Source organism: Scardinius erythrophthalmus (genome assembly GCF_964197995.2).
Source record: "Scardinius erythrophthalmus genome assembly, chromosome: 20".
Classification (NCBI taxonomy): domain Eukaryota; kingdom Metazoa; phylum Chordata; class Actinopteri; order Cypriniformes; family Leuciscidae; genus Scardinius; species Scardinius erythrophthalmus.
Window position 1 is genome coordinate 4,164,505 of NC_138240.1, and position 129,974 is coordinate 4,294,478.

The 129,974-nt window shown below is 37.1% G+C and overlaps 1 protein-coding gene across 1 annotated transcript; it reads left to right on the top strand.

Moving 5' to 3' along the window:
• Window positions 1-24,777: 24,777 nt before the first annotated feature.
• Window positions 24,778-97,310, top strand: lrrtm4l2 (leucine rich repeat transmembrane neuronal 4 like 2; the record flags this gene model as incomplete). The annotated part of the gene is made up of 4 exons (XM_081348564.1): window positions 24,778-25,349; window positions 54,979-55,094; window positions 81,733-83,345; window positions 97,245-97,310. The coding sequence occupies 4 exons, from the start codon at window positions 24,778-24,780 to the stop codon at window positions 97,308-97,310; spliced, it is 2,367 nt and encodes a 788-aa protein (XP_081204690.1).
• Window positions 97,311-129,974: the final 32,664 nt, after the last annotated feature.

The following is a 129,974-nucleotide window of genomic DNA, read 5'->3' on the forward strand; positions in this document are numbered from 1 at the left end:
TCAAAGCCCCTGTGCATCAAGTTCACTTACATTCTTCCCAAAGTTGTAGCTTGTTGTTCCAGATGTGCTTTTTTTGCCATGGAAAATTGGCCCTATAAGTTCTGGCTCAATTGTACATCATGTAATCAGACTCATAAACCTAAATTAGTAGCCCAAATTAGCAATTAAGTTCAAAATTGTGCATTAATATGGTAAAAACATAGCACTGAACAGTGTAGCTTGACAACAAATTACACTTTCAGTAGATGTTCATCACAGAATCAAAAGACTGATATTGGTTTTGACCCAGTTTCCAGCTGCCAGTTGTTGGTTGGCTGAAAATTTCTTGTTATTTCAGGAGACACATGCAGCTATTCAAACCAAACAATGGAAAATGTACTAGTCTTGATTAAGGTTACCCACAAATTTCACCTTATAATGCAAAACCTTGAAAAATGCAACCTGGAATCCAGACTGTGCCAAATACTGTTGGTCTGCACATTGTTAGAGAAAATAAATAACTCATTCTTCATTGTGTTGATGAAACCTCTGGAGAAAGCCGTGTTAATGAGTACAAATTAATTTTTTAGTTTTGGAAGAAAGCACAATCCATTGACCAAAGTTGCAAAAGAGAAAAACACACATTCACTGTCTTATGCACGATTCATCAACGCATGTTATTCCAAAGAAAAGATGTGTTCCTATTCTGTAATCTTTTTTTGTTTTATTTTCAATTGATGTCACCAGTTTATGTTAATGTAAAGAAGGTTACAGCAATAACTGAAATATTACCATTGAGTTCAAAAGCCTGAAAAGTGTGAGCCGGTGAAATACTGAGATACTAATACGAACTTTACACAACAATAACCTTAATCAGCATTAAATGAGTGCATTAACTCTCATTAAGTTTTTTAGAAGGCATTCATTACCATAAACAGTTGCTGAAAACAATGTCTATTTGGCTTTTAGTGAACATTAACGTTAACCAATAGCCTATAGGTGACGACAGCTGAAAAGAAACGGAGCAAGTTTCTTTCTCCGTAGATTTCCATAGATTCTCAAGTATATTTCTGTAAGTTTAAGAAAACAAGCATTTTCAACATGCACTGATGAATCATTCACAATAAAACCAGGACATTCAAAAAGTGCATCAAAGTACTTTAAATCGAGTCATTCTGAGTTCATGTCAATTTTAAGGAAAGTTACTGTGTGAGACAATTATCTACCAACTTTTCAATTTCTAAAAGACACTGTTCAGATATTCTTGTTGCAGTAATTACTGGTTTAAAACGCTTCTGTTATTCATTAGGCTGCAATGGGTTTTTCATTCTATATGATGGCTAATGTTAAGATTATGGGCTGCATAATTCCAAATAAGCTTTCCCTGAAGGCTGCATAGTGCGATCCGGTGGATTTATTGGACTATAATATACTGTGATCTCAAGCACACTTGAACAATACGAAATGCGACATCAGCAGTTTTGAAAGCCAGAAGACAAGTCCTTAAATTTTACTTGTGCGAGTCAAAGGGGGTGTATACATTTATGGTGTCTTAACTCCTAATTAAGTAATTGTACTCTTTACTTAAGTAAATCAATTTAACCATTTGCTAAAGCCATGCTGTAATTTAGCTTGACCCATAAAACCTGCTTTGCAAAGGCCTTCATTTAATAAACTTTTATTCTTACTGAGGGCATCTTCTACTGTAGGCTTAATGAGGGCCAAATCCAGCCTAAACCTGACAAAGACAACTTACAAAGTGAAGTCAAATTTAGTGCTTTCCACAATACACGTTGTTCAAAGCTAGCCTGGCTCCGCCCTCCTACGTACTTCCGCTCAATTTTCATTTTCCTTCAGTACTCCGTCTGGGTTTGCGGTATATTCGTGGGTTTTCTCCGAAAAAGCGAACAGAGGGAGCGGCTGAGAACAATGACGTTGAGGTTGTGCGCTAGTTTGAGTTGTTGGGTTGCACCACGACCAAACGTAAGCGATTGGTTAGTTTATATTTTGTGACAATGCATGCAATCGTTAAGTTAAGATTTGCTATATTGGCTATATCACCCTATACGCCAGCATAATTTACAGTATGTATGCAAATATAGTTGGACATACTTATTTATCCAACTTCATTTAAAGATCCAATACATTAAATTCCAATCAAATAGGGTCTGTCAGATGCAAAAACCACCTAACAGCACTCCTTTCTTTGTCCTTATAGGTTGCTTTACTTACAGAGCAAGAAAAAGAATTGAAATAATGAGTGACATCTTGCCTGAAAGAAGTGCAGGGATCTTTTAGATCAGTACAAATGGGATCTTTTAAATCAGTACAAATGTGATCCTGGACCACAAAACCAGTCATAAGTTAAAAGGGTATATTTTTGGCAATAGCCAACAAAAAATTTGTATGGGTCGAATTCGAAATAATCGATTTTTCTTTTATGACAAAAATCATTAGGATATTAAGTAAAGATCATGATACATGAAGATTTAGTAAACTTCATACCTTATATATATATATATATATATATATATATATATATATATATATATATATATATATATATATATATATATATATATATATATATAATATTTTTGTGAGTGGATGTAGCAAAATCACCAATAGAAATGGACAACTTTAAAGACGATTTTCTCAATATTTCGATTTTTTTTTTGCACCCTCAGATTCCACTTTTTCAAATAGTTGTCCAAATAGTTGTACTCACCCAAATATTGTCCTATCCTAAAAAAACATACATCAATGGAAAGTGTATTTATTCAGCTTTCAGATGATCCATACATCTCAATTTAGAAAAAAATGACCCATAGACTGGTTTTGTGGTCCAGGGTCACAAATACGACACCTCATCCAGAAAAACGGATTCTTTTTGGAAGTGATTTCATTGTGGACATCACAAATGAATCTCATTCGCACTTTGACACGGATCAAATGACTTGTGCATCTTCACTCTTTAAAAAAATAAATGAAACCAAATAGAAAGAAGTGAGAGGGCAGAAGAGCCTTATTTCCGGAAGAGGACCATGCACAATTATGTAATGCTGCAGCCATTTTCAGTCCAGGATATTTCTCTGGTCCTTGTCTGAACCGCAGGACAAAGGAATTAAATTTGCATTTAAATAACCTCTTTCATCCCCTGTAAGGAGCCAAAAATGACTGAGGTAAACTCAGATCTCTTACTTAGCTGCTCCCCAAAATGATACGGCTCATAGCTACACCAAATTTAATAACCTTCCCAAATCTACCTTTACAACCCTCGTCCTGTATCATTGCACGTGAATCACTAAATCGTCACCTGACGCCTTTAATCTGCTTTTTCAGGTTACGGAAGCTCTTCAGAAGTCTGTGTTAATAATATGATGGCTTATTCATGGATAATCCCTGCTCGCTGCTAATCTCAGTTTGGCAAAACTAGGAAAAAACGTAATCACCGTATAATGTTACTAACCAGATCACGCCCAGAACAGTGTTGAAAATGATGGGATTGAACTGCTATGACACAATGAAACATTTTTTTACAATCTCAATATTATCATTATAAAGGACACATCATTATATTCTTCAAAGAGCAGCACTAATGACCTCAGGTAACTCATAAGGGAGAGATTCATTAACACGCCCATCTCTGAGGAGAATTCACCATTGAACAACTCAATGGTCAGTTAATCGCTGTTATTCTTTTCATCTTTTGGCATACTACAATAATACTAATACTATTTTGGCAATGAGAAGTATGCACAGTAAGTATGATATGTGGATTTAACATATAAACAATATACCCCACCAACCTCCACACTTTCCAAAATGAGACCTCCTATTTCTAGTGTAAATGAAAGAAGTATCATCTGTCTGCTATATTTTTCCTGTCTCATTAATCGACTGGACTGTCAAGTTAAGAAAGGTTGCACTTTATTCCAATGGTCCACCTAATACATTTTACTAACTACATGTCAACTAGAAGTCCTTAGAATATCAGCAGACTGTCTGCTTGATATCTGATAACACTTTATTTTGATGTTCCCCAACAGACATTCTACTGATATAATTAACTTTGCAACTACATGTCAACTTATTCTACTAACATGTCGAGGTCAGATGTCCGCGAGTGAAACATTAATATACTGGAGCTGCCTTATAATTGAATTTAAAGTGTAATTCTAATTGAAACCAACACTAAATTTTTCTTTTTTTTTCTTTTTTCATGTTTAATACTGTAAAGCTGTTTGGTTTAAAGCATTTTATTGTATGAAGTGCAATATTTTTTTGTTCTTAAGATGCAATGGAGCAGCAGATAGTTGCATATTCATCTAAAGGTTGCTCTCTACGTGGGTGCGTCGGGATGTCACTGACAGTATATCGCTGCAAAGGTATTTCAAACTTCTTTTTACCCTATAAACGAAGAACGAAAAAGAACTTTGCTGTGAGTATATCAGGGTCTTAATACCCTCATGAGAGTTAGCTGACATGTACTGTAGTTGCAAAGTTACTCATAGTTAGTAGAATATTTAACAAGGACCATCTAAATAAAGTGTAACCTTAAAGGAACACTTCACCCATTTGCATTAAGCTTTCCATTGTTAGAAACCCAGTCCTACTATTGAATGGTCGTGCAACACTCTCTCATTTTCCCCTGAGACGGGAGAAATCCGTATTTACCTCTTACACTTCCTCCCACAATGACGCAAAAATCGTCATTTTGCGTCATTGTCGGAGGAAGAGTAAGAGGGGCGGATTTCTGATGAGACTGCAAGCACTAGTAGGGCTGCACGATAATGGCTAAAATGATAATCATGATTATTTTGCTCAAAATTATAATCGTGATAATTTATCACAATTATTCTCATTTGAGAAACTACAGAGAAAGAGAAGAGACAGTTAACGGTTTTGCACGAGTATTTGCGCAAAATCCGAGCAGATTTGGTTTACACGAATTTCCCCAGCAAAGTAAGTAAACATAAAAACATGCCAAATTGGCCAGTGATTTGACAGCGATCCCCGCCAAAGTTCATTTTTAGCCGCATTTGGCGGGTGTTAATTTCAAACCATTTAGCCAACTACAACTTCCTCAGACAGCAAGTCAATACAAATGGCATGATTTAACGTTAGATGAGCGCTTTGTGATGTGTCTTCACATTAGATCTTCTAAGCGACACATTTCGGTTGAAAATGAGACAAAGTAGGCTACAGATCCAGATCGCTCAGCAAATTCGTACTGCATATAGTCTACTTGTTGATACACACTGAAAACGGGCAGTGGCTGTCGTTTTCAACTGATTCACGACATCATGAAAACTGGTAAAAACTTAAACTTCAAAAAATAGAACAGTGAAACTCATTTAGAAACAGATTTAGTCACAAACAGCACAAGTGGCTTGTGAAGAAACAGACTGGCTGTGTAACAATTTCATGCAAACAGCATATCGCTGTGGAGATCAGTGCTTTTTACGCAATGTAGAGCGCGCGCGCAGGGTTGCCAGATTGCACCGATTAAGTAAAACACGGGGCATAAAATGTAAGAGAAAAGCTCTGTTTAGGTAATTTGGGAGATTTAAGCTATTCAGATCTGGCAACCACAAACATCAGTGCTAGTGAGGACTTGTTTACAATGCAAGAAAATGCAAATGTATAATAAAAAAAGCGTTTCCAGGATAAAAAACGAGCTGGCAAATATCGCGACGATTTTTTTAAATGAATCGAGAGAGGCCGATATCGTTATCGCGATTAAAATACGATTAATCGTGCAGCCCTAAGCACTAGTTCCCACCCTTTCAAACCCGCCCATAGGGGGTTGGACCTAATGCGCTAACAGACCTATCACAGATCAGTGCCAGTGCGTTTGATTTCCAATGCCATCCTCTTTTTCCCGGACATGTCCAGCCGTCGAGATCGTCCATAGATCGTCCAAACTCTTACCGGTAGGCGTGGCTTGGGAGTGGCCTCCTAGGGCAGCGAAGCAAGTGCATTCTGGGAGTTGTTGTCTTTCATCTACATAAGCCAAAAATACATTTTCTGGCTTTTCTTAGTCTAGAATGCTCCAAATTCAAAAATAATTTCACATGTCTTCTACATAAATGACCTATTTTAAATACACATTCATCTTTCCAGAGGTGAAGTATCCCTTTAAGAAATGAAATGAAATGAAATGAAATGAAATGAAATGAAATGAAATGAAAAGAGATGTTAACTCATTAATTGACTGGACTGTCAATGCAATGCAAAGCAAACGCGAGAAACACAATATTTAAACCTAAATAAATATGATAACTGGATTTAACTGGTAAAATGAAACAATATGACATACTTCAGCACATTATTGTAAACCATAGACTAAGCCCCAATTTGATCACAGCTTCATTGTTTTTTTCTCTTAAGTCATTCTGTAAGTGATTTCATCAGTGACAGAGATCAGAGATCATCAATTGTATTCTGATCAACGACCTCATCATCAGTGACTGCATTTGTCGATAATTTGACATTAATTTTAACGACGATGGAAAATGTTTTGTAACAGTAAGTATCATGTGGCAGAATGTATTTTCACAGTGAATGCACTTCACTTTGTATAATGCGTAAATGATACAGAGCATTTGTAATTTAACTTAACTGCTCAAGTGTTTCTACCTCTTAATACATTTTCTGAAGGATTTTTTTAAGACGGACGAAACCTTTAATTGAATAAATAATTGAATACATTTGTGGTACTCTTTAATTTTGCAATATAGTATAAGTTAATCCTCAGTGTCATTATGAATTTAATGTATTAATTTTTCAACTGAAATCAAGGACTTCGAGGAATTCAAAAAGAATCCAGAAAAAAAGGTGGATTTATTTATAATGTTATTTCGTTTACCCTGAACCTTTTGTGGTTTTCATAAAATTTCATTTTCAAGCCTGTAGCAGCCTATGCCTGAAGCCTTCTGGAAGATATTAAAGGCCCTTTTAGATGTTCGGAGTGAGCTGTTTTAGATATTTAGTCTAGCATTAATATCACCTCTTTCATAAGAATGTTTTTATTTTAGTTTTTCTCAACTCCATTATAGGACAGCTGAATCATGTACACAGTATCTCTCTGTTGTAGCTGAATAACTTTGAATTGACTGAATTGTGCCACTTCTCATGTCTCTGTACCTGCAGGATGTCAATCAAATATCAGGGGGTGTTCTGAGTGAATTTAGATGAACTTATACTTATTGTTTTTAATTGCAGCTTTTGCATATAATCAATTGTAATATCTGCCATGACTAGTTGCTGTTTTAATATTGAGTATTTGGGCTCATAGCCTCCTGTTGCTTTCACACATGAATGCTGATCTGATGGTGGGCCACTCTTTGCCATAATGAGACATTGATTTTGTGCTGGTCAACCCCCGTTCAGAGAAAAATCTATTGGAGACTGCTAATCAGACTTCGCCTCAGAGGATTTGGGACAAAAACATTGCATTGAATGACATCTTCATAAGGAAATCCATTAACATGCTTGCCTGTACAAATTATTAATCAATAGACAAATTATTAGGATTCAATATTTGTCTACTTCCAAAATAATAATAGTATAATATTAATAGCTAATAATAATAATAATGCTCAGTGTGTAATATTACCTCATGGATTCAACACAGAATTTACAAAAAAAAAAAAAAAAAAAAAAATACCATGGTACTTGTAAACACCATGGTACAATACAACATGGTAATAATCTAAGGCCACCATACTACTTTTTTTAAGGATAATAATAATAATAAAGTTGTTGTTGTTAAATATAAAATAATTTATCTTTTTGTTATTAGTTTTCATCTCCCTATGTTTTCTTTAATTTACTGATATTTGAAATTTGCAGGCCAATTGCCAAACTCGAATACCTCTCTGATGTGAATGTGATGCATAGATATGACATTACCCTAAGTTTACACACACCTGATTCTTAATACTGTGTGTTGTTACCTGGATGATTAATGACTGTTTTTATGTTTTGTGATCATTGTTCATGGGTCCCTTGATGCATTAAGAGCAAGGGGTGAACACTTTTGAACAGGGTGAAGATGTGTACATTTTTCTTTTGTCTAAAGATCATATTTTTCATTTAGTACTTCCCTTTAGAAGCTACAGAAGGTACTTGTTTCCCAGAAGACACAATAAGTACAAGTTACCTTGATCTTCAAATTCAAAAAGTTTTCACCCCCTTCCTTCCGGAGCATCGGTTAATCTTTTCACCTTTAAGTGGTCACACTTTTGATTAGGGTCCAATTCTCACTATTAACTACAGTAACTATTAACTACGACTTTTGCCTCAATAAACTCCTAATTATTGCTTGTTAATAGTTAGTAGGTAGTTGTTAAGTTTAGGTATTGAGAAGGATTAAGGGATGTAGAATATGGTCGTGCTGAATAAGGCATTCATATGTGCTTTATAGGTACTAATAAACAGCCAATATCATAGTCATACTGTATGCATGCAAATAAGCAACTAGTTAATAGCGAGAATTGGACCCTAAACTAAAGGAAACCATCTATCACAAGTTGAATGTCACATTTCTATAGATCACATGCACATCAGAAAGGGAAAAGTAAATGCTTTCTGTATCTCCCAATGTGTTTTGAAGTGTTGTAAAAAAATATACAAAATAATACAAAATAAACTATATAAATGTTACAAAAACTATATGCAGTTTAGAATAATCAAAATAATCCATTATAGGGAGCAACCACAATTTCCTGCAGAAGTGTTTAGGGAAACACTTATAAATATTCAAATTTTAGTCAATAGAATGCTTCAGAAAGTAACAGTAATGTTCGGCCTAAATTATGATTTCATTGGATACCACATTGCAATATTATTCTTTCATCTTATTAATAATCCATGCATTTTGAACAAAGTCAACATTCATGAATAACCCATGTTTCCGTTGTCACTTTTCCATTATTTTTTGTGGGTTAAATTATTTATCCAATTTTGAAAGAATGTAATCAGTCCACTTTCTTCTTTCAGTAGCACAAAATGACAGACCCGCATTCAGCATTTCATTTCCTATCCAAAAACGCTGTTTAATTTACAAAAAAACAGATTGGACTCCACAGGTTTCCACAGTGCTAAACTATTGATGTGTCTTTAACAGAAGGTCCCTGAACCTTCACAAGTTTGTTTTTTAACAGTTAGCCTGGAAATTGAACTTGACCTATAATTATTGTGGCGGCGTCCACTTGATAGATTCAGTCGGTGCATTTTTATTAAACCGTCGTGGAAGAGAACAAAACAACGGGGAAATAAACTCGGGCATGCACCGAATCTTAAATGTACTCAGGCAACAAATTTATTTCCTCTGAGTCTGTCAAACTGTGAACATCTATCTTCTGTACAGCGGACGCTCCCAATGCTCTATTTTTGGAGACTGAATCAGTCAGACTCTCAGAACAATGTGGTCGTCATCTAAATGTGAATAAAATCTGAAGCGGAGAATGAAAAAAAAATGTAATTGCAGAAGTGCAATTGAGGTTCAGATATGGGAAATAGTTCTGAAGGGTTTGAAATGGCACTCTGTAATGAGAACGTACATCATCTTTAAGCTCAGGTCACTGAGGAACAAGGTCTCCACTAATCAATACACCAATAACGAGAAAGCCTTTCCTATCTTTCATGTCAGATCACATACATTCTGTTACAGTGAAGTGCTCAGTGTGAAATATTACCTTATGGATAATCTATAGAAAAAGTACCATGGCTGTACAATGTACTGTAAATACCATGGTATGTGAATATGATAATCATTCAAGGCCACCGTACTGCATAACTAAATATTAGTGTAGACTTTATGAGCATATTAGATTACATAAACTGCAACAATACTCTATACTTTTGTCGTTTTCTGATCATTCATAAATCAAGAAGCAAAGTTTCTTAAGTTATTAAGTCTTGTTTACTGAAAAACAATCACAGTTAAGTGAGTTAATGCTTAAAACAAGAATAAATATCTGAAAATAGAAAAATATTATCTTTGTTATTGTTGTTGTTGATTTAAGCACAAACTCTTTTTGATGATTTTTTTCTCTCCAGAAAACAAAACAAGTATTTTTGCCTTTCGAGTAAATATATCTTGATTTAAGAATTTGTAAATCTTTGTAATGAAAAACAAGACAGAAACACTGTCATTTTTTTGCAGTGATCGCTTAAGTCGTAAGCTCAAGTTTCATTTGACACAGAATTCAAGACAGGCTTTAATGTTCGTACGTTAAGAACACTTCCTTAAGAGAACATCTGTGTGATTCAAAACAATCTTACAATGACAAAAGCAGAAAGTAATGCTGTATTCAGGGAAAAAATATAGCAATGCAGCAACAATGGAGAGAATTATAGCCAGGAACATCATGGACGCTTAAAGGTTAAACACACCTCGGCTTGCATGAGAGACGTATAATTATTCATTAGTGCTTTCACATATAGCCAGGCTCTAATATTCAACTACATCTACCTTAAAACATCACACTGACAAGACTGACTCCTGAGCATGAGCGCTACACAGTGAGATAAGCACTACTGCATGTCCATGGGTTTTTAAGACATGAAACGTGAAAGTGGTGATGACCTGTCAAATCAAATAACCGATCCTATTTCAGAGGATTCACTGTGATTGTTTCACCATTATTGAGGTGCTAATTGACCCCCACGGACAGGCTGTCAACTGTACAACAAGACGAGAGCTCTCCAAAACACTTCACTGTCAGAGCCAGTAAATCCACAGCGCTGTAAAGAGAAACGCTCTACCAGTGCAAAGCTTGTGAATGCATAGTTCATGGAAAAGGTCCTCTTAAAAGACACTGTCCTATTTCAATGCTAAAATATCCTATTCTGAAGAGTCTAAAAAATGTGTGTCTGTGGCTTTATTCAAAACACTGAGCTGTTGTTCACAAGTTTGACGTCTGTAAGATTTCTCTTCTGCTCACCAAGGCTGCATTTATTTGGTCAAAAATACCGTAAAAAACAATAGCATTGTGAAGTAGTTTAACAATTTCAAGTGATCAAAGCTGAATTTTCAACATCATTACTCCAGTCTTCAGTGTCACATGATCCTTCAGAAATCATTCTAATATGATGATTTGCATTTCTGATTATCAGTGTTTAAAACTGTTGTGCTGTTTCATATTTTTGTGAAAACCGTAATGCATTTTTTTTTTTTCAGGATTCTTTAATGAACAAAGTTAAGTGGACAGCATTTATGAATTTATGAAATTTGAAAAGGAAATGTTTTGCAACATTGTAACATGTCTCTACTTTCACTTTTGATCAATTTAATGCATGCTTAAAGGTACACTGTGCAAATTTTCTGTTCAAAACTAACAAACTTTAAATGTGTCAACACATCATCAATCCCACTTCCAAAACATGGTTTTGTCTTACCCTGATTCACTATGGTAAGTCTTTTATAAGTGTTTATATTTTAGACCTGACGGGACATTGCGCACATACATCCCTCGGTTGTGCGTGTCTCGTCATATCCGTAAATAGAGAAAAGACGCTTCGGCTACTTTGCCGCGTGTTCATTGTAAAGCGTTATCTATTGTGAAGGGTCATTTCATTTACCGCTGTGCTGGAATTAGAAAGTACCGTGTCTGTTAACGGGTAAAGCTACAGTAACTTCTTCATCTAGTCATCTTTAGATCCTTTCCATACAAACTGGTTATATCTCTTAAGCCTAGTATGGGTGTTTTATGAGCAGTAGGATAATCATATTCATCCGCACAGTCACGCAGAGCCAAAGCACAGCCAAAACAACGTTCTTCTGCAAAATGCATGCAATTTTGGTTTTTAACCGCAAGAGGGCCAAACATTTAATAAAAGCATTAATTTCTTTAAAAAAAAAAAAAAATCATACTAACCCCAAACTTTTGAACAGTGTACAGTAGCAGTTTCTGAGCAAATTATTTGAAATAGTCATTATTCTTTACACACTTCACCACAAGGTCAACCTGAAATGAATTTGAAATTTGGAGATGAAATCATTTTAGTTCTATGTAATGTGACGAATGTCCTGATTTTCCCGAGTTAGACGTGTTCCTGGGTCATTTTGTTGCTTCTGGAACAACATTCCTGTCTGAAATTTTTTTGTCCTAACCCTACCCCCAAGCCTACTCGTAAGTTATCCCTAAAATCAGAGGGAAATGTTAGGTGAATAACACTGATGTAGAAGCACCTAACCCTGGTTGTAAGCCATAAACTGTAAACTTGTCCCTCAATTCTGATTGGTTGAATGGAATGTTGTTCCACAAAGATGTTGATCCAGGATCATGTTGCACTTGGTGAAATCAGGTTCTCCTAATGTGACGTACAGCAAAATGTTAATAGAGCCAGAAAAACTGTGATGAGATTTGTGAATATGGCTGATACAATAACAGGTCTGATTTGCATATAAAAGAGGAATTTTTGTGGTGAAAAGAACAATGACTAAATTTAGATGCAGATTTTAACACATTTAGCAACTGGTATAACTGGATTGCAGGTGGTTAATGAATATGACACTGTTTTTATACTTTAACACTGCGAGAAGTTGGTCTAATTGACTTATATCAGTATTGGCATAACATCCTTTCCTAAAATTTAAGTGTTATTCCACCTTAGCTTGCCATGTAGCATTTGCTTAGTTTCACAGAACCGCCACAGAAAGTGAATGTAATTACCTGGAACAATTAGTCATCTTCAAAGAAGGCCTGTTTCACTTTTCTCGGGCCCCGTCTGATAGCCTCAACTAAAAATAATGTTGGGGGAAGATGAAAGCAACTCAATACTTATTCAGTGGCTTATTTAAAGAGAAGTTTTGATTATCTCCGCTTTCTTTCATGAGCAAGATGTCAGCACGACAGCAAACAAGTTAATTAAAAGAGTGTGAGCGTCCAGGTGTAATTATGTATCTTCGTAACAAGAGCTAGAAAGAAGAGACAGACAGTGAAAAAAGGAGGAGAGGGGATGGTAGCGTCTATGGGGGATGAATCGCAGCCTATTAAATTTAGGCAGATAGGTCTGCTGTTTGCTGTCCCTTATCTCTATCTCGCTGCCAAGCCATGGTGGAATATTCAACAAGAAATGAAAATCTAAGAAATAATTCTGCTCTAAGTACAGAAGCCCCAACAATGAATCAATATAATCAAGTCAATATCTGGCTGGACTAAAAGAGAGTTTGTCCTCTATGTCCTCATCATGACTTCTGAAAAACTGAAACGTAACAAAAAAAGATACATACAATTTAAACATATATTCTTAATCTAATTACAGTATATTTTCAAAAGGACTATGAATTTACATTTTACCTTGTAAATAAATAAAATAAAAGTGACTCACAAAACCATTTCTTAGACCTTATTGTAGAAACATTACAATTTCTTATAATATACAACAGCATTTTTCCTATTGCATTATAATAATCGTGCTTGCTGTTCATAAAGATAATTCATGAAATGTTTATACTTATAAAAAGTAATTTGTCACACTGCAGAGCCATTTAAAATTATCTTTTGAAAAAGTGTTGAAAATGTTGCAGTTGCAGCATCTAAACACATATTATTGCAGCCTACACTGCAAAAAATAGTTTTCTCACTTAGTATTTTATCTTATTTTCCAGTACAAACATTTATTTATTTGTTCTTAAAACAAGAACAAATATCTGCCAATGAGGTCAGAAAAATAAACTTAATTCAAAGGGAAAAAAATATTTTATTTTTTTTGTCCCCACTGGCAGATTATTTTTTTTTTGTTCTTGTTTTAAGTATAAATTTGCTTAATGTTGATCTTTTTTTTTCTTTTTTTTTTCAGGAAACAAAACGTCTTAATTCATTTAGCTTCTCGAGTAAGTGCGTCCTGATCAAAGAAAATACAGATTTTTGCAGTGTAAAACATTTATATTACAAATAAAAGTCTATGTCCATGTCCATTTGCATAGTGAACGATATGGAAATGTATGGATCACTGGCGCAATAATTGTGTTTCCTGCGGGACAAGTTTTCAAGCAATGACAACATGTGGGTGTATCAATTTGCCTTCAATTTGGGCCGCTCTCACTCGCTGTAATGATCTGACAAAAGTCACAGTGAACCCAAACTGAGACAGATTATTCCGCGCTGATGCCAGACAACAAAGATTGTAAAAGCACAAGAGGGTCTTTTCAATCCAGTTATGACACTGAGTCTGCCAAGTCATTCTCTGACATATGCCCAGAAAGCATTCAAAGCGTTCAGCTACTGAAGGGGGAAAAGAAATGTCATTGGGAATGTTGAATGCTGGAATTATTTCTTAGGCTATAAGAACACAACATGTTTGTTATGAATTTCCACAATCTTTAATGGATATAAATTGCACGATGAGTCCAATTTATTGTGCATCAAGGAAATACCAGAGGCTTTGGCATTCAGTGAAGTCATGGGGCAAATCAGATAATGCCAGTTTCGCTTGCAGAAACAACAGCGACAGATTTAGTTTAATGGAGTACTTGAATGAACAGACTTTGCAATAAATGCGACAAAATAACACTTTATTGGTACGGTGAGCGGCTGTAGACAATCACTGCAAGTCTTCTGCAGAATAAAGAGAACTCAAAATGCTCTCACTTAAGTTAGTAAGCCGTGTTTATAGAACAAATCTAATTTTAAAGCACACAAACCTGTTTTACCAAAAAAACGCATAGGATATACTGTAATCTCCTTAGTATCTCAAGTGTTTCTCCTACACAGCAAAGAGATTACATGGACAACAAATGGAGTCTGCTGCTTCTCAAATTTCTCCTCAGAGTTTCAAAAGAAACTTTAAAGAGGATCTATTATGCCCTTTTAGAAAGCCTTGATTTTGGGCACTACTAGAGTAGGTTTTCATGCTGAATGTACAAAATACATGTTCAAATATTAGACATCATTGCAGCACCTCTCTTCCCAGCCTGTCTGTAACGCTCAGGGGTGTGTTTCCCGAAAGCATTATTTTTAGTTGTGGGTTCTACTTTTGCAAAGTAACTTTGTAGGGAAGCCGCAAGAGGTCTCAGCTGCACTGCCAATCGAGCAAGCTCTCGATTACGATAGTTAAGACTGCGGTTTTGAGAGCATATGAATTAGAGCCTGAGGCGTATCGTCACAAATTTCGATCGCATGTGAAATCAGCCAGACAGATATGTCGAATTTGCCAGAGAGAAGAAAACACTATTTGATAAGTGGTGTCTTTCCAGTGGGATCACAACCTTTGAGCAGGTTCAGGAGTTGATCCTGCGCGAAGTTTATAAAACGTGTGTACCAGGAAACGTTGTTGTTTATCTTAACGAACAAAAAGTGCAGGCTCTAGCCGACACTGCTATTGCAGCCGATGAATTTGTGTTAATGCATCGAATTGTGTTTTCCGCAACCCGACTGTACAAAAGTCAGCCTTCCATGGGGGGAAGCTTTGAAGTTTTCCGAACACCTAGTCTTAATACCAACACCGGACAAGACCATAGTTTTTTGCATTGACCCCAATCATTTAATTTCGGAATGTACGGCGTGGAAGCAAAAAAATGCTGCTTACAAGTTCAAAAGTGTAGCGCTAATGCAATAGGTTCCAAAAGCATACGATGTGAATGCTATCACTTATCAGCCTTTTATTTGTACTGGTACTGTCTCTCTTTCATCTGAGTCAGAGGAAAGACAGTTAAGGAATCTAAGGGACACTGGGGCTGCGCAGTCTTTTATTTTGGAAGAGAGGCTCCCTTTTTCTGCTGAATCATATATGGGTACTGATGTGCTAGTTCGTGGTTTTGGAATGGTTTGTGTCAATGTTCCTCTTCATCAAGTGTATTTGAAGTTGGAACGTGTTACTGGTTTAGTGACGCTGGTGGTATGTTCACAGTTACCGGTAGATGGGGTTGGTTTAATTCTAGGAAATGATCTTGCAGGTAGCATAATCTTTCATCGTCCTGTTGTTGTTCATGAATCCATTACTACTGAAGTATCTGAGCTTGCGACTCAGTATGCATCTTTATTCCCTTCCTATTCAACAATTTGGAGATGTTGCAGATCTCTCAGATACTGTACTGTTTTCTCAGTCTGAGTATATGGAGAGGGTGACCAAAGTTAAATCTAAGGTTTAGTTAGAAAACATTGAATCCCCTATGTTACCAAACATTACATTGAAAGTAGGTAAGGTGGAGTTTACTGGAGATTACTGATCTGGAGATGTTGCAGATCTCTCAGATACTGTACTGTTTTCTCAACCTGAGGATATAGAGAGGGTGTCCAAAGTTAAATCTAAGGTTGAGTTAGAAAACATTGAATCCCCTGTGTTACCAAACATTACATTGAAAGTAGGTAAGGTGGAGTTTACTGGAGATTTCTGATCCTTCCCTGGCTGCTTGTAGGGATGCTGTAGTAGACTTCAATCAAGTACCTAAAGCTAGAATGGCATATTTTTGGGAAGAATTCTGGAATTTTGGAATTCTGATGCGTAACTGGAACCTCTGCATTGTGATGCAAAGTGGCAAGAGGTTCGCCAGATTGTATTACCCACTGATTATCGACACCATGTACTAGAGTTAGTTCATGAGAATGTTCTAGCAGGACATTTAGGAGTAACAAAAACATTCCATCAAATCACCAGATACTACTTTTGGCCTGGTTTGAAGTCTGCAGTTTCTACATTTGTCCGCTCATGTCATACATGCCAGTTAGTGGGGAAGCCAAACCAGACCATCCCGGTAGCTCCTCTAAAACCGATTCCTGTTCTTCACGAACCGATTGAATGGCTGCTTGTAGATTGTGTAAGTCCCATACATAAATCTAAATCTGGGCATCAATATATCTTAACCATCATGTGCACTGCGACTCTCTAGCCAGAAGCAATTCCTCTCCGCACAATAAAAGCTAAATCAGTGGTTAAAGAGATAATTTGCTTCTGTTCTCTCTTTGGTTTGCCTAAGGCTATTCAATCTGACCAGGGTTCTAATTTCACATCAAAAGTGTTTACACAGATGCTGAGTGAATTGGGAGTTAATATCAATTAGCGAGTGCATCCCATCCAGAGTCTCAGGGTGCATTGGAGAGGTTTCACCAGACTCTTATGCTCTGAAGATTTTGCACAGAGACTGGTAGAGAGTGGGTGGACGGTCTACCTTTAATGATGTTTGCAATAAGAGAAAGTGTTCAGGAGTCACTCGGATTCAGCCCTGCAGAATTGGTGTTTGGCCATACCGTGAGAGGCCCACTAAGGTTACTGAGTGGACAGTTGCTTTCACAGACTTCTGCACCAGTATCTATACTTGAGTACGTGAACGTCTTCACCAAGCTTGTCAGTTAGCTCAAGCTCATCTGGTGGAGTCTCAAGCGAAGATGAAAACTCATTTTGACCATAAAAGTGTGAGGCGTGACTTTCAGCCAGGCCCTACTTCCTTTGCCTGGAACAGCCTTGCAAGCTAAGTTCTCTGGCCCTTACATCGTTGAGAGAAAACTTAGTGATACTAATATGTTGCTGGCACTCCAGAGCAGCGACGTAAGAGCAGAGCGTGTCTCATAAACATGGCATACATCACAAGAAATGCAAACTCAGATGTTCCTGTTAAACAACTATGGTCACAAGATCCGTCGTCAAAGCATTGCAAAGTTATGTTGTTGGAACGAAAGCTCTCAACCTGTGGACCAAAGCATGTTTTGTGTTTTTATGACGTGTAGACTTCATTAATCCGTATCCTAAGCAAAATAAGCAAGCTGATATTCAGTACAATCTATATATTTTATTTTGAATATATACAAATGTCATTTACGTCTTTTAGCTTGTCATGAGAGCACCGTTTTTGAAGAGTGCACATGCATGTACTGTATGTGCTCTAGACCAGCCATTCCCAAACTGTGGTCCGCGGACCACTAGTGGTCCGTGAGGGTACTGCAGGTGGTCCGTGGAAAGGCAAAATAACCTTAATTTTTACCTTAATTTTACCAGGAAATTCCCATAAAAAAAAATAAAAAAAGTAAAAAGAATATGTAGGCCTATATTGATATAACATTTTAATTAAATTGTCAAGTTATTGTGTGATTACTAAAATAGCCTAGTGGTGTTCGGCCGTGACATTAAAGTTCAGTGCCGTTAGAACCACAACATTGGTTTGGTGGATAGCAACAGGTTCTCTGAAGAGAAAAGGGCAGAGGCAAATATGTTCTCATTATCACTTCACACGCATAGCCTTTAATGGTGCGTTCACACCGGACGAAATTTCGCTTCAAACTTTTGTTTTTACGCGCGTCAATTTCGCTCTCGACGCGCGAATTGATACAATGAAGATAGTTGTCCACACACACAAAAAGTTTGAAAACCCCTGCTCTAGACCATAAGAATGAGCCTTTGATTGAATCTGGAAATAAAGCAAAATAATTGAGAAAAATTTTGAATTAGTCCTCAGATGCCATGTCTGTAATTTATAGCAAAAATAAATCAGCATTAATTCAGTCTCAAACAGATTAATTAAAAGTTATTATCCACCACCTGCGTGACATCATTAACCAACGTGGTTGAACAACAAATTTGTGCCAATACAGTTTTGGGAAACAGTCATAACCAGCTACTTGATTTCTTCAACGATGCATCGTAATATGGTGGTTAAAGCTGCATTCCGTAACTTTTTCGGGTTAAAAATTATCCAGAATTAATTTTTGAGCAAGTACAAAACTATCTGCTTGCCTTAGCTCGATTCAAAACGGTAAGCTTGAAATAATGTTTTTAATTCCAGTGGTACTGGTGGATTTCCGCGGGAAATTCGAACATGCCTTTGCGTCATTACGTCACATCTTTACACATAAAAGAAGGTGTCTCGGCTAGTAGGCTATGAGTGTGAGGATGTTGGAGGTGGAGATTTATGGCCTTTTCTCACAGCACTTGATATAATTAAACTTATCAATTCAATGGCGGATCCAGAAAGGTTCAAACGACAATCACTAGAGACAACTAGAGATTCACCCGTTGTAAAATGCAAAAGACTTTGTTCGGACTTCGGAGTGGCTACAGAATAAAAGAGACTGCAACTGGGCCCATGCGAAAACAAGGATAATATCGGAAGGGCATTAAATCACGCAATGCTGATGTTGTTAACATTAACAATTTGAGAACAAGGTGTGATTTGCATGGTTTGACGTGATATGATAAGCAATCGTTAGATTTAATTAATAATAGTGCGATATACTGCAATACTTTTTCCCTTAGTTGGTCAGAACAAAAGTGGATGTTACTTACTTGTTCAGATGACATTTTCGGGTGAAAATTCTTATGTTGGTCATACTTCCAAAAAGTAGAATCTGTGATTGCGAATGACAATATCCACACCGGCGTGGCGACTGACAACCGCACATTCTCCTCAAAACATTGGATTCATCCACGCTGTGCCATGCCAAGGCTTAACCCACATAAATCTGATAATTCCGCGAATAACTGCAATTGCAGATTTCGAACAGAGATGGCGACAGAGAGGAAAAACTACGGACTGCAGCTTTAAGCAGCGAGTTATGTCATTGCACAAGAAACACACCCCTGTTTAGTTCCTGTCTTTATGAAGCCCCTCCTTCTGAAAAGCACAATGTGCTCTGATTGGTCAGCTGGATCAGTGTGTTGTGATTGGTCATTGTTTTGAACATGTTTGTGACGTGTTCATTCCCGGAAGAGTTCAGGGAGTTCAGAAATGCATAATAAATGCATTACATTATGAAGCAACTGAGCTGCTATCCACATTAATGTTATAGCTTTATACTTTTAGGGATTGTCTCATTTGTGTCTGATATAAAAAATAAATGGAATTTTCAGAGAAACATCTGAGACCAAGTTGATTTAATAATCAACATAACTGAAACTCTTTCTAAAAGTTTGGATTTCATCTAGCTTGAGATGTCATCTAGTTTTTTATGACTTAAAATCCAAATGTTAATTTAATCACACATGCTGTGTCTTCCATCTGAGAAAAACAGTTTGCAGAATAAATTATTTATTTCTGATTTGAGGTAAAACATTGCGCACAGAGGTTTAATTCCATATTCTGTTGATTTGTCAGCACAGAGGAAACATCCCGTTTCTGATTGAGACTGAACATTTGTTAAGACCTCTGATAAATCAACATGTTATCTTCTTTCATTCTGATCCCTAAAGCTGATGAAGTCATTTTCTGATCTATCTGTGAAATATCTGTGAAAGTTTCATTCATTTGTGTAATTGCAAATGAGATGTCTTAATTAACTTGATTAATCCAATTGCAGTTCCTTTCTACAAAACAAATTCCACCAAACAAGAACAAGCTGTTTTATTTTTTAATTGCAAAAGAGAGTAACTTAAGCAGGTTAGTGTCATTTGAAAACAAATATAATTATTATTATAATTATTTTTGGTTTACTAAGCCAAGCATCACTATCACTAGCAATTGCTTTATGAGAAGACATTTCCTCACACAACAATTGGATGACAACAGTTCGAGCCTTCTGATGCTGTGAGTTTGATCTGAATTTTCTCTTGTGTCTTTTCTCCTCTGGCCAACATTTTCATCAGTTCCAGTTAATGCCTTTGATATACTTGTGGAGCCGGATCAATCTGACCTCCATAAGCCAGCTGGATATGATTCCATTGGCCCTGTCTCTCTGAAAAATTGTGTCTAATATGTTTTTTGTGGGCACTATCTCATTGCTGTAATCTCTTATGTGACATGACTGAAGGCCCCGGCCTTTTCTGTTCTACCTTGACAAAGTTGTCTGTCATTTTACTCTTAATTCCAGCTGTTATGAATTAGTGCAAAGGTGTCTGGGTAAACGACCCCAATCAAATTCAATCCTGAACTCAGGCATTTGAATGATATCATTGTGCTATTATATGACCAGATGACACTTGACCCAGGTTTTGGCGTATACCGAGAAATTAATTTGATTTGCATACACCATCAGAAATCCATTTTCATCCACACTTCTTTGTCAAAATGAGTTTATCATTTAAAGTAATACTCCAGGTTCAATTCATGTGAAGCTCTATGTGTGACATGCCACAGAAAATAATCAACTTGTTCTTCAGCTCATAAAAAAAAATTGAATAGGCAAGACCAAACATTTTAATTAACATCAATTAGGCTATAGCCACAGAGGTCTCTTGAGAACATCTCTTTACCTCTTCCAACTCTCTCATCCCAGTCTCGACAGTCAGCTGAGGTCATTTTAAAAAATGGAGAAAGTCTGCCATCTGCTGTTTCGTTTGAGAAACTGCAGCATTTTAAATTTTATGTTTGAAGTGGAGCATGTTTGCTCTTAATTTCATAGTGAACATCACTTTATGTAAAACCTCAAATGTAGTGTATATACCGGTCAAAAGCTTGGAATAATTAAGACATAAAAATAACAATAATAATAATTTATTCATCATATTAGAATGATTTCTGAAGGATCATGTGACAGGAGTAATGATGGAGTAATGATCATGCTTTGATCACAGGAATAAATTACATTTAAAAAAGTATACATTACTGGTTTACTGCATTTTTTACAATATATTTTTTTTGCTGCATTTGTGATCAAATAAAAGTCTTCTTTCAAAAACATGTAAAAAAAAATAATATTAAAAAAATTACCCCTAGTTTACACACTAATGTTTATGCAATAACACAAATTGAAGTGTGGGAAGAAATGTAAAGTCAAAACTCTCATAATTGTGTGTCTACTTTGTATAGATTCAAACTAGTTTATGAAGTGCATCCAATTATGATCCAATGAACATTGCTGAAAGAGCTCAGAGTTAATAAATCAATTTGTCTTTTTATGTAAAGCATAAATGGAGGTCTGTGTTAAAGGTACAATCTGTAATTTTTTCGCAGCTAGAGGTCGCATTTTCAAAACAATAACAAAGACGATGACGCTATGGAGAGTGGAACGATGGGATATGTCGTTTTCACCATCCAGAGATGTATGGAATTCACAAATCATATAAACTATATCAGCTGATAATTTAGTTTTTGTATTAGGCTGCATGTATATTTGATCACACTAGTTTATGTCATCGTAATGAAATTAGCTGCAAGGAACGTGAAATGTAATGCTATATGGGAGAGTGGGGCACAACCTAACGCTTTTTGACTTTCTCAGTTTGTGCAAATCTAGTTTGTTCTAGATTTAAAATCAGTTTGTTCAGAGTATTTATTTTTTCACAGGGCTAGTACAATAATGTTTTTTTTTTTTAATAGAGTGTATACTTTTTTTCTTGATATAACCCGAAAGAATGGAAGTGAAATGTGACAATAGTTGGGGCACATTGTAACATGTGAGGGGTACATTGTAACATAAGTAAGGAATAATTGACGACAGGCCGTTGAATTATTAGAAAAATAATGCACACCTGAGGTGGTAATGCGGTCACGACGCGAAGCGGAGTGGCCGTTCACCTCGGGTGTGCATTATTTTTCTAATAATTCAACGGCCTGAAGTCAATTATTCCGCTTATACTACAGTTACCACACCTCGAAACATTGTTCAGATTACGTATTTCAAGACGTTTGTAAAGTTTTTGTCATTAAAACGCTCTTGTATGTAGGACTAATTTCTTACGCATCTAGCAAACCAATGCCTCCGTTGCGAATTCCAAAACGTCATTTTAGAGTTAGTAACGGAGGTTTGAGCCACTGATAGCAGACTAATGCTGGGACACACGACTAGCTGACACATTCTCTGACTGTTTTCATCGACTGCAGCAGATTTTAAACACCGACTTTGAACACAGACTGAACGCGCTGAACACGCGTTTGGGCATGATCAGACATCAAATTACATTCATAACCGGCCTTAAAGTGTGTCCTCGGCTCGGCTTTATGCAGTTATTAGAGAGAGATGTTGCAATAATGAGACAGAAAAGCATGTGCGTCGATATTATTATTTATTTATTAATTCAATTCGTTTTAATTAATTCGTTCATTCTTTTTTTTTTTTCATTATTGACAGATGACAGTAGACTATAGCCAAAAAAAAAAAAAAAAAAAAGCCTTTTAACAAGTAAGGCCTATCAATAATTATTTATTTGTTATAATATCTGCAATAAAAATCCGTGCTGCAGGACTATCCATTTATTTAGCCTATATTCAGTTTAATTTTCTATTGATTATAGATAGGAATGTCCTTTATTTATTAAAATTAAACTGCATGTTTCCATTGATTGTGAAGCTAGACATTGAAAATTGCAGATCAAGCGCATGCGGCTGCATGTTTTTTCTTGTTATGAATTGTATCCTATTTTCCGTTATTACCGTTAACTGCGCGAAGTGATATGGAACTGTAATGCGGTCAAGACCTGCCTGGAACTACTTTAGCTGTGCGTTTCCCTGAAAATAATGCACACCTAAGAACGTTCATCAACCAATCAGATTCAAGCATTCAACGGCCCTGTAGTATAACAGCTTATAATGCTGTCTGATCTAATAAAATCAAAATATACAAGACAAACTAAAATATTTTCACAATAAAATACAATTATTAACTTTCTCATATAAAATAATGGAATTTTAATTTTTTTTTTTTGAGTTTGACAACAGAAAACAACTATACAACATAGTTCAAAACATAATAATAATGAATATTTTCTGAACATTGACTCTCAGTCTTTATTCTCCTTTTTCTCATGTTTTCTTAATAGAATTCATAAAAGTATAAAATAGAATAGAATAGAATAGTTCTAATAGGAGCGCAACTGAGATTTAAAGCCTGCTAGTGTCTTCTGCTAGAGAAGCATTAAAGAACCATATCAACTGTTTAATAGCATATGGAGATTAAAATAATATCAGATTTGATATTATATATATTTGATATATGCAACTAGTAAATACACTAAAGAAAATGCCTCTGCACTCAATTGGATAGACCTACAACCAATCAGAGCAACGGAGTAAGTGACATATGTTCTTCATTCATGTTTCCGATCAACAAATGCCTTGATCGCGGTTCTCTGTTCCTCTTTTAAAATGAATGCGCTGTCGATATCTTCTATAACAGACGCGATGGCGGAATCTATACATGATGTTTTATAAAGTTCGGGAGGAGCACATTCAATCAATCCAATCAACTTGTCATCAAACAATTACCATGTCTACCCTATCAGCATGAGAGGAAGCATATATTTATTCACTCTGTCAACTCACCTAACATTCCTTGACAGTTTCCAGCATCCCTCCACTCACTCTCGGCTTGTTCTTCCACAGCCAGGAATACGGGGGGAGTACTTTGGGTTCGGGCCGAATACCGAGCTCGGAGCCTCTCCTCGGACAGCACGCCAAATATGCATTTATTCTATCTGACTTATTCGTAAGTGTGAACTCGTGAAATCTCAATTCTCCAGCGGCATTCAACTTTGTTGTAAACGAATTCAACTCAAGCGGTCGTTGGTGTCACAGTGTCTGGTTGTGTTCCCCAGGTCTCCACTAGATGTCCTCCTTACCTTCACGGTGTCTTGCACTTAGAACTTCATCTCCCACAATTCTGTCTGTGAATTACACCCAGGTGTCTGTAGTTTGTAATCACCAGCTGTCTGTCGTTATCCCCTTGTCATTCTTGTATTTAAAGCCCTGTTTGTCTTGTGTTCTTTGTGGATCAATGTTTTATGTCACGCCGCTTCTGTTCCCGTGTTTCCTGCCTAGCCTGTTCACTGTTTTGTATTGAGTCCTGGATATTGAACCCTGCCTGTCTTGACTTCGCTTTTGGATTACCCTAATAAAACTCATCTTACTGCACTTTGGATTTCACCTGCTTTCATCCGTGTGCGGTACGTGACAGATTGATCCACCAAGAAAATCCAAGCAGTATGAGTTCCCGTCGCTATTTCTCCACTGCAAGAGGTGAGCGGAGACAACCACCACCAGATCCGTCTTTCAGTGAGTCCCAACCCAGGATGAACATTTTTGAGTGTTTTGCTCTGTGGGCTCAGAGAACAGACGAAAGATTCATCATCAAGCCCCCTGAGCCTCAGCCCACAGAGAGTTTTGTGTCGGATCACGCACCCCGTCATGATGAGTCCTTCAAGGGGACCCGCTTGGCCAAATTCCGTGGAACTCGGGGAGGTCGTAGAGGAGGCGGGGAGGGTCGGGAGGAGGTCCAGTCCCATTACTCGGTCTGGCCATCTTTCGATGCCGAAATTCCTCCGCCACGGGCTCCACCCAGTCAAGAGTCGTCCACTCGCCATCAGAGACGGCGGAGGAGGAGGAAGTTTCCCGATCCTGACCTCGATCTCGAGACGGTGTCCGTGACCCCGAAGCCCGTGCAACCAGACAAGGTTCCGAAGCCCGTGCACGTGCGGCCGGCTGTCATCTCTAAGACCGTGCACGTGCAGCCGGCTGTTAGTCCGGAGCCAGAGTTTGTTCCTGAGCCGGAGCCAGTGTCTGTTCCTGAGCCGGAGCCAGTGTCTGTTCCTGAGCCGGAGCCAGTGTCTGTTCCTGAGCCGGAGCCAGTGTCTGTTCCTGAGCCGGAGCCAGTGTCTGTTCCTGAGCCGGAGCCAGTGTCTGTTCCTGAGCCGGAGCCAGTGTCTGTTCCTGAGCCGGAGCCAGTGTCTGTTCCTGAGCCGGAGCCAGTGTCTGTTCCTGAGCCGGAGCCAGTGTCTGTTCCTGAGCCGGAGCCAGTGTCTGTTCCTGAGCCTTCAGTGACCGCGACACTGGCTATTATGGCCACAGCCATGGTGTGTGTGTGGGCTTCGCACACATTTGAACCGGTGGTGCTAGTTCCAGTGCCCGAGCCAGTTCCAGTGCCCGAGCCGGTGGTGCCAGTTCCAGTGCCCGAGCCGGTGGTGCCAGTTCCAGTGCCCGAGCCGGTGGTGCCAGTTCCAGTGCCCGAGCCGGTGGTGCCAGTTCCAGTGCCCGAGCCGGTGGTGCCAGTTCCAGTGCCCGAGCCGGTGGTGCCAGTTCCAGTGCCCGAGCCAGTTCCAGTGCCCGAGCCGGTGGTGCCAGTTCCAGTACCCGAGCCGGTGGTGCCAGTTCCACTGCCCGAGTCGGTGGTGCCAGTTCCAGTGCCCGAGTCGGTGGTGCCAGTTCCAGTGCCCGAGCCGGTGGTGCCAGTTCCAGTGCCCGAGCCAGTTCCAGTACCCGAGCCGGTGGTGCCAGTTCCAGTGCCCGAGTCGGTGGTGCGAGTTCCAGTGCCTGAGCCGGTGGTGTCTGAGCCGGTGGTGTCTGAGCCGGTGGTGTCTGAGCCGGTGGTGTCTGAGCCGGTGGTGTCTGAGCCGGTGGTGTCTGAGCCGGTGGTGTCTGAGCCGGTGGTGTCTGAGCCGGTGGTGTCTGAGCCGGTGGTGTCTGTTCCTGAGCCGGTGGTGTCTGTTCCTGGGCCGGTGGTGTCTGTTCCTGAGCCGGTGGTGTCTGTTCCTGAGCCGGTGGTGTCTGTTCCTGAGCCGGTGGTGTCTGTTCCTGAGCCGGTGGTGTCTGAGCCGGTGGTGTCTGTTCCTGGGGCGGTGGAATCTGTTCCTGAGCCGGTGATGTCTGAGCCGGTGGTGTCTGTTCCTGAGCCGGTGCCTGTTCCCTGGACGCCCGAGGGAAAGTCTCCTTCCTGGACGCCCGAGGGAAAGTCTCCGCCCTGGCCGCCCGAGGGAGAGTCTCCGCCCTGGCCGCCCGAGGGAAAGTCTCCGCCCTGGCCGCCCGAGGGAAAGTCTCCGCCCTGGCCGCCCGATGGACTGTCTGCTCCGCCCTGGCCGCCCGATGGACTGTCTGCTCCGCCCTGGCCGCCCGAGGGAAAGTCTGCTCCGCCCTGGCCGCCCGAGGGAAAGTCTGCTCCGCCCTGGCCGCCCGATGGACTGTCTGCTCCGCCCTGGCCGCCCGATGGACTGTCTTCTCCGCCCTGGCCGCCAGATGAACTGTCACTCCCTGTCCCCGTTTCCCTTCATGGACCTGGCCCCCCGTCCCTCCCCCTGATCCTCCACCGTGTCACCTCCCTCCTGAACTTTTGTCTTGTTCCATGTTATGTCTTGGAGTGTCTGGGAGCCACTCCGTAGAAGGGGGGTCATGTCACAGTGTCTGGTTGTGTTCCCCAGGTCTCCACTAGATGTCCTCCTTACCTTCACGGTGTCTTGCACTTAGAACTTCATCTCCCACAATTCTGTCTGTGAATTACACCCAGGTGTCTGTAGTTTGTAATCACCAGCTGTCTGTCGTTATCCCCTTGTCATTCTTGTATTTAAAGCCCTGTTTGTCTTGTGTTCTTTGTGGATCAATGTTTTATGTCACGCCGCTTCTGTTCCCGTGTTTCCTGCCTAGCCTGTTCACTGTTTTGTATTGAGTCCTGGATATTGAACCCTGCCTGTCTTGACTTCGCTTTTGGATTACCCTAATAAAACTCATCTTACTGCACTTTGGATTTCACCTGCTTTCATCCGTGTGCGGTTCGTGACAGTTGGTGACGTACGTTACTGTTGATCATCTGTCCATCATCGTATAAAGACAACCCTGACAATTTGATTGGTCCAAACAGCTCTGGTTCGAGCATAATAGGCTCTATGCACGAACGCTGCTGACATATTTCCGGTAGGATCTCAGCCGGCGTCTTTACTTCCGCATAGCGCATTCTATAGGACAATTCACTTTAATAAAATTCATTTTCTCAGAAACGGAGACAACGATTTTAGAAACTGATTCGCTAGTCGGATTTCGCGTGATATGAGAGAATACTCACCCTCAAAGTTGTCGATGTAGCTCGAAATTTTTAATTTAAAGAACTTCTCTTTCTTACTCATATTTGTGACAGTTAACTGCCTCACAATATTGTTAACATCATTCACGTTAACCGCTGGAAGTTCTTGTAAACAGAGAGTGTAATTTGCCATTATCTCCACCTAATGCAAAAACGGCTTCTGACGCAGCACCGGATGTAACTGGGCGGGCTGAGACAAAACGCGTAAAGCGATCGTGGATAGAGCCAATTGCTCCACAACGGATCAAGCCCAGACGGAACTTCCCGACCTAAAAATGTTGTGGGCGGGGCTAAGTTTGGCTGGCATCCAGGCTAGTGTGGAAGTATTTAAAGGGTAACTAAACCCTAAAACAACTTTTTTTAGTTAATGATCTGTAAGACTGGGGCTTTATTTATGCTGTTCATTGATTCAAGTAATTTGTTTGACATTTGGGTATAAAGTGTTTTTATCCTACAATATATGGTGTAAAAACGTCTGAGTGCTGCCCTCTTCAGGTTGAACGGTGGCTACTGCAGTTGAATTTTCCTATTGGAAGTTGTGGTGCCCTATGACGTAAGAGGTACCAGCTAACCACGCCCCCTGGCCTACAAAGAGACGTGTCTCAGGTGCACACCTCAGATGCATTTTTTGTGCAACACACAGGTCTATAATTTCACATAGACTTGGTCACCAGACTTGATAAAATGTGTTACTGAAGTACAAACAAGTTCAATATACTGTAACTGTATGTGTACAATAAATAATATATATTTATACTTACCTGTTTATTAAAAAACCTGCGAGAGTGGAGTCTCTGTCTACAGATCAATCATACTTCTGGTTTCTACAAGCGGAAACCAAGGATAGCACCAATATTAAGTCACTGGTATGCGACAATGACAAGCCATTATTTAAAACGGGAATTTCTCTGGATTTATAAATCTTTGTGAACTTTTGGGATAATGTAAGTGAACAACTGCATGTTACATATTGTACCTTTAATGTAAGTTGAACACAATAGAAATTATTTTGCAAATTTTCCGAGCTGATCTCATAAAGGGAGTAAACTGTAATGGTGGCTGTTGTAAAAAGCCCATAAAAGTATCCTATATGAATTGTACATTGTGCATGACAGTTTTGACATCATCACTGTTCCAAAAACCAATTTATTTGGTGAAAGAAACTAGATTATTAGAGGACTACTTAATACACTGAGAATACTTTGATTTTTAAATGGATTATTGGTGCAGATTTAAAGGTACACTATGTAATTTTTGTCCCTCTTGCTATTAAAAACAAAACTGTGCATTTTGCGGAAGAACATTCTTTAATAAACCAAATTTAAATGTTGTTACTTTTGAACAAAAAAATGTCATAGTGTGCAGAGGAGCTACTGACTTTTCACGGTGATGTACTACATCTATGATCCACCAGAGTACACTAAACTCCATTTAAAAACCTCATACTCAATCCACAGCAACAGTAAGCACCGAATATGATGCATTTATATTATTTAGCTTTTTTAATGAATGAATGTGGTAAATATATAATCAAGTTGTTAGAACATCAGTCCCAATAGTCATAAACATATTAATCATGTTGATTTTCCCAGCACACAGAAAGCCTTTGCAAACAGTATGATTTTGTGTATGCCCTTTTAACTCAATAAGCAATGCAATGAGAAGGATCTAATTATTGCTACGCTCATCATTGATTTATTCTTATTTTCACATTCAACACTATCATTAAGCAGTACAATCAGAGGCTTTACTTTCACAATTACAAAACCTATAAAATATCTCCAAAGTGTAATTACAGACACAATCCCTCTGGAATCACCTGAGGTTCAGCGTCTCACTCCATGACACAAAGATGATGGTTTACAAATGTGAACACACAACCAATCACCCAGTAGACAACTGTCTTTTTCTCTGGACTTAATTTTGATTATGGGTAATTTAGGTATCAATTTAACTACTAATCCATGCTTAGATTATATATAATCCTTCATTAGCTCTATTAAAGATAGAGCTGTGGATAAAATCTTTTGCCTAATAATAAAGAGCCTGTATATTATTAGGCAAAAGATTTTATCCACAGCGGCGTCTGATCCCCGTGCACAAAAGCACAGTGGGGTTAAAGCACAGGCTGTAACCTGAAACATCCTTTGAGAATGAAAAACTGAATTTATTTTTTCATTCGTTCTACGAGTGTCACCGTCATTTCAGCACTGACACATCTCAACCTTTTAACCCTTTCTTTTCACACGCATAGAACATCCCATATTGGATTTTCGACAGTCAATGCCAGGTTTCTCTTTCTCTCCATCTAATTTCCCCCCAAGCTTTGATCAATTGTTATCACCTTTCTCGCGGATGAAATAGACAGGGATTTGAAGTTCACGTCGACCGCACTGCTCAGACCGCAATCCTCTTTGTAGTGCTTCACTTTAAACTAACAACAGTTTCTACCAACTACTAACCCAACAATCATGTGGCATCTTAAACCAGCCCCAGACTCCTGTAATGACAGCTGACTGGTACACCGACAACTCCAAACAACCATAAATGTCCTACAAAAGCATGAGTGTGTAGCTTCTGGGCATCTAACATTACCAAATGGAATTGCAAAACCCTGCCCAAACCTCATTTTGGCTGACAAGCTTAAACTAAAAATAAATAGATAGTTTAAAGGAACACCGCTGGCCTAGCTTAGCACAAAGACCTGAGGTAAATGGCTCCAGCTAGCATACTGCGCCTAATAAGTGACAAAATAACGCCAACATTTTCCTATTTACATGTTGTGATTTGTATAGTCACTGCGTGTACAAATAACAAGGTCACATGAGACACAGCCATCTTCTAACCGTATACATACTGGGAACTATATTCTCAGAAGGCGAAGCACTGCTACTTGGGCGGAGTTTACCTCAGGTCTTTGTGCTAAGCTAGGCTAGTGGTGGCTACGTAAGACAGAGTTATGGCACGCACGGAGATGAAAAGGGTATGGATGGACTTATCTAACTCTGGGGGGTACGGTGAATAAGCTAAAGTCCCAAAAAGTCGGTGTGTTCCTTTAAATAAATAAATTCATTTAAATAACATGCACTACTGTTCAAAAGATTGTTTACATTTTTTTTTTAAAGAAGTCTCTTATGCTCACCAAGGCTGAATTATTTGGTAAAAAATATAGAAAAACTTTAATATTGCGAAATATTATTGACCTGTAAATTATATGATCAATAAGTTATGTCAACATGTTTTTACACTGCTGTAACGCATCAAAATAAGTTAAGCAATTTCCAAGTTTTTTATAATTTATACAATTTTTTAAGTTAGTTCAATGTAATTTAAGTTGAAATGACTTAAAAATTCAATTTTGCATTATGCAATTTTGAATGTAATTTATTCCTGTGATGTAAAGCTGAATCAGCATCATTACTCCAGGTTTCAGTGTCACATGATCCTTCAGAAATCATTCTAATATGATGATTTGCTTCTCAAGAAACATTTCTGATTATTATCAATGTTGAAAACAGTTGTGCTTCTTCGCATTTCTGCAGAAACCATGATTTTGTTCAGGATTCTTTTATGAATAGAAAGTTCAAAAGAACAGCATTTTGACATAGAAATCTTTTGTAAAAGTGTCTTTACTGTCACTTTCATTAAGCAAGGATGCACTCAACTGAAAACATAGGCTATTCAAATTATAAATATTTCAAATGGCACATCGTATAGCCTTTTTCTACAGAAAAAAAAAAGTATCTTTGTACAGTGAGTATGTTTGACCATTATGATTAATTAAAGTCCTCAAATACTTGAACCGAACATATGATCTGATAATATTATCATTCAAATTGCCATTCTATGGCTGAAGGACAGAGGCTTATTGGTTGAAAGATGACATTAAGGAGATTTCAGTCCATAAACGATTGTTATAAATGTATATAATTCTAAAAACATAGGAAACGGAAACAACAACTTTGCCCAGAACACCAAAACTGAACACCATCTTTCTTCGATTATAATTACCCTTATCATTCTCCATCTTTCCAAAAACAGAGACTGACAGTGAAGACTTTCAGATTCATGAGGTATACAGTCTGGATAATGAATGAGAGGTACATGGGAAAACAGGTCAATGTGAGAAAGTCTAAAAGTGTAAGCTTGTTTTGTAAGGAATTGGGAAAAGGATGTGTGGAAATGAAAGAGTGGGAGCAAGCTGTGGGAATAACATTGAGAAAAAAAGCTCTACTCTACACAACATCACAGAGCTTTGTCAGGATACATTCCACAGTTTCACCTAATTGTCGTTGTAGTAGTTGTTTTCCCACTCACTTCTAAAATTGCCCAAAATTCAAGGTCTGATCAAGGGTTTTCTTGTGACCGCCTGTTGTAAAGTTTTCCTTCTCCCTGGGGTTGGATGATTGCAACAAACTCTGATTATAGCGGTCAAATCGGCACAGATGTGGATCTGTATTGCAAGTTCAATGCAAACGTCAAAAAATGCATAAAAATACACTGTTGCAAAGTAAAGCCACAAACCACATGCTGATACGAGACTAGAGTCCAGCCAATAAAATGATCATTGAGACACTTACAGCACAGCTCAAATAACACATTTTTATTTTGGAGGAATTCATAAGTGCTCTAAACAAAGTGTTGTTGCAAAGTAATGATTTGTAATGTTGCCCTTAGACTTCCATTATAAGTGCATTGCCGAAAACATGATTTTTGTTTGTTATTACAAACTAAGGGATTATTAAAAATATATATATATATATTTGTTGTACTTGACAGCTCTCCATTTGAAATGCTTCAGCATTTATGAACTTGTGCATTGCTGTACAAGTAATTATGTAGAGACGTTGGTTTTTTTATAAGGCTTTGGTGATATTTAAATGGCATCAGTCTAATTACATAAGCAGACGACACAAGTGATGAAGTAAATAGCTAAAAGTTATGTCTCAGGTACCTGTAGAGAACACCTAAACGCTATAGATAATGCATGCTCTGCTGTTCTGCGTCTTGTGGACAGTCTTCAGACAGATGAGCTTGTGAAAATTTCATTAGCCATTAGAAAAGACATGAATGAATGCTTCTACATTCATGCAATATGCATGCAAATAATTTCTGAATAAACCACATGATAATGTAGAGTGAGCCACCCCACATTAGGGAACTTGTAACAGCTAATTTAAGTCACAAAAAGTAGCTCAAATGAAAAACTCGGTTACACTTTATTTCAATGGTCCACTTTAGACAGTTTTCTAACTATAAGTAACTTTGCAACTACATGTCAACTAGCAGTCATTGGAGTATTATTCGCCAGTATTAGTAGACTGAAGGTTAGGGTTAGTAGAATACGCTGACATGGGGTTGCAAAGTTACTTATGGTCCGTATAACGTCTGTTGGAGGACCATACAAATAAAGTGTTAACATATATTAAGCAGACAGTCAACTAATCCTCTAATGACTGCTAGTTGACATGTAGTGACAAAGTTACTTATAGTTAGTAAAATGTCTAATATGGACCACCGAAATAAAGTGTTACCGACAATTTTTTTATGCACTAATAATTCAATACTTAAGCTCCATCAATGAAAACCACAGCAACTCAGAAACTTTGCTTCTCAAGTAAATGTATCTTAATCAAGAATATTTAGATTTTTGTACTGGAAAAGACAAAAATACCAAGTAAGAAAATTATTTGTTTGCAGTGTACCTGCTCTTGGGACAATGTCAAAGACTTTAAGCCATTAACCTTGCAAACTTTGCCAAATCCCACAACTAGTTCCCACCCACTTTGTGTTTTTCAATTGTGTTTGCAGGCGAACTGATGCACCAAAACTCCCAAAAGTTGCATCAAGTCAGCAAACAATTTTTTTTTTTTTTTGTTCTTGTCAGTTTTGTATGCAGTATATGCACCAACAGACTGTGTGTGTACAACAGACAGTATTTGTATAACTGGGGAATTAGTGCAAAACGCCACCACCATTATTTCTGTGCATGTTTATAATGACGTCACTGTAGGTTACTGAGGCCACTATCACTACACTGATGTTTTTATTAATTGCCTACCTTTTGTCACACAGAATCAAATGGATCGTAAGCTAATAAATGGCATCAGTAGTATTGACACTTCTTTATATGAGTGCCTGGCCATGGATACAGAAACTAATTTGTGGTCATATAAAATATGAGTATACTCTCATAATCCAGTTTTGCCTATTTCTTCTGTCTGTACAATGGTGAGTTCTCTGTCAAACATATAATATCTCTGGCAAAAGCAGGTATATCTCATCAGTTGGAGAAAGTAAAGGAATATTTTCATCACTGAAATCTGAGCAGGCGATTATGAGGGTATGTGAAGGTATATGACGAGCTATTTAGAAAATTAAGCAATATCTCTCCTATATTCTCAAAAAAATATTAAAACAAACATCTATTGTCAGCGTAGGAGGGAGAAACAGGGTACATTTCATTATCACTAGGGTAAAGAAAAGCTGACAGAATTCAAGACTGAGTGCCAACAATCTCCAACATTATCATAGCACCACAATATTCAGTCTATGATAAAAGAGGATTAAAACGGAGAGAAAACACAATCATTGACACAAGAACTTTTTTTTTTTTTTTTTGTCAAAAATAGTTTATATTAAAACTGAATAATACAACTAAAATTATTATTATTATAAATAAATACAGTGTTTTCTGGTAAAAATCCATTCACTGAAGACTGAATGGGTCTTACTTATCAGTCATCAGGAAAAAGAGAAAACCATTCTGTGAGACCCAGTATGGTGCACAAACTCAAACTGTGCAATTTTGAGGCTGAAAAATAATGTCAGAGCTCACCTCTGATGCTGTAGCTCTAAAATCTCACTCACACTTACATTTGGAAATTCAAATGTGTCACATTAAGGTTTGCAGACCAACCAATGATATCACTGCCATCAAACGCCATGATGCGTCTTGATGCTCTATATATCAGAATGAGATTTGAGTTTTGGAGGATGGGATTTTCAGCTAATATGACAAATGTTTTGTTCTTCTTTACACAAAGTTCTTCTTTACCTAATACATAGGCCTATATACTACTTTTATGATACTCTTATTGTGAATTTTACTCTTTTCCTTTCACATTTACATTTATGCATTTGGCAGATGCTTTTATCCAAAGCGACTTACATTGCATTTCAAGGTACACATTTACATTCTTATCAGTTCTTGCTTTCCCTGGGAATCAAACCCATGACCTTGGCGTTGCAAGCGCCAACGCTCTACTGTTTGAGCGACAGGAAAGCTTTCCAGCCAGGACATCATCTGTGTTGCACGAACACAGAACAAAACTGAGTTTGGAATGACGTGAGGATGAGCTCTTAAAATAAACCCATAAATATCATCTCGTATTTGTATCCCTCTCAGATATACAGTACAACCACTGTGGTGGAGAGCACTCTAAGTCCTACGCCTCTGATTGCTGAGATTTCGGAGGTTCTTAAATATGTTCCAGCGCATAGATTGCACTAATTCACATCATTGTGCTTGAATCAGCAGCCGACTGCGATCGTTCTAGGCCTCTCAACCTCCATTTGCTGTTCCTCTCGTGCAGGCTGTTTCCCTAATGGAACTAATGCAGTCCACTAATACAAAAATCACACTGCACAGAATACCAGATTTTCATTAGAGCTGTATCAGCTGAAATGTGAATACTTTCTGACTGCATGAGACAAATTCTATTCTGAAAAGTTCTGTATGTAAAGTACAGATAGGGTAGATAGAAAAAAACATGTTTGACTTGCAAAACAATACAATCTACAACTAATCAAGTTCTGATGTGCTTGATAAAAGTTCCATGACTAGCGTATAATATTATAATTATTCTCCAGATACAGTGCAATGCTTTTGCTATATACTACACAGTAATTCATAACAGCCATAGGTCATTAATTTACTGTAATGCAAAGCACACAAAAAAACAGCCAAATCAATAGGTTCAACCTGATTGGCTGGCTTTGTACAACATTGAGAACAAAGGTAATTTGGAAACAAAAGCCATTTCAGAGGTCAAACTTAGAACTTGAGAAATGTTAGGTCAGTGTCATCAAATCTTTGAAAGATGCTCAGAGTTTTGTTTAATACTTTTAATAGCTAGTTATGCATGAGCAGAACTGCATATTCGTGTTTTTTAATGTAAAAAGGAACTTTTTTATGTTTGGATGAACAGATTTCGATAACAAATTCTACATAGGCTACATGTTTGTTGTCTACACAACTGATCAGCCAAGTTACATTTACTCATTTAGCAGGCGCTTTTAGTGAATTATAAATGAGTAATATATAACAAGCAATACATCATGAGTCAACATTTACAGTGCACAATACCAAATTCAAAGATTAAAGGCCTGTTCACATGAAGGACTATAAATATAATGATAAAGATATAGAAAAAAAGTGGCATTGAAAATTTTTCACTTAGAAATTGCTAAATTTCACAAACAATTACAAAGAAATGGCAAGTTTCTTTGAAATGGCATTGACACAGATTACTATATTACTGTTGCTGAAGCATTTCTATCATACAACAGAGACTGGATACTGACGCTAAATACATAGACCTTTTAAAAGATACATGATTTGTCCAAATTCGCAACATTTGTGGACCACTGTCTATATAGTGAACGTAAACAAAGTGACGTCAGGCCCGAGTGCGGGAATCAGGCGCACCGACTGATTAAACATGACATTTTGAAGTAGAAAAACTATAATAGTATTTTCTTGTAAAATGTCCTTTTTTTCTGATTTAAATTCTGTTTCTTATTTGCAACAAAAACATTTTTTAGTGTATACTGCATGATACTAATCAAGACTGGCTTCATTCCTATATATATATATATATATATATATATATATATATATATATATATATATATAGGAACATATATATATATATACAGAAGATCAGGTGAGTTTCTGAATCAGATGTATTATGGTGTATACTGTAATCCAGATATTGGCAAATGTGGTATGCCAGCAGGGAATCAAATGTATCTTAAGTACCATGTACATTGCACACTGAATTCCTTTTGAACCGTACAGGCTAGAGCTCTATTCAGAGTTTTCTGCTGGGAAAAATAAGACGGCAGTTATGATGGTGCCATGACAGCAGGTGCAGTTTCAGATACAGACCGGCTGAGATGGACAAGACCAGCTGGACCGCATGAGTTGGAAGAACACCAGAGTTGCTCGCTAGTATGGCAGTATGACGATGCCATCTTCAGATCTTTGATTATTTACTGGTCATTTGTGGCCTTTCTATTGCTCTGGGTGCTGGGAGGCAATGCAATTGTATTGATTTGATGTAAAGCACCTTGAATCTGCATCTGACGTGTAATCCGATGTGTCGACTGTCAATAATAATGAAGACTAAATACTGACTGTGGCTAATGAGTGTATGGAGGGATAATCTAAAACTCATACTGAACATGTTGCCTTGACTGTATTAAAAACGTCTATCGCTCCATCTGTCTCTCCATCTAGCAATCTTTCTTTCAATCCATCCATCATGCATTTAGCAGATGCCTTGGTAGCACTATTTCAATGGTCCACTTTAGACATTCTTCTAGAAGTAACTTTGCAACTACATGTCAACTTGCAGTCCTTAAAATATTAGTAGACTGTCTGCCTAATATCTGATAACACTTTATTTTGATGCTCCCCAACAGACATTCTACTGACTGTAACTTTGCAAGTACCTGTCAGCTTATTCTACTAACCCAAACCGAACAGTTTACTGATACTCTATTTGAGTTAGTTGACAAGTTATTTATAGTTAGTAGAATGTATGAAGTAGACCATAGAAATAAAGTGTAACCAACACTTTCATCCAAAGCTGCTAAATGCATAAAATTAAAGGAAACAACATATTCATTTTGTGTATTTGTAACTACATTATCATCCAGCTCTTTATATAAAGTTGGATACATAAGTATGTCTGGCTTAATCTGCATACATACAGTATCCTCATGTACATAAGTACATATATACTATATATATATATATATATATATATATATATATATATATATATATATATATATACACACACACACACACACACACACACACACACACGTGATATATGGCAAATCTCAACTTCTTGATTGCTTGTATCAACGCAAAATGTAAACTATTATCCATCCATCCATCCATCCATCCATCTTCTACCGCTTATCCGGGGCCGGGTCGCGGGGGCAGCAGTCTAAGCAGGGATGCCCAGACTTCCCTCTCCCTCGACACTTCCTCCAGCTCTTCCGGGGGGACACCGAGGCGTTCCCAGGCCAGCCGGGAGACATAGTCTCTCCAGCGCGTCCTAGGTCTTCCCCGGGGTCTCCTCCCGGTGGGACATGCCCGGAACACCTTCCCAGGAAGGCGTCCAGGAGGCATCCGGAAAAGATGCCCGAGCCACCTCAACTGACCCCTCTCGATGTGGAGGAGCAGCGGCTCTACTCTGAGCTCCTCCCGAGTGACCGAGCTTCTCACCCTATCTCTAAGGGAGCGCCCAGCCACCCTGCGGAGAAAGCTCATTTCGGCCGCTTGTATCCGGGATCTTGTCCTTTCGGTCATGACCCACAGCTCATGACCATAGGTGAGAGTAGGAACGTAGATTGACCGGTAAATCGAGAGCTTCGCCTTGCGGCTCAGCTCCTTCTTCACCACGACAGACCGGTACAGCGACCGCATTACTGCAGAAGCTGCACCGATCCGTCTGTCAATCTCCCGTTCCATCCTTCCCTCACTCGTGAACAAGACCCCGAGATACTTGAACTCCTCCACTTGAGGCAAACTATTATCTGTAAACTATATTATCGCCTAGCTTTAATATTCTAAACGTGACTGTAAGGTATGAAGATATTATAAACATTGACATGATTTTCTGCAGAGCTGCTTTGAATCAATTTTGTGAAACAGGCTATACAAGTTGAATAATTTGGTCAAATTGCAAGACACATCTGGTCATGTGATTTTAAAAACAGCTTCGATATGACTGGACTCTTCACCTCATGTGAACATATTCATTTTGATATGATCAAAATGCTACTGAGTGCACCTTTAACTGTGAGGAAACTCAATCATAATTACAAATGCATTTGCAAAGATGAGTCACATTAAATTGATTGCTAATTAGCAATTAGCATTAGTATCTGTCAGAAATAAAAGAGGTCTGACAATTAGCATTTAGATAAGCAAGATTTTGAGGCAACGTGTTCTACAGAAGACAAATAGCCTGAAATGACAAACATGATTAAATAGCAGGTGCAACGATCAGTAAAACACATTCTTTTATGGCTCAAGGAGAAGGTCTTCAAAATAAGGAGTGCAATTTCTAAACATTGATAAGCTGTGTTCGGTAAAAACTAACCATGGTCACCAACAGGTACAAACAAAGTATTGCCGAAAACAAGATCTGAATCAGTACTGATATTTTAATTATAAAAATAAGACTGTTACCTATGAAATACAGAAAGACATACATGAACCACTTGGTTCTAATACCAAAACATAAAAGACATACAACCATTAGCTGCACAAAATCTTGAGCCCTGGGTAAAAGGATAATGCAATTGAGTCATCCGTCATCGCAAAATACGAAGAAAATACAATTTTCACCTCGGAAACTTTTCTACTTGAAGGATGGAACAATTACTATAATACTACTACACACTTTTGAGGACTTGTACGACATTACTTCAAGGAAGATTGACATTGTTCTAAGGCTAACATCATTCTTACTATTGCTCATAGAAGAGAATGAGGTTTATTCTAAACCCCTAATGCAAAGTATTTATCCTTCACCGTTTATGCTACTGACATGAATCATACCTCCAATTATTTGGCTTGTTGAGGAGAGATGTGTCATGACCATCTATTCTAAGTGATTAGATTTGCAAGAAAAAAAAAAGAAGAAAAAAAAAAGACTACTGAGTACACGGCATTGACCAAATCTTAAAGGAATTGGATAATTGTGCTGCCAATCATGCATGACCTTGGAGGACAAAACTACGGGTTGGAAAAGCCTTAATATGCAGTCATTTTCCTTTAAATCACAAAAAAAAAAGTGTCTCACAAAAGTTCAATCAATATACAGTATATAATTTATGTGAATGAGCAAGCAGGATGATTCTTACATCATTTTGTTGCGAAAACTAAAATCCAGTACTCAAAAGTCTTGTGGTAAATAGCTTATTTTTTTGTTTTATAACATTATTGAACTGCCTTTTTTGTTGTTTTTAAGACTTTAAAATGGTTTAAGAAACTTAAATAAGCACAAAGGTCAGAGCATGTCAAAACATCTCCAAAAAACACCTCAGAAACCAGAACCCATGACTAGTTTAGATTAGAGTTTAGAAATTTGTCATATTGGTCTTTTATTTACTACCAGAATTAAATAAAAGCACGAATCATGCACAATAAGATCAAGAACATGTCACATTAGAGTTAATGAGCACGGACTGAAGAAACTGTACATGTTGCTTTCCTACAGATTACTTAAACAGAGAATATTTGTTTTTGATATCATTTACATAATTTGAAAAAAGAGACTTCAATCTTTGTAAAGACATATGTCTCAAGCCTGTGTGATAAACATTCGCTAAGTTACAGTTAATTTTCTGTCGTGTTTCAGAATGAACTTCACATTGAGAGAGAGAGACGGCAGAATGCGCATCATGTTTATTTTATGAAAAACTCTACATTTTGTTTTTATTATGAGTGTACACAAATAAAAGAAGACATTTAACAGTTTTGAATGATGTCTAACACTTATATGTAAGATCAAAATCAACAGAGTATTTTGAGTCTCTTTTGCACTGATAAGAAAAAAAGTGAGCTGGTTACGCTGGCGTGACCGCCGACCACAGGGGGTTAAGAAAGTCATTTTATTTTAATGTCATGTTGAACAAGTAATTCCTAAAGTCAATATTTTGTGCCTATGTCTAACCTTAACTTAAGAAAGCATAAAAAGTGTATAATGTTAACTTAATTATAAAGATGTGTGCTTAAAGCTCACAAAAATATTCTCACTTAACTCATTTTCACATCCTAAGATTGGTCCCTTTGTAAGATCCAGTCTGTTTTCATAGTATTTATCTCGTACACCTACACGGAGGATTCACAACCTACCATCTGCTATAGACTGTAAAGATAGTTAGGTTGAAACTTCACATAATTAGATATAGGGATGTCATCAACATACGCTTCCAAGCCATTTCACCACAAAACTAGACCGTACGTAACATTGTTTAACAAGGAAGGATTTTATAGATTGAAAGACTTGTTGGAATTGTAAGGGTGGATTTCCTGCAGGGGTTCAGACTGCAAGACTGCCGAATGACTAAAGAAACGTTGTCAGCAAGATGGTAGAAAACTGTACATTTCTCGTCTATTACCACCCACTGCTACTTATACCAACGACGGAAATAAGCGCATTTACAATAGCTTAATATGTGGGAGAGTATTTCAATAGAGAGTGAGTAGGGAGTAAGAGAAAAGAGGAGGCAAAGGGAGAGAGCCCCAAGAAAGGGACCCAGAGAATAAGAGAGCCAGAGCATAAAAGAGACAGAGCAAGAATTACAATCTTCTTTAATGCTTTCCCTGACCATGTGACTAAAACCCAAATGTGAGACATTCAAGCTGGCCAATCAGATAATTACAACTTCCCCCATTGTACTAAAGGTGTGACAATTCATTGACCCCCAAAGTACACACACCTTGGCCTACAGGCCTTGATCACCAGCCTTTAGGAACTCCAAATGGTCCTTGTGGTAGAAAGAGGGGGTGGAAAACAGTAAAGCAAATGTCTTTGTTAATTTCAAATATCTTGGATTATTTTCAATCCTACAGAATCTTAGTGCGACTCTGGTTTAATTATTTTATTGTAGTCTAACTTTAGCATGCCGATTTGTATTTAAGCTTCAAAGGCCTGGTTTCACAGACAGACCTTAGAATAAGACAGGATTAGGCATTAAATTAATTAGGACATGTAAGTTGCTTTTATAAACGTGCCATAGAAAAAACATTACCGGTGTGCATCTTGAGACAAAACAATGGCACTGACATATCTTAAGATGTCAGTGCAAGTTGCTCAGAGTTAAAACTGCTCAAACATGCATTTTAGTCTAAGACTAGGCTTAATCTTAAAATATGACTTCATCTTAAAAAGTTGTTAATTTGTGAAGATTATCTTGATGTAAAAAATGTGTAAGAATCAAACTTATTTTCTGCAATTATCAAAAAGCCAATGGAATAACGTTTTGTTTTTTTAATTGATTCTGAAGTATAAGTCTGATCAAGTAACAGCACACCTCTCCTCATCAAGCCCTGCAATCTGAGGTATCATTCATCTCCACATGCAGCGTAAACGGTGTGCATCAAAGTGTGATACTTAATGGTTAGTATGAGCAATAGTAAATGATGGTTGCTTTAGCAAGCGTCAAATGAGTGCATAATAAACGTCAACATTTTAGATGCTAAAGGCATTTAACTAATCTATGCTTTGATGCATGACAGATCAGCGTCTTGGGCTCGAAAAACAGAACATATTTCACAATTCAACTGTCAAGAGAAAATGAAATGAGTTTGCTTGCTGTCAGAGTTTCCAATGAGGTTTTGCAAGGTTTATTTGATTATATCCAAGAGTTTATTTTCCAATCTCAGAACTCCTCCAGTTAATGTTTAAGAATAGTTGTCAGACAGGGCTGCTGAATAAATCATCATGAAAAAAGAACACAACCACAACTTTGTTTAACAAGGTAGGATGATTCCATATGTTATCATAGAGACTCCAAATGCTGCAATACCTTTATGCAGTATGAGGCACAATACCAATTTATGAACCTCTGAACCTAATCTGAATTGACATTTCTGTGTTTTTGTATAAGGATAAGGAAGATTACACTGTATTTCGACATTCCACTAGACATTCAACTAAACTACAAGTAACTAACTCCTATTAATTTGCAACTGAATGCCAACTAACTCGCATTAAAGTATTAGCAGAGAATGTCTAATAGGAAGAGAATTGGCACTCTCTGCTTACTTCCGGTTTCTGGACTGGCTGCAGTAACACGTCTCTGTCCATGCGGGGGCGCTCGCAGGCGAGTGCAGATGAATGGAGGTCTATGGCGAAAAACCCTCAAAATCCACTTTTCTCAGGATATAATTTTTTGTCTAGTAATTTTAATGTTGTATTCGAAAGGAGATGCAAAGAAATTACACATTGCTGAGTGTTAGATTTTTTAGAGTCACTTATTTGGTTTAAAAAGTCTTTTAAAATGTCAATGACGTCAGAATGCTGACGTCATTAGCAGAATGCTAACGTGTTATGGGCAACAACAACTCAACCTGTAAGAAATCGAAAAGAAATAAGTACTCGTTCATTCAACTTTCGACCTATAACGCATGTTGAACTTGCAAAACCTACAATAAAATCTGAGATTTCTCAACGGCAATCGGGTGAAAGAGACACATTTAGCCGTCTTGCCCCATAGACTCCCATTCAGTCTGCACTCGCCCGCGATCACCTCCAGTGGAATTCTAATGGAACTGCAACCAAGATCGATACAATGGGGCTAATAGGAAGTGCCAAGGCTCTCCGTAGACGGGCTCTGGTATTAGTAGACTGTAAGGGTTTAGGGTTAGTAGAATAAGTCGACATAAACTTGTAAAAGTCACTCATAGTCAGTAAAATGTCTATTGGAGGACCATCAAAATAAAGTGTTATCAGATATTAAGCAGACGGTCTACTAATACTCTAATGACTGCTAGTTGACATGTACCTGTAGTTGCAAAGTTACTTATAGAATGTCTAAAATGGATTATTGAAATAATGTTGCCACTTCCATTAACAAGACACATAAAAGCTCAAAAAATAAAATCATGAGTGTTGTATTACTAATGTATTTAATGTCGTAAAATAAAATGAATATATTGATACTTGTGTTAACCACATCTCTTATTTCAGACCCCCCAACCCAAAAAAAAAAACCAAAAAACATTGACTTTGGAAGGAAGGACTTATCAAAAATGATAACTCGTTTCCAGGATTTAGAACTTTCCTTTTTCTGCAGCACACGGTGTCCTGGCAACCCTACAATGTCCAAAAAACTTTTTTACAGTTGAAAACACTCAATAAATGTGAAAATCTACAATCATTTTGACATTTTTGTTCCTTTAACATAAGTGTCCAATTTAGTGTAGTAATGGTTAAAAAGAAAATCCTTGCAGCCAGTCTGAGGTAAATCATTTTATTTTTAGGAAGGATTTTTCAGTTCTGAAAGCCCCACACCTGCAGCAACTCTCCACAGCGATAAGCTGCCCAGTTCAACCCCTCTCAAGCACGCCATCGGAGGACGGAGAGTCGGCTGCCAGCTTCTTCAGATAGCAGGTCAACAGACCTGAAGTCAGTGAACAACACAGCTGTGCTCTCAGCTGTTCACCAAAATCTCCCTGCATAACAGATCTTCAAAGACTGCCGTGTGCCGAGATGTGATTAGTCTTGACAAACACTTCGCTTTCCCAAGTCACTGTAGAGCAAAAAAGGAGGAAGCGTTGTATTTGCTGTAATTACCTACTCAATTCATGTCCTGCAAATGGTGATGCAAACATGTTGAGATTAGAGCTTCACACTACTTGACATTGAGGTTTAATTTAGAAAAGCATGGTGTTAATTAAACTGAAGTATTTCAGATATTATTCTATTCACAGACTACATTCAAATGCTAAATCCTACAGTAAGTCCTTTATGCATTAAGGCCCTGTGAAAGGAACAAATCCATGAGGTTAGACGTTTAGGTTCAACACTCAAGTGCTTATACATAAAACAAATATAGGCATTTTCTCATTAAATTGCTTGCATTCAGAAACTCTTGCAATACATAAGCCAGTGACCAAAGCATTCTTCTGAATGTTATCTGTGCATTTAAATAGCAACTGAAAGTTAAGGTGTGATGAGCCATGCATTTACATAACTGCAATCCATTTAATCCTTTTCCTTGACACCTTTATTTTTGGTTTTGGTTCGTAAGAAGGGCTATTTTCCCCAGTTCTCTAATGCAACCTAGCGGAGAAATCACTGCCGTCAACATCAATTTCCTTCTCATAAAAAGTGAACAGCATTGACAGTATCGATTTCAGGCATTGATTGTGGTCTCATGAAGTACCATATATTTATTCCTCACGCGTAACAAGTAAAAGACCGTCAAATGCAGAGGGAAGGAAGGTGAAGGCTTGCAATCATCGACCAGATAAATGCTACCGGCTGACACCAGTGAAATATGGGTATCATTACGAGCGCATGGTCAAACGTGATTGGGCAGTGAATGTTTACGGCCACCCGAGATGACTTCTGTACCCTATTATCTTTCGACCCTTATACTCACAGCCTTGTAGAACATGGAGTCGCTGATGAGAATGGGTCAGACTTCAGGAAAAACCCATCAGTCTTGTTGATATGACACAGGTAAGAGGCACGCAGAGAGCGGCGCATGAGAAGCATGAGTCACTCTGCCTCGACACGCCAGCCTGGTGCCGCCCGCTGCTGAGCTGAGCTGAGCTGAGCTGTCTCCATTGGCACTGCCTCTGCCCCATGTGCTTCGGTGAACACAGCCAGGCAGGCATGTGGAATAATGAACAACAAGCCTGTCACTGTTTCGGGACCTTAAATTAGCATTAGTGGAAAGGGCTTTCTCTTTCTCACACACACAAGCACGCTACGGTTATCTCACTGACTCCTAAGTGATGACTCAAGAGATGGCTGGTGTTAGGCCTAAACCTATTTACATGACTTGAACGAAATGATGGAACCCCCATTCCTTTTATAAAAAACAGTGTGGCACAGTGCAGTCCGCTGTCTTGCGTGCCATCGTGAGTCTTGGATTGTAGTGAAAGTGTCTTGGCTGAAATTATTTTTAGGCGTTGAGGAGATGTGCTGAAAACAGATAAACTGACAGCAAGTTGAGTTGCTGGCTTGTTAAATGCGACAGAGATGGTGTATCCGTCCTCTAATACGGTTTCAGGTGTCTAATATTGTCCTAAATTAGAACATAGTTGAAGCACATTAAGATTTTTTGATTTACTAAGGAAATTGTGAAAGTTTTTTAAGCATGTTGCTATGTGTTTGCTGGGGAGTTTCGTGTGGTTGCTATGTTAAAAGAGTCCACCCTTATGTCTCTGTGATATTCTGACAGGCGGACAGTTGCATAAACACAACCACCATGCAGAGCTGCACGACTCTGGAGAAATTGAATATCACTTTCAATCACTTCAAATAGAGATAAATACTCAAAATAACAAGTGATTTACTAGAGGTTCCGACCAAATGTTAACTGCAGCAGTCTATTTAATGTTTAATAAATTTTAATGATTTATTTTTAGTTTTAAATCGGTTTGAATGAATGATTCATACTCATAAATACTTCACTTGTTTGATTACTGGATGAGTCAGCATTTTTTTTTAAAGCGCAAATACCTGTGTTTACATCCTGTTTTCGGGTGAAGTCCAAAGTAGTCGATTGCCGAGTTCACGCGCATAGGTTTAGTACCTATGATCACGCGCGTGAACTCGGCAATCGACTACTTTGGACTTCACCCGAAAACAGGATGTAAACACAGGTATTTGCGCTGGCTTAAATAACATCATTTTTATACATTTCTTTCACATCTACTGCAGTCAGATTCACTCGTGTTCACTCAGAAGGAATCACTCACATTTTCTGTGCACTTGTAATGACACATCAAGGATGTTAAGAGGCTAAAAGCAGGTTTAGTGCTTGCCCCATTGAAGTCAACAGGGTGCAAATTTTAAAAATAGAATAACTCGGTGTAGGCAAAATCGATTTTTGTCGTTGTTCTCTGTATTGACAGCACTCCAAATGTACAAAAAAATGAGCTTAATGTTAAAATTGACCGGAGTTCTCCTTTAATACCTGCTCTCTTTGTATCAGCGGCAGCGCCAACGCAGATCTGAATGTTCCACTGTGATTTTGTAAAAAGTTTAATAGACAGGTGAATCATTGTCATTTAGAATTATGATTGTGTGGGTGTTTCTTGGATCGACATCTTTAACAATTGATCGTGCAGCCTTACCACCATGTTAGGACTGTGTCTTTACAACTAGTCTGACCAAATGGCAATTAGCCAAGGGTAATCGGTCTTTCTTTTCAGATCACCACATTAGACCAATCTATGGTTTATGACTTAAAAGGTATGAATAGTCTTAAAGAAAACAATTAGATGACTAACTTGTAAGATTAGTCTAAGCTGTTTATGCAACTGTCCAATGCCGGTATAGATGTGACTTGAGTTCATCTTTCAGTGTCATTTTGTAGGATTCTTTCACCTGTAGTATTGTACACAAGATAAAAATCCACTTTCTAGTAATTAAATGAGAAATTAAAAGGATAGTTCACCCAAAATGTAATTTTCTTTTTTCCACAGAAGAAAGAGTAAATGGATTAGAATTTTCATTTTTGGGGTAAACTCTATTAGTGCAGCAGGCCTATTTATCTCATGCATGATAGCAAGTAATTCTCTCTTATAAAGAATAAATTATTTAAATGTACAAGCTGGTAATAATGAAAGCGAGAATTAAGAAATGAATTATGAATTGTTTGCAAAGATCAGTTGGTGTTTTAAAGCTGCAGTCATGAAGGACAGTATTATGGCACTATAACAAGCATTTACAGGACATTAAACTCAAGATTTGATGGATTCTCAATGAGTCACGACCTTTTTTTAATCAGTACGTTATTTTTATATTTGCTCTGCAAATGCGCCATGAAGCCTTGTAAAGCATTTCAAGGATCCTCTTGGCTTTATAGCTCGTACAGTATCGGCACGCTTGGAAAGACCCTGTAGTTGGGGCAATAAAGCAGCATATCATATAAAGTAACTAAAGAATGTGAACCTCTTTCACTGAGATCCGTACCTGCAGTGTTAAAGAATTTCTAATTTCAATGTGTATATACAGCATGTTATGCTAGAGGTAATAAGATCATCTGTATAACTATTTGGCAAGATTGTAAGATATTACATGAATTGGTTCATACAAAACAGATCCAATCCAAAAATTCATTTCTAGGATGTGAAAAGGTGTCATTTTGTGATGATTTTGTGTGTGCTGGTTGATAGGTGGATGAAGTTCTTCGCATGCATAACTGACATAATTCCTGTGGGCGGAATTTGCTGGCTTGAGTCAAAATTATTGTCGTGGCAATTGAAAGCATGTCATAGACGTGGTACATAGACATTAGATTCTGAAATCAAAAGGGAGACTTCTGTCAGATGGCATTTTAAATCAGAACATGCATGCACTTAACAGTCTCCATCTATACATGAGTTTTATCTTTTTTATATATCAAAGCCACAAAATATCCATCTAGTTTGAATAACATTGTGAACTTATGCTCAGGATAAAATCATGCAAACAATCTCAGCTCCCAGTTCGTCAGAGATCAGAGCCTCACATATTTCTTTTTCATATGACAATGAAATAAATTATTCATGTTATTCAAATCTCACAAACAAGCTCAACAAGTAAAACCTTCATATTCGAATATTCCATGTTTGTGTCTGTAAAGATGTTTGACGCAGGCTGAGTCTTGTAATGGGGTTATACATCATTTTTGGCAATGCATTCCAACAGAGCAATCTATCACAAAGAATTACGCTGCTGTATTATTTACAAACACATGATTTAAAAGTCTAAATTCCACCCTGAAGACTGGTATCTCTGTTTGTGCCACATAATCGTCTACAGAAATTTGGAAGGGAATCTGCAAAACCTTCTTTATGAAATAATTGTCCGAACCTAAAGCATTTTTCTTAAATATATATCTTAAAGGGATCCCACAGAGTTGTAAGCTTTACCTGGAGGAAGAAAACCTCAAAGAAATGGAATGATCAAAATCAGGAAGCCGAGCAGGACTTTAGCCAGAGGGACAAGCTCATGGTCAAGCTCAAGTCCCATAATCGGAATATTATTCAAGACACAATGATGATCTCGGTGACATGAAATATGCGGTGCCAAGAGGCGAACATATGAGCTCTAAATCATGAAAGGGGGTTTTCAAAGTAAAGCCTATGAAACAATGCCTAAAAAGCACTTTTTTATATAAAAAAGGGGGGGGGGGGTTACACTCAAAAAAATAATCTGTTGAACGAACTTAATTAAATTAAGGAAAGGTTTTCCACGAAATTGAATTACATTTTTCCAACAAAATCGAAATAGTTTGAAATAATTTGTTGTAATCTTGTTGTATGAATTTAAATTAATTTAGTCATTCCTGCTAGATAAAGTTTTGTCAGGTTAACTACATTTAGTTTTTGTCCTGCCTTAAATAACCAACATTATAATTTTTGTTAATTTGACTCTATGGTCACTTCTAATGATGGACACTACTAGTATTCAATTGAATTATTACTTGTGCAGGTCTGTAAGCAAGGTTTACACAGTGTATACTGAGTGCCCACAGCCTGAACATGAGGTTTAATGCACATATAGCATAATACTGAGCCCACAGCCTAAACACAGTCGCCACTCTTCTGCATAATGGTAACCACAAAATTCAAAAACATTACAGAAAGTCCTCTAAGTTTCTAACATAAATGAACATTAAACACTAACATTAACTAACAACATCTTTCCATTTACTGAAAAACACATAAAATAACACTTTTTCCCTAAATTGACCCTCTTAATGCAGTCCCTTGCAAAGCATGCTGGGAACTACAGATCCACTGCCCAGTTAGATGTCAGCAACAATGATTCATGTAGTTTTCACACAAATGAATTAGGTTGATTGAACACAATTAAATTAAGTTGTGACAATATTAAACAATTGTGTTACTTTTGCTTATTGTAATTAATTATTTTAACAAGAGGCCAAAATTCTTTTTTTGAGTGTAGTTATAAAAACTATGCTAGATTTTTTTTAGTTTTCTGAAGAAAATGTTAGTAGTGCAAAACTCCATGCCATTTTTTTAATCACATAGCCAATGCTATTTTCATCCACTGATTCATCATCTTATAAAGGTTTTAAGCTAATCAGTGAATCACTCTATATCAATTCATATTTTCTCATTAAACACCCAACCAGTGTGTTGGATGGCATCATCCTTCAGTGAAATTCATTTATAATATGATCTACAGCTGACAACACAAGAGGACAAGGCTTTTCTCTGGAATCAAATGCCCGCATGAATAGACATGCCAGTATTAAAACCCTACAGACTTATATTGAAGGAGGGAATATAGCAGAATATCACACAGACTGACTCTTTTGACTTGGGCTAATAAGTAACCTCCCAAGCAACCACATACAGTAGCAACACACTAAAAAGATCTCAGAAGCAACCATGTACAGTAGCATTGCCTCAGCAACCACCCACAGCACCCTAGCACTGCAGTGGTGAGTTTTGCACAGGTAAGCACCATTCAGATATTCTTCAGAAAATGTAAAAATCTAGTTTCTGAGTTACTGCTGTTAGCTCTGACTCTAACACCTTCCACCACTCCAATAACTAAAAAACATTTAGCAGTCAATTAAATATCTGTAGGCTATTGTGCAAAATCTGTTGCTGGAAGCTAACCTCTTTTACTCTTTAAAACTCTGAAATCACAGAAAATGTTCATTTAAGTAATCCAAGGCACTTCAATATAGCTGGAACATTTCTCTGAATGCACTTAAGACTTAATATAGCGATTCAGTTCTGAATGCATAACACACTCTGGATTGCACCCAGTTGCCATTTCTACTCTTATGATTTTGGTATTATATAATTTGCGGTTCAAAAGTTTCCGTCAGTGAGATTGTTTTTGGCCCTACTTTCATTCAGCCAGGATGCAGTTAATTGATCAAAAGTGAGAGTAAAGACAAATCTTTTGTTACAAAAGATTTCTATTTCAAATAAGTGCTTTGCTTTTGAACTTTCTATTCATTAAGGAATCCTAGAAAATAATAAAATAATATCACGTTTTCCACAAAAATATTAAGCAGTACGACTGTTTTTAACATTGATAATAATAAGGAATGTTTCTTGAGCAGTCTGTAAAAATAGGACCTGATATGTTGTTAATATAAAAGAGTTTTCTGTATAGTTACCCGTATTTTGAATTTTTGCAAAATTACCAATACCTTTTCGCTTTTTCTACAAATTTTGATTCATACAGTATGGATTTACAGCTAGACAACAGAAATATATGAAATTGTCTGCGAGTTAGTACAGCAAGGTGAGGTACGAGACATTGTGTTGCATTTGAATCACATGCAATTCAAGGTCAAAGTAGGACAAAGAAGAGATGCTATTTTTGCTATTTTAAAGTGATTAGACTAACGTTTTTATGCCTGAGGGCCTAAATATTGTCCAGATTATCATAGATACTTGAAGGTGGGCTCTGTTCACCTAGTCTAGTGAGCATACACTTAGAAACCACCATAGAAACCTTATAGCAAAGTGCTAAACCTTTTGATTTTGCAAATTTGAGAAAATAAATGATAGCTACCGCAGCATATCTGCTTACTTCGGTTCATTTAAACCTTAGAACGTTTCTGATCAGAGAGTAAATCGTTCGGGAGCTGCTGTAATGGGTTTTACAGCCATGCACTGAATGTGAAAATACACCCCCTGTGAGAGACTCCGGGTACGAGGAGGAACACTGAGCTTGTTCACATTGGCTAACAAATGCATCTATTCATTACATCAGCATGCAGAAGCACTCAGATACGGCCCAGATTCTGCTCTCTCTCTCTCTCTCACACACACACACACACACACACACACACACACACACACACACACACACACAAGAACTGCGTACGCAAAGATGCTGCATCTCCTGCCAGCATGGACTAATTTTGCTGTCCACATTTATTGGAGACTGTTAATGGAGCCATATCAAAAATCAAATGTTCTGATCAAAAGCATTGAAAGTAGCTGCAAAAATGGCACATTTAATGCAATGTTCTGATGTCAGACAGATGGATAGATTAAAGGGGCTATTCGCTATTCGTTTAAAAGGTCTCATGCCATGAAAATTTCACTTTATGAGGTTTTTTAACATTAATATGAGTTCCCCTAGCCTGCCCCCTGTGGCTAGAAATGGCGATAGGTGTAAACCAAGCCCTGGGTATCCTGCGCCGCCTTTGAGAAAATAAAAGCTCAGACAGGCGAATCTGGAACCTTCCCCTTATGTCGTCAAAAGGAGAAAGGTTACCTCCCCTTTCTCTGCTTTGCCCTCCCAGAGAATTTGACCCACCCATGAGAATATGAGCTACGCGTGCGCAATATTATTTTTCCTCATGAGACATCATGGCTTGCAAACGAGCGAAGCATGGCAGTTGCTCAGTGTTTGGATGTACAAATTAACACAAAAGTATTGTTTTAGTTCCTTCATCTGAACCTCTGAATTTCTGATGTGTAATTGTTCAAGTTCAGACAGATAATCTTTCTCTCAAAATCATTCAATACTGTTTATGCATCAGTAAATCAAGCCAGTGACTAAACGATCAACTTCACGTCGTTTCTTTTAGTAAAATGAAAATAATCTTTAAACTGTGATTAAAATACAGAAAGCGATCAAAGAACAATCCCTTTCTAATCGCACAAGCTGTCAATCACACAGCGTGAGTTTATCTGGACACTTGCCAAACCTCGTTATGAAATCAATGACGCTGTTACACTGCACAACAAAGCTATTACTGTATTTACCTCATGTTTGCATTGGTGAAAGCATTAGTGAGAGTGCAGAAACTGCGTTGCAATGATAAGATCTTTATTCACGCGATCAAAAGGCTGTCATCTGCTCAATGCTCATCACTGCAACCTTTTATGTGACGGGAATAGATCTAAATACTTTAGAAACTTCTCACGATTTGTTAATCTCGATAGCTGTAATAGTAAAAATGTATAATAGCTGTAATAGTAAAAGTATTCGAGAGAGTTCCACATGTAATGCTAGCTATTTCATATGCAAGCATGTCAGCCAATCACAGCAGTGGGTGTTTACACTGAAGTCTCACAGCAGCCAATCACAGCAGTGGGCGTTAACACTGAAATCTTACAGCAGACACGCCCCTTCAAACAGAGCGTTCAAAACAGAGGCTACCCTCTGAGGTCGACAAACGCGCGGGCGCGTTTTGTTGGATTTTCTCCACATTGTAGCACTATAAACTTAAATTACTCAGTCATTTATAGTCATACAGAAAAAAGAAATATAAAAAAAGAATCTGTGATATTTCTCCTTTTGTATGTGTCCACTTACAATCAAACCAAAACATTGTGCTTTTGTAAAATAAAGAAAATAAACAGGGTGTGCGTTCTTCTGCCTCTCCGTCGCGGTGAACTTTTTTTTCTTGAGCACGTCTATAAACTGAAACAAAACTCAGCGATACTTGTCACACATTTATGAGCCATATACCTTTATAAACATTTAAGTGTGTACTTTTAAATGATCGGATTCAAAACTAAAACAAATATTCTCTGTTTAAGTAATTTGTATAAAACCAACAAGATGTCCAGCTTCTCAAACGCTTCCTCATTACAGTTAATTTGGCCACGCCCACTCGCGCAAAAGAGATTCACATGCAAATCTCCACATGGACCGCGTCTCGCTCATTACCTCAACAACAAAACACTTCACTTTACTTTTCGTCGAGTTTGAAAGACGTGCCTGAGCTTACATTGGATTTAGGCTACCTCAGAAGAAAAAGAACGCGATTTGAAGACAAGAAAGGTGTAAGGTAAGAAATTCTTACATATTAGTTTGTTATTGTTGCATAAATGTCACGTTGCAGTTGAACTGTTGCTAGATATATGGGGAATATTATAATATTTAGATCCGTGTTTACTGTTACTGTGTTTGTGGATATCTGCTCAGATATGTATATGGTAACCATAATGTTTTATATTTGAGCGCGATCGCGTTTGAATGTATCATATTTTTGATAGCGATCGCGTTTTAATGTATCATTTTCCTGCGCGATCGCGTTTGAATGTACACATCATATTTTGGATGAAAGCAAAACGCACCAAACGGCTTCATGTTTTTATTATTATCTCATTTCATATCATCATAACGGATGGAAACATTTGAAGTAACATGATAATCAATATATTTTTCTCTAGCTTAGTTGTTACTGAAATATTTTTGAAAATATATATAGGCTGCTATATTGTTATTATTTTATGCAGCACTGCGCATAGCCTATACCTACAAGGCACAACAAACCTGGTGTTCATTATATTGTTGGAAACATTTGTGTGAGTGTGTGTGTGTATTCTGTGAATTTTAAAAAGCAATTTTAACAAGAAAAATCTAAAATGTATTCCCAAAATCGTGCAGGCCTTTCTCTTGATATCAGTATGTTCACTTTTTTTTTTTTTTTTTTTTTTTTTCTTCAGGGCCTAGATGCCACTTCAACGTTCACAGTACATGTCTCTGTACATGAACATGGTACTTTTTTGTTGTGTATCTTTGGATTATGTTGTGTTGTAAATAAATCCAAACAATTTTAAAAGCCATTCTTTTTTTTAAATCTCCTCATTCTTTGTGCAAGGGTGGTCAGAATGATGGGCCCTGATAAGCTCCTAATAGGGCCATTAGGGAGGTTCTTTGTCTTTCTCAGGTGTGGAAAGCTTTTATATTAATGAGATGATCCGCCCCTTCGCATATTGCTTTATCACACAAAACACGTCGTAAAATTTTTAAATCAATATATTGTCTTCTCTGAATGAGCAGTCAGGGTGATTCTCACATAGTTTTAGAGCAAATATTCTAGGCTATGCCATACAATTTTCAAAAGTCTTGTGAAGAAATAATCAGTATGGGTTTCATGACCTTATTTCAGTGAGAATTTATTTTTGTATTTTCACAAACCACGCATAAATGTCATTATCTCAAAACTACAAACTTTTACATACATGCTGCTGATATATTATTGTAGCAGAGTTTGTGCTGAATACAGTGTAATTAGACTTTAGCCATGAAAATGTCACAAGTAACAGAAATAACCACAAATGTCAGAGCATGTCAGAACACCTCCAGGGCCCAGAAAACAGCTCAGACCCCAGAGGGCTAAGATCAGTCTAGGAAAAATAACTTTTATTTCTAAATTATGACACTTTTTTATCTAAAAAACATACTAACATTATAAGGGCACCCCAGGAAACATTATAAAATAATAAAATAATCCATGTCATGGGACCTGCAATGCACGACACATTGACATGACAGTACAGAACAGCTCTTTCGGCATTATCCTGAACATTGTATAAAAATTTGTTTCATGTGTCATTGAACAGAATTGAGTCTCTCAGGAGAGCGCGTAACCTTCACATCATTTGGATTTTCCCAGCGAAACCGGCCCGTGTCCTTCGCATAAAAATCAGTCTACAGGCCTTCATAGACAACCTAGAAAGTAGAGGAAGGTCTAATTTTGTAAGATATGTTGCAAGCTGTTCACACATCGGTAATAAAAAAGTGATTAATACATGAAAATTCTTACATGTAGCCCCTTTAATTATTAAAGATAGCAGTTTTTGTTATTGTTGTTGTTGTGGTTTGTATTTCAGGTGCAATATATTTGTAATTGTGTTGTCTGAGCTTCATGCATTAAATGTATCATCTCACACCAAGAGAAATTCCTAATACATGAAAATGCATATGGTGAATAAAGTGATAACGGACAAATAACCAAACTCTAATAGATTATTCAATAGCAGAATAGATCTTATTCAAGAATATACACACTTGAAGCAGGTACATTTAGTGCAGAGAGCAAATTAGAAAACATTTTAGTGCTGATTGTTGTGTGAATCTGTTACTTCGTTTCATTTCACATGCAAAGACAGCATTTATGCATGCCGTTTTCTGCTGCTGTGCCTTTAAGGCGTCTGTTTCACTCTAAGGGTCAGAGAAAGGGTAAAAAAAAAATCGTCATAAACTATAGTAGACAACTATACAATGCCACCTCATTAATCTCCTTGACTCTGGCATGATTGGGTATTTCTGGCACGTTGTGCCACCCATGGAAGGCTTAAGCGATGCCACAGGGCACAGCTCCTATTGAGACTCAAAATTAAAACACCAGCCTCCCTCCGCTTGTGGATTTATGAGGAAGATTTCAAAGCTCAATAAATGTGTGCAAATGGCCAAACTCTCAAACTATTCTGCTTTATGGCATCATTTTAGCAGTGCGTGTGTTTTGTGACCGCACAACCAGTCCTGTTCACTCAGCTCAGCTTTATCATTAATTCATTACCTGACCTTTCGGAGGGGTAGTTAGTTGCTCCGGGACGGTTCTAGGTTGCTAATCGCGACTCGCTTGAATTTAGGACATTATTTTCATAATTAGTATTTTCATAATGCACACTATGTCACTTGAACCACTACTTTAATATTTTATACATACATACATACATACATACATAGATACATACATACAGTATACATACACATTATAATATATATATATATATATATATATATATATATATATATATATATATATATATATATATATATATATATATATACTGTATATATATATATATATATATATATATATATATATATATATATATACACACATACACATATACATATACATAATACACATACATATACACTCACCTAAAGGATTATTAGGAACACCATACTAATACTGTGTTTGACCCCCTTTCGCCTTCAGAACTGCCTTAATTCTACGTGGTATTGATTCAACAAGGTGCTGAAAGCATTCTTTAGAAATGTTGGCCCATATTTATAACCTGAGATACTTTTTTCAGGATTATTTGATGAATAAAAAGTTAAAAAGAACTGTATTTATTTAGAATAGAAATCTTTTGTAACAATATACACTACCGTTCAAAAGTTTGGGAACAATAACTATTTTTTTTAAAAAGAAATTAGTACTTTAATTCAACAAGGATGCGTTAAATTGATAAAAGGTGATGGTAAAGATTTATATTGTTAGAAATGTTTTTATTTTGAATAAATGCTGTTTTTATGAATAAATGCTGTTAACGTTTTACTCATCAATGAATCCTGAAAAAAGTATTCCAAAAAAATATATTAAACAGCACAACTGTTTCCATCATTGATAATAACTGATTATCAAATTATCATATTAGAAGGATTTCTGAAGGATCATAAGACACCAAAGACTGGAGTACTTGCTGATGAAAATTCAGCTTTGCATCACAAAAATAAATGACATTTTAAAATATATTAAAAAAAGAGAACCATTATTTTAAATTGTAATAATATTTCATAATATTACTGTTTTTTTTGTTGTTGTTGTTGTTGTTGTTGTTGTTGTTTGTTTTTTTAACTGCAGGCTTGATGAGCATAAGAGACTTCTTTCAAAAACATAAAATATAGTAATGTTTCCAAACTTTTGACTGGTACTGTTATGCATAATTAAATGTAAATACTCTTGATCATTATTAATATTATTTATTGTAAACATGTACGGCGAATCTTATAATGCTGTTGCCACCATTTTTTATAAAAGCTGCGCAAAACTATAGGCCATTTGTTTGTGTATTCTTAACCACAACGTGAAAACCAGTGTAACACATGGCCTTTATGTAGGTTATTGCTTTGTTATTTTTCATCAAGGCTGACATTAACACAGTAGGTTTACACTGTTACACAGTTCTGGCAGTGCAAATCACATTATAATCTGTAGGGTAAAGCCATGGTTCAGCACGCTGTCACATTATATATTATAGCTACATGAAAAAAGAGCTGTACCTATAGCCATGAAAGACATGTAACACGTGTCTGAGAGACTGCAGTACATGATGATTCAGTTTTACTTACAAGTTCACTTCATACACAGAGCACCACTCATGTTAACCTTCTCTTAAAGGTCAAACAACACAGATGAAACCGCCAAGACCGGCGACGTATACCCTAGAAGAAATGACCAAAGAAAGTCCACAAAGGCATTAAGAGTTTGAGTTCAATTCCCATACCTCCAATTTTTTGCTTTCAGTGGAGATACTGAGTGAGCTTTTCTGCAGGAGAGAGTGAGTGTCTCATATGTGGGTGGGCGGCAGTGAGCCGAAGAGGAGCCGCAAATACAACAGAACTGTGAAAAGCCCTGAGATCTGCACATGCTCTTTCTAAAGACGTTTGACATCTTGCTCCCGATGGTAACCTCAAAGAGGAAAAACAAGAGAATCACATTGAATTCGATACATCAATTTGATGGAATCTATCGCTAAAGGTGAAGTGTGCAGTTTCTGTGCTACTGACTACATCAAACGAACTCGAACAAATCAAATTTAAAGCTGGGGTAGGTAAGAATGGTCTAAAAAACTTATTTTTCAAATTTGTTTAAACTTTATGTATATATCAATACATAATTAAAATGTAAGTATTCTGAAAAAGAAAGTATACAAATCGAGTGTATGTAGACCTCTAAAGACTGTTTTAAAGACAGCTCATTATTTCCATTCAGTCCACCCTCTCCCTTCTGGGGTCCTTCCAAAGCCACGCCCCCAAAACACATGAACACGCGACTCCGACAGCTGAGCTGGAAGACGCATTATTTACCTGAGACGAGTGGAGAGGAAGGAGCGCAGTGCATGTAGCATCATGTCAGAATCACATGTAATAAAAAAATCTAACTTTATCATTATGAATATAAACAAATATGATGTATTTTAGTAGCCTACTCACTATCAAGCTATCATATCGATATTGGTAAAGTTTAAAATATATATTTTTTTGATTCGCTAACGAGCAAGTTATAACTATAAGGCATAGCTAAAAACAGGTTGCATTGATACACGTTTTTCCATTTCCATTAGTTGCACTGTGATGAAGATGAATTTCGTGTAAGATTCATAACATATAACGTTAGGCCTACTAGCTGTTGAACATGTATTTTGTTATGTAAAGTTCCCCCCACAGCGGAGCCTGCCGTGAACGCGCAGGGCAGTAAACATGCAGGGTCACCGATGACGACGGATAAACAGTTATGGCACATTCACTGGTAGGGACGAAATGCTTTACATTGACTGGCCTGCCCATACTTTGACTACAAACTTGGTCCTCAAATCATTACGTATTATGCAATACATGTAATGTAACTTTATAACGTTGCACTCTTTCTATGAGTTATAAATAGCTTGTAAGATAATATAACGGTAACTAACGTTGCAGTAGGCTATGTACTGTAAATAATTATTCTAGCGATATGTAATGCTAAATAAGGTTTGCAAGTACATTATTTTAGCAACATGACAAGCCAGTGAATAAGCAGGTTTCAATTGTTGCTTTGCACAGTGCGTGACATTTTATCTGTATGTTATGCGGCTAGAGTTTTAACACTGAGTCAATGGGCTCCGACGGGCTTGTTTATCGTCATCTGTCTTTTTCCGTTTACCTGTCTTTGTTGTATGAGCAGGTTCCACTCCAGAAATTGGTAGTTTTGGTTGTTTGTCCGTCATTAGCACAGCTGCTCGGCACACCGGCAATCTTGATTTTGAATGACGGTACGCGCTGTGCAAGAGAGGGGTGATCAGCGCATACACGAGCTTGATTGACACTGCTAAGACACTCCTTCTGGCACTGAAGGCATCTGTTTGGTTCTTTACACTCGGACCGAGTGGCAGTGATTGGTCAGAGTTTTTACTGTCCTGCAGCTGCTACAGAGGTCTGATTGTTTTCATTCCTTTTTCTGAACACATAATGTATTGACTACTCTCAGGATGGAATGACCATTTCACCCAGTATAAAAAAAAAGTGTTTCTGAACAGGATTACCTACCCTAGCTTTAAGTGGTGTTTTCCCATGCAAACCTGACAAACAAAGATTCCAGTGTGTTGTATGCGGTTGCAAAGCGAAGTCTTGGTCTGGTCTCCAGACATGGCTTCAATACAATGCAAGTCTGTGGCAGTTACAGTTACACTCGAAACAATAATCAAAAAAAATGTTTTCAGACACACGACATACTCAGACCAGGCTTTCTGATTTTATTGACAGCTACAATTAGCTGCCAGTGTATATGTATATATATATATATATATATATATACATATATATATTAGTGGTGGGCCAATATCGCCGTTAATCTATTCTCCAAGTTGGGTTCGGAGCTGGCTCAAGCTACACAAGCTATGATGACGCAATCTACCCGCGGCCGCGAGGAACACCCGGCTGCAACGCATCATATTCGTCGTCATCTTAAGTAAACACTGTAACACAGCTGAAAGTGAAAACTGGTGAAAAAGATCGGTGCAACGAGCAGCAGCAAACTATATAGACAGAGTGTGTGAGGTAACAGTTCGGTAAGTTAAAACGTGACTTATCCGTTCTACCACCTCAAATTCAAAACGAAACATATCACTGAATACCAGCGCGCGCGTATTATTCCCAATATATCTGAGTGTTGTAGAACATAATCTCTGTCTGCGCCCGATTTAAAGAATCGTTGTTGTGTTTCTTTTTAACTGAAAAGACATCAGTTAGACAATATTCTAATTTTAAATTTGGGGTTTCATAAGCTCCAAGCCATAATAAACATTAGACCTACTTAAGTCTCTGCAGCTAGTGTACTTACATTTTATTTATCTGCAAAATGATGTTGTATACTTACAGTTTTGCACAATATATGTTCTCAAAACTACATACACCCTTTAAAAAAAAAATACATTTAGCAGTTGTTTAGCAGGGTCTTTGTGTAACCTGTTCTGAAATGGTTTTATTATAATATCGTTATCGCAAGAGGCTGCAATGTATATCACAATATGGATTTTAGGCAACATCGCTAGTAGTTGATAATAACATAGGCCTACCTAATGTTGCCTACGGACGGTAACAGTACAGTAACCTTTTACAGTGAGTAGAACAGCTTTCTCAAGCAGTTTGGGATGCATTTTGGAAACAGGAGATGAGCCCCTGGTCTAATGCGCCACCTGACTTGAGAAACCCGTTCTCAAAGACTTACTTTTATAGTCATTATTTGGGTAGCACACATATTCTGAATGCCTTCGGCAGAATTCAAATGAGCCATTTTAATCTAGATTAATCTAGATTAATTTCAAAATTAATCTAGATTAATCTAGATTAAAAAAATTAATCTATGCCCACCTCTAATATATATATATATATATATATATATATATATATATATATATATATATATATATATATATATATATATATCCTTGAGCATCGCTCACTCCTCATGAAGAACGCTTCAGTTCATCAATTTAAATAAAAGATGACAAACAGATGAAGAGCATTTGATAGTCACTATCAGTCATTTCAGCGCAGTTCAGACATCAGAAAAAAACAATTTCAGCTGCAAGTGTGCGGTTGATGGGATGAGCTATTGTACTGTTTTCATATTATGAATACAATTGCAAGAGCTGCATGCAAGAACATAACTTTTTAATTTGTTCATGCCACACAAACAAACACGCCGGAGTGTTGCTGTACTGTGCTCTCATAAAGGACATGACACATTAAGTGAGGCTGTCATCCACTCGTTTCACAATATCCATGCAATGTTTTCAAAAGGTTCTCCCCTTCCCTGCAGGGACGAGTAGCACCACAACACAAGGGCAGTGCTAGAGTCCCTGTGAATGCATTAATGAGCCTGTCGTATATTGACAGAGGCATTCACGGAAAGGTTAGCAAATACTGTGTTGTTCTGAACAAACGGTTTGCCATTTACAACCTCAACAAAATATAGACTCACACAAGCTGTATAAAGATTTTCTATTCAAATGATGTAAGCTTTACAGTACTTCCAGGTTTGCGCTTTGACTTCGAAAAAATTTACAGGTTACAATCCATTAGCATATGGAACAAAATTATGTTCTTCATGCAAGTTCTGTGACTTTTTCAAATTGGCACTGAGGGGCCGTTCACACGACACCATTTTCAATTTATATTCCGCTCATTTACACAACGACGGCATTTTGGGGGCCTGAAAATGCGAACTTTTGAAAACGGGTTTCAAAGTGCATGTTTTTTATACTGTTATTGTCTCTGTGTAAACTACAAAAACGCGAATTTGTGGAAACAGTGTTATGTGGAAACAGCGCATGCATATAACATGTACAGTCTATAGGTGTTTTTGATTGTTTTTTTACAAAGTGACATCGCCAACTACTGGCCTGGCATGAATAATGCAGCGGTTTTAGTCTTTTTCCGCGGATCCGTGTGAACCAGGCGGGTAATCCATCGACCGGAAGTTGAAGCCGGCAGCGTGCCACCATCTTGTAGCAGAACTTCACTTGCGTTAGCATTCCATTGACTCCCATTCATTTTGGCGTCACTTTGACAGCGAATAACTTTACATCTGAGGCGTTTAAAGACTCCATTTGTCCATTATTTATTTCTAAAGAAACACGACAATGTAAAAAGGGCTCCATTACCTTCTATGTTACATTATGGCCCCGTAGAAACAGTTTTTGTAAAAATAGGCTAACGATTGCGTCATAACCACTCGACTCTCTGTCGCACAGTAGAGAGATTACCGTACAGACAGGAGGAGAAGCTCGCAGGCAATCGGGGGGACGTCAAGGGAGAAGCCCTGGCGTTACATTTTAAAATAAATACTATACAAAATAATGAATCAGAATACTTACTCCTGCTTACTCATGCCAAAGAACTCTTTGCTCAAGCTCGCCGTCTCTGCAAGATTAACGTTGGCAGTTTGCACGCACAGCTACTAGAAGATTTACATCTGTCAGACAGGTTGCTCACGTCATCAAGCTTAGTTTGAGTCGGTTTGAGTCTGCGCGTCAGGAACGGAAGTGCTAAAAAAAAAAATCGCTAAAAATGGGCTTCACTTGTCTCAATTGAGTTCCAATGAGATGGCTCTGTCCACTTCTTATACTGTCTATCTATGGTGTGAACGGGGATCGTTTTGACGGCATTGTCATCTGTACGTGAAAAACACAAAGGTAAAACTTTTCCGTTTTAAGCACAAAAGATTAATGAAAAGGTTAAAGCTCTATCGTGTTTAAAAATGATGTACCAACTGCACTAAACCTTACCATAAACTTAACCAGCGTTAACAGAAGCAAATGTGAGATAAAAACACGCTGGAGAATGCTGGAGAAACCATGACATTTTAGCTTGCCTCTTGATGTTCTTGAATTTTTTTTATCCCCCTTTTTCCCAAAGGGCCGAGTCGGTCGACTGCATTTTAGATTATGGGAGGCACTTCCAGTTTAGGGAAGTTCGGCTCAAAAAGACTGAAATAATCATTTAAAATCATAAGGTTGTGCTATTAATAATCCTTATCCATCAGTTTGACTGAAACTGAACTTCATGTTCTGTTTTCAGACATTAGCTCAATAACGTAACGCCTGGTATATTTTAACGTGATAGTATAACAAGAACATCTGTGGCAAGAGCTCTTTTCAGTCGCTGCATTCTCCTGATTATTTTCTTTTTTCCCCCTTTGTATTCCACTATATGAAAAAATACAACATATACTGCACATTTGTGGTCTGCTCTCCCAATTTAATTTACGATATTTCCCATGAAGAATTCACTGGAGTGCACTAAGAATCTCTCAATGTCTCCCCAAATCCTCACGTGTCGTTTCAAGTTTTGTTTTCACACGGATGCTTTAAAATGTAATTGTCTCTCCTTATCACTTCTAATCCCTATTAGCAATGTTTACAAGAATGTTTCTAAAGCAGGCAATCTGTCAAAATGGCGGAAATCACTTTGAAATATTATCACTCAATGTTCCAGTTAATGAACATTTTGATTATGGCAACGTACAGTACAGACATTACCACAGTGAAATTTAACAAGTCCGTATTACTGCGGAAATAATCAATCTTTTATGGGGTTATTCATGGTATGTTGTAATATCTTAATTCTTTTAAACGCTTAAATTTAATTAGTTGAAGGATGAGTAGAATAATGTCATCTCATTCGTTTTTGAGAGTGCTTATTATTTCATTCAAAGAGCGAACCTTTCGTGGATTGTTTACAGTTTACCGGAAGTTACTCCCATAATTCATGCAAAGCGCAACGGGCCTTAGGAAAATGTGGATAACGACTCTTTTATCGCAAGTGCAATGCTGTACCAGATGAGCTGCTGAACAAGTTTACTATGTCAGAAAAGCCATACATATGGAGCTGGAAATGTGATACCAGCATCAAAAATGTATTAGCTTACAAATAATGCACTATGGTTAAAGTGTGCAAGGAAATGCATGAAAGTACGTTTTTATTAATCAATAATCTGCATCTGTAAAAGTTGTTGAGGTTTTACTGCCACAAGTGTTCAATTCAACTGCAGTGAACTGTTTGTATGAAAAAGTTTGCATCATTGATCATTATTTTCCTCTTGCTTTGTATCGTATAAAAAGCTTTAAAAATAAAAGTTACTTGACCTGACTTTTGCTCACCAATAGGCCAAAAAAAACATAAAAATCACACATTGGCTCAGCAAAACAGTTTATTCTAAACTCCTAACCTTGTTAAACGTAAGTTCATAACTCATACCACATCTTTTCTGCGACATTATTCCTCAAATCATGCAGCATATAAAGATGTGTGCTATTACTTTTCTAAGCAATCAGAAATGCAGCTTGTGGATAATAAACAGCTAAAAATGCTTTAAAAATGAGTGATACGAGTCATATCTAGAGACAGGGCTTGACGTTAATACATCATACCCTTGATGTCAATGAAATTTAGATATAATATATACATTTTTTTCAAAAGTGTGGTCAAAAATATTGATTTTTCAATATGTATGGACACTGAAATATCTGAAACGCTTCCAATACTAATTTTCCGCAGAATAGATACACCAGTTTTTTTGTGGTTTTTTTACGATCCGACCGAGAGTTGACACACCAACCTGCCCCCCCTCACTCACTCATTTCTTTTGCTCCAGATGAATATTGTTGGTGATACAGGGCTTGAGTTTCGGCTTGGGATTGTGTGCATTGCGCATAATTTTACTCCTTCCTGCAGATTTTGCGCTCAAATCCAAAGTGCCCACACATAAAGCTACCTCTACTAAATTAAGTTATTTTTCACAGCTTATTGCGCTTAAAAAGTCAAATACACAACACACAACATAGTGTAAAAATGCCGGTCTTGGCGAGTATTAAAGTAAACACAATTAGGTAGGTTTTAAGTGAACATAAACAGTTGAGAAAGAAAACACATGTTGAACAAATAATGGATCCATGCATCAGGTCTTAAAGTGACAGCAGCCTAATAAACCTGCTGCCAAATTATGCAGTATAAAAAAATATCTATATGGCAGATTTTCCCCATAGTATCAATGTCAAAATTGTGGCCAGTGAAAATGCTGAGTGGCTAGTAACTTTGAAAAAACACTAACTTTTTTACCCAGCCACTTTGACTAATGTCAAGCCCAGTCTAGAGACTACAATAGATGGATACTACTGACCTAGCAACAACCAGAAACCCTAGCAACCGCATAGCAACATCAGCACCGGTGTTTGAACTAACATAACCTTATTCTTTCACTCTTCAAAATCTCTCACCTGCCTGAAACCACAGGAGACTGGTCATTTAAGTCATCCAAAATGTCATTAAAACATGTTTCAGCTTAATATTTAAGTTATATCAGCTGGAGATGAGTCAAGAGAGCCTTATGAGGAAATGTGGAGAGGTCGGTGAGTCAGTACTGAGAGTCGCGGTACGAGACGGTGAAAGAAAGACTTTGAATCCGGTGCATTTCAAGGTTGAAGTGGGTCTGAGATTAAGAATAAAACCTGAGGGGGAAGAATGTCAATGTCACACTGCTGGTGGACTCGGACAACACTCTCCTCTACGTTTTTGAGGAACTTGTTTGATGTCTTCCTTTTTAGATGCGTTACAAAACTTTAAACTTGTGAATGCCTCAAGACAATCTTCTGAATAATTTTAAACTCTAAATGTGGACTGGTCAACATTTCTTTCTTGTCCCAACTAACCAATTCTGACTGAAACATCAGATGAAGGGCAAAGGCAGTTCACACCAAAGACGGTAACTATAACTATAAAGTTTTGATTGTTCTGAAAATAGCAACCATAATGATAACGACCCAGAGGAATGATATTTTTGGATTCTTACAGAATGATCTTTTTTCCAGCTGATGAACGATAGAAACATTGACAGGCAATCAGAATCCACCCGAGTTTAAAAAGCATGCACACTTAATGCAGAAGACACTGTGTGCGTTGAATGTTATCGTCTGTTGATTAGGAAGATAATATAGTTATAGTTATCGTTATAGTTATGGTTCTATGTGTGAAAGGAGTTTTAGACGAAATCGTTGATACTACAGTATACACTGTAAAAAAATATATAAAAATAAACACACACACACACAAATGAAGAAGAAACAAAATATATTTTTTTTACAATTTGATCATATATGATGTGACCCCTGCAGGGTCTGGGAGTCTCCTTTTTACTGTTTTTCACTGTAAATATTATGGTAATTCATAGTTTTTACTTTAAAAAAAAACATTAATATGTGACCCCGGAACACAAAACCAGTCACCGGGGTCAATTTTTTTAAATTGAGATTTATACATCACCTGGAAGCTGAATAAATAAACTTTCCATTGATGTATGGTGTGTTATGATAGGACAATATTTGGCCGAGATACAACTATTTGAAAATCTGCAAAAAAATCGAAACATTGAGAAAATCTCCTCTAAAGTTGTCCATTTAGGTTCGCGACTGTGCTGCATTCACTCACAAAAATAAATGTTTAATATATTTACGGTAGGAAATTTACAAATGATCTTCATGGAACATGATCTTTACTTAATATCCTAATGATTTTTGGCATAAAAGAAAAATCGATCATTTTGACCCATACAATGTATTGTTGGCTATTGCCACAAATATACCCGTGCGACTTGTGACTGGTTTTGTGATCCAGGGTCACATATGAAAGTATTGTACTTTAAAAATACATTTAATGTATTGTTGTACTTACAGGTAGGCAATTAAGGTTTAAACCGTAACATTTTTCTGGTCTTTTTCTGTAAAAATTGCAAACATTTACAGTTTAACTATATGCTCAAATATTCCAATATGCCAAAGTCTGCAATCAAAAGTCAAAGATCAATATGAACGCACATATTTCTCAGTTAATTTTACAGCACTACACTCTGTTTGTCAGTAAAGGTCTGTTTTGAGACTCAAGAAAAAACATTTTACATGAAGCTGAGAACTCAATTATGTCTCCTGAGTTATGCAAGAGCAATCTCCAAGCAATAAAATTTTCCTTTTGTTTAAATGGTTTGTATGTCTTCCACTTTGATATGATTTTTTTTTTTTTTTTTTTTTTTGAGAGAGAGGACGGCGGAACAAATTATTTATTTTCAGTGACAGCACAATATGCTTAAGGTGTCACAATAAACTAAGCAATATGTCTTTTCTTTGGGACTGAGCCCAGAGCGCTGTCTAAAGTGAGAAATATGACGCTTTCCTCTCATTTCCATAGTTCAGCATTTCAGAGTTTATTCAATTGATATGCATTTGTAATTTGTATTCATTTACAGCGATTTATTCTACATCAATGCCATATACAACATGGCTGTGTGGTCTTAATGCAGAACAACATCATGAACATTGGCATAAAAGTTGTCCAAATCTCACATGGAGTGAATGAATCAACCGTAAAATGAAGTCTCAATAATAAGAATACATTTATCAGAGCATAAAAACATGTAATTCCAAGTAGCCTAAACAACTTGGCAACTCAATGGCAGTTGATTCACCATGCCATTTTGAGACAAAAGCCGACTTATTTCAGAATAGCTCGGCCTGTTGTGCGGTCAGAGAGCGGTTTTGCTGATAGATTGCATCTTGTCATTTTCTGAGCATTATTCCCCATTCAGTGAGATTGAAAGAGATTATCGATTAGGTGAATGTTTTAAGGGTTTCATGATGTGAACCGCAAACCAGAACAAAAGCAAATTTGCAACAGGGCGTCTTTTTAGAACAAACCGAGAGAGTAAAAAACTTGCTAAACGCACACAAGTGCCACATGAGGTCCTCAATCGATCCAAAGACTCCGTTCTCTCTCGCCTTACGTCTGCCAGGAACTAAAAGCTTTCTCATCTCACACTCGTTCCAGGCTCGTGGCCCTCTTCTCCCCTCTATTCCTGCGGCAGTATCAGCAGCTCGCCTGTCTTCTGAACCATTTCTTAATTACTTTCAGATGAGGCCTGACAGAGAGCGCTCCCTCTGATTAACTGGACGCAGCGAAAGCTTATACCTCCAGCAGCATTCAGAAAGTCCATGAGGGGAGTTTTGGAGCATTGCTATGATACTGTTCTCCATTTTTGCATTGCTTTCCTCCATCTTGAACAAAGTGCGCTCTCGTTTGGCTCCCGGTGGGTCATTTTATGGCAAGTATGAGTCAGTTTAAGTGTCACATTAAAGAACGCCAGCAGTCTATGCTGGAAGAGACTTTCAGAATGTGCATTAACACTATGGAAACAACTTCCATTATGTTCATGCGGTGATTATAGTCTGTTCTTAAAATACAGCCAAGAAAAGTCTTCAGACAACTGTTGCACCCAGATATTGTGGCACAAGTTAACCCCAAACAAAGGAATAGTTAATCCAAAACTGAAAATTCTGTCGTTTACCCTATTGTCGTTAAGATAAGATGATATTTTGGAAAATGTCTTTGGGTTACACATTATTTCAATAGTCCACTTTAGACATTCTACTAACTATGAGCAACTTCACAACTGTCAACTAACAGTCATTGTATTAGTTTGGTTAAACGTACAGTATGGCATTTTTCGCCACTAGGGGTCGCTAACCTATTTACAATAACAAAGGCGTAGATTGATGACGCAACATTTGCTAAGAATTATGGATCTTGTCATCGACCGATCTAATAATGTTTATGGATGACTGAATACATCGATGCTTTTATCATGACTGTGATATGAAGCAGTTCGGGATTGCTAAGAGACAGCTATCAGCTCCAAACGCGACGCGAGTCCCGCGGATATAAAAGGAATATGGACATTTCATTCTACCGAACTACACGCAGAATTACTACTCACAGGTCAGTTTATTAGACAAATTAAACTTGTGAGGTAACGCAGCGCTGTTTCACTTGGTCTAACATTACACTAGCACACTAAACTGCATTTGAATGTTGAAATGTATGTGTTAGTCTGTCTGTATGAGACTAGCAGTAAACTAGATCAACATTAGAATAACATACAGATCACATTCTGACATTTTATCATTGTTGAACTATAAAACATTGATTAGTTTTATGTAAATGTGCTCACCTGTTTAATAAAGTACATGTAGGAGCAGTCGAAGTCGGACGAGGAGCTCTCGTTTATATACTGTCTATGGGAGCTCTTGGCATCTCGAAAACACAGCGCTGATATTGATTCTCATTTTAGTTCTCCTTTTTTATCCAAAGTCTGCTTGCCATGGTCCATAATGTTTGAACGAAACAACAGCGTGCAAATAGACATTGCGAACTACAAAGTTGTCCGCGTCAGTCGCTTTGGATCAGACGGCTCTGGTTCATAGCTCTGGTTGCCATGGCAGCACGAGCGGAAACCAGGGACAACGCGGATATGACGGCATTGGCGGCGACAAAACTGAAAAAAAGAAACGGGACGTTTATTGAATTAAATTACAAATTTCTCCTGGTTTGAAAGTTGTTGGAAACAGTCAGGATAATGTAAGTACACAACTAAAAAAAATATATAACATAGATATAGTGATTTTTGCTATTTTTAAAGCAAAAAAGTTACATATTGTGCCTTTAAAGTTTGGGTTAATAGAATAAGTTGACATCATGCAGTTGCAAAGTTACTTATAGTCAGTAGAATGTCTGTTGGGGAGCTTCAAAATAAAGTGTTCGTAGATATTAAGTAGACAGTCTACTGAGAATATAAGACAGTGTGTGTGCGCTTGCGTGCGTGTGTGTTCCACAGAAAGCCATACAGCTAGGTTTAGAACAACATGAGGGTGAGTAAATGATAAAATTTGAAATTTTTAGGGCGAACTATCCATTTAATGCATTAGGTATATCATGAAATAACAATATTTTCATAGAATTGAGAATCTAGATGTTATTCATCTAAGGTTAACTTAATGTGCCAGTGCATTTTATTAAATTGCAAGTGGATGAAAAAAGCAAAATGCAATGAAAAATGTTTTATTACAAATATGTCTTAAGGCTACAGTTGATGAGCCAAGAAGTGTCTTCAAGCATATACTAAAATACATGTCCATTACTTTAATAATTATCACACAGTAGCACTTGAGCCGACCTAAATTTGATTCCCAACTCTAGGTCTTTTTCTGATCCTGTCCGCTCCCTCCTTTCCTATACCTTCATGTCTTTACTCAATTGTCCTATCAAATTAAAAGTCAAACAAAAAAAGGCATAACCAGCAACAGATAGAAATGGATAGGCTATTGAACATCCAAAAATGCACTTCTCAGGCGTAAGAGAACTTTTGTGTTACAGAAATGTTGTGTTACAACTGGCCCTGACCTCTCCTATTTAACGGTTCGAGGTTTCATTATGGTTGTATAACATCATACATTTTAAATGCTATGCATTCTGTCAGCCTCAGTAATCTTATGGAGCTGAGGTGGCGTTTACAATACTGTTTTTGACATTAAAAGGTCAATACACAAACACCACACAACACAAACACAAAACACACACAAAACCTTAGAGTATAACATGAAGACGCTTGATAAAGCAGAATAAAGTATGTATAAATGTCACATCTTTCTCCAAGGATACCTTATTCCTGAATGAAAGAGATTTTTAAGGAGCCACAGATTATTAATTCATGCTCACTCTATAGAGACACACTGAAAAATGTTTAAGAGGTTTATTGAACGGGGGAAATAAACAGTAAATTGTGTTAACACTCCAGCAAATACCAAAGGTGCATGAATAAAGTCCATGAGTCTGTCGCCACAGGTAATAAGAACTAAATGCTTTTAGAATCAATTCTCAATGTCAGTCATTGTCAAGAAAAAAAACATATACCCATAAAACCCGAATAAATCATGCATTGACAGCAGTAATTATGCAAGCGAACAGTTTTTTAGTGGTTTTACTGGCACATAGCTCATTTAAGTAATTACCCAGAGGTCAAAGCAAAGTCTTGCATGAGGGCAAGTCGGTTTTTTTAGATTTGGTCTCGAATTTTCCAGCGTGATCAGAAGCGTCAGGATAAAAGTTATGGCTTATGGTCTGCACAGCTGTCGGAGTGCATTCTTTCAGATTACAATATCAGCTTAACGTGTTAAAGGTAGAGCTCATCTCTGCCTTTTCTTCATGCTCAAAAAAGAGTGGCCATAAAGATGAAAAATGGCATGAAAAGTAGCTTAGCTGTTAAATCGGTGCTGGACTCTTTACAAAACTTCACTGAGAAGTAATTGATACTGCTTCAAAATGTCATGCTTCATGATAAACAACCAGATAAATCCTAAAAACCCTTTAAATATTTTCAGTGACTCAGTAGTAGGAAAATAAACTTATTTTAGATGTTCTTTGACTTTCCCCTCCAAAGAGTCCTCCGGGAGCTCATTGAGCTACACACAGACTGATGTGTACCTCAGCTGTTGATATGAGATGAATTTTTCACACAGCCTGACATTTAAAAAATTGATTCTTTGGGGATTCATTCCAAGACATTATGTCCTGTTAATTTTGTGATACACACACACACAAAGTTACAGACTAAAGCCGAAAATCAGTCCTGCAGCTTTACATTTTTATATGTTCATTGTACACATATATATATTATATATATATAAATATATTTCCTGAGTAACAGCATGCATGCATGATTCTACAATGCAACCACATAGTAACATGAAAGAAAAAGAAAAACACGAATTTAGGAAATTGCTCCCTTAATAAAAATAAAACTTAAATTGGCACAAAATTGTGTCTGATTAGATGTTTAGACAATTATTTCTTCAAATTACATTGAACAGACTTTAAGTATGCCAAATATCCACATTGTTTTCAGATATAACTAACCATCAAAGTTAAATTAGTTAAATTATCAAATATATATACACTGTATATATGACATGCATAAACACACATTTATATATAAATGGGGAAAAAATTGTGAACTCTTCCTTTCTTGTGTGTGTGTGTGTGTGTGTGTGTGTGTGTGTGTGTGTGTGTGTGTGTGTGTGTGTGTGTCGCGTGTGCTTATTTAATTACATTTATTAAATGATATATTATTTATTAATAAGTTTGTAAATGCCCTTTCCTGGCATTCCAATTCAAAATGGTGTGTGCTGCGGCCGGTATAAACATTTTAATTTTAATTTCGAAATTTTGTCCACATCGACTGAGCATTGCTATGTGAACGCATACACACATACAACAATTAGTTACTATTCTTGTATCTGATTGGACGAGAGCCCTTCCAAGCACTTGAAGCTCCAAGCACTTCCAAACACACATCTGTGTTTTCAGCATATGCAAGAAACTGAGGGGAAAATGAACAAATAATGCACTAATGATAATGACCACGTAATATAATTTTCTCTAACTGAACTTTACAGAACTCCCCTCATGGTCAATTAGAAATCAAGCAAGCATTTAAATCTAACAGCTCGGATAATACTGTAAATGTGCAGGTTACTCAACCATCGTTTGATCATATACATCTATTATTATCTCTGCGACTGCACCAGAGGTAATTCAATGTTTAATGAAGAAACGCAGGGGGTTGAGAATAAGTGTTCTTGATTAAATATACAACACGCATGTTGGGCCAGGACAAAGACATCACAGATCGTATGAGTCATGCTAATATGACCTTTAAAAGTCATTTTAAACACATATTGCTCTGTATCGGAGCTGATCCCGGTCCAAACCGATGGAGCTGCTAATCTGTGTTTAGCTGGTGAGTCAACAGCAACTCCTGACTTTGGCTGATGATGAGGGAATTACAACATAATTACATTTGACTTTAATTGGAGATCACGAGAGCATCGCCTACTGTCTGCCAACAACTTTCATTTATTCAAAAGGGTGATTTCAATGAAGCATTAAATAGTCAAAACAGCCCTCAAGGCACACCAAATCGTTATAAAACTATCTCACTTTTGCATCGATGAATGATGGCTTCTTTCCTAAACATCTGCAGGGCAAACTTTAAAATCATCCAGTCATATAAAACTTTGATATTTATAGTCCCTCCATGGAATCAATGAGATATAGGGGCTTATTGTGCACAGACTGATTTTGTTGGAGGTGAGATCTGTCACCCATTTACCCACCCACGTTCCAAACCCACATTACTTTCTTTTTTGTTTGCTGGAAAATAAAAAGAGATGACTCTTTTCCTTAAAATGTGAATAGGGATAAACTCCAAGCTTTAAAATGGCAAAAGCGTCATGAAGGTATCATAAAAGCGGTCCATGCAACCATTCCAAAGTTTTCTTCAGCTTCAATAAAATATCATAAAGACCTGATGCAAATATATAGATGATACATAAGATATGTAAGGAATAATTGACGACAGGCCGTTGAATTATTAAAAAAATAATGCACACCCGAGGTGGTAATGCGGTCACGACGCGAAGCGGAGACTTTACAAACGTCTTGAAATACATAATCTGAACAATGTTTCGAGGTGTGGTAACTGTAGTATAAGCGGAATAATTGACTTCAGGCCGTTGAATTATTAGAAAAATAATGCACACCCGAGGTGAACGGCCACTCCGCTTCGCCTCGTGACCGCATTACCACCTCGGGTGTGCATTATTTTTTTAATAATTCAACGGCCTGTCGTCAATTATTCCTTACATATTAAAGCTGAATAGTGTCCTTCTGCCTGCTTTACAGATGGCATTGGAAGAGTAGTATCAATGAGACCTCATTTACATGTCAATCAATGTCTTTCTTACCATCAAAACTTTGATTTTCACTGTTTGATGCAGCAATTGAGGGATCAGGCTTTTAACTACTCCATGAAATGGTTTGACAAACTCAAACCATTTCAAACCAGGTCAAAGAATCATCTAAGACCTTGTCCCTCTTTTCAAATAATCAGTTTGTCTCAGCCTGGTCAAATCACGGTTTGCTAGCAGGAGGACATTATAAAACCAATTATAAATATTGCATTATTTAGTTCAGACTTTAGTTGCTTTTGACTCAAGTGATAAATCTACTGCATGTATCTGCTAAATGTGTTTTAGAGTAAGAGAATAAAAATAAATGAAAAAAAAAATTAAATAATTAAAACCACAAAACAACACAGATAAAAAATCTGATATATAAGCCCACTGCACTGGGGTAACCGTGCCTTGGTAAATCATAATTATTGCATTAAAAGTCAACTTGTGACATACTAAGTCATATTTTTGAGATGAACATTCAAAATATTTTTTTTTTTAGATGAAAAGTAGAAATTATGACTTAAAATAAATATGAAATTATGATATACTTATGACAGGCTAAACTATAATTATGAGATTAAAAATAAAACATTGACTTTTTAATTCATGATTTCGACTTTGTATGTAAATTTCCATTTTCATGTCATAATTATGATTCAGTCATCATTTCGACTTTCAATAATTATGATTTACAACAACGTGATTTTTATTTTTATTTTACTTACTGTATGTGGCAAAAGTGGGCTTCCGTAGATATATATGCCGTTGAAATGGATTTTACAGAAGACTAACAGGATGGAAAGTGCCATTATGTCCACAGGAAAAATATATAACTATCAACTGAAATATTCTCAAGAAAGAGTGTTTAAAGAGAGAAAGAGGAAAATGAAGAGAAATTTTGAATATGCATTAATAAATTGCCAGATTTTTTTCATGTGTGCCAGTGACATGTTCAAAATCAACATCTACTAGTTGTGACATGAAGTGAAATGAACCCCTCTGATAAAATACAATTGTTGTGATAAAATTCAAATTAATATTTTATATTTCACCCGGTTATAACACAACATGGGATAAGACACATGAAAACGTACATGTAAAGGTCCTTTAAAGTACCTGCAAGCAAAGAGTAGAGATTGATGAATCAACACTTGTTTGAGCTGAGTTGAGAACATGCAGCCTATCAGCCAGCAGCACAGATCTTCAATCACTGAACCAGTAAACCACAGCCACCCCCAGACGTGTGACGTGTGATCGCTGCTGTCCATCCGCGACGCTCCTGAATCGCTCGCAGCGCAACAACCGGTGGATGCAAGCAACACGTCCCTCGGACTCGCTGGTGCTGAAGCTGCGCGCATTCGGAAGATTCCAGCATCCAGCAACCCTTCACATCTACAGTATGGATCGTGATGCCTTTTGTCGCCTGATGAAACTTCCCTTCGTTTTGTTTTTTCGCTTTAACCATCACGTTCGTGATTTTATGCAATTTAATGTTCGTGGGAATCAGTAACCTGAGGTATTAACTCGGTTTTTGGTAGTTATGATTGTCAATTTGACTCGCGCGCAACTGCGCTCAATAAACTGACGCTTTCATTTAGTTGCACTTCAGCTTCACCAAAAAGCGCAGAGAGATTTCTGGAGTGAATCGCCTTATAAACGCGCAACTGGAGCAGAACCAGTGCCATGGGTAAGAACATAAAGCAAAGAAACATTTCTGTTGGTTTGCTAAATGACCGTGCTCTCGCATTTAAGTGCGTAATGACAAACAATCTTTCATTTTCGAGGCGCATGCAAATCCTTGAACTTGAATCATCTGGTGCAAATTAGATAATTGTGTGTTTTTAGACGCGTTTATTGATTATGGATTTGTGCGTGTGTTTTGCCTGCATTTTGATGGTCAATCAATTTCTCCATTCCCGATTTCAGTCATGTTCTTTTCCACCTCATGGTCATTCATCACTAGACACTTGACGCAAACGCCTTGTAATTTATACTGAATTATGGAGCTAAAATGTAAAAGCGTGAATGCTTCTGACTTTTACATATGAGACTTTGTACAGAGTGAGCTTTAGCATGCGAAATTTTATGAATAACAAAAGCATCTCTTTTTCTTGTTTTTGATACAGCCTTTTTTTTAAGAACATTGATCAACAGAAAACAAATACTTTTTTTCTTTACTAAGAACTGTGTTGCCCACAGTAACGAGTGCGGCAGTAGATGTGGCATTTGGTACATTTAGTTTATCAACATTGTTGAAAAAGGTCTCCTTTTTGCTATCACTAGTTTTTATTTTTTTTTTTATGAACAAGCATTGTCAGGACCAGGAACAGGACCATTTAAACCGATCTGAAGGCAGAAAGGTGACATGTTTTATTATATATCCATATACATTGTAACCCAAAAAAATTATAATTATCCATATAGTTTCACCATTATTTTAAAGCTGCAAGCAAGCATAATAATAATTGTAGGCAGACCCTATTAAAAGCTTAGAAATGCTTTATGATAGGTCTTAGTCAAGTGTAAAGGAAGCTTTTTACAGTGTTGTAATTGGTCTCTTCCTGGCAGTCCAGTGGAACATGATAGACCTTGTCTTTGTAATTTGCATTCTGGGCTGCACTCAGCAGTTGCTAGGCTTCATAATGGTAAATTTCCTTGTGCTTTACACTGAAATCCACAATTACTTCAATCATCATTTGAATCAGTGGTCATGTTATCAATTAAGGATGTACATTAGAGAGCACCTCCATCTGTGAACACTGCCGATTCTTTACTGAATAAGGTATAGGAGCACGTCCTGGAGCATGTTACGCTATTCAGACTTTGGTCATCAGTGTAGATCACTTACTAAACAGAACCACGTTCTGCTTGTCCCCAGAAGCATTGATGCCTCACTCAACACTCTAACATACGTAATTTAGTTCCACAAATTATTCCAAGTATGTGAAACAGAGGTGTGAGTAAACCTCACTTCCCTGGCCTCAAGAGGCGCACTAGCAACTGACGCTAAAGACCGCAGCTTTTGTTAGCGCGCTCATCTCCAATGCTGGAAATTCCGGTTCGAATCCTGCTCAAAGCGGAGCGAGATGAACCGAAGGGGTTACATATGGGAATTCTGATAAGGTCAGAATGTCATTCTTTATATTACATTCTTTAATCATTTGGATAATCTATATTGTCAATTATAAATATAAACCTGCTTCAAACCAATTTGAATAGCCAAGACCTTGAGCTAAACCTGATATTAAATTGATTTATTTATTTATTTTCTAAATCATTAATTACTCACCATCATGTCGTTCCAAAAACAGTAAGGCTTTCATTCATCTTCGAAACTCAAATGAAGATATTTGAATGGAAACCTGAAATTTCTGTTCCTCCATTGACAGTTCATGCAACCAAGTTCATAAAGAGATCATAAAACTAATCAATATGAATTGAATGGTAAGGGATTCGATTGCTTTGTGTGATGAACAGATTTAATTTAGGCTTTTTTTTCACTTATAAATATTGATCACCAAACAGAAGCTCAACCGTACTTGCTTGATGCACGAGAAGGAACCTCATTGGTTCTCGCTGAAGCTCAAACGTGCTGCGTAACACGAGAATGAACCTCATTGGTTCTTTCACATCAAGCAAGCAAGCTTCCCTTTACCATATCTGATGTGTTTGTTGAATGTTTATATGTGAATAAAAGCCTAAATACAATCGGTTCATCATATAATGTAATTGTGTCTCTTCAGAAAATTTGGACTACATGCTCAATTCACATGGATTAGTTTTACAATCTCTTTATGAACTTTTTGAAGTGTAATGTTGTAGTTGTGTGGACTGTCAATGGAGGGACAGAAATCGCTCAGATTTCATTGAAAAATCTTCATTTGTTTTTCCAAGATGAACAAAAGTCTTACAGGTTCGGAATGACATAATTTTCATTTTTAAGTGAACTAACCCTTTAAGTTCTAAATGCTGGAAGAACTCCAGCCATCTATGAGAGGAGCATGTGATGTTCTCCTACAGAGATTACATCCAAGAATTCCCTACTTGGCGTAAGGTGTGGAACTGAAGATCATCCTACAGTATAACGAAGAAATGGCTTGACCATTTTAAATCTAGTGTGTTGACATGAATAATGCATTTTCAAACCACAGATATGTTAATGTGAGCAAACACTTAATGTATGCCAGAATAACTATGAGAAAACACTAGCTGATAACTACATGCTCTATCAAGATTAATCTAATATCTTAAGGACTCCAGGGCAAAGAGGGGCTTTGTCCATATGGCACAAGTCCAACCACATTAGGAATATTCTGAAATTCCAGTCATGCACACCAAACTACTTTTAATATAGTATTAAAATAGCCACGACTGTACATGCAGCCACAATACACTTAAAACATGCTTTATTTAATACTTTCCTGTTTTTATTATTATTAGTTTTAATATAATGAAGTATTCATCCATGATTAGGGTTAGGCTTTTTGGCTTAGACTTGAAAAAATGCTAACCAATAGTCAAATGGTTAAGCATACATAGTTTTAAGTTAATGTTTTAGTTGATGCTGCCTATTTACAATGCAAGCAAATAATGATGTTTCTTTCCACTGGGATAAACAGAGATGCTCTGTAGAGTAAAGTTGACCTCCACGCCTCCACATTCCAGTCCTCAAAAGCCTCCTCCAAAGTGAGTGTTTCATGAGGAGAGTAGTCCTCCACATCCCACTGCAAACTCCATTCAGCTATGAAATGCCCACTTTAAACCATCGAATCAATTCTGATGGATAAAATCAAGTCCCATTTTTTAGTGGCATTGGATATCCTGTTTCACTAAATATGTATTTTTTTTTAAATACAAACACACTACGGAAACAAATGGCTTGTTAATAAGGTTTCATAATGGGGAAAAAAAAGTAATTTACCTTACATTCCACATATATGTTCTACCTGGGATTTGAACCCTTAACCTTGACGTTGTTAGCACCAGTTGAGCTAGCAACTGCACAGAGAACAGATGAGGTTGAATGCTTGTTCATTTCAGCCTCGCCACTGACAAAAATAATGAAGTTTTCAGAACCACATTATGTTTTTACCTTTTCCTCTGGCAAGGTTTAGTTCTCCCCTATGGCTCTTGACAAGGCTTGTATTCCAATCAGATTATGATCGGATGACACAAAATAGACTCAAATTAGGATTAGCTACTCCCTTGAACATTAAACTGAGGACAGAGAGGAAAAACGTTATAAAAACCACTGCAGGGGCAGTCCATTGGGAAAGGCAGTCCCTGTGGACTGAGAGTCTGAAAAAAAAGGAAACCTAGACCTCAATTGGAAAGTTTTGGTGGCTCATTCTGTGCGCTGGGAATTGAATCTTGAGTGAAAGTTAATCTACCACAAAGCATGACATCAAGCAATATCCTTCAAAGTTTAAACCAGGGCTGTCAATTTATTAATAATGTTAATTGAATTAATTGCATTATACGCCGTTTAATTAATCATTTTCAAGTTGATTGCATATATCAATTTAAGATGAGGAAATCTCCTAAATGATAATGCATTAATTCAAGTTAAATTTATTAAATATAGTTAATTGACCTAATTCAATTGACAGCCATAGTTTAAACACAACACATGTAACTGCTGCATTTCTGGCGGTGTTGGTGGTTGTTTTGTTCTTTGCATAAAAAGACAGCAGTCTCTGCTAGCACCAAAGATGTGTACTCTTGTGTACCTGAAGAAATGGATAAATGTGGCTTCTTTGACACATTTGCTTTATTTGTTTTGTTACCCAGCTACATTATTTCTCAAACCCTCAATGCATTCATCGTGCTTCTTAATCATCTCCTGCTGAGTCTGGCCCGTGTATTACTCTCCATGTCAGGGTAATGGAACAGTGCAGGATTCATTTGAAATATCAACTTGTCTTTTTGCCAAAGGAGATGGCAGCTCTCGTTCTCTCGTTCTCTCACCCTCTCTCCCCGTCCTGATGTCGAAAGCCCTGTTAATGGCCTTCTGAACCATAGAATCATGAACATGAGTGTCCTTGAATGTCAATTAGTTTTCCTTGGGCTCCCAAAAAGATGTCTGTTAAAACGTGGGGGTGACACATGTGAAAAGTTCACAGTTCTACATTAAATTATTCATGTTATCTGGTGCATCCATCAGATCACAACTATGGCCTCCATAGTGAGACATTGAGTGAGGTAAGGGACAGGGAGCAACAAGAAGAGACGAGATGAAACAGTGCTTACTACACAATTTTACCAAAAGTAATGCGATGAATTTCAGAATGAAACAGGAAGCCGTAAGCCAAAATTAATCATGAATCATGCTCGTTAAAGGAATAGTTCACCGAAAATCATTTCGGTCAATTCGATCACCCTCAGGTTGTTCCAAACCTGTATGTATGTGAATTTTTTTCTTCAGCTGAACACAAAATAAGATTTTTTTGAAGAATGTCAGTAACCAAACAGTTGATGGGCCCCACTGACTTCCATTTTCTTTATTTTTTTATTTATAGACATCAGTTGGGGCTCATCAACTGTTTGGTTATCCGACATTCTTCAAAATATCTTCTTTTGTGTTCAGCAGAAGTACGAAATTCATACAGGTTTGGAACAACTTGAGGGTGAGTAAATGACGACATCATTTTCATTTTTGGGTGAACTATATCTTTACGACCAGGATTCAAATAACGTAGCATGTGGACAGTCAGGAACACACACTACAGCTTTGATAAAACTCTCCCTCCGAACACATTGGGTGGCTATGCTTTTAAAAACAGCCTTATCTGCTCTTGATTTTAAACAGTTAAGTGAGAGGAAAACATTAAGCGAATCAGCTCTGCAAATCTTTAGCCTCTAATGACTCTCAAAGGTTTAATTTGCTCATTGATTTCTTTAACAGCCAGACCTGGAGATTGATTGCATAGGTTCACATGCAGTCTTTTTTTTCTTTTTTTTAAGTTTTTTTCCTGTTGTACCAATTTAATAACAGGCTAGAGAAAATGTTCCAAATCCACTGAGTTGCTCATGAAATACCCTCGAGAAAAACCTATCCATATCTCAGTGAGAGTGCAGTTTTCATCGAATATTTTGCCCCCAATTAAGAGAATGTGCAGTATTAATGGGTCATATAATTATTTTAAAAATGTTGTCTTCTGAGGCAGCTGTGTAAGCCAGCCTACTTGGCTGTGCAGTCTCATGTTGGAAGAATTACCACATTCTTATGGGGTCTTTATCCATTAAGACCATGTTGCTAATGATCTCTGCTGCTAAAGGAAGTGATGTGCTCTCAATACCATATATCTGTTCCAGTAACTAGTCAGCAGGAGATGGGTGACTGGCCTTTAGCCACAGAACAAAACATATTTACTGCCCCAATAGGACACTATTATATAAAATTGATTACTGTGTAAACCGTTTGGTATGCCCCATTACTGTTGCACATCTCTTCTTGTTAAAGCATCAGCGCAAAGCAGCAGAACAGCAGGAATCTTATTTGTCATGTGTTCCTTGCTAATGATACAAACAAACTTTGAGACGGATGACCCTGATGTTGCCTTTCTCTCACTCTTAATTTAGCATGGCGCCTAAGATGCATTCAGTGTTTGGCTGCTTTGAGCTACATAGATTGTGAAGGCATGCTATTTTTAATCTCCAACATTAGTTAAGTCTTTTGAGGGGGTGTACAAGCAACGACGGACGGCTCTGTGCGTATGTTAGACGTATGCTGATTAGCTCCGCTCTGATAAGTGGAGCTCATTGATTTCCATTCATTTAAAACACTCTCTTCGCTTCCCACTCGCTCCCATTTTGTCTGAAACCAGGGTACATTAAAAGGTGTAGCGCTAAATGATGGATAAATCCACTCGAATCCTCGTATTCAATTAGAGGGTCCCCAGTGCGTTTTTTTAGATGTCATGCATTATGTCTTAATAGCCTGAAAACACTCGCCACACTCTGCAGGATGTTCCCCATCCATCACAGTCATGAATCGTTTTCCTTGATGATAAAGGTGAGGCTGTGCATAATGGATGTGCTGCGCACATATGTACTCAGTCACCTGCAAACCTGTGCTCTCTAGGGTGAATACTAAAACTGACCTCAAATGTTGTCTGTCTGTGTTCTGTCTGTGTCTCTCTGCAGGGCCCTTACTCTGGGAAGGGCGCCTGTCATGTTTTCTTCTCCATGCTTCTGTTCTCCTGCTGCTCAGCAAGGGGGAGCGGATGTGCCCTGTGAGTTGCCGCTGCGAAGGCAAGATTGTTTACTGCGAGTCTGGCGCCTTTCAAGACGTCCCGGAGAACATCTCTCTAGGGTGCCAGGGTCTGTCCCTGCGGTACAACAGCCTCCTGTTGTTGTTACCTTACCAGTTTGCTCACCTCAACCAGCTGGTCTGGCTCTATCTGGACCACAATTCCATCAGCGTAGTGGATAGACTGGCCTTCCAGGGACTTCGTCGGCTAAAGGAACTAATCTTAAGCTCTAACAAGATTGTGCAGTTGCAAAATGGCACCTTTGAGACTGTCCCAAACCTACGCAACCTTGACCTGTCCTACAATCAGCTGCAGGACTTGACACCAGGGCATTTCCATGGACTTCGCAAGCTTCAGAATCTTCACCTGCGATCAAACAACATCAAAAGCATCCCTGTCCGTACGTTTATGGAATGTCGGAGCCTGGAGTTTCTAGATTTGGGTTACAATCGCCTGCGGACTATCACTCGAACGACCTTTCTGGGACTGCTCAGGCTGACAGAACTTCACCTTGAACACAATCAGTTTTCCAGGATTAACTTTTTCCTATTTCCACGCCTCTTAAATCTACAGGCTCTTTATCTGCAATGGAATCGCATACGGACTGTCGTCCAAGGTTCGCCTTGGACTTGGCACACCTTACAAAAATTGGATTTATCAGGCAACGAGATTCAAATTTTGGATCCTGCTATTTTTAGGTGTTTGCCCAATTTGCATACTCTCAATCTGGAGTCTAACAAGATCAGTAATGTGTCCCAGGAAGTGGTTTCATCATGGATCTCCATTAGCACCATCAACCTGGCAGGAAACATATGGGACTGTAGCTCTAGTATCTGCCCTCTGGTGTCTTGGCTGAGAAACTTCAGGGGAACTAGAGATGCCAGCATTATTTGCAGCACTCCCAAATCTCTTCAGGGAGAAAGAGTCATGGAGGCAGTGAGGAACAACTCGGTGTGCGAGGAGATATTTACTGTGGAACCGACCACGGAATTAACACTTCTTTTGACTACTACTATGACAACTCTTTATGTGACAAAGCCACCCACAACCACCACTACAACCCCACGCACCTCAACTAGACAGCTTTCCCAAGTTACTCACATACAAAGACTCACCCCAAAAGTTGTATTCCCTGTTCAGTCTGACAAAGAATTCCTAGCACCTCTAACAGTGACGCCTAGCACCCTACCCTTCACCCCCGAACCTGAGTTTGAGCATATGACCTTCCACAAGATCATCGCGGGCAGCGTTGCCCTATTTCTCTCTGTCTCATTAATCCTATTAGTGATTTACGTGTCGTGGCGACGATACCCTAACAGCATGAGGCAACTCCAGCAGCACTCTATCCGACGCAAGCGCAGGAAAAAGACTCGAGAGCCTGAACATAACATCAACTCACAACTGCAAGAGTATTATCTAAGCTACAACCATGCCAATGCAGAGACGATGGACTCTTTGGTTAACGGGGCGTGCACCTGCACCATCTCGGGCTCCAGAGAGTGCGAGGTATGACCTACCATTAAAAAAACGCATTCTCTGCACCGGGGAGTCAGAGGTAAACTTTTTTAAGAGCATGACTGCCCATATAATTCTTTCTTCTCCTTGCACTGTTGTTACTTTGAAATGCTCACATATATGCACGAGTAGTGGAATAGTTGACCTAAAAACTAAAATTATCTTTTTATTTATTCACCAGGTCATTTCAAACATGCATGTTGTTATTGTTTTTCCCCAAATAAGAATCTTAACACAAAGATTTTTTTTCATACAAGAATAGCCTGTCAAGCTGTAAAAGAACAACTTCCCATTCTCTTCATGAAATTAGCATAAATGCAGTCCATCTGACTCGTGCACTATATTCCAAATATTCTGAAGCTTTAGTTATATAAAGAACTTTTTTGGTTTTGCTATTTTTGGAGCTTGACAGACATTGCCACTATGACTGTTCCCTGTGTTTTAACTCTTTCCCTGCCAGAGTTTTTTTAAAAGTTGCCAGCCACCGCCAGCATTTATGATAATTTTCACCCAGAATGAAATATGAATTTTCTCGTATGAATATCTGACTATTCAATATATCAAAAGAAAGAACAGACCCACATGCTTTTAAACAAAAAATAATAATAATTATAAAAAAGCAATATATGAGCAAAAAAACTGAAAAAAAATTGCGTTTGTCAAAGACCACATCCAGATCGGATTCAGAACGATGATCAAAACATGGATGAAGTAGATCAAGTCCATTAACACCCCCTAAGATTGCACAGTCCTATACCTCGTCCTGGGTCGACATTTCATCCGGTAACATTAGGCAGTTTTGATTTATATGCTGTTGGTGATCGCGTTATTTTACACATGCATCTGCTTACATATGATATTGCTTGTTTCTGCTGCTTCTTCTTCGCATGTGGTTTGATCAGAAGATTCAGTTCTCTTTCAGAAGATGCCTAATAGCACCCCCTACCACATTACAGTGAAAACACGGAAAGCTGGACATTTCCGTCAATGGCTGGGAAGCGTTGTCTCACAAATTACGAAAATCGTGAAAGGCGGGGAAAGACTTAAAAAAAACTTCAAAAGATTCCCGTTGCATGTTCTACAGAAAGAATAACAGCATACATGTTTAGAAAGAGTAAATAATGGCAACATTTAGCATTTTGGGTAGTGCTTGAATTGATGGGAGGCTTTTGGACCCCTCCAAAGATTTATACTGTAAACAGTCCACACCCCCGTTATGATCAACACTGCACAGGATGATAGTCACTATTAGGGAAAAGTATGAAAGTAAATCAGTGGTGGTTCACAGCAACAGTAAAGGATTGAGGCTGCTCACTGAGATTTAAATGAGAATTGCAGGCTTTCCTGTAGCTCAAACAGTAGAGCGTTGGTGCTTGCAACATCAAGGACATGGGTTCGATTCCCAGGGAAAGCAAGAACAGATAAGAATGTAAATGTGTACCTTGAAATGCAATGCAAGTCGTTTTGGATAAAAGCGTCTGCCAAATGCATAAATGTAAATGTAAATATGTCTTATCGTGACAGGTAACCGAGCAGCATCTGATCATGAGAAAATCTCCTAATCTGCAAGCAAGGAGCCAAAAGTGGGATGTTAGGGATGTTAGAAGTCAGATCAATCAAGTCAGAGAGTATACAGTATATATTAACTTTAAATCCTGTTGTTTATCTTGTAATCATATGACCTCCCGTTAAATGGAAAGTCATACTACTATACTAATAGACATCACAACACCTGAACCAACCAACCAATAAATAAATATATAACTAAGACTCACTGGTTTTAAGTGAGCTATCCCTTCATGCTGGAGTGGTTAGAGCCGTGGCAAAGTGACTATTAGAGCATGTGCTCATAGAACAATCTGTTCTGCTACCTTGTTTCATACATTGACAATTGAAAACTTGTAAACAAGTTCATCCTTTGACCGCCATAGTAGTTCGTTCAATTTTACAACCCTTGAGTGCTTTTAAATTGGCTCTATAATTTTCTCTTGATGGTCTCCCTCAATTAAACCTAATTCATAGCAAACAATCCCAGCAGAGTTCTGTCATCTTTAGTAGCCTTACAGAAACTAAGCCTTTTGACACGAAACAACACTCACAATGACATTCTTGTGAGTCACTATTATCAGTCCTGTGTTTATCATGGAACGAGAAGGAACTGAAATAGCGTTCAGTAATTATGTACTTAAATTATGGAGCTTTATTTTACAAAGCGTTATTATTTTATTTTTCTAGATGCATTATGCTGCATGACTACATTCTTTGCCCTTTTACCAGTACCAGCTGTTTGAAATCAATGTACATATTCATGTTTTCCATCACCTTTAAGTATTGCCTAGTCTTTCAACTCCTGCTTGGGGCTGCTACATCATTTATTTGATCACTTATTTGGTGCTCTGTGTTGTAATGGTTCATCACGTGTTAGTTTTGACATTTAATGAGCGGGAGTACTCATTTATGTGTGTTGTTATTTATCTTCTTTTTTTTTTTTTCTGTGTTTTTGTCAAAATGACCTGGCTCTTAATCTCTCATTATTTTGGAAAGCTTTTAAAAACCTAACCAAAAACTGCATGACATTTTTGATGGGGAAGATGTCTGGCCTATAATTTTACCTTGTAATTGTAATTTGACACAAAGCACAGCAATTGTAGATCACACTGGCTGGCTCTATCAAATCCTCACGGTACTGTATCTTTCAGGCTGAAACACTTTTCTGCTGTGCACCACAGTGGTTCTCGACTGATGGGCTGTATGAATAGGGTCACAGAAAGGGAGTGCAAAAGATAAAAATAGGCTTTTCAATTGAACATGGTCATTTAGTGTAATTAATAAGTAATGCAATTTATCATGCCTCCTAATACTCATGTGAATTCCGTAGTAAGGGATTTTCTTACCATGGAAATTCAAGCCTGAAGTATCTCAGTCTAGCTTTTGCGAGTCTGCAGTCAGACCAGACCCATATGCTTCTATTATATCCTACATAAATAGACATAATTGCTGAGGACTTTAGGTCAGGGTTGCACTTTATTTCGACGGTCACTTTTAGACACTCTACTGACAACCTTGTAACTACATGTCAACTAACTCTCATTAGAGAGTTAGTAGACTGTTAGGTTAGGGTTAGGTGTTAGGGTTAGTAGAATAAGTTGACGTAATTAGAATGTATTTTGATATTAACCCAGACAGTCTACTAATACTCTTATGATAGTTGACATGTAGTTGGAAGGATGTCAAAAATCGACCATTGAAATAAAGTGTTACCTAAGTCAGTGATATACTTGATTTCTATATTATTGAAAAACAGTCTATTTAATGATATGTTGACTTCTAAAGCGACTTTTGAAATTCAATGGTAATATTTTCATTAGATGATTTTTCACAAATCAATTAATTTAATGTATTAATTAGCATGCTTAAATTGATGCACAGCCCTATTTACAGTCAAAGTAACTAACCACATTATTGTGCATATAGTTAAGGCAGGGCAATATATAGGTTTATTAAAAGGAAGAAGAAAACACTTCCCATTCTATCAAAATTATATTTCTGTGCTATTTCATTTGTGTATTACAATCTAGCCAAATTACACAGATGCCAAAATGAGCAGATGCATGAAATGCCTTCATCCATGAAAACCACAAATACACTAAAATTACACATTGTAAGTTAAATATCTGCAAAGAGCATAAATCCATTGCAATTCAGAAGACTTTTAGAAACTAAAAACTGAACTTGTCCTATTCCTATCCCATTCTTGACGCCCAATGCAGCAAAACCAGCTGAGAACCTTTGCCTTAACTTGTCACCATAATGATGATGGTGATGCTATACTGGCTTGTCTCCAAAGTGCTGATGTGTGACATTCAGAGAATGTCACATTTTACTGTGCTTGATAGTTCCATAAAGATGTCAATCATTTTCCCACCAGCCTTAAAAGCTCCCAAATTATAGAAATATACAGTGTGGCATATGCTTATGCATCATGCTGAAGGCATTTAGAACTTATACCTTATCAGTCATTCATCTCTCTGTTCACCCATTCAAAAATTGTGTATGTTTTTTTAGGAGGCTTGAGTATTTTAGGATCAGTACTGTAATTATTAAATGTAACACCATGGGCAGAATAAATTTTGCGTTTGGGTAAACATCATATTCACATGCTGTTCATGTGCTAATTTTTCAGTAGATCTCCCGTACGGTTGACAGTTCGCAATTCAAAACCAGCTGTCGGTCCTTTATGTTTTGATTCATTAAGACAACATGGTGGAACAGGCATCTTGAATTTTAAAGGCAAATGTCTTACCACTGTACATCAAGCTCTATTTTAATCTGTACTTCAGTACTGTGACTAACTTCTCCAATCTTCTGGTGACCCTTTAATCGAGATTGTTTTCCTAGTCTTTCAATGACACTTCCACCTTGGCTTCACACTTCTAATCTCAGCATGAAATTGCTCATTTTCGGATCCCCGCTGAAGGTTCCTTAGTGGATACTTGCTTGCTTGTTTCTGTTGCAGATAAGGATGCTTTGTCTCCAGAACCATGAAGTGAAGTGAACTTGGGAGTTGTAATTCTGAGCTTGTTTTTTAGACTGAATGCACATCTCTTCGGGCAATTTCAGGTAGCGCGTTTTCAAGGTACATACGCAGCAGGTCGTAGGGTGACCAGACGTCCCGAAATTTAAGCTGTTGTCCCGAATCCCAAATCCGGCCCTAATTGTCCTGAAAATTATACTAAAGCAAAATCTTGAGTAGTTATTGTCTGATAAAACATTGAAAACTGTCCTTGGAGGTTGAGTCATCATTGGCTGTAGCATCTTTTTTGTTTCTTTTTATGGAAGTTCTACAAAGATACCGTAGGCGCGAATTTAGATATGCATTGATAAGCTAATTTTCATTCATTCGTTTCGTTGACATGGCTGGTGTACCGGAACCCCAACACACCGCTAAAAAGCAAAAACGTCTCTGCAGGAATGAGTGAATATCTTATAACATACAGTGCATTTTTTTCATTACCGCAGTGAGAACATGGGTGGAAGAAATGGCTGAATTATCCAAAAAAGGCATAATTTTCTTCATGCAAAACATCATTTATAAACAGTGTCAGGTAAGTTACTCTAAAAAGGAATTAGCCTAATAACTAGCTACTAATTACATCTTCAACCATTTAATTAGATTACTGTCTAGTATTGCATCTCTAATTACTTTCTAAATCCCTTATCAACCTCAACCACTTGAACAATACAAAGATAGGCATGAAAATGTTCTTTTAATTCTGTCAAATAAATAATATAAAAATGCATAAAATTATTGAACTGACCAAAGTATTTAAAGGAGAAGGTAACATTAAAAACATACATTTTAACATCAGACATTAAATTTTGATATTGATATTTTACACTATTGTTTTATATCGAATTTTTCTACAGTATTTAATACATCAGACGTAACTGTAATTACATTACATTACATTACAGAAAGATAAAAAGTAATTCCTTACTTTACTCCATTATAGTAAAAAATTACTTAGTAATGTTATTTTAAAATCCTACAGTAGCAGTATTGATCAAAACTGGGAAGCTGTGTGAACAGGCCTACTTTGATTGTGATTGTGGCTCATGCTGATCATTTAGGCAACAATGCTATCAATGAACTGATAACTCCATTTCCTGCAACAAACATGCCTAATAATAATAATTGTTCGAAATTTGCACTCAGAATTAAACTGCACGCCGCTCTTCCCATGAATATAAGCCAACGATGTTTACACAGACATCACGTTTATGAGCAATCTTAAAACAACAGGCTAAATGGATGAGATGAAAGACGAAGTGTATTAATAGACTGCGGTTGGCACATTTTTCTGAGCCTGCGGCGTTTTCCGAGGGAGAATCCAGTGCTTGTTTTGTGTCAGGAGCCTGCAGACTGACAGATCGGAGTGAAGATACTAATATTATGCATATGTGCAATACATGGGAAATGGATTGTGCTGCAAGGTGAAGAGGGATTTGTTTCATGAGCTGTGAATAATCAAATCATAAAGATCAATGTGAATTAAAAAAAGGGTTTCTGTATCAAGATTTCATATTTAAAAAGTAATACTGTAGTGAATCTGCAGTGGGGTTTTGTGACTCATAACTGTCAAATAAAATGTGTTGAATTATGAGGAATATTAATGGCTTCACATTAAAAATATCAACCTGGGTTGTCATATCTTGAGGAAGCCATTCATATGAACACATAATATTGCGTATTGTGTGTGTGAGGAGAGAAAACATTACAGATAATCCAACAATTCAGTGCATATTATTGCAAGGAAAAAAAAAGTAGTAAGAGTTTTTAATGTTTTTTAAAAGTCTCTTCTGCTCACCAAGGTTGCATTTATTTCATCAAAAATACTGTAAAAACAGTAATATTGTGAAATGTTACTACAATTTAAAATAATTTTTTCTTATAGAATATATTTTAAAATGTAATTTATTGATCAAAGCTGAATTTTCAGCATCCTTGCTCCAGTCTTCAGAGTCACATGATCCTTCAGAAATCATTCTAATATGATGATTTGCTGATCAAGAAACATAATATCAATGTATGAATAGTGAACAGAAAGTAAAAAAAAAGTATTTGCATGTATTTTAAATGTATTTTTTTAACAGTTTTGATAAGTGCATCATTTTTTCTCACTAACCCCAAATATTTGAATGGTATTGTACATTATCCATTATAAAAAGCAACTATGTCATCAAGCCCTCTTATTTTTCAACCCCTCCTCAATCTGTCTTATACAGAGACCATTGAATATTTTCCTAAACAGTGTTGAGGAAAGTTACTTTTAAAAGTAATGCATTACAATATTGTGTTACTCCCTAAAAAAGTAATAAATTGTGTTGCTTGGTTAGTTTTTATAGAAAAAGTTCTAGGAAAAAATGTGAAGGCCCTTTCATACCAAAAGTAAAAATGAATAAGCCTCAGGCTGAAGGAAATGCAAATTTATGAACAGCTCAAACAAACCTTTCAGCAGTGCTGCCATTCTGGATGACAGAAGAATGTTCAACACTTTTACTTCAGCAATTAAAATAAAACACAAATGTGATGTTTAACTCAAATCATTTTTGCTCATTCGTATGGTTGAATTGGGGGTTCTGCCCAGGAACCACAAACGTAGAAGGAAGAGACTGTGTGATGAAGTGAAGCGAGTAAAGGTGTGAAGGTGTAATTTATTTACAGTGCATATATATATATATATATATATATATATATATATATATATATATATATATATATATATATATATATATATATATATATATATATATATATATATATATATATATATATATATATATATATATATATATATATGTGTGTGTACACACACACACACACACACACACACAGGTGCACACAAAAACCTAAAAAGTACCAAAAAAAAGTAAATTAAATTAAAAAATAAAGACGAAAAAATCTCCAAAACGTAACCATAGTACACAAAGTTTTGCTTCAGGCACCGCAGTTGCACTCTCGCTCCGACTTGGTTAACAAGTCCTGATTGTGAGTCTGGCCTCCCTTGTGAGAAGGCCAGACTTTTGCTTCTTTGGCAAGCACCCATTGACAGGATATGTTTAAGTTCTTACCCATTACATTATACACACAAAACGTTCATCAATCAAGATTGAAAGATTGAAGAATCCCCCCTAATCACAAGACAATGGTTTCACCAGTTTTGGCGGCACTGCGCCGGCGTGAACCAACTATTACGTCAGTCATAGCATGCGCTCTTCGTCTGCTCTGTTTGGCCGACGCAGCGTTTACCCGCCGAAAGCCCGACTGACCATAAAGATGACAAAACACAGTTCTTTTTGTTTATATGTTCTAATTAGGGGTGTTTTATCTCTAGTAGTTCATATCACAATAATAGACCCATCATTTAAACACTGTAATTGCACAGCAGTGCTGGTCTACGAGTGCGAGTACGAGTCTACGAGTCAGAAAACACGAAAGAAATGTACAGAAAAATGTGTGCAGACAAAATCAGTCATTTTGTTGTTTTTTTGTCTAAAAGTAGTATTTCACAGAAACAAGCCTAGATATAAGCAGTTCTTCTCATGGATATCTAGTTCACTTTCCAACAACAGCCTCAAACAATACACAGGAGTATCTTTCAAATGTTTGATGCACTAATCTGGAAATCTTTTGCCAATGCACTCATTGTATCAATGCGGAGTCGTCAAGGTTTCTGTACTTGCTGTAGCTCTCGCTTCTCCTGACCTTCTGACATAATGCAAGCATTTCTGTTTCTCCTCCAACATTTTTTCTCCATCAGTTAAAGATGGCATATGCACATACAGTATGCCTGCGCGCACACACACACACACAGTGCGTCTGCAGAGGTGCAGAGTTTGAGGGACGGTTGAGCTCAGAGGTTAGAGGTAGTCCTCCCTTATTAAAGAAATCCATTGGCACAATCGCTTCATTACTGCCCTTATGGTCTCCTCTCTCTCTCTACACTCTTTAAGGAGTGAGAGAGGAAATTAAAGTGAGCAGAGAAGCATAGAGCAGAATCCATCTTGGATTAAAGGTGCAGATTAAAAACAAACTGTGCGGCTGGATGTGAAGGCTATTTATATCACACTGCGATGAGACTTCATCAGAGAAAGGAAGAATTTGTCTGAACCCTCGACCCAGTGGCTAATTAAACAGAAGGGTAATTTTCAGATATGCAGTTCCTTCAGAGTTTTCTCTTTTAGTTTTCTTTCTTCCATGGAACACAAATGATTTTTTTCCATGAATGACTGGAATGTTTCCATTCAATAAAAGTGAATGCTGTAGAACATAATAATGTGCTGTTGCTTTATATTCTCAGGGCCTATAATCGACTAAGTTCTTTTAGCTTATTTATAGAGACATTTTCACAAATGCTTGCTGAACTCCTGCATTTTGATAAGTAAAGAAACATTTTGTCAAAGAGAACCTTTGCCTACCGTTCGTCATTCGACAGATGCTATCAAGCTCCAAAAATGGGAAAAATACATTACATTTCCATATACCACATTTCAAGTCGTTTGAAGTCAAATGACAGCGTGGTGCTCATACTGTCATTTTTAAGTTCAACAGGCCTCGTCCTCATTTACTTTAATTGCATGAAAAGAGCAGCTAGGACTAAGAGCTTTTGTGTTTCACAGAAGAAATAATGATTTTATGACAAAAAATAAAAGAACTACTACCATAGAACTACTACTGTAGAGCTAAAGCACACATTACCCGGTTAAGGCCCGATATACTCATGGCAAAGTTCTGTTTTGTTCTATGCCTTTGGGGTGAAAAGAAGTTCGAAATAGGTGACCAGCAATATTCTGTTGGCGAACATCCCAACACCACCCACGCTGCTGAAAGCGACGTTTAGATGAATCTGTAAATATGTGTTGTGCGCTTTCCTTTCAACCACAAAAATAAAAGTAGTAAAAAAGCGGCAGTTAAGAAAGCAACTGATCATAGTGATGTGGACATGTTTGCCTGAGCTCCGCAATTCGATTGTCCAGTAATGTCACGTCACGTTTAGTTATATAGCATGTTATAAAATAGATTGTTTCAAAGCATGCAGCTTTACAGTATCAGACTTGAAAAAACAGTGTCTGTGTATATTTCAATTAGAATTACAACTTCAGTTTCTACTATAAAGTGACTCTCCACCAGTGAATTCACTTGTCTGACCTCGATGGACTAAACAGAACAAATGAACCGGAGAAGATTTCCACGTCAAAGAAGGCGGAGTCCCAGAGCCACACCTATCTATTACATCATCGCCACGGACCAATGGTAGTTCGATTGTGTTTACCAGCCAGAACAAACTTTTCCGGGAAGTTCGCTTTGGCAAACTGTTTAGAGCTTTCTTTCTAAATGACATCACACCAGTTTGTTTTTCGATTTCGCTTGAAGTATATCAGGGCTCTCAAACTACAACAAAGCCTACCAAAATGTGAAGTATAAAAGCACGCCATGTTGAACACTGTGACAAGATCAGAAAATGAAAAACTCAAACTTGAGGCAACCGACTTGGAGAAAAAAAGTTGTTCTGTGCTTTAATCAAACATAATATAAAAAATTCTATAAACTTAATTACAATAAATGTTCTTTACTAGTGGATACAAATTCAATATGCTTGCATTTTAAGTTTAACATATTATCAGTACATAGTGATGTTGAACTTTGTTTGTTTGTCTAACCTGTATAATAATAATAATAATAATTGTGGTTTCGAATATTGATATTTTTCAAGTTATTGCATCGAAGTTCCAGTTGTGTGCCAACACTATAGCACAGTATGCTAGTATTCCCTTTCAAACCAGCTTCCAAAATCCAAACAGCATTGAAGAAACCAAATTGCAGTCTAATCAGCAAGCAAAAGAGTCTTTCCTGCAGAGAGCTTTAAAAGGTCAAAATTCTCTCTCAGTTATCAATACGCATGCAATTGTAGAACTTATTTAACTTGATTCGGTTATTCACAGCTAACAAGCTGTTCCACATGTTGCCCTCTTTCATAAAGGGGGAACTTAAGTGCAGTTAAACTTTTTCTTGAAATTTCCCCTCTGAGAATGTCACAGTATTGTGAAGATATCACCATCTTTCCCAGCAGATGCTTGTCTATTTTTTTTTTTTTTTTAGCAATTACCAACATTTGACATATAAAAGTCATTCTCCTGCTAGTAATAGAGACAATTATACAGATCCAAACCCTTTACGGCCCCTCTGGGTGTGCATTTGCATACTGCCATCACAGTCATCAAAAAGGAAATTGTTGCATGACCTACATGCTCCTTTCACTCCGCAGGTTTTTCCCATTTTCATGTTACCTGATGGGAGTATGAGTGAATATTGTGGGTGGGTGTGTAAACGGCGTGCCCAAATACATGCAATCACCTCTGGGATCTGATTCAAACTGGTATAATGTAAAACAATAAACTAGTTACAAATTAGGTATGATTGCACCATTCTTCTTATCAGACTCTTTTATTATTGTAAATCCTCTCCCGTTCATTCCGAGAGGAAAGTAAAAGAACTTTCTCACACATCTTTTTTTCTTTCTTTTACATGTTCTACATGTGTCATGCTGTATAATACCTTAAAATAACCATAGAAGTAGTCTGTGTGATTTGTGCGTTATATCAAGTCTTCTGAAACGAAACGATGCTTAGATTATATGGCTCCATTTTTTGAGTTTTAGAGGGGAAGATTATAAATCTCTTCCTTGCACATGCTATCATTTGACTTCAAAAGATTTGGAATATATCACATGACAGTAAATGAAACGTAAATGAAGAGCAATAGCATGAAAGAGTCATATTTACCAATTTAATGGTGTCAAGTTTGTCCATTATGAACTCTCGTTGTGTAGCAAAGAACTGCATGAAGATTCTTCAGCCACATCTGGTACATGTGGATTCAACACGTAAATGTATTTTCCTAAGGAATTGAAACGTCTGATGCATGTCGACATATAAAAAGACTAAGAATTACATACATAAAAATTCTATAAGACTCTTGAGCTATGAAAGATATTTTTAGCTTTTTTTTTGTCTCTCTACTGTTCGATTCACTTCATCCATCTGCCATATAATATGAAATGTGTTCAAACCTAGCCAAGTGTGGATGTTGACATTTTTATTTGTCATCATAAGAATTTATGTGGCCCATCAGTTAATTTGCTTCACCGCATGACTCATGATTCTATTGTACAGGCGGAGGTAGAGTGGCCATCAAGATTTATATGTGCGCACGTTTATGTGTCACAGTGTTTGGCTCACTTCTCTTGGAGCTGCTGTCCTCTGTTCACAAGGGCTGATAAATCAAGGGCAAGTTTGCTTACAAACACATGCACATGCTAACACGCATGAGTGCAGACGTGTGTGGAAAGGGCAGTTAGGCTAGGTGCATTTATAACAATCTCGAGCTGGCATTATGATAATAATTGCTATTTTGTATAGACATGAGTACCTCTGATGGACAGGCTCAATTAGAGTCTCTGAGGAAGACTAATCAATGATAAGGTGAGCGCTATCCATTCCCTGTCTGGAAACCTCTATTGCAGGACTGATGAGGTGCAAATTAAAAAGCCATTAGAGAAGCATCTCCCACCACGGGGAACATGAGTGAGTCCCTGGCTAAGTCGTTATCTCTGAGGTCTGAGTGATTTATAACAATCAAAGAAATCTCAAAACTCAAGATAAAACACACACAGTCACACACACAGTTGTTTAGCAGTAAACACACATATCCTGACACACTCCAGTGGTGCTTATATGAGCAATAAGAGTTTGAATTTGGCTCACAACAATTATACTCCTCCACATAATGTCCTTTGATTAGATAGATAGATAGATAGATAGATAGATAGATAGATAGATAGATAGATAGATAGATAGATAGATAGATAGATAGATAGATAGATAGATAGATAGATAGATAGATAGATAGATAGATAGATAGATAGATAGATAGATAGATAGATAGATAGATAGATAGAAAGAAAGAAAGAAAGAGTGATGGATGGATGGATGGATGGATGGATGGATGGATGGATGGATGGATGGATGGAAAAAAAAGATAAAATTATAGATAGATAAAATAGATAAAAATTACATAAAAAAAATTGAACTTTTGACTTTCTTAAGTTGTTAAAGGTGCATTGCGCAAGTCTCTGAGTTTTTGCAGAACTATGCCCCCTCTGGCGACAAGCGAAACTGCAACACTGCAACTGAACGCGCATGACGTCACACCCAGTCTCAAATTCCGACCCGAATCCCTCTTATTTATTTTACTGTACAGGATTATAGAGGCAATCGCAGTGATCAAAGAAGGGCTCATTCAGCCCATCAGGCAATTGTTTAAGCATGTATGGGTTAGAAAAACGGGTATTTTTAACATGAAATGTTGCGCAATGCACCTTTAACATATTATGCATGCATGTTTCCTGCACATAACTGTTTTTTAAATATGCCTATTTATTCAATATAATAACACTAGAAACAAAGTCATGCTCTTGCTTGCTACATCACCATATTCAGCTCAGGATAAACATGGAAAATAAATCCCACTCGCTCAACTTTGTGAGACATGAAAGAAGATTTATTCATAAGCTCAATAATTACAACTCTGTGGAGCCCCGCGATTGAGAGATTAGACCCCTACTGATTTTGTTCCTTCACACAAAATGAATATCATATATTCAACTGCAAAATATAAACAGCATGTAAACTCCCCCATTTGGCACATGATTACACAAAAAGATTGTTGGCTGGATGAAAGGACATTGTAGGGAACAAACTGCACTTTTCTGAGCAGACGTGGAAGCGCTGTAAATGATCTGTATGCATAACTCACACTGAGTGCAAAATGGCCCAGCATGCATGGCTTCTTTACCAGAAGGGACCGTTTTAATGCTTAATTATTATTTTAAACATGAAGAGCAGTTTGCCACACAGCATAGGTTACTTTCTATTTGAAGATGAGCGGATGTGAAACATGTTTATGTGAATTAAGTGAACCGTTCAGCTGGCGAACACGGCATTTAGAAGTTAATTGGAAAAAGGCATGCTTTTTAAAAATGTTCCTGGCTGCATGAAGAAAGATACCAAATATACAGTTGTGACAGTTAATTGATTCCTCAATGAGAGTCTAAGACTGCATAGCTCGATTAAAAGCAAAGGATTGTTTGCACAAGAAACATCATCTTGGGAACGCTATCAAATTAAACACATTTGAAAGCTAATTTGTCAGGCTGCATTGAGTCTGGGTGTAAACAACATGCTTAGTGCATTCCAATTGTGCTGGAAAAGTGCCCATTACAATGCTATATTTGTTGTGTAAACCTAATTCCTTCTTGGTTGTTTTCACAGAATGCATACACGTATCCCAGACCGCTACCGGGGACCTGGATGGGAGACATCCCCACAATTCACTGAGGGGGCCCTTGAGAAAATACACCACTGCCCATTATGATTTGCAGTGGCTCAGATAAAGCCTTTCCTGGATTTTGCTTCAGCGCTGAGAATTTTCCAACACAAAAGGAGCGGAATCTGAAAAGAATTAGGCTGGATGGGCGGCTAATTTGGGGCCCTTTCAAAAGTTGAGCAAGTGGATACGGCATCAATTTGACACCCCGTCCTCGAGTCGAACCGGTTTGGTAGTCACTTCGACCAACAATAAACGTCCCCCACAATGGGGCTGGCAAGCACGCAAGGCAAATCTATCCGTAATGAACCAGCAAAATGTTTCTCGACGCTGCCATTGTTGCTGTATGAAAGCTACTGCCTGCTCTCCCCACGGAATCGACACCTATCGTCCGACTTCCTCCAAACTCCCGTCCTGCTCATCCCTTTGTGTTGTGTAGTGACGTATTCAAGCCGATCCATTGGAAACATCTCTCATGATCAGTGGACGTAATTGCTCAATTGAGCACAACCCACGAGGACAACAAAACAGAATATGTTGTTGACTGCTGTGAATACATAATGAAAAAAGCCTGTTTGTAAGGACTGTAACCTCACCGCGAGTTCCCACTGTGATTTGATTTCAACCCTGGCTGAACGTGGACTCACCACAAGAGAGTTGAATTGTGGGTATAGTGTGTGTGTTGTGGATGTGCTTTGTTTTCTTTTTCCGTTCTGTTTAAATCTGGAATTTCCATGCTTTCCCTGGATTTTTGTTTAGGGAGTAATTTCTCTTTGTTCCGACCGAAAAGTTACCTGACTATTTTTGTATGAGCACCATATCATCCTTACGCGAGTAATCAAAGAGAGATCGACTTTAAAAACTCTGAGATACCTTCACATTTTTGAAACGCTTGCATCTGGATTCCTTCTTGTCGCCCGACATCTAAAGCCACTGATCAACCCATCAACAAACTGGACATTTTCTACAACAAAAAGTACTGTCATTATTTTGTGCTGCAAACTTGGCATAGCATAAAACAGTGGGTCTAAACTGATGGGACGCAGATCTGTTCTGATCAGGGTCGTAGACAATAAATAATAAAATGCAGCCAACAATACAATCATGCATTGTCAAGAGAGCAAAATAAATGTGTGCACAGTATTTTGGCACAAATTCATCTACTAGACAAAATATGAAGCCAAAATGGAGAGGGTACATGAAAAACCATGAACAAAACTACTGAACATAAAGAAAATGTGACCTAAGCTTTGTTAAATACGGGTTCGCAGGGTTTGCATTGACCACAATGTGTTTTATATGATGAATGATTTGTCTGGTGACAGCATCATACTTTAGAAAACAAAATTGTTAGCTTTTGTCATGGTAATAATTTAGCATACTGTCAGGCCTTCGCATTTCTTGGAAATATTACTACATTTTAAAGTTTGAATTTAAGGACATTTTTTACTTTTTGTACGATAAACAATTTAGATATCACTTCGGGTCACCACTTGATTTTCAATCCGGGTCCTGTTGAGAACCACTGACACAAATCCACACTACAACCATCTACATTCATCACATTAGTATTCCCCTTCTCTGAACTATGAGGAAATGCACAGGACCAATACAGAATGATTTCTGAAGGATCATGTGACAAATTTTGCCGACCCCAAACTTTTAAATGCTAGTGCATTAGCTGAAAAAAGCCACATGTAACAAGTGTGTCTCTGCAACAACAAAAAAAAACATATATTAATGTAGCTAAGTGTAACCAGTACATCAATGAATAAATGGAAATGGACAGAAAGCCACTGGAAGGATTATGCACATGCACATCCATCTGTCCCCTTAATTGTTGTATAATCATTATAATTGCATGCATCATACTTGGTTAACATAGCTGTGTCTTTAGCAAGTAACTTGCTGAATGAGAATGAAACCTGCCAAAGCAAAACAAACGGTTATTGTTATCGGTCAAGGTTATTGACTAAAGAGAGCTGGATTTGAGTTAGAGAAAACGTGATGCACGCACATGCAAAACTGCCCATGCAGTTGCTAAGTTGTACTGAATGGTTTAAGTGCATTGCTATGGTGTCCTGGGTTATTGTACTGTCATAAAAGGCCCACATGCAAGTCTTTATGATTTTCTGAATTCTAGATTGAAGGCTTGGGTCCTTCTATTTCTGTGGGAATGTTTTGCCAGACAGAAACCATAAGTCAGATCACTTCGAAAAGTAATAGAACATCTCTCCTCAACGAGCTGCATGATTTGTGGTATCACGTCCAAAGCACAAATGCTGCGGATGAACCACAAATGGATGAGTCACGCACTAAAATGCTCTTAATTCTGAGCAATAGTGATAGTTATGTTTGCCTATGCAAACTCCACTGAGAAAAGATGTAAAGCAAATCACTGAAAGGTGTGCTATCATGTGTCCTTTAGTGAGAAATGCCCACCCTAAAACTCTTGTGTTATCAGATCCTCTTAGGCAGAACTGCGTCTGCCAAGAACACACAATCTATCAATGTCACTGGCAGGATGGTCTGACGGTGGGGGTTTCTGTGCAATTTACTTAGTAACATTCAACATCCTCTTGAAGAACAAGCCAAATCATTTAAAGATCTCAGAAAAGGAGAATGGTTCTTCCCTGATTTATTGATTCTTCAGAAATCCTCAAGTCAGTAATAACAAAAAAAAACTAAAAACAGATCATGCGTCTCGATCTAAAGCGCGATATAGTGTCTTCATACCTCCCATGAAATAACTGGTCTCCTTTTTGGTCAGATTAAATATCTTTCAGTTCTCTAAGGATTTTCACATGTTGATCATTCAATACGAATGCATATTTATGCTACCCATTCACTTCTCGTACAATGATTTTAGGTTTCTAAAGCAAAACTGGGCAGTTAATGCAATTTGCTTCTCTAAGAGGCGTCTTTTAGATGATCATGTTCAAGGTTCTGTACCATTATGACTGATTTGAAGTAGACAGACAGAGAAGATTTGTTTTTAGAGCTCATGTGGGAACAGGGTCATGGACAAATTGCCTAGCTTTGCTTTCTCAAGTAACCCTCACATTTTAAGGTAATTTAAGGATATTTGTTGGTGTTTTGTGTGAAAATGAGGATTTTCAAAGCATTGTAATTGTTCAGGTTCTTTTGTTTAAACATAGAACCACTGTGATGTTATATTTTATGGATTTGTCTTTATAAACTGTTATTCGATATTCGAAATCCAACGTCATCAGAAAACTTCATTTGTTGATGATTTGTATTTCAATGTAGCCTTTGTAAGTGACTCTTAACCCAAAGTTTTGCCTATTGCTAATATATTCGGAGGTCCAAAAGTTCACAATGAAAACCTGGGATTATTTTCCCCATTAAATCCTGGAAAAAAGAAAGAGAAGCTCTTCAGTACCTCCCATCCTAATTTCTTGTTTCAATAGGAATTAAGTCAAAGGAAACAAAACATACTCGTCCATTACTTTCATCAGGTCACCTACAGTATTTCCAGGTCATTAATGCAAGAGAATGACATTGACATCCATGTAAACTTCCCACTCAATTTGTCATGCTGATAATTTCACTTGCAATGAAAAAACATTTACCAAATTAAACTAAAAATGCTAAATAGAAAAATCTCTTTGTAGTGTTAGATTTTGGATCCCAATGAAAAGCAAGCCAGTACCAGCCAGTAAGGACATTAAAACCAGGAGAGATATGGGTTGGTTGGAGGTTAATTGCACTGACAATCTGAATCTATGCTTGTGAGTGTTTGTGCAAAGGATAAACTGCTCCTCCTCGACTGTAATACCAGAAACATCATGCATGAGTTCAAGGAAACCAGTATATCATATCATACCCATATCATATGCAAAACTCACAGGATCACGTTGACAGAGGAGACATTTGAGAGTGAGTTCAAGGAATGTTTCCGGGTTCAAGACAAGTTAAAGTCTATCGATAGCTTCTGTGACATGATCTCAGCCACAGAAAGACATTGATTTGTACAACTGATTAAATTTAACCAGATCAAAACTGTAAGATATCGAACTGGCTCATTCAAATAAGAACTGCTGCTCCAAAATCTGATTTGTGCACTTTGTATTCAAGTTCCTCTGATGCTTTTGGATGGTGCATTATCATCGAGCCTTCAGAGAGGACTTTGAATGTTGGGATATTGCACACATACCAGTCTATACTTCGTATGGATTGACTTTGATTTTTTTTTTTTTCTTCAGATTTCATTTTTGGAGCTCAATAGCACCAGTTCTCACTCATGGGAAATTAAAAACTAATTTTTTAATTTCCTTTTATGTTCCAAAGGAAGAATAAACAAAGGTTTATGACAAATTACTTGTGAGGTTCTTCTTTTGTAAGTCACCTTAGTGACAAAATCTGACGTCTTTCCACTTTCATCCAATGTTTTCTTTCATAACATAATCTTGGAAAGCAAGATAGCTAAAACAATAAATTTTGCTCCCTGGAAATGTGTAATTTGTGCATAGGGAGCAGCAGTATTGACCTTGGTTAACAACATGAGACCAGTTTAATGGTTTACATTGATGCACTTACAGTGGAAATCATTCTGAAGGTTTGAGGAGTTTTATATTGGATAGGACTTTGTACAGAAAAGGTCAGTACGTGATTTTAATCACACTATCTCTCATTAACACATAACATACATACAGTAGGTAACACATTATGTGTACGTCTTGTCATCATACTTTTAAAAAATGGTGTACATTAAAGTTTATCCTTGTTCAGTGCCCAGTGTAAGTGCATTAAGGTAAATTCACCTTGTGCTCATTTTTTCAAACTGAAGGTTTGAAGTTGTAAAGATTTTCTCTGGTAATCAGCAGCATGTCACAGATGTTATCCATATACAGTTACTTTGCTTATTGGACCTGGAACATTCCTTCATTAAGAACCCATTATAAAGATACATCGAGCACACTGTGACAAACTCTGCTTTTGTACATTCACCATTTTCTGTAATCTTAGTCCGCACCTGGCTGTGCCTTGCAGTGTGCATTTCATACAAATATCACACAAAAAAAAACAACATAATGCTTGCCATGTTCATGTGTATAGACTTAACTCCTGGACCAGAGGTAAAAGATATGTTGATATTTGTATTTTTATCTGTATCCTCGGTATGTATGTTGCTCTCTATTATTTAGAAAAATAAAAGTAATACTTTTCCTGAAAGACTGTGAATTGTCAATGTTAAAAATATGAGCTGCTGAATTTGAATCCTGCAGGTCAATAACATTTCACTTATTTCAAATTGTGCGTATAAAACAAATAATAATTTAAATTGTGTCATTCCAAAATGCTGTATCTTGTGAAATTTCTGACCATATGTTTTAGCTATTGTCACCCATTTTTTGCCCTCCAGATGTCTTAAAATGAAGTGTACTTACACAAAATTGGAATGTATATAATTGGATTAAAAATATATGATTAATAATAATTATTTAAATTCAATAAATTACATAGAAAGATTTGAAATGAGATTTTAGATTAGATAGATAGATAGATAGATAGATAGATAGATAGATAGATAGATAGATAGATAGATAGATAGATAGATAGATAGATAGATAGATAGATAGATAGATAGATAGATAGATAGATGGATGGATGGATGGATGGATGGATGGATGGATGGATGGATGGATGGATGGATGGATGGATGGATGGATGGATGGATGGATGGATGGATGGATGGATGGATGGATGGATGGATGGATGGATGGATGGATGGATGGATGGATGGATGGATGGATGGATGGATGGATGGATGGATGGATGGATGGATGGATGGATGGATGGATGGATGGATGGATGGATGGATGGATGGATGGATGGATGGATGGATGGATGGATGGATGGATGGATGGAAAAAAAAGTCTGCTTAATGACTACAGCATAAAGGAATTGGCAATTTGGTAATCAAGGCACTGTCCCTGAAATGCTGTATTTATATGTAGACCTGATTGAAAGTTTAATCAGAATGACTGGCAGTGGCATCCAATCAGTCCCATTCTGTATTTCATAATAGCAAAGGAAAGAAGAAATTGTGTATCTCTCTCTCTCTCTCCTTGACGGTGAGGCTGGAGTTACGGGTGCAGTGGTGTGTGAATAATGGATTGCCAAGCTGTCGTTGTCACTGGCTCGCATCCTTAAGAGAGGACACTAATGCGCTTTTAATTACGAGTGTCATTATAGAGACATATGAGTGACACAGTTGCAGTCATTCCAACATCTTCCTCTTAATCTGCAGGGCTTGTGGTTTAGTTTCTTAGTGGATTAAGCAGTAATGAAGTCGTGCACTGCGCTGCTTTCTGCTGCGTGTGAATGTTCTCGCAACATGTCCTTCAAGGAACCTAAAGGATGTAATGGTTTTGTGATAGATCACAAAAGATCACAATTGGTCAGGTGGTTACCAGTGCAGATCTACTACGCCACATATCCCACCAATATATAGTACCGGTCAAAAGTTTGGAATGATTTTGCGATGTTTCTGAAAGTCTCTTTTGATAACAGTAATATTATTACAATTTATTGAATATGTTTTTTTAATCCAGTCTTCAGTGTCACATGATCCTTCAGAAATCATTCTAATATGATGATTTGCTGCTCAAGACACTATGATGAACTACCAATCAAAAGTTTGGGGTTTACAAGTTTCAGCAAGGATGCATTAAATTGAACAAAAGCGACAAATCTTTTGTAAGATTATAAATGCATTTTACTATTTCACATACGTGTTTGTTTGTTTTTTTACTTTCTATTCAAAGAACTCTGGAAAAAAAATGATGGTTTCCACAAAAACAATAAAAGCAGCAGTCTTCAATATTGATAAGAACAATTATTAATAATTGAGCAGAAAATCTGCATATTAGAAAGATTTCTGAAGGATCATGTTGAACATTCAGCTTTGCATCACAAGAAGAATTGAACTGAGAGAATTGAACATCACAAGAAATTGCATTGACATATTCAAATCAAAAAAATATTTTAAATTGTTATAATATTTCACACTATTGCTGTTTTTACGTTATTTTTTATCAAATAAATGCAGCCTTGGAGTGCATAAAAGACTTGCATTCAAAAACAAACAAATCTCAATTATTCCAAACTTTTGACCAGTAATACAGTACATTATATTAAAATGACATAATATTGTCTTTGCTGCAACAACAACAACAAAAGAATAAACAGAACAGCAGGAATCGCCTTTCCTTTACGTTGTTGCAGCAAGAATTTAATTATTCGGCTCACGCAAATGATCTGCCTGTGCAAGATTTTGCTGTGCAGACAAATTGTTTCTACAGTGCTCATCGGAAGTGAAGGGTGGAATTAAACCGTCGTGTATTAGTTAAATACCTCCCATGCTTCATCTAAGATGATGGGCCCTGCTCTGCTGAGTCATTTCATTTTGTTGCAGAAAGATTTCATTTGTACAAGCACCTCACATGAAGTGTCACTCATTTAATCCTGCTCTTGCAGTTATCGTCAGAAGAGATCTGATCATAATGACAATTTCTCATAATGACAATTGAGTCACAATGACAATTTTTATTATGTAAACGAAGTTATATGGCTCTTTTTTGGGGAACAGCGACAATGAAAGAGGTCTTTGTTTGCGAGTAAATTGCACCTAAAGAATTGATTTTACTAGTGGCTATGTAAATGTTTTTCCTTTTGCATGTGCAGTTCAGAAGTTCCTCTCAGGCCTTGTCCACACTAACATGTTTTCTAGGAAAACGCACCTTTTGGCCTTCCGTCCACACTGAGACGGAGTTTTTCTCCTGTGAAAACGGAGGCATGTTTAGTCATGCGACGTATATTGAACCGAGAGATACGCATGTTCCGCTATTGTGCCTGTTATGTGCTATTCACTTTGCACTGTTGCTAAAGATGTTACTTTGTACACTCTACATATCGCAGTCCTGCAAAGATGACAGAAAATGTACTCACAATTGCTATATCCTGCGGAAACATGAGAGCAGTTGCGTTTTAGACCAAACATATAATGATGAGATATTTGCTAAATAAAATGATAAAATACTGACTACTATTGCTGTGTTTGAAATAGAGATGGTGTGGTTCATTGTCAAAGGGCCTTATTAAGTTCCATGTGTTGATTAGTAAAAACTATTTAAATCCAATTTTGTGTAAAAATCTTCATTGGGATCCAAGTCTGATCAAATAAGCAGACGAGAAGAATTCGTGGCTGAAATAACTTCCTATGCATTTGTCACACTGGAAATGGAACGTCGCATTGAACATTGTCAGGTTTGATGGGGTTCGATTTTTTAGAAAACCCTTAATGCCAAAAAGGTTCTGTATAAAGAGAAATGTATTAACTGCTTATTCGTGAAAGTATTATGCAATAATTTGTTTATTCCTGATTACAAGCTGATTGATTCATAAAATGCAATCAAATTTTAAAAAATGAATTAATCAAAGCTAAACCCATAAAATGATCCCTTGATTGGAACCCGTAAAGGTTCTATATGCAGTATGAAGTGCCTGACGGGACCCTTTAAGGTTCCATAGAGAACCATTTCTTCTATGAGTGTATTGTGGGATATGGCATGCTGTGCAGCGATCTTCTGATTTGCACATTTTGTAAAAGTAATACATACTGCAGAAATAGTATTGCAGAGTAGTGTGGTAGTAAGCTCTCGAACATCACCAGATTTCCCCAATCCGTTCGGTTTCAGGCGTTTTGACAAAAATAAGATAAATAGCAGCTTTGAAAAAAGAATTAAGTATATCAGCATGCAAATGCTGTGCACCCACTCTTCATGCACCCAAGCATGCGGTTTCCAATTACGCTTATCAAATCCATTGTGTTTATGAAGTACAGTCTTATATGACTAAAAGGCATGGCTGTACAATAGTTTTGTGGCATCAAATATAGCATTTCTGCCAGAACGTATTGTGGCTAAATCAAATCAGTGCTCATTTATCATGCCGTTATCTGATATCCAGTTTAATAGAGGCTAGAACTTGCTGAATCCACATCTCAATGCAATTATCCGCCTCCCAAACTCTCGTCTGACAGCTTTCCCTCCTTCAATTGAAAAGGAGAGAAAATTTGCGCAGAAAACAGTTCTGGTGTCCTGAAGGGAAACTCGGGTAATTGCAGCGCAGCTTTTAAAATGATGTTTATTGTGTCCCTTTGTGGATTTTTCTCCCCTGCACAGGAAGATTTGGGGAAATATCTCAATCTATTATGAATTTATGTCATAAGTATTGGTTTGCAAATATAGGTTAAAGAGTTTAAAATCACTGGTCCTTCGGTCAATGTACAACACTAATCACAATGCCTCTTATACAGTAACTGACTGTCTCACTGTTTGCACTCATAAAAATAAAGGTTCTTAATCGCCATTGATGGTTCCATGAAGAACCATTCACATCAGTGGAACCTTTCCATTGCGCAAAAGGTTCTTTATAATGGAAAAAGATTATTAAAATGTTTTTGTTTGTTTTTTTGCGTTAAAAAGAAACTGTTTCTTTCAAGAACGGTTTACTGAAAGGTCCTGAAAATGGTTATTTTGTGAAATGGCATTGCTGTGAAAACCTCCTTTTGGAGCATTTATTTTTCAAACTGAACCTGTATCTTCAGTATTTTGCACAGAACATCCTCAGTGCTGTTTTTTTTTTTTCTGGTGCTCCTTGTCATTGGTGGCGTCGCCCATAATGCCCTTTTCCAAAAGCTTTTTACGTGTCAGAGATTGTGCTGCGACACACTGCCGTTTACCGAACATTACAACTGACATCAGCCCTGACATTTGAGTAACTTTTTCAGGCTTATCCTCCAACGCGTGTCATGTGCTTTCGGTCCTGAGCTTTATAAATGCCTTGTACGATTTATTTTTAGAAACAGGCCAATCACAAACCTACAGGATCCAGGACTGTATATGTTTGCTTTATTCCTTATACACTAATTTTCCAATTTCCTCTTATTATTCTACTAACCTAGTTACGGTGGCTAATATGTTACCATGTTAAATGGGCAATAACAAGAATATTTTAGATTGAGTCTATTTTTAACAAAGTTTACAGACCGCAAATTATGTTCTCAATAATTGCACTTAAAACATACGTTTTTGCTACAAGTGAATTCAGTCAATGGAAGCAACATACAGTACATATTCCATTATGAAAGGAGGAGAAATACTTTCAAAATAAATACTTTCTATTAAAACTGTTTTTAGTTAAAAAAAAGTTTAGCATTGGTAATATTGAAAAAAAAAACATTTTGAAAGAAGTCTCGTGCTCATCAAGGCTGCATTTATTTGAACAAAAATACAGTTGTGAAATGTTCATTTTGATATTTATATATATAGTAAAATGTATTATTCCTGTGATCAAAGCTGAATTGTCTTCACAGTCTTCAGTGTCATGTGATCCTTCAGAAATCACTCTAATATGCTGATTTGCTGCTCAAGAAACATTTTTTATTATTATCAATGTTGAAAACAGTCGCGCTGCTTCATAATTGTGTGGAAACCGTGATGCATCTTTTCAGGATTCTTTAATGAATATAACTTTTGATTTGAACATTATAAATGCCTTTACAGTCACTTTCAATCAATTTAATGCTTCCTTGCTGAATAAAAGTTTAAATGTTTATTAAAATAAAATTAACTGAGCCCAAACTTTCGAACGATAATGTATGAAGGCCAATATCATCATGCCTCATCATGTATTAATTACAGTAATTAATTATTGCAGTTTTGTCTGTAAAATTGCTCTAAAACCAAAATATATCTAATAACCCCTTCTGCATTTCTTGATAAGTGTGTTTGTTTGAGTTACAGAGTAGGGCTGGGCGATATGGAGCAAAAAATATATCTCGATATATTTTGCTATATCTCGATATACGATATATATCTCGATATCTTTACAGGAAAAATAACCCCCCGAAAACTACTGCAAAAACAAATATGCCAAATACCACAAAGTCTTTTTTTATTGAAGTGCAAATAGGTAGGCAGTTCATGTAGGAACAAAGTGCTTCTGCGACATTTAAAAAAAAAAAAATCCCTGTATACAAAAATAATAATTTAACTGTAAAATAAAGGAAGAAATAATACATATTGCACTATTTTTAATAAACCTGTATAGAAATATCATTACTAATTTTGGCAAATAAATAAAAAAAAAATGCCACATATCCCCCCAAAACTGCACAACTGTAGAGTAAAACATTAATTAAAAAAAAAAGTGATAAAAATGCATCTAAAAATTGACATGATTGTTACAAAATCACACTGTCTGGGGCCTCTGGAGAACTCAGAACAACTGCTAGCATAAAGTTTAAGGTAAAAATAACTGCCATTAAATTACAGTATCTTACTACTATGCAATTAGATAAACTGTTCATTCATTACATCACTTTACCTCTGTCTTTATCCACCTTTATCCTCTTATCTTCTTTTTGACACTGTATATAGCAGAATAGGTAACTTAGGCTAATGCTAATTTATAATGTGTCATGTAAATTCGGCCATCCGTCACAATCAGGAAACTTTCACCGTGTCTAGACCTGGCGCGAGCTGCCAGGCCCGTTTCTACAGGGGAGCATGTTAAGTGTGAGTGTTTTTATCGCCCTCAAACAAAAGCAATGCGGCGAGAGGCGACGCTACACAAAAAATTACCAACAACAACTGATCGCGCGCGCGCGCTGTTTCTGACGCACTTCAAGCACTCGCTGGGCGGGGAAAGATTGATGTGCCTGACCGAACTCGGGGGACTTGGTTGAATGAGACAACACGCGAGGGGAGGGGGAACAAAAGCAAGGATGCGGAGGAGGGCGAGGGCGAGGGCGAGCGCGAGCACAACACAGAGAAGGCAAACAAGCAAATTGGCGAAATCAGAATTAAATATAAACAATATATCGATATATACGATATGTCAAAATCCATATCGAGTTTAAAAAATATCTCGATATATCGTAAATATCGAGATATCGCCCACCCCTATTACAGAGCATTTCATTGGGTTTCACTGCATACAGTAAAATATCTGTACTGGAAAACAAGTAAAAAATGTTAGAGTAAGAAAAATATTTTTTACAGTGTACTGTCGTCATCCCAATGTTGAGAACCTTTCCCTAAAACCCTAAAATATTGTTATGCTAAATGGCCAGTAGCATCCCAAACCTTCCATAGTCTTGTATTGGTAAAGTGCTGGATTGTTTCCCTTGCTATCCTTACAGTTCGTGACAATTACACTGAGGCCCTAAGGAGATCTCTCTGTGGGAAACTGTGCTGACGACAATCTGCCCACAGAAGCCTACAGCCGAACGAGAGAGAAAAAACTCTCAATTTAGTCTGACTCTAGAATTAGCTGAATTTGACCTTTTTTCTGGCGAAGCAGACAGGTTTCACGACTGCCCAGCCAATGAGCTCCCTGGTGACAAGCAAAAGATCGCTTTGTGTCAGTAACGGGCAAATAGTTTTCTTGCGGTTTTCAGCCAAAACCTGTCAATTTGTGAAGGTGTGCATGTCTGCTTTAGAGGAAGAAGAAAAAAAAGTGACAAGAGAACATGGCATTCTGCTCCAGTGTTAAAATCTGCCTCAGCTGGCAGCGCTTTCACATGTGAATCATCATGCATTGTAAACCAGTCGTGATATGTATAATCTGATGAAACACTAACTCAAACAAACATCCATTTATCAAGGTGAATGACGTGTGATCAACAACCACTTTAATGACACAGCATGAGTAACGAGTGACGTGGCTCGACATCTCACAACTGTTGCCTTAACATCAACATGAATTGGCATTCATGAGACAACTTCAGACAACACTATCATGGTTGTTTAAATTAATGAATATACACTTCCATGCAAAAGTTTGGGGTCAATATATTTAGTTTCGTTTTTTTTAAATCAATGAATACTTTTATACAGCAAGGATGCATTAATTTGATCAAAAGTGATAGTTAAGATTTTTACTAAAAATGCCAGCAGCACAACTGCTTTCAACATTGATTATGATAAGAAAGAGCATCAAATCAACATTTTAGGATCACGTGACACTGAAGACTGGAGTAATGATGCTGAAAATTCAGCTTTGCATCCCAGAAATAAATTACATTTTTAAATTTTCAAATAGAAAACAGATTTTGATATTGTAATAATATTTCACAATACAAATAAATGCAGCCTTGGTGAGCACAAGAGACTCCTTCAAAAACATGAATTATTACAGACCCCAAACTCTTGAACAGTAGCACTTTTTAATATATTGTTCAGTCCATGAAATCATTAGAAAAAGTTCAAATGGTTCTCTGATTGCAGTTTGATTAAGATGTTTATTTAAAGAGGTTATATGAATGAACTATTTGTATCTGCAGGCAAAATCACATTGAAGAATATATATGGATTAACTGTGCCTTGCTTATAGACATTTTATTGCATTTTTCCCTCTCGGATAAAAGATGATTGTAATTGCAGTGTTGTGAATTACAGGTTTCCTGAGTCTAGAAGCAAATGTTTTATTTTATTCATATTTTGACAGAATTCTTTTCAGCCTCTCTCTCGCTCTCCTTTCAGTCATCCCCTTTTAAAAGTCTGTAATTTCTGTGCTATTTACGACACAAAACGGGACTGCAAAAACATTTTTTAACATTTAAATAAAATAAAAAAATAAGGTAAGGTAATCTGAGTGTCATTTATTAGTGTTGCTATGGAGTTGCTATAGGATGTCAAGCCTTTATGAAATTCTGATCTCTAGTTATGGCTTGGGTCTCTCTATCAATGCAAATCATGTGCAAACTTGTTAACTATGAGCAATAATAGGCCAATAATGATGCCTGGCTTAGCAGCACTAATGAACCGTCTAACGAACAAGAGCAATGTGTCGGGCCATTCAAACAAACAGAGAGAGTCACAGAACAACAGTGTTAAACTCTTCATGAAGTCAAATACCACTGGATAATAAACAGTAGTTGACTCTGAACAATAAAGTGGAAGATAATCAATTATTTAAGCATCAAAACAAAATCACACAGCACCTTGCTGACATGCATTCATCATACTGATAATAATCATTGATAGATTGAAATAGCCTAAGACTGCATATGAATATCAATAAAATACTCATTAGCAGAATTCGAATGTTTCTGACTCATTAGCAGTCTCACGACTCATTCTACTTTCTTCATGCTCTCCAGGGTTTTGGTCCTCTAGACTGTGCAAGTGGACTGTGTGGATTAAAATAATATTACAGTGAGCGATGCAGGATATCTTCAGCTTTTCATCTCACAGTGAATCCTCAAATGCAGACTTGATGACTCACTTGCATTGTCTGGGTCTCAAGACATCAGCCTTTTAGCCAACTTTGTGGGATAGTCAGGAGTGATGACTGCAATTTTAAAGAAATTATTCCCTGATCTCGCTCCCTTCCCTGCAATCGAAACCACAAAGGCTTGCACTGTCAACTGCTTTTGATTCTTCACAGACATCTGGCACAGGCTGGCTCTTGTTGTGTATGTATAAACATAAGAACAATGTGAGATAAATGAGGTCAGATTTTTTTGCCATCTGATTGGACAACTAACTATGAGCAACAACAATCACGATATTCTCCAGTTTATATATTCTAAATATATATTCAGTTTATTATAGTATATTATAATGACTGTAATAGCCCTTATTCATAATATAATATAATATAATATAATATAATATAATATAATATAATATAATATAATATAATATAATATAATATAATATAATATAATATAATATAATATAATATATGTAATATACAATAAAATGTACACCCTTATTTTATCCTTAAATAAAATATACACTGCCATCAAACGTTTGGAAGCATTGAGATCGTTTCTTATTATCAATGCTAAAATTTTTTATGTTTTTGGTGACTAATATGACTAACATGGAAAATGTTTAAATAAGATTTAAATAAAGCAATATAACTTTTATTAAGCAAAGATGCATTAGACGGATTTATAAGATTTATATTTCAAATAAATGCTGCTCTTTTGAACTACCTATTCATCAAAGAACCTTGGAAATTCCCACAAAATATGAAGCAGCACAACCGTTTTCAACATTGATAATAATAAGAAATGTTTCTTGAGCAGATAATCATCATATTAGAATGATTTCTGAAGGATCATGTGACTCTGAAGACTGGAGTAATGATGCTGACAGCTTTGATCACAGGAATAAATTACATTTTAAAATATATTAAAATACAAAATAGTTATTTTAAATTTTTAAAGATATTTCACAATATTACTGTTTTTTTTTTTTTTTAATCAAATAAAAGGCAGCCTTGAAGAGACTATCCACCGGTTTCACAGACAAGGCTTCCCAGACTAAAATGCACGTTTGAGCTGTTTTGACTGAAAGCAACTTGCACTGACATTTCTTTAAATATGTTTTGTCTCAAGATGCACACCAGAACTAAGGCCTAATCCTGGCTTAATCTAAACCCTGTCTATGATAGTAAATAGTTAATGGAATGTCTAAACTGTATACTTTGCCAATATACAATTGGCCATCTTCTGTTAGACTGTTTCACAAATTAATTAGGTAGAATATCTGTCAGCTGTTAAAGGTATAGCGGAGGATGTTTTACTTCCTGGTGGGTAGTGTAAACTATTGGTCCTCCTAATTGTCAATCATTCTGGTGAATCAATCAAACTTTTCAAAAAGTGGAGAGGGCGGGTCTTATCTAAAATTTGGAAAGATCCTCCGCTATACCTTTAAATTTAACCACACCATTAGATAATACCAATTTAGCTCAACCAATTACCGAGCAATGCTTAATTTTGTTCAGTCTGTGGTGTAAAAAGGTCGCATTAGCAATTAAAGAAAAAACACTTAAGCAAAACATGGTCAAGTCGGAACGGTCAAGTGTCGGAATAATGTTTGTCCCAAATCTTTATACATTTTACCTGGTAGTGCACTGTATGAAGAATTTTTGGGTATAATATGCCACAGTTTACTTTATTTTGCTATCCTCACGTACATAACTGAACTATAGTGTTCTGCACCCACCAGTAAAAAAATATATATAAAAAAAATTATATTCTGAATAATTTTTGGTTTGACTGTAACTGGTGTTCGCTTCCATGATTCAACAACATCTGGGATAAAAGCTTAATTCCAAGTCTACATACATATACATGCATATACACATATACACACATACATATACACATATACATACATACACACATATACATATACACACATACATACACTCACATTAGACATAACTGACCGAAATATATATATGTGTGTGTGTATGTCAACAGACAGGTCAGATCTGTGCATTCAGCCTTGCACTGTACAAGCAGCCCAAAAGAAGCCAAGACACCCATTTGGAAACACCCTGATGCCGTATATTCGATGTGAACGTTTCAAAGTGACCCTTATTCTCTAGCCGAGCATAAAACAGCCCTTCTATCGCTGTCCCGCAGCTCCTCCTGGGTTTGGATTCTCCTGGCCTGGCAGGACGAGTACCGTAGCCGTGCATGATGGGCTCTGACACAGTCCAGGAGTGAGCAGAAGATATTCAAGAATTACAGGACAAGCACTTCAAATTCACAAGAGCGGAAAGGCTTTGAACATGGACAGCTGTTCACAGTCAAATAGGAAAGAAAGACGAACTAGACTGTGCTTTCATCTCTTCTCATATCCCTCTCAGAGTGACTGATGGCAGAGAGAGGGTGAATGTAGCAAGAGCTCTACCTGAGATACTTTAGCCATTCAACATTAGGAGTCTCTTGATGCACTTCTTCCACACAGTGGACACTTGCAGAGCCTGATCTGATTATGAGAGAAATATAGCCACTGAGAGAGAGAATACTAGTGCCGCCGTTTTCATTTATTTAATTTCTATTCAATTTGAACTTTCTATTATATTTCAATAGATATCAGATGTTTTCCAAATGGCATTTTTACACCCTTTAAGGGCTCTGCGAGAGGACGACGTTATAGGGCTGTGAGAATCTAGACGCCTTTACTAAAAATATACAATGGTCACGTCAAGGAAGCAATTTGCAATCACATGGCCTTAGGCATGTCTTCAACTACTAATTTTGAAAGCTAATTTATTTTAAATGTTATCTGAGATTGTAAAACCCACAAGGACTTAAGAAATATGAGCATGAATTATTCCTTAAATATTATTTTCATGTTTGTTTAGATGTTTGTTTATCAAACACAGCATGAAGAACCAAATGAAAAAGTTTGAATTAGAAACACAAAAAGGCAATATTTGACAGACGTCAGGGCTTCTTTAATAATTGCATGTTTTTTTTTTTCCAGATTTTATTGCACAGGAGAACTTTGCATGAAAAAATCCAACCTCATTAATGAATTTGGAGTATTCTTGAGAGACTGTGCACAGGAATAATTTATTAAAAATGAATACAGTTATATCAAATTGTAATAATATTTGACAATATTACTGTTTTTACCGTATCTTATTCAAATAAATGCAGACTCTGAGCATAAGTGACTGGTAGAATAAATCATACACCAATGTTCCAGCACTCAGTTCATGTGTCTTGATCGATTGACTTGCCATCATGGTATACATATTGTACTTATAATGTACTTAGCCACATCATCTGGTCTCTACAAAATTGATACAATTCCCTTATAATCTTACATCTTACAATTCCCATGCTGTATACAATGGAAATACACTGTTTCCATAATAATACTAATGCAGAAAAGCACATTTTGGTAACACTTTATTTTGATGGTCTCTTTCGAACATTCTGTTGACTTTAAATAACTTTGCAACTACATGTCAACTAACTCTCATTAGAGTATTAGTAGACTGTCTGCTTAAAATCTGCTTAAACTTTATTTTGAAGCTCCACAATCAGACATTCCACTGACTATTAGCTTTGTAACTACATGTCAACCTATTCTACTAACTCTGCAGTCTAATACTCTACTAACACTCTAAAGAGAGCTAGACATGTAGATGCAACGTTACTTATAGTAAAAAGAATGTGTTAAAGGGACCATCAAAATAAAGTGAAACCCAAATTGTTCTGTTGAACGCTTTCTGGCAAAGTATATGCGTCTCAAAACGCCTCCTGGGCCATCGGAAATCACTATACGTCTCAAATGTGTCTTAGAGGGCAATTTCACTTGGTCTTTTCATGATCTGATAGCTATCCGATCAGTAAAAAAACGAATAAAGTGACCGAGTGTAAAGGCCCTCTTATTTCCCAACTGTTTACTGACAGGCTCATTTCACAGACCAGTTGTGTTCTTTGCGGGTCGCAGCTGAAAGCAACAGCACACCTTTGTCAGAGTGATACCCTGTTCTAGACCTAACTTTGGAGGTTGAGCTTGTACGCTGGATTCTGGGGTTTAGACTAAACAGAAATGGTGTTTTTTTGGTTATACTTTATTTTGATAGTCTACTTTAGACACTCTAACTATAAGTAACTGTCAACTACATGTCAACTAACTCTTATTAGAGTATTAGTAGACTGTTAGGTTAGGGTTAGTGGAATAAGTTGACGTACTTGCAAAGTTAGTCAGTGGAATGTCTGTTTGTGGAGCATCAGAATAAAGTGTTAGAAGATATTAAGCAAACAGTCTACTAATACTCTAATGACCGCTACACTGTCAAAAATTATTTCCATGATTTATCATCACAACTTTTTTTCTTTTGTCAAATCAACTTAGATAATTAATGTGGTTCAGATAACATAATATTTTGAATTTCTGTTGATTAAACCAATCTCCTTCATTGTATTAACTCACTTTTTTAATTTCGATGAACTCAAAATTTTAAGGCAACCAGGTAACTTACTTAAAGGGTTAGTTCACCCAAAAATGAAAATTCTGCCAGTAATTACTCACCCTCATGTTTTTCCAACCCCTTAAGACTTTCGTTCATCTTAAAATATTTTTTATTAAATCTAAGAGCTGTCTCGCTCGTCCATAGGCTTCTATGGGATCGAAACTTGCCGGCCCAGAAAGTTAGAAAAAACAATGTTTAAAATAGTCCAAGTGACTACAGTGGCTCAACCTTAAGTTTATCAAGTGACGAAAATACTTTTTATGTGCAAAAAAACCCCCAAAATAACAACTTTATTCAACTATTCATTTTCACTTCTATTCGACACTATTCACTTCTTCAGTGTGGGCCTGTGAGTGAGTTCATGTGGTGTAACTCTGGGTTGTGCGCACAAAAAGTATTCTCGTCGCTTGTTAAACTTAAGGTTGAGCCACTGTAGTCACTTGGACTATTTTAAACATTGTCTTTAATAACTTTCTGGGCCAGCAAGTTTCGATCACATAGAAGCCTATGGAGGAGTGAGACAGCTCTCAGATTTAATCAAAAATATCTTAATTTGTGTTCTGAAGATGAACGAAAGTCTTACGGGGTTGGAACAACATGAGGGCGAGTAATTACTGACAGAATTTTCATTTTTGTGTGAACTAACCCTTTAAGTTAAACCAACAATATTTTTTTACAGTGTAGACGACATTTAGTTGCAAAGTTATAGCTCAATGTCTACCAAAATAAAGTGTTTACTTTTTTCTTTTTTTTTGCAGATGTGGAACAGTTTTAACAAGGTCCACAAACAGAGTATCATTATTTGAGTGTGGGACCGGAAAACACAGATTCAACAACATGTACTTCTGACTAGACATTGGAAAACATTGATGTGAATGATGCATTCTTTGAGATAAATGTCAGTCTAGTCTAGCTAGAAGTCGGAGGCTTAAGTAACATGACAGATAGCAAGCAAAGCTGAGTATGTGATGTGGCTGTGAAAGTTTATATATATATATATATATATATATATATATATATATATATATATATATTGTGTATGTATATATATGTGTATACAGTGTATGTGTATATATATATTGTTATATATATATACATACACAGTAGCAGTACTGAGAATACTGTATATACATATGTGTGTGTTTTTTTAAGCAGAAAGAAACAGATTCCTTGTCAAAATCAAATTAGCTAATCAGATTTGTTTTAATGGCGATAAATAAAACGCCCACCACTACAGTACAGTGACTGTAAGCGTGAACAGTTCTTTAGCTTTGTGCACATGGAGTAAAGTGCCTTTTCTATTTACACTCACTAGTACTTTTCATCAAATAAATCTTAGTGAGTGAGTCACACAAACACTTGGACCAAATCAGCAAAGCAGAAGCAACCATAAATATGCAGCAAAATAATCATCATAAATCCCCTACACTGAAGCTTGCTGGATTTTAATATTACTTGTCTTTTGGCCTGAAACTAAACCAGGCCATTGAAGTGAAAAGTAATCCATTTGGAGGAAAATCTTGCGTTGTGGGTCTTTAAATTGCTTTACCAACAAATCGTCCTTTCCAGCACATCTAAGTGAGATGCCCTCTTCGCCCTTCTAAATTACGTTTTCAGTTGGCTTACTTAAAAACAGGATTAAGACTGACACACATTCTTCTGGGTTAAGCTTGCTGTAATCTCTTCTGATTAGATAGAAAAGACTGCCATGTCTAAACTTCTTGAATATCTCGTGAGGAAAACCAATTCACTGGCGTTCTGCTCGTGCCACTGCACAGCTCGAATTAGACTTATTACACAGCCCATTTCTTCTACTGTACGCTTCAACCTACCCAATATGGACTCAATAGGAATTCTGAATGTCCTATTTAATAATTAAAGGATGTGGCACAGAAGACGAACTGAAATAAATACAGTAATAAATGAATGGAGTGAATATCTAAGCAGTGTCATCCTGTAAAAAAAATAAAATAAAAGTGTAATACAAGTATAAATTATTATTGAAATTAATAATTTAGTATTAAAAAAAAACAATATGTTTAAGTAAATGCAGGATTAAATGTTTTAATGTTTTTTCAGAAAATTTGGGCATGTTCTGAGAAACGTAATCTCTGTTGGATATGATTGTAGTATTTTTATTTATTTTTAACAGGGCTTGTAAAATTGTAGAACTATCAGACTAAAAAAGAAAATGGAAATAATGAGTTTTGTGTTATATATATATATATATATATATATATATATATATATATATATATACACACATACATACAAACATATACACATTATATATACACTTTTTTGAAAGCAATTAATACTTTTATTCAGCAAGGACAAAATAGAAGGATTAAATTGAAAACAAAAGCGACAGTAAAGAAAATGATAAGGTTACAAAAGATTTCTTTCAAATAAATGCTGTTCTTTTGAATGTTATACTCAAAGAATCCTAAAGGAAAAGTTGTTTTCAACAGAAATTTTAAACAGCACAATTGTTTTAAACATTGGTGATAATAATAAGAAGAAATGTTTCTTGAGCATGAAATCAGCATATTAGACTAATTTCTATAGGATGTGACACTGAAGGCTGAAGTAATGATGCTGAAAATTCAGCTTTGATTACAGGAATAAATTACATTTTAAAATATATTCAAATTGAAAATACAATATTAATTTAATATTTCACAATATTGCTGTGTTTTCTAGATTTCTTAATTAAATGCAGCCATGGGGGACTAAAAATCTCAAACTTTTGAATGGTGTGTATATACATACATATATATATATATATATATATATATATATATATATATATATATATATATATATATATATATATACACACAGTACTGTGCAAAAGTCTTAGGCATGTTAGGCATGTTAATAATAATAATAATAATAATAATAATATGTAAACTGATATTTCCTACTGACACACTACAGCAAAAGATAGAAATAACTTGGGGGGGGCGGGGGTTCTCTATTTGGCCAATATGCCAATAGAGAACTGTGAATCAACACAGAGATGAAATCAGTGATCTACACTGCTGGTCTGATTATGCAGATGAGAAGCAGGAATCTTCTCAGTATTCAGAAAGCTCATCGGCAGGTCACCAGCGAGCTGTCACCACTTCCATACTGGGCCGTCAGTAGAGCGTTCCCTTGAAATGTTTTCAAACTGACTGTCAAACAGTACAGCTATTCTCATCAATCTAGACAGCCAAGCACAACACCGAAAATGCTTGTCACCGAGGAAGTGTGGAGGGGGGACGTTATATCGTTGTAAAGGAAATGGAACATTTGTAAAAGGAAATACGGGGAAATCAGTGATGCTCATGAATTTTGATCTGTGAAGAAATTAGAACAGCACTTTATGCTGTTTGCAATGCATGCAAGCATTACTGAAGAATACATCATAGTTTACATTCAGATGTATTCACACATACAGCCATTTGCGTACATTTAAGAGTGTTTTTCTGTTTAGATGTCATGTATCAACAGGACCCATTGACGAAATGCCATCAAATCAGCTCTGTCAATTATCAGACTTTAGAAGATACATTTCTGGAAAAGTTTTAAAGCTGTAAGGTTAACCCTCCCAGACTGTATCATATGTGATACAGGTACATACATTTCTAAAGTCTCCAAACAATCAACATGATCAAAACTTTGCTGAAAAAACTGTTGTACACAAACTACTATGACTTCTGTCATCTGATAGATAGTTTGTACATATCCAGTCAAATGCCTTTCAGTATAACTGAAAACACATTCAACTTCAGATTCAGCATTCATGTGTTTTTTTGCTGAGGATTTTTATCAAGTAAACATAAGAATTACTTTTATTGTTAGTAATATATCAAGATGATATATCTTACTGGACGCAAGCAACTCAGCTTCACTTCATTAGCCATACATATTTTTTATTTTACTTTTTTGAAAAATCATGTTAAAATGAGTATCAAATATGATCTGTTAGGCTTTTGATGAAGGTGTATTTGTTCATAAGCAAGCAGAATTGAATTGCATTGTGTTATATGTTTTAAAACTACAGAGCTTAGAACTAAGCATTTAAATATCATATTTCTAAGACATTATTGGCAGATATAGAGTGACAATGGATTTTATGCAAGTACTCTGATTTACTTTTATAAAGATCTCATTTACATTACAAGATATCAGAATTCCATCTTCTGACAACTTTTTTAGATTTTCTTTTTAATATTTTGTCTAAAGGTTCAATAAACAGTTCCATTTGTACTATTATTTTACGTCAAGCATTACTGGGTTAATGGTTTGTTCTTCAAGCATTTACAGTACATCAAACAAAATTTGGTCATTTTGAGGCTGATCAACTAAGACAGATGTTTTTTGATAATTTCTCATAAAATTCATTAAATACACACGCACACAATGGGCCCTATTTTGACGATCTAAGCACATGGTCTAAAGTGCTAAACTGCACGGCACAAGCGCACTTAGGGTGAGTCCAAATCCACTTTTGCTAAATGGTCAGCGCCTGGTGCATGGTCTAAAAGGGTTGTCTCTATTCTCTTAAAGAGTAATGGGTGTGTTTTGGGTTTTAACCAATCAGAGTCTCATCTCCCATTCCGTTTAAAAGCCAGTTGGCTCGCGCCATAATGGAATTTGCAAGTGGAAAGACTGAATGCTTCTCCATAAAGGAAGCGGATCTGCTCATGTGTGAGGTTAAAGTGTGCAAGCGGACCATCTACGAGACAAGCCAGATTCCACAATATCTTTATGTACACAAAAATCTTTTTCATTGAAATCCTTTTATTTTTAATATTTGTCCAGTTTGTGTGCTGCTGCGCATCCCTGTGTGTGTAATAAGCAGAGTGTTCGCACGTTGTGGACCGCATAATAGGCTCATATTACAAACGCGCTCTTTAAATAACCAAAAAATACTGCGCCATTGACTTTAGACCAGGTTTCAGTTGGTCAATGATGCAGTCTATTTCAGTTGCCTCAAAATAGCAACGCGCCAACAACGCACCTGAACACACCTCATTTTCAGACCAGTACACCCATGGGTGAACAAATGGGCGAAAATGCATTTGCCATTTAAACAACGTGGCGTAGGACGTGAAAATGATAACTGTGTTAAGCTTTAACTAGCAAAAAACACTTGCGTCGCACCTGACGCTGCATTGCACCAGGTGTATGATAGGGCCCAAACACTTAAAATCAGACACCCTGCTCTCCACTAAAAACTATTTTTCTCCATTATTACCTCCATTTGTTCCTCCTCATAATGATTCACCTACAAAGAAAACTCTTGATAAATTGATATCCCCAATTATAATCACCAATATTGAAAGGCTAAACAGAGGCCAAAGCAACATAAGCAAGTGTAATCCGAAACAGCTGCAGGCTGTTAGAGCTACTTTTCTGCAAAGCTCAATTCCTCGGAGCTGGTCCAGAAACAGTAAATCAGCTTTATGAAACAGGCACCTGTGCTGGACAAATATGATAAGTGCGGCACCGGCCGTGGACATTGGCTGAACGGCACTGTGGGGATTAAAACTGTTCACAGGAGAACCTTCAGGGGAGCCAAACACAAGTGGCTGTTTTTTGACAATGAACCCTCTTCAAAAGCAGGAGAAGACTAATGATTCTCTTCTGGAGAGTCTTTTAAAAATATGCCTGCTTATGTTCTAGTGCTATTCTAATTCTGTGAATTACGTCCTAGAGAAAATGGCATTTGCAATTGCAAATTACAATGTCATCACCAGCCAAGATGTGTTGAACGATCTCTACAAAACGAGAATCTAATTCATTTTGAATTGAGTTTATATAGAAAAAGTTTTCGAATTTAATTTCGTGTTATTATAAAAAGTTATTATCTCCATTTTCTGTACATCTTTTTGTCTTATGCATCTAAATATTCAGCCTGCAGAAGTATCAAATATTTTGATAAAAGTCTTTTTTCTTTCATAAAACTACACATTTAAAATTAATTTGAAGAAAAATATCCAGGGAAAAGCAACAAAAATGTCTCAGAATGATTTATTCAGTACTTCAAATATCCAAGTTACTTAGATTCTGTCCCATTTTAAATATTACTTTATTATATTATATTATATTATATTATATTATATTATATTATATTATATTATATTATATTATATTATATTATATTATATTATTACATGGCTTGGCTGAATTCCAATGTAGAATGCGGTCTGTTATTTCTTTATAACAGACCGCTGCGGAGTATAACAGACCGTTGCCATGAAAAACAGCGCGTTGCTATGGACGCGGAACGGACTATTTTCTTTGGCGGAAGCAATACAATCGTTTTTAAATCAATAAACTCCTTTTTAAATCAATAATTCGTGTCAAATTATTTATTTATTTTGTAGGTAGCCATGTAATAAGCGGGATAATGTATAGAGAGGCGGTCGTTATAGCGAATAACAAGCCCTTCAGGCTGTCAAGACCCCTCCGCTTCGCGTCGGGGTCTCGTTCAGCCTGTCGGGCTTGTTATTCGCTATAACAACCGCCTCTCTATACATTATCCCTTACTTATATTATATTACATTATATTATATTATATTATATTATGAGAAGAAATTGTGCCCACCAATAAATATAAATGTATTATATTATCAACAATATAGCATGTTAATTGTACAATACATTATATAATTTATAATATAATATAATATAATATAATATAATATAATATAATATAATATAATATAATATAATATAATATAATATAATATAATATAATATAATATGAGAAGAAATTGGGCCCACCATTGAATATATGCGTTATATTAACAATATTACATATTAATTGTATAATATAATTAACGTAACGTAACGTAACGCAATGTAACAACATATAAAATAACATAATATTTAAAGGTAGGCACAATCTGAATTCTCAAATACAGTAGGTGAACATATATAGGCTACTTCTGGTTTCACAGACAAGACTTAGATTAAGCCAGGATAGGCTTTAGTTCAGTTTGGAAATTTAAGTAGCTCTTATAAACGTGCCTTAGAAAAACAACATTACTGGTTTGCATCTTGAGACAAAACAATGACATATTTTAAGATAAGTGCAAGTTGCTTTCTGTTAAAACAGCTCAAACATGCATTTTAGTCTGGGAGTAGGCTAATGCCTCATCTGTGAAACCAGGGGATAGTATAATTTCTGCACGGTGTCAAACAAAAAGTCATTATTCTGAACACCCCTCAGGTGTATGGCCCATCTCCATCGGCTCATTGAGAAGGACATCCCTCCCTTACAAGACAAATATGAACCTGTATTCATCGTTTTCGGCACCAATCAAACCTCAACATCCTTTCCTGGCGAGTCTTGAGACGCTTTCAACCTCCCTGCAGACTGGAACCGGTCATTCATTTATTTCCACCCCTGTTCTGTTGTTTACCAGTAAATTGGACATCTGTCAAGGTGGTGGGTTTGCCACCGCTCTGGTGTCATTTGTGAGCCCTTTGTTGCCAAATCAACTAAGATAGATGGGGTTATCAGTCGAGCCCTGGATGCAGATCAAATCCAGTCCTGTTTGGCTGCTGTTCCTCCTTTTGCAAGCGAGGACAATTACTATACGATGAAGGACACCAGCACGGACTTTCACAGAGGCCAGCATCTTCAAGCAGATCTAGAATAGTTAATCTGAAGTCGTTGAGTATTTGTGTATGTGCAAAGAGATAAAAGTACAATATTTCCCTAAAATCTCTCATACATCTTATGTTTCCATGTGAAAAAGAAAGCCTCCGGCTAAAATGATGAAATTTGAACCAGAGCATCAAAAATCTTTTGGTTGCATTTATCATAGTCATACAGATGCCATCAACACACATTAAGACCGTAACCAGTGTTCACTTACTCAGAAAACAGTTCAGGTGCAACAGTTCCCATTGCGAGATTTTAGACCGTACGTTATCGACCACTGCCTACATAGACAACTGCCTTCTAGAAAAGCATCCTCCGAAATGGAATTTGTGACTGATTTTTTTTACTTTTTTTACTCACTACTGATTTTAATACAACCAAGCTTGTTGAGCTTGTTGCAATGCATTCTGGGATTGCACACTCTGGGAATGATAAAAAGGCTACCTTTGAGTTTGGCAAGGCATCTTAGAGGAGCATAATTCATTTTAAAATTATCTTTTGGAGCAGCCTTGGTGGCATGAGTGTCTGTGAGGTCTTAAAATGCTGCCTGTGGAGGAAACTCACCAGGTTTGGAACAGAATGCTGGTCAAAAGTCAGTTTTTATATACTAATGATTTCTGTACTCAGCTTGTGTCCTCATTATAATAAGTCATGCATGGATCAGTTAAATATATATAAAAAAAAAAGTAACTTTCATAATTTGTTTCAAAATTATAAAGATTTATATATGCTGAAAATTCAGCTTTGCCATCACAGCAATAAATTACATTCTAAAATATTCAAAGAGAAAACAGGTTTTAAATTGTAATAATATTTCACAATATTATTATTTTTACTACATTTTTGATAAAAAAAAAACACAGACTTAGTGATCTTAAGAGACTTATTTCTTGGTTTTCTTTCCTTAAAAACAAGTTGATAAACCAGTAAGATACACTGCACAAATTTGTTCAATTTTCTCACTTGTTGCAAAGCACATTTGCTTTTTGCATGTTTATAGGGAAGATTACATTTTTTCAGGCTGTAAGAATGCCAAGACAACAAAATCATTAAAATCGCAAAAACCTGAGAGTTAGAGAATAAAGCTAGAGAAAGAGAGAAAGTGTAGCATCAGAGAAGCCACATGGAATAAAGAGCCAATGGCCCAGAACAGATAGAACAATGTCCTTGAAAACTTGAGTCTTTAACCCAGTTGCCCAGAAAGGAATTCAAGTGCAAAACTGAGTACTGGTTACAATGTTTTTTCATGCTTTTCATGACCGTGTAACTAAACTAAACTAGAGACATTCCAGCTGACCAATCAGCACATTACAGCTGCCCCACAGAACTAAAGCTGCAAGTATAAACACTTCAGATGATAGGCTTTAAAGGCCAATTCGCACTGCACCGACAGACGCCTTCTAATGCGGACAATCACCAGATTAATCTACAACTCAACAAACATGTTTAGTCTGTGAAAATAAGCGCCAACCAGTGGCAACAGGAAGTTCTGGCAGGTCATCTAATATAACTTGGGAAGTCCCATTGACCGGCTATAACTTGGAACCGGAGTTACAGCTGGTCAAAATTTCCATTTGTGGAGGGCTATAACTGGAGTCAAGCCACAATGGGGCTCAAGACTCCGTGGATAGGAAGTAGCCTTATGCAGAGTTCACACTGAACGAATTTAGGCCCAATTTTCGCTCGCCGACAGGTTTTGAGAGATCACCGACAAATGCCTGAAATCATAGGCAAATCGGTGCTCGTTCACAATGTGAATTATCAAAAACACGATCTGAGAGAATCGCAGACGAATCAAAATCCTGCTGTGTGAATGTGTTCTGACTGAAAACTACATCGGCAATGACCTACAGCCAATGAGAGAGCAAGATACGAACAAGTGGGATGTTCAGGGAGGAGTTATGGACCTGAATATCAGTGTTTTAAGAGATATACACTCACCTAAAGGATTATTAGGAACACCATACTAATACTGTGTTTGGCCCCCTTTCGCCTTCAGAACTGCCTTAATTCTACGTGGCATTGATTCAACAAGGTGCTGAAAGCATTCTTTAGAAATGTTGGCCCATATTGATAGAATAGCATCTTGCAGTTGATGGAGATTTGTGGGATGCACATCCAGGGCACGAAGCTCCCATTCCACCACATCCCAAAGATGCTCTATTGGGTTGAGATCTGGTGACTGTGGGGGCCATTTTAGTACAGTGAACTCATTGTCATGTTCAAGAAACCAATTTGAAATGATTCGAGCTTTGTGACATGGTGCATTATCCTGCTGGAAGTAGCCATCAGAGGATGGGTACATGGTGGTCATAAAGGGATGGACATGGTCAGAAACAATGCTCAGGTAGGCCGTGGCATTTAAACGATGCCCAATTGACACTAAGGGGCCTAAAGTGTGCCAAGAAAACATCCCCCACACCATTACACCACCACCACCAGCCTGCACAGTGGTAACAAGGCATGATGGATCCATGTTCTCATTCTGTTTACGCAAAATTCTGACTCTACCATCTGAATGTCTCAACAGAAATCGAGACTCATCAGACCAGGCAACATTTTTCCAGTCTTCAACTGTCCAATTTTGGTGAGCTCGTGCAAATTGTAGCCTCTTTTTCCTATTTGTAGTGGAGATGAGTGGTAACCGGTGGGGTCTTCTGCTGTTGTAGCCCATCCTGTGCGTGTTGTGGCTTCACAAATGCTTTGCTGCATACTTCGGTTGTAACGAGTGGTTATTTCAGTCAAAGTTGCTCTTCTATCAGCTTGAATCAGTCGGCCCATTCTCCTCTGACCTCTAGCATCAACAAGGCATTTTCGCCCACAGGACTGCCGCATACTGGATGTTTTTCCATTTTCACACCATTCTTTGAAAACCCTAGAAATGGTTGTGCGTGAAAATCCCAGTAACTGAGCAGATTGTGAAATACTCAGACCGGCCCATCTGGCACCAACAACCATGCCACGCTCAAAATTGCTTAAATCACCTTTCTTTCCCATTCTGACATTCAGTTTAGAGCTCAGGAGAATGTCTTGACCAGGACCACACCCCTAAATGCATTGAAGCAACTGCCATGTGATTGGTTGATTAGATAATTGCATTAATGAGAAATTGAACAGATGTTCCTAATAATCCTTTAGGTGAGTGTATTTACAATTATATCAAACAGAAACAAAGCACAAACATTTGCTTGACCAGCAGCAACAGCACAATGCCAAATTATTTATTTACCCCCACTTCTCTTTGCAGAACACACAATCCTTGCTCTCATCTCCCCAACCATTCCCTCCTGCATAAAGTGTTTTTCTTTTTCTCATTTTCGTTGCAAATCAACGCAGATTATTTGGATCTCAATCTTCTTTCAGGCTATCATTTTTAATAACAATTTCAGTCTCACACAAGAACGAACGCGTGATCTATCGTTATTTCCTTATCACTTCTCGCGTATGTTTGGTTGTGAAACGTAGTTTGCGGACCAGACAGAAGGTGTTGGCGATTCTTTCTTTTGTAAAGTCATGCAGTGTGAAACCCCTTGTCACCGATCCCTCGTGTAGTGTGAACACACCAGCAACTGAATGCTACCCCAGATAGTCACGCAGTGTGAAAAGAACAACAGTGACCCGACTACTTTGAAAATGATGCAGTGTGAACTCGGCATTAGGATCTTCTCAGACCCCGGAGTCTGGAGTCCTGAGAAGGCTCGGTTCTGGAGTTTCAGCCAGTCAAAGCTCCACAGGAATTGGCCATATCTCAGGCCGGGGGCTGGAGACTTCAGGGCACACTGACTGATCCGACAAATCCTGACGAAGTGCAGTGTGAATTGACCTTAAAGTGATAGCTCACCCAAAAATGAATATTTTGTCATCATTTACTCACCCTTAAGTTGTTTCAAACCTGGTTTCTTTCTTCTGTTGAACACAAAGGAAGATATTTTAAAGAAGGTTAGTAATCAAACAGTTGACGGTAGCCATTGACTTCCATAGTAGGAAGAAAATACTATGGAAGTCAATGACTACAGTCAAGTGTCTGGTTACCAACATTCTTTAAAATAGCTTCTATTTGTGTACAACAGAAAAAGAAACTCACAAATGTTTGGAACAACATGAGAGTGAGTAAACGATTGTGAACTATCCCTTTAACTCTGCAAGCTCTGGCTATATGACCAGCCTGGCTATATAGTTTCAGAAATTGAGATCAACAACAGTCGACTGTGACATAAGCTCCTTAACAAACAAGCTCACACTGCAACATTCGCACAAATCCAGGTGTGTTCTGCGAGGCATCACTTCTTCATTAGCCTTCTTCACTTTAATGAACGCCTACGGTTTTTTGACTATTCTGACTCAGACTTTCAGAGACCCCAAAGGCCAAATTACCATCGTACAGTCACAGCATGATCAAGCGTATTCCCTGCCGATCGATGCAGCATAATTACATGTCATCTCTCATTCTACAGAATTAGCTCCGTCGGCTGATGTCCCCTCTTCCTGTCTGCCTCTTTCTCATCACACATTGTTCTGCAGAAGAAGAACATCAAGGTTTGATCAGGTCCGATGTGGGTGCATCAGCGCTACAGCAAACTTACTAATAGGCATCCTGCCGAGCTGTCATTGCATCCATCTACGAATGGCAAAGATAAATTACTCTGCTTATTAGGAAACTCACACTGCAGACAAAAATGGAGCAGCTACAATTCCATAAGGCTTATCCCTGCACAAAAGGCACATCAAACAGAGCATAGATACAATTCTAATGGTCAAATCATGTGGACTGTACTGACAAAGCACACCTAAGGTGATTGCGCCATTGCCAGTCTTTGTTTCCACTTCTCGTTTTAAAAGTCCAATTCAAGATTTCATTACTCAGAAGAGTGGCCTTCCGACCAGCCGGGAATTTCAGAAGGAAACCACCGAGCAACCGTCTCCGCTTCAGTACCAAAGGTGCAAATAAACAAAAGCACAGCCACTCCGTGAAATCAATCAGGGGAGCCAACAGGTGGCGGCAATCCAATCCAAAATTTGCATTCAATGGCACAATGAGGAACATAACCTCGGCTTTGCTTTCTAAAGACTCCATTAGCATTTGAGTGAAAGCAGTCATGGGATGACAAGCACAGCATTTCCCCATGTGTTTTACCTCATGTGACCTCAATAATTCAAGTTTAAACACATTCACGCTGACGGAATCACACTCAAGTGGGAGGTGGTAGCAAATTGAAATGTCTTTTATCAGTGTTTTACTTCAAAAGAAATGAGTAGTACTGTAAAAAATACTATCAAGCTCTTTTATTGTACAATTAACCTTTATGTTTTGGAGGAAATCCTGTGAATTAACATATCGAATTATTTAAAAACAGATCTTGAAAAAAAAAAACGTTCCATGAATGAATGTTTTGAGAATATTATAATAATTAACGACAGGCCATTGAATTATTATAATGCACACCTGCTTAGTGTAATGGCCATTTACAATGCTGTTCAGCCTATAAGAATCAAGAACATTCTATTAGTTAATGTTATCCAAATGCAACAGAAAACCTTGCTAGAACATTAGCCAAAGTGTTGATAAAGTTCCCTGTTTGCTGTGGTATTGCAGGAAAGTCGATAACATATTTTAATATTTTGAATTAACTTATTAATTCAAAACTGAAGCGCTTGACGTGATCGCAAGGTCTGAAGTAAAGTCATTCCATGCTGAGATCACATGACTGGCTAAATACTAAAGATTACACCCCTATAATCATACACTATCATCTGAAGAATCAGTTAATCACAGGGGGTAATATGCCTGTGAATGCATTGATAACCATAAATATGTTTGCGTGACACTGCATCCACACCAGTAGGTGTCAGCAGGGTCCAAAATTAACACTTACCAAAGCACCAAATTGAAGTAAAAACTGCCTTTGACCAGAAAAAAAAAACTGTTAGTTGGTAACTGCAACACATCGCATTATTAATCAAATTGAAATGCTTGCCTGACCCTCGCTAAATGTTAAACCAAACTAGAACTGTCATGACCCATGCATCTTCCCCCATCATACGTTTATCGAGGACATCATTTCTTTCCTCCAGAACTCCATTTGGCGGCACATTGAGTATTTCTCACATTAAGCCACTAGAACAAAAATAAACAGAACAAAAACAAAGTGTCATTATGTTGTTTATGGCAGGTGCAGCT